Source organism: Erinaceus europaeus, chromosome 13 (assembly GCF_950295315.1).
Source record: "Erinaceus europaeus chromosome 13, mEriEur2.1, whole genome shotgun sequence".
NCBI classification, from domain to species: domain Eukaryota; kingdom Metazoa; phylum Chordata; class Mammalia; order Eulipotyphla; family Erinaceidae; genus Erinaceus; species Erinaceus europaeus.
Window position 1 is genome coordinate 53,404,198 of NC_080174.1, and position 103,599 is coordinate 53,507,796.

General features: G+C 44.3%; 3 protein-coding genes across 10 annotated transcripts; 2 read left to right on the plus strand and 1 right to left on the minus strand.

Moving 5' to 3' along the window:
• The first annotated feature begins 11,232 nt into the window (after positions 1–11,232).
• THRAP3 (thyroid hormone receptor associated protein 3) lies at positions 11,233–62,088 on the plus strand. 3 transcript variants are annotated; one of them, XM_007538761.3, is made up of 12 exons: positions 11,233–11,341; positions 29,755–29,858; positions 38,172–38,332; positions 42,429–43,334; positions 45,187–45,900; positions 47,100–47,272; positions 48,155–48,266; positions 48,962–49,046; positions 51,570–51,757; positions 57,893–58,088; positions 58,493–58,636; positions 60,562–62,088. In XM_007538761.3, exons 3-12 carry the CDS (start codon positions 38,196–38,198, stop codon positions 60,781–60,783), a joined length of 2,877 nt encoding a protein of 958 aa, XP_007538823.1. In that variant the 5' UTR covers positions 11,233–11,341; positions 29,755–29,858; positions 38,172–38,195; the 3' UTR covers positions 60,784–62,088. The 3 variants fall into 3 exon arrangements, with proteins under 3 accessions (XP_007538823.1, XP_060061856.1, XP_060061855.1); XM_060205872.1 differs by lacking the exon at positions 11,233–11,341 and adding an exon at positions 11,562–11,658; XM_060205873.1 differs by lacking the exon at positions 29,755–29,858 and having other exon boundaries at positions 11,272–11,341.
• A 975-nt stretch (positions 62,089–63,063) lies between these two features.
• SH3D21 (SH3 domain containing 21) lies at positions 63,064–78,266 on the plus strand. Of its 5 annotated transcripts, none has more exons than XM_016195090.2 (16): positions 63,064–63,171; positions 63,308–63,465; positions 63,548–63,611; positions 63,849–63,967; positions 64,183–64,273; positions 64,457–64,512; positions 64,603–64,648; positions 64,934–65,034; positions 65,159–65,245; positions 65,831–65,873; positions 76,389–76,488; positions 76,621–76,673; positions 76,781–76,875; positions 76,984–77,846; positions 77,939–78,002; positions 78,074–78,266. In XM_016195090.2, the coding sequence occupies exons 1-16, from the start codon at positions 63,168–63,170 to the stop codon at positions 78,143–78,145; spliced, it is 2,016 nt and encodes a 671-aa protein (XP_016050576.1). In that variant the 5' UTR covers positions 63,064–63,167; the 3' UTR covers positions 78,146–78,266. The 5 variants fall into 5 exon arrangements, with proteins under 5 accessions (XP_016050576.1, XP_060061867.1, XP_060061868.1 ...); XM_060205884.1 differs by having other exon boundaries at positions 63,308–63,384; XM_060205887.1 differs by lacking the exons at positions 63,064–63,171; positions 64,183–64,273 and having other exon boundaries at positions 63,336–63,384.
• A 718-nt stretch (positions 78,267–78,984) lies between these two features.
• EVA1B (eva-1 homolog B) lies at positions 78,985–80,533 on the minus strand. Of its 2 annotated transcripts, none has more exons than XM_007538760.3 (3): positions 80,395–80,533; positions 79,941–80,134; positions 78,985–79,702 (listed from the first exon to the last, which is right to left on the minus strand). In XM_007538760.3, exons 2-3 carry the CDS (start codon positions 80,005–80,007, stop codon positions 79,272–79,274), a joined length of 498 nt encoding a protein of 165 aa, XP_007538822.1. In that variant the 5' UTR covers positions 80,008–80,134; positions 80,395–80,533; the 3' UTR covers positions 78,985–79,271. The 2 variants fall into 2 exon arrangements, with proteins under 2 accessions (XP_007538822.1, XP_060061871.1); XM_060205888.1 differs by having other exon boundaries at positions 79,941–80,168; positions 80,395–80,529.
• Between the last annotated feature and the right edge of the window lie 23,066 nt (positions 80,534–103,599).

Sequence of the window (103,599 nt, forward strand, 5' to 3'; positions counted from 1 at the left end):
TTTTTTTAATTTTATTAATTTTACTTGCTATAACAGAGAGAAATTGAGAGGGAGCGGGGAGATAGAGAGGGAGAAAGACACCTGTAGCACTGCTTCACCACTTGTGAAGCTTTTCCCCTGCAGGTAGGAACCAGGGATTCAAACATGGGTCCTTGGACATTGTAACATCTGTGCTCAAACAGATGCACCACCATCCAGCCTCTCCTTCTTACTCTTCCTTTGTATCTCTCTCGTTAAAACAAAAATAAATAAAAGATTTTAAAAACAAAAAAGGATAGATGAATATTTGGAACTGAAAAAAGCAAATAGCTAAAGAAGTAATAAATACTGGCCTATGAACCCCGATCTCACCGTGAAGCTCATGCTCTTTGCACTGTGTGACACCATCCCTCCTCCCCACCTCATCTATTTCTATAGCATCTTTCCCCTGGCCTCCCCCACCCACTCACTATAACCATCACCACTTCCCATAATGGAGACAGGGAAGAGAGCAAGTTATGACTTTATTGATGAACTGTAAGGCAACAACCCTGTGTTGGTTTTTGTTGACCAAGACCATAAGAATATTCTAAAGATTTCGACTTCCGGAGGCAGAGCTACAAGCAGCAGATCGCTTTCTCTCCTCTCCTCTCCTCTCCCGGATCAACTAGGAATACCAAAGGAGACCATCCGGACCAAAACAAGACAGGACTAGAATGACCACAGGAACCCAGTAAATCACCCGTGAGTACAAACACGTGTGGCTGGTGATAGGAGAGAGGGGCCCAAGGAGAGATTAAGTGACTGCTAACAGTTCAACAGTTTATCAGTGGAGACACCACCTCCAGTCTGCTCCACAACAAGGGGACAGCTGAAGGGAGGAAAGGACTCCCCAGAGACTCACCAAGTGCAACTCTGAGTCTCCATTGCTACTACCCTCAGAATCTGGAGCAGCAACGGGGAGGGACACCAGGGGACAGAGATCTAACCGGGGAAACTCAGGAGAAGACCTATACCTGCGTGGCATAGCTGAGGGGCTGTGAAAGTCTCTTTGCATAACCACTGGGTTATCTCTGCCACACCCTGCTTTATCTCTTGGTCAGGAGTCAGTGATTAAGCTAAGAAGCCTATTGATAGTTTAAAAGCCCTCAGGCTCCCATAGCCTACAGGGAAGAAAAAAAAAGAGGCTTTTACACCACTGAGCTCCAACTCAGGGATTGAAAAAACTGTTAACTTCCACCACGGTAAACCCTTTAATTAAATTACTTAGACACAAGTCAATCCAGGCAACAGTGATCAATAATTTGAAAAGTACTGATAAAGGGAACTCATAACTTAATATATAAAATGGTTAAAACAACAAGAAAAAATATTGGAGACTCGAACCAGGACAAGAGTCCAGCTAAAAGTCCTCCAGAGGGTGAAACACAAAACAATGAGTTCAACATCCAAACTTTAGCTAAGGAAATAATAACAGGAGTGAGTAAAGAATTTGAAAAAATTGTAATCAGAAATGTAGGAACAACAAATGAGAATATGGAAGAAAAACCAAATTATCTCATGGTTATTAGAGAGCTGAAAGCTGAAATCGCTGAGCTAAGAAGGCAACTAGCTGAACAAGCTAAAACAGTATCAGAGCAGGGCAACAAAATAGATGAACTCCAGAAAGCAGTAGAGGGCAGAGAGAATAGAATCTATGAGGCTGAAGACAGAATTAGCAAGATTGAGGATGAATTAGAGACTACTAAAAAAGAAGTAAGAGATCTCAAAAAGAGATTAAGAGATGCTGAAAACAACAACAGAGTCCTATGGGATGACTTCAAAAGAAACAATATACGCATTATTGGCTTACCAGAGGAAGAAAGAGAAGGGGAGGAAGAAAGCATTCTCCAGGCCATAATAGCTGAAAATTTCTCTAGTCTAGACAACACCAAAGACATAAAGATTCAAGAAGCCCAGAGGGTCCCAAACAGAATTAACCCAGACCTAAAGACACCAAGACATGTCATACTTAGAATGGAAAGGAATAAGGATAAAGAAAGGATCCTCAAAGCTGCAAGAGAAAAACAAAGAGTCACCTACAAAGGAAAACCCATAAGATTAGCAGCAGACTTCTCCATACAAACACTACAGGCCAGAAGAGAATGGCAAGATATCTATCGAGTGCTCAATGAGAAAGGCTTTCAGCCAAGAATACTATATCCTGCTAGACTGTCATTCAGACTAGATGGAGGCATCAAAACCTTCTCAGACAAGCAACAGTTGAAGGAAGCAACCATCACCAAGCCTGTCATGAAAGAAGTTCTGAAAGGTCTCCTATAAACAACCAGACCACCACAAATAGGACATATATCAAAACACTCTAAAACTCTACAAGAATGACGTTAAACTATCTTTAATCTTTGATATCAATAAATGTGAATGGCCTGAATTCACCTATTAAAAGACACAGAGTAGGAAGATGGATCAGAAAACACAACCCAACAATATGTTGTCTACAGGAAACTCACCTAACTCAACAAGACAAACACAGACTTAAAGTGAAAGGATGGAAAACTATCATACAAGCCAATGGCCCACAAAAAAGGGCAGGAACAGCTTTTCTCATATCTGACATGATAGACTTTAAAATAGATAAGATTAAAAAAGACAGGAATGGACACTACTTAATGCTCAGAGGATCAGTCAATCAAGAGGACTTAACAATTATTAACATCTATGCACCCAATGAGAAGCCATCTAAATACATCAAACTTCTACTGAAAGAGCTACAGCAATATATTAACAGTAACACAATCATAGTAGGGGACTTCAACACCCCACTATCTCAACTTGACAGATCATCCAGGAAGAAAATCAGTAAAGACATAAGGGAACTAAATGAAGAGATAGATAAACTAGAACTATTGGACATTTTCAGAGTCATTCATCCCAAGAAACTGGAATATACATTTTAGTCAAATCCACATGGATCATTCTCAAGGATAGACCATATGTTAGGCCACAAAGACAGCATCAGCCAATTCAAGAGCACTGAAATCATCCCAAGCATCTTCTCAGACCACAGTGGAATTAAACTAACACTTAACAATCAACAAAAGATTAGTAACAGTGCCAAAATGTGGAAGCTCAACAGTACACTTCTTAACAACTTCTGGGTCAAAGAGGAAATCAAGGAAGAAATCAAAATGTTTCGAGAGTTCAATGAGAATGAAGACACAAGCTATCAAAATATTTGGGACACAGCTAAAGCAGTCCTAAGAGGGAAGTTCATAGCTATACAAGCACACATTAGGAAACAAGAAAAGGCACAAATAAACAGCCTGATTGCACATCTTAAAGACCTAGAAGAAGAACAACAAAGGAATCCTAAAGCAACTAGAAGGACAGAAATCACTAAAGTTAGGGCAGAAATAAATAACATTGAGAATAGGAAAACCATACAAAAGATCAATGAAAGTAAATGTTGGTTCTTTGAAAGAGTAAACAAAATCGACAAGCCTTTAGCCAGACTCACAAAACAAAAAAGGGAGAAGACCCAAATAAATCGGATAGTAAATGAAAGAGGAGATATCACAACAGACACTGCAGAAATTCAACATATCATGCGAGGCTTCTATGAACAACTATATGCCACCATGCTAGAGAACCTGGAAGAAATGAATGATTTCCTAGATACCTACCAACTTCCAAAACTAAGTAAAGAGGAAGTGGATAACATGAACAGGCCCATCACAGCTAATGAAATTGAAACAGTTATCAAAAATCTTCCCAAAAATAAAAGTCCTGGACCAGATGGTTTTACAAATGAATTCTACAAAACTTTCAAAGAAGAACTAATACCTCTACTTTTAAAAGTCTTCCAGAAGATTGAAGACACTGGAATACTCCCTGCCAGCTTCTATGAAGCCAACATCACCCTGATACCAAAAGCAGACAGGGACACAACCAAAAAAGAAAACTACAGACCAATATCTCTGATGAACATAGATGCGAAAATTTTGAACAAAATTCTAGCCAACCGGATACAGCAGTATATCAAAAAAATTGTTCATCATGACCAAGTGGGGTTTATCCCAGGCATGCAAGGTTGGTTTAATATACGTAAATCAATCAATGTGATCCACCACATCAACAAAAGCAAGACCAAAAACCACATGGTCATATCAATAGATGCAGAGAAAGCCTTTGACAAAATTCAACATCCTTTTATGATCAAAACACTACAAAAAATAGGAATAGATGGAAAATTCCTGAAGATAGTGGAGTCTATATATAGCAAACCTACAGCCAACATCATACTCAATGGTGAAAAACTGGAAGCATTTCCCCTCAGATCAGGTACTAGACAGGGCTGCCCACTATCACCATTACTATTCAACATAGTGTTGGAAGTTCTTGCCATAGCAATCAGGCAGGAGCAAGGAATTAAAGGCATACAGATTGGAAGAGAAGAAGTCAAACTCTCCTTATTTGCAGATGACATGATAGTATACATGGAAAAACCTAAGGAATCCAGCAAGAAGCTTTTGGAAATCATCAGGCAATACAGTAATGTGTCAGGCTATAAAATTAATATTCAAAAGTCAGTGGCATTCCTCTATGCAAACACTAAGTTAGAAGAAATTGAAATCCAGAAATCAGTTCCTTTTTCTATAGCAACAAAAACAATAAAATATCTAGGAATAAACCTAACCAAAGAAGTGAAAGACTTGTATACTGAAAATTATGAGTCACTACTCAAAGAAATTGAAAAAGACACAAAGAAGTGGAAAGATATTCCATGTTCATGGGTTGGAAGAATTAACATCATCAAAATGAATACATTACCCAGAGCCATCTACAAATTTAATGCTATCCCCATCAAGATCCCAAGCACATTTTTTAGGAGAATAGAAAAAATGCTACAAATGTTTATCTGGAACCAGAAAAGACCTAGAATTGCCAAAACAATCTTGAGAAAAAAGAACAGAACCGGAGGCATCACACTGCCAGATCTCAAACTGTATTATAGGGCCATTGTCATCAAAACTGCTTGGTACTGGAACATGAACAGACACACTGACCAGTGGAATAGAATTGAGAGCCCAGAAATGAGGCCCCACACGTATGGACATCTAATCTTTGACAAAGGGGCCCAGACTATTATATGGGGGAAGCAGAGTCTCTTCAACAAATGGCGTTGGAAACAATGGGTTGAAACATGCAGAAGAATGAAACTGAATCACTGTATTTCACCGAATACAAAAGTAAATTCCAAGTGGATCAAGGACTTGGATGTTAGACCAGAAACTATCAGATACTTAGAGGAAAATATTGGAAGAACTTTTTACTGCATAAATTTTAAAGACATTTTCAATGAAACGAATCCAATTACAAGGAAGACTAAGGCAAGTATAAACCTATGGGACTACATCAAATTAAAAAGCTTCTTCACAGCAAAAGAAACCACTACCCAAATGAAGAGACCCCTCACAGAATGGGAGAAGATCTTTACATGCCATACATCAGTTAAGAGTTTAATAACCAACATATATAAAGAGCTTGCCAGACTCAACAACAAGACAACAAATAACCCCATCCAAAAATGGGGGGAGGACTTGGACAGAATATTCACCACAGAAGAGATCCAAAAGGCCGAGAAACACATGAAAAAATGCTCCAAGTCTCTGATTGTCAGAGAAATGCAAATCAAGACAACAATGAGATATCACTTCACTCCTGTGAGAATGTCACACATCAGAAAAGGTAACAGCAGCAAATGCTGGAGAGCGTGTGGGGTCAAATAACCCTCCTGCACTGCTGGTGGGAATGTCAATTGGTCCAACCTCTGTGGAGAACAGTCTGGAGAACTCTCAGAAGGCTAGAAATGGACCTACCCTATGACCCTGCAATTCCCCTCCTGGGGATATATCCTAAGGAACCCAACACATCCATCCAAAAAGATCTGTGTACACATATGTTCTTGGCAGCACAATTTGTAATAGCCAAAACCTGGAAGCAACCCAGGTGTCCAACAACAGATGAGTGGCTGAGCAAGTTGTGGTATATATACACAATGGAATACTACTCAGCTGTAAAAAATGGTGACTTCACCGTTTTCAGCCGATCTTGGATGGACCTTGAAAAAATCATGTTGAGTGAAATAAGTCAGAAACAGAAGAATGAATACGGGATGATCTCACTCTCAGGCTGAAGTTGAAAAACAAGATTAGAAAAGAAAACACAAGTCGAACCTGAAATGGAATTGGAGTATTACACCAAAGTAAAAGACTCTGGGGTGGGTGGGTGGGTGGGGAGAATACAGGTCCATGAAAAATGATGAATGAAATAGTGGGGGTTGTATTGTTAAATGGGAATCTGGGGAATGTTATGCATGTAAAAAAAAAAAAAGAAGTAGAAACGCAAAGCAGAAATTGACTGAGTTTGGAGTATGGCACCAAAGTAAGAAAGCAGAAGTACACTAGAGTTTGCAGTGAGTACCTCCCTAATACTTCCTCTCCATTTTTCCAAGCTTTGGGTCCATGATTGCTCAACAATTTGTTTGGCTTTGTATGTTAACTCTCTTTTCAGTCACCAGGTTCCAGGTGTCATCAGGATGCCGGCCAGATTTCCCTGGATTGAAGACCCCACCAATGTGTCCTGGAGCTCAGCTTCCCCAGAGACACACCCTACTAGGGAAAGAGAGAGGCAGACTGGGAGTATGGACCGACCAGTCAACGCCCATGTTCAGCGGGGAAGCAATTACAGAAGCCAGACCTTCTACCTTCTGCAACCCACAATGACCCTGGGTCCATGCTCCCAGAGGGATAGAGAATGGGAAAGCTATCAGGGGAGGGGTGGGATATGGAGATTGGGCGGTGGGAATTGTGTGGAGTTGTACCCCTCCTACCCTATGGTTTTGTTAATTAATCCTTTCTTAAATAAAAAAATTTTAAAAAATTTAAAAAAAATAAAAAAAAATTAATAGGAGTGTACACCACCAAAAGACTGCGTGCCATCCCATCCCACCCCCACCCCCCATGAAGCTGAACATCCACCCTCACCCTCCACCTAGGGTTTTCACTTTGGTGCCCTACTACAGTACACTCATTATAAGGGGTGCTGCAAACTTGGGAGTTGTTTTAAAATGATTATTAAATATGGCAGATAAAAAAAAAAAACAAATAGATGCCTTTTTATGAAAAAAAAAATATATGTATAGGGCAGGGAGTCGGGCGGTGGCGCCCCGGGTTAAGCGCACATGGCGCAAAGCGCAAGGACCCGCAGAAGGATCCTGGTTGGAGCCCCCGGCTCCCCGGCTCCCCACCTTCAGGGGAGTTGCTTCACAGGCGGTGAAGCAGGTCTGCGTTGTCTTTCTCTCCCCCTCTCTGTCTTCCCCTCCTCTCTCCATTTCTCTCTGTCCTAGCCAACAACAATGATGACATCAATAACCACAACAATGTTAAACAACAAGGGCAACAAAAGGGAAAACAAATTAAAAAAAAAAAATATATATATATATATATATATAGGGCAGGGGTATATAGCATAAGGTTATGCAAAAAGATTCTGAAGCGTGAGGCTCTGAAGTCCCAGGTTCAATCCCCCATACCACAATAAGCCAGAGCTGATCGGTACTTTGGAAAGAAAAAGATATATATATATAGTTGTTGTTGTACCAAAGTAAAAGACTCTTGGGGGTGGGGGTTTCAGGTCCTGGTGCACTTAGGTGGGGCACTAGTGTTTTGCAGAAAACTGAGAAATTTTACACATGTACCAACAATTACATTTACTGTTGACTGTAAACTATTAATCTTCTCAATAAAAAATTTTAAGACTTTATTCATTAATTAATGAAAAAGATAGTAGGAGAGAGAGAAAGAACCAGACATGACTCTGGTACATGTGCTGCTGGGGATTGAACTTGGGACCTCCTGCTTGAGAGTCCAATGCTTGATTCACTGCGCCATCTCCTGGACCCCACAAAAAAATTTTAAAATATTTATTTATTTTATGAGAGAGAGTTACAGAGAGGCAGGTAGGAAGGCACTATCAGTTCTGGTCTATGGTGGTATGGAGAGATTGAACTTAGGACTTTGTGGCTTCAGGTATGAAAGTTTTTTGCATAGCCATTATACTCCCCCCATCACCCCCAGGATTTTGAACCTGCCTGTATATCAAAAGGAAAAAGAAGCCCCTTTTGGGGTTGGTGAAATAGCTTGCTTGGATAGTGTGGTACTTTGATATGCATGTGATCCCTTCTCCCCACCACACTGAAAGAAACTTCAATGATCTCTTTCACCCTATTTTTATCTAAAAAAACATAAACAAACAAACAAATAAATAATGAAGAAAGAAGAGGGGGGCCGAGTGGTGGTGCATCCAATTAACAGCACATAGTACTGGGAGTAGGGCAGTAGTGCAGTGGGTTAAGCTCAGGTCGTGCAAAGCGCAAAGACCAGTGGAAGGATCCCGGTTTGAGCCCCCGGCTCCCCACCTGATGGGAGTTACTTCACAAGCAGTGAAGCAGGTCTGCAGGTGTCTATCTTTCTCTTCTCTCTGTCTTGCCCTTCTCTCTCCATTTCGCTCTGTCCTATCCAACAATGATGACATCAACAACAACAACAATAATAACTACAACAATAAAACAAGGGCAACAAAAGGGAATACATAAATGAATAAATAAATATTTAAAAAAAAACACATAGTACTATGCACAAGGACCTGTGCAAGGATCCCCACCTGCAGGGGACCACTCCACAAGTGGTGAAGCAGGTCTGCAGGTGTCTTATCTTTCTCTCTCCCTTTCTATCTTCCCCTCCTCTCTCAATTTCTCTCTGTTATGTCCAATAAAAAGGAAAAAATGACTGCCAGGAGCAGTGGATTTGTAGTGCTGGCACCAAACCCCAGTGATAACTCTGGAGGCAACAAAGAAAGTAGAAGAAAGGATTTCTTTTAAAAAATAGAGAAAGATTGGGAGTAGGGCGGTAGCGCAGAGGGTTAAGCGCACGTGGTGCTAAGTGCAAGGACCGGCATAAGGATCCCAGTTCAAGCCCCTGGCTCCCCACCTGCAGGGGAGTCGCTTCACAGGTGGTAAAGCAGGTCTGCAGGTGTCTGTCTTTCTCTCCTCCTCTCTGTCTTTCCCTCCTCACTCCATTTCTCTCTGTCCTATCCAACAATGACGACATCAATAAAACAACAATAACTACAACAATAAAACAAGAACAACAAAAGGGAAAATAAATAAATAAATATTTAAAAAAGAGAAAGATTAAGAGAAGTCCATGTATGAACATTTTTTTAAAGATTAATATATTTATTATTGGATAGAGAAAGAAATTGAGAAGGGAGGGGAAGATTGAGAGGGAGTGAGACAGAGATACCTACAGCTCTACTTCACCACTCATGAAGCTTTCACCCTACAGGTGGGGACCAAGAGCTTGACCCCAGATCCTTGCACACTGTAGTGTGTGCGCTTAACTGGGTTTGCAACTGTCTGGCCCTGCCCATACATTTTAAAAAATTTTTATTTAGTTATTGTATCTGATAGAACAGAGAGGAACTAAGAGGGAGGGGGAGATAGAAATGAAGAGAAAAACTGAAGAGGGTATCTAGGTCCAAGTAGAAACTGTTTCATTAGGTACTTTAAGGTGTCTTTTTAGGTCTTTCTACTTGCTTGCTTCATTTATTAACTCACCGCAACCTAGTGTGCACTTTGGTTTTAAAGTATATATTTTCCCCTAACTTAATGGACACACGTACATGTGCCCTATCTAATGGGCCCACAGGACCATTTTTTTTTAAAAAAACTTTTTGGGGTGAAGAAGGTGGGACTTCTGGCTTCTATAATTGCTTCTCCACTGGACATGAGTATTGGCAGGTGGATCCACACCCCCAGCCTGTTTCTCTCTCTCTTTTATTTTCCTTTTTGTCGCCTTTTTCTTTATTTTTGTAGTTATTATTGTTGTTATTGATGTCATCGTTGTTAGATAGGACAGAGAGAAATGGAGAGAGGAGGGGAAGACAGAGAGAAAGAGAGAAAGACAGACACTTGAAGACCTGCTTCACCACTTTTGAAGCTATGGTCCTGCAGGTGGGGAGCCAGGGGCGAACCCGCATTAACGAAGGTCCTTGTGCTCTGCACCACATGCGCTTAACCCGCTATGCTACCACCCGACTCCCTACACGACCATTTTTAAACCCTCATTGTCATGGATGAGTGGGAGGTGGTGGGGAACATGAAAGAGCTTTATTTTTTTAATTTTTATTTATTTATTTTTTAATATAGTTGGATTCAAACTTATTATTATTATTTTAACTTTATTTTTTATTAGATAGAGACAGAGAAATTGAGGGGAAGGGGAGGTAGAGATGGAGAGAGACAGAGAGACACCTGCAGCCCCGCTTCACCACTCATGAAGCTTTCCCCCTGCAGGTGGGGAGCAGGGACTTGAACCCCGGTCCTAGAGCACTGTAGTGTGTGCAGTTAACCAGCTGCGCCACCGCCTAGTCCCTAATTTTATTAACTTATTTACTATTGGATAGAGACAGAGGGAAATTGAGGAAGAGAGGAAGAGAGAGACAGAGAGACACCTGCAGCCCTGCTTCACCACTCATGAAGCTTTCCCCCTGCAGGTAGGGAGCAGGGGCTTGAACCCAGGTCCTTGTGCACTGTAATGTGTGCACTTAACCAGGTGTGCACTGCCGGGCCCCATGAAAGAGCTTCAGAATCCTTGGTCTCTGAGAGGGTTTACATTATCACGACACACTCCATTTTGTGTTGTGCTTTCAGGGTATTAAATGGTTTCATAGCATTGCAACAATTCTGTGGGTATAATTTCCCTCATTTCATAATGGAGGCAACTGAAGTCCAGTGAGGTGCGACAATTTACTCAAAGTCACAATCCGAAAGGCAGCAAGCCAGAGACTGAATACCAGTCGGCCAGTCTCTGAGCTCACCAAAGCAGGGCGAGAGTGGGTGGGGCTCAGGCCTTCCTCCAAGCTAGTTCTAAAATGGTGGGGGCTGTGGCGTAAGCAACGCCCCCGCCCCTTCCGTCCACCTCCCTCCTTCTTCCCCAGGCCTTCCAGGCTGGAGGAGGGGATGGATTGGCGCAAACCACGTGACTACCGACAAGCTGGCGCGTGACGCAAGCGGCAGACGCAACGTTCGCCTTGCCTTATGGGAATCGTAGTTCATTAGACTGCCGAGTTGTCTAAGAGAGCAAGGAGGTAGGACTACATTTCCCCGAAGGCCACGGGGCGACGCCCAGGCTGCCTTCGTCGGAGAGCGGGGACGCGGGGCGCGTTGTCGGGCGGGGGATAGATTCGGGCCGGTTGTGCCGTTGCGAGGTTGCCTCTGCGATCGCTGCGGTGAGCCCTGGTGAGTGATGGTCCCTGACGGGAGTTTGAGGCAGCTTATCCAGCTTCAGTCATGTAGTCTTTCAGCTTTCCCTCGAGGAGGCTGGGTTGGGGTCCCCGGCGGCCCGGCGCGGTGTCGCTCCCCCGCGCCTACCCCCTTGCCTCCAGTGAGTGGGCCCGCTCGCTCCGGCTCCTCCCCCTCCCCGCCCTCAGCGCTTCCCCTGGCTCCGGCCTTCGCGACGCGCTGGGCCGCCTTTTCTCCAGAGCAACCCCGACCCTTCTTCCAGCGCCTTTGAAGCCGCCAAGGACTGGCCTCCATGGCCTCCGTCTCCCCCTGTGGTCGTATGAGCCCCATTATTTGGATTCCCGCCCCCCTTTTCCCCGGAACTCGGGTGCCCTCCCCACACCCCGCCTCGTCTCCTGCGGCCTGGTTCTGCTCGCTCCCCGGGCGCATGTGGCTGCCGCCAGTAATGCTAGAACCTCTCCCGTCCTTTCCTGAAGCCGTGTGGCCAGAGGAAGCATAGTCCAGAGCCATCTGCCACCTTCGCTTCAGTTTCTTGGGGCGGAGGTGAAGCCGACTGCCGGGCCATCGGCGCGCGTTCTGCCTTTATGAGGCCGTTTCTTTTGCCAAGCAACTTTTTTTTTTTTTTCTTCTGCAAAGCAACTTTTCTCAGGTCTTCTGTGAGCCCTTTTAAATCTCAGTTGTAGAGAGAGCATGGCGGCAGAGGCTGGCGAGTAGCGCTGGTTCCCGGGAATTGGAGACGGTCGTGGGGGCGCGGTGTCTCGGGGCGAAGGGGGGGGGTTAAGCGGGTGGGGCGGCCTCGGGGCGGGCGGCCTGCGGAGCCTGCTTGCCTGGGTTCACTCTGGGCTCTGTTCTCTTTTGGTTTAAAGTCCAGGGAGCTGAGTTCAGGGGCCTCAGTTTCCAAATCTACAAAATAGCGGTGACAAATAGTGGGCCCCATAGGGTCATGGTAGAGATTAGATGAGATTAAATTGAAAACCGCTTAGCTCGTTACCTGACACGCATTTGACCAGTCACTGCCTTTCCTACTTATACACTGTAGGCTCAGAGTGGAAAGGCATATATCACATTATCAACCTTTATTTCACCTTTTTTTTTTTTAATTGGTGAAAATATTGTCTCGTAGTCTATCCTGATAGCTGGACAGGCGGATGCATCCTTCTATAGCGGCCTGTTAGCTCCGAATGGCTGCTCTGCTCTGAGATCAACTTGTGGAACAGTCAGACTTAGTTTCTCTAGCAAAGGCTCAGAAATGTATTTTGTAAAATAGTGCGCAGGCTTTAGAAAATCAAACATTTAGTGTGTGTGTGTGTGTGTGCGTGTGTTACAGTCACTTAGGCATGGTTGTAGTTTGCAGAAGAATTGAAGTTTCTATATAAGGAGCTAATTGAAACCCTTTATGTCCAGTACAGTTCATGTTCTCTCTCTCTCTCTCTCTCTCTCTCTCGCTGGAGCTCGTTGTGGGGAGATAGGTTTTTAGTCTGTAGAGTAGGTACAATCCAGTTCTATAAGCGGTAGTGGTGATGATTGTAATATCAGCAGTTGTAATAATGTTACTTAGAAAATAGTAGTTCTTCAGCATATTTTTAAAAATACAGTCTTGGGGGTGGGGGTAGATAGCATAAAGGTTATGTAAACAGACTTTCATGCCTGAGGCTTGAAAGTCCCAGGTTCAATCCTCTACATCACCATAAACTAGAGTTGAGCAGTGCTCTGGTAAAAAAAAAAAAAAAAAAAAAATACAGTCTTGGGAGTCGGGCGGTAGTGCAGTGGGTTAAGTACATGTGGCCCAAAGCGCAAGGACCAGCGTAAGGATCTTGGAGCCCCGGCTCCCCACCTGCAGGGGAGTAACTTCACAAGCGGTGAAGCAGGTCTGCAGGTGTCTTTCTCTTCCCTTCCTCTCTCCATTTCTCTGTCCTATCCAACAACGACAACAATAATAATGACTACAACAATATAACAACAAGAGCAACAAAAGGGAATAAATAAATAAAATATAGAATATATATAGTCTGAATTTGGGTTAGCCAGTGACATTGATTACGAAACAGATGATCTGTTTTTTTTACTGAAAAAATGGTGGGGAGGATATTCGAGTATTCTAGGTTACTGACAGGGAGAGATGAAGCTGATTGAGAGCACAGGATATGATTTACTATTTCTATTTTTTGTTTACTTTAAAAAAAGATTGAGTGGTCTGGGAGGTGGCACAGTGGATAAAGCGTTGGACTCTCAAGAGTGAGGCCCTGAGTTCCATCCTTGGCAGCACACATACAGGAATGATGTCTGGTTCTTTCTCTCCTATCTTTCTCATTAATAAGTAAGTTAAATTAAAAAAAAAAAGATTATGAGACAAACAGAATGAAGGGGGTGGGTGGAGAGTGGAGACTTGAGGATTGCTTACCTCTGGTTTAAGGTGGTGCCAGGAACTGCCCCTCGAATCCCTGGGACATTAGGCATGAAAGTTGGTGCTCTGACAGACTGAGCAGTTTTCCTCGCCTAGTCATTTATTTATTATATTTTTTATTATCTTCATTTATTTATTAGATAGAGCGAGAAATTGAGAGGAGGGGAGATAAAGAGGGAGAGAAACAGCGAGACACCTACCTGCAGACCTGCTTCATCACTTGCAAAGCTTTCCCCCTGCAGGTGGGGACCAGAGACTCGAACCCTGGTCCTTGTGCACTGTAACATGTGCACTCAACCAGGTGCACCACCATCCAGCCCCCCCCAATCATTTTTTTATGGAATGTTTTTGTTGGTGGTGTTGCTGGGGCCTCCCCGCTCAGGGCTGATTTTTCAGATAGAAGAGAGAGAAAGACAACAACCAAATAAAAATGCCAAGAATATTAAGGTGCAAGCTTGCTTTGCTCATGCTTAGTGACTTTCTAAATAGAAGGGATTGTGGCTAATGCTGTCCTCTCAAAGAGGAGATTTTGATGGATTGTTACACATACTCTGGAAACATCTAAGATGGATTCAGTATTTGGCTGAGTGAGTGAGCAAATAGTACCTGAGTGTTGCTGAGGAATTATTCTGATGCAGTCTCCGCCCCCAGATTTTACTATGCCGGGGAAATCTAGCAGTGCCCCCTTCAACCAATCCTGGCCCCACATGTCACCCCTGGTTGTCGCCCAATAAAAAGCCCCCTCACCCCCCCCCCTCTCTCTGGGCTCTCAGCTCCCCCTTCTCTCAGATCTCGCCCCCTTCTCTCGCCCCGTGGTCAGGTAGTGGGGACGGCCATTGTCGGCTGACTCCACGTGGCCTGAGCCACCCCCCCATCCTATAATAAAGATTTGTGTACCCCTTTGCTCGGACATCCACTCTCTTCTCCGCGGTGCAGCCTGACACCTGACTGCTACAACACCTGAGAACCTACTGTCTCCTGGTTCTTGTCCTGGGCTTTAGGAGAGCAGAGAATTTAAAAAAATTTTTTTTAATTAGTTATAGTTGAATAGAGACAGAGGAATTAAGAGAGGAGGGAGGTAAGGAGGAGGGCACCTGCAGCCCTGTTACACCACTTATGAAGCTTTTCCCTTGCATGTGGGAACCAGGGGTTTGAAGTCCGGTCCTGTGCCACCACCTGGCCCCCTTTTGGGAATTTATAGCAGGCAAAAGTCAACATGGATACGTTGTGTGAGAAATTGAAATAAAAAGTGATGTGATAACAAGCAGGGACCTCTAAATAGACTCTGAAAAGAGAAAGACGTAAGGATGTCCAAAGAATTTCTTCTCTTTTTAAAATTACTGCTATTTTTTTTTTACTGCCACCAAGTTATTGCTGGGGCTTAGTGTCTGCATGATGAATCTACCACTCCTGGTGACCATTTTTCCTTTTCATTTTTATTTGCTAGGAGAGAAATTGAGAGGAAAAGAAGGAAAATAGGGAGGGAGGGACACCAGTCCTGTTCCACTGCTAGTGAAGTCCCCCCCCCCTTCTAGGTGGGAATGGTGGGATGTGAACCCATGTCCTGGAGTATAGTAAGAAATTCTTTATGACAAGAGTGAAGTTTTTTTTTTTTAATTTTTAAAATTATCTTTATTTATTGGATAGAGACAGCCAGAAATCAAGAGGGTGATAGAGAGGGAGGAGACAGAGACACCTGCAGCAGTATGTTACCACTTGCAAAGCTTTTTCCTGCAGGTGGTGACTGGGGGCTTGAACCTGGGTCCTTGTGCATTGTAATATATGCCCTCAACCAGATGTGCCGCCACCCGGCCCCAAGAGTGAAGTTTTGTAGGATGTCAGCAAACAGTTCTGGTGGAGGGAATAGGAAATGCCGGAACTTGACAGGTGAAGTTGAATGTGCTTTCAGAACTGAAACAGGCCCAGTATGTTAGACCAGTATGTGAGGAAAGCAAGAAGAGATGGAGAGACAGACGTCATGAGTGTCTGGATCAGAGAATGATTCATATCTCTTTATGACGCCCATAATTTTTTTCTTTTAAGAGATGGCTTGGAAGGAGATTAAGTAGGTAAACTTTTTTTTTCCCCCCACCAGAGCACTGCTCAGCTTGGCTTATTTATGGTGGTGTGTGGGATTGAACCTGGGATTTTGGTACTTCAGGCATGAGAGTCTCTTTGCATAGCAATTATACTATCTACCCCGCCCTTAGAAGCTCATTAAAAAAAAAAACAGGGAGTCAGCCAGTTAAGCGCATGTGGTGCAAAGCGCAAGGACCTGCATAAGGATCCCGGTTCGAGCCCCCAGCTCCCCATCTGCAGGGGAGTTGCTTCACAAGCGGTGATGCAGGTCTGCAGGTGTCTGTCTTTCTCTCCCCCTCTGTCTTCCCCTCCTCTCTACATTTCTCTCAGTCGTATCCAACAACGTTGATATCAGTAACAACAATAACTACAACAATAAAAAAAGGCATTAAAGGGAATAAATATTTTTAAAAACTGTAAATTATTTTCTGCTCACAGTGATGCGAGGGGGGGGATTGAATTTGGGACTTTAAAGTCTTTTGCATAACCATGTTATCTCCCCTGTCATTTCATAATGAAAGAGATGCATAGAACCCAGAAAGGGACCCCAGAGCACTCACTGCTCAGCTCTGGCATATGGTGGAGCTGGGGGCTGAACCTGGGACCTCTAAGCCTTAGCATAAAAGGCCTGAAAGTCTTTTGCATAATCATTATGTTAAGATTTTACTTAACTTATTCATGAGAAATAATGAGAGAGAAAGAACCAGACATCACTCTGGTACATGTGCTGCTGGGGATTGAACTCAGGACTTCATGCTTGAGAGTCCAGTGCCTTCTCCACTGCGCCACCTCCTGAACCACATCCTATTCTCAGTTTTAAAGATTTATTTTAACTACCATTGAGAGTTCTGTGTGGAGTTATTTAGTTGCAGAAAGGGTTGTTATTGTCCAATCAGTAGTCTCAGACTTTAAAAACCAATGCTTTAGGGGCCAGGCAATGGCACACCTGGTTAAGCGCTCACATTACAGTGTGCAAGGACCCAGGTTCAAGCCCCTGGTCCCCACCTACGGGGGTGGGGGGAAGCAGGTGGTGGAGTAGGGTTGCAGGTGTCTTTCTGTCTCTATCTCATTTGGAGGTTCTAGCTGGGGAGCACAACTACTTGTACACCCTCGACAGAAGACTTGTTGGTCTCTTGGGGAAGGCCATCCTTTTCAGCGGAGCATGCAGCTTTGGGAGAGACACATGGAGCAGTGAGGGGGGAAGGGGACACCCGCCTACCCAGCCAGATCAGCCAAATCAACCCTGGCGACATGTCACAGCCAAATCACCCTCACATCATCTCTTTCTGCCTTCTCCTTCTCTCTCAATTTCTGTCTCTATCCAATAATAAACAGACAAAAAGTGCTCCAGAGTTTGTAATGCAGGTTTATAATCCACAAAAAAGTAATATTCTGTAGGTTACTAAGACAGTAAGTCATGTATACCTTTTCTAAAAGATTGATTTTTCAAGGGAGCTCTTTTACTCATGCTTAAATGCTACGTCAGAAGTCACCTTTTAAGGGCTGGGACACAGCAAATTGGTTATGCAAAAAGACTCATACCTAAGGCTCTGAGGTCCCAGGTTCAATCTCCACCTCCACCATATGCCAGAGTTGAGCAGTGTTCTGGTTAAAAAATAGCATAATAGTTACGCAAAATGACTTTGATGCCTGAGGTTCTGAGCTCCCAGGTCCAATGCCTCATACCACTATAAGCCACAGCTGAGCAATGCACTGGTAAAAATAAAGTTTGACTTTTGGTGTTTCTTCTATTAGGTTGTTTACAATTCCTACTCTAGTGATAAAAATAGAGCACCATCCGGTGGGAAGAGTAAACTAATTGCTTTCTTTCTAGCTTTCCTTTAACAATTAGGGGTTTCAGATGTATATCATGTGTTCAGATGATAGTGTATAATTGGTAGCAGAGGGTGTGCTTTCTTGCTCAAACTTAAAGCTCTACTGTTGAAAGAACTGTGTATTTTCCCTTTAAATAGAGACTTGAAACTAGAGGCTCATGCACCAAATCCTGTCTGCAGATGTGTTTTATTTAGCTCACACAGTGTTGCAAATTTGAACTGGTTGTCAACATTTAAAAAAAAAAAAGAGAGAGAATTGCTTGTGAAGATGTGGATCCAGGCTGCTTAAGAAAAGCCAGATCTGGGAATCGGGCTGTAGTGCAGCGGGTTAAGCGCAGGTGGCGCAAAGCACAAGGACTGGCATAAGGATCCCGGTTCGAACCCCGGCTCCCCACCTGCAGGGGAGTCGCTTCACAGGCGGTGAAGCAGGTCTGCAGGTGTCTATCTTTCTCTCCTCCTCTCTGTCTTCCCCTCCTCTCTCCATTTCTCTCTGTCCTATCCAACAACGACGACAACAACAATAATAACTACAACAATAAAACAACAAGGGCAACAAAAGGGAATAAATAAATAAAATAAATATTAAAAAAAAAAAAAAGAAAAGCCAGATCTAGCAACCATGGATGGACCTGTTACTGTTTTGTAGCAGCCATTTTTTGCTGTTGGGGAATGTCCTTGCCAGTTAGTTGTTCATAGACCTCACCACAGCATTAATTTAGAGCAGAATGCCAATTGCTTGCTTCTTTATACCTTATTACTTTCAGGAATTTTTATTTGCTATTCCCATTCTAAATGTGTTATATAGGTCTCTAGTGTCCTCACTTTAATTTTTTTTTCTGTCTATTTAATATTACACTACATTTTTTTTAGGTTGTTGCCACAGCTTCACTACCTTGAGCTAACTTTCAGATAGAGAGGGAAAGACACCACCGTGCCATACTCCCATGCTGTAGGGACTGGTGTTGAACCTTGTTGTGTGCGTAAGGCAGACACCCTTACCAGGTGAGCTGTCTTGTGTTTAACAAGATTGGTCATGCTTGGGGCTTGGTGGTGGCACACCTGTTTGAGTGTACATGTTACAGTATGCAAAGACCTGTGTTCAAGCCCTCATCCCCCATTTGCTGTATCCACTGGGTCACATCACATGGTTGCATTCTTTTCTTTCTTTCTTTTTAAACTTATTTTGGGAGTCTGGTGGTAGTGCAGCAGGTTAAGCCCCAGTGGCACAAAGTGCAAGGACCAGTGTAAGGATCCCGGTTCGAGCCCCGGCTTGCTTCCCTCCTGAGGGGGAGTCACTTCACGGGCGGTGAAGCAGGTCTGCAGGTGTGTATTTTTCTCTTCCCCCTCTCTGTCTTCCTCTCCTCTCTCCATTTCTTTCTGTCCTATCCAACAACAATAATAACTACAACAATAAAACAAGGGCAACAAAAGGGAGGGAATAAATAAATATTTAAAAAAATTTAATTTTAATGAAAGAGAAAGAGATCAGAGCACTGCTCAGCTCTGCCTCAGAACCTCAAGTATGAAAGTCTTTTGCATAACCATTATGCTGACTCCCTAACCACAGACAGTGACACCATAGCATGGCTAAAAAAGATAATGATTGGATGTTAGGACATTTCTTCTAAGCTTTATTTATTTATTTATTTTAAATGTTTAATATTTATTCCCTTTTGTTGCCCTTGTTTTAATTGTTGTAGTTATTGTTGTTATTGATGTTGTTATTGTTGTTGGATAGGACAGAGAAATGGAGAGAGGAGAGGAAGATGGAGAGAAAGACACCTGCAGACCTGCTTCACTGCTTGTGAAGTGACCCCCTGCAGGTGGGGAGCCGGGACTCAAACTGGGATCCTTACGCCAGTCCTTGTGCTTTGCACCACCTGTGCTTAACCTGTTGCGCTAATGCCTGACTCCCTAAGCTTTATTTATTAACGAGGGTGGTAGAGGGAGCAAGAGAGAACCAGATCAGTACTAGGAATTGAATTCAGGGCTTTATGGGTAGTGTTCAACTTTTTTATATATATTTTATTTTCCCTTTTGTTGCCCTTATAGCTTTTCATTGTTGTAGTTGTTATTGTTGTTGTTATTGATGTCGTCGTTAGGACAGAGAGAAATGGAGAGAGGAGGGGAAGATGGGGGGATGGGGGGAGAAAGATAGACACCTGCAGACCCACTTCACCACCTGTGAAGCGACTCCCCTGTAGGTGGGGAGCCGGGGGCTCGAACCGGGACCTTTAAGCTGGTCCTTGTGCTTGGCGCCACATGCACTTAACCCGCTGCACTACCGCCCATCTCCCTGAGTGTTCAACATTTTATCTATAGTGCTACCTCCCAGACTGATGAGTGTCATTTGTTTGCAGGTATTCATTTTTCCTGATTTAATGGCGGTGTTTGTCTTAGTGTTATGTTTCTTTCCACATACATATTTTTTGTTTATTGGATAGAGAGAACCAGAAGTTAAGAGGGAAGGGGGTGACAGACAGGGAGAGAGATAGACACCTGCGGCCTTGCTTCACCACTCACAAAGCTTTCCCCCTGCAGAGTTCGAACCTGGGTCCTTGTGCATTGTAACATTTGCGCTCATCCAGGTTGCCACCATCTGGCCCCGGGTGTTTGATTTCCACTGCTAAACTAATTTAATGGCTTGATGATTTATCTGTTTGAACCAGGACATTGTTGGGGATGCTATTATTGTGCTGGATCAACAGGTGTGAACAGGTCTGTCTTGAGCAAAATGGGTGTAAGAGCAACCTAAATATTCAAGGAGTTTTAGGGCTGGGAGATAGCATAGTGACTGTGCAAAAGACTTGCCTGAGGCTCTGAGGTCCAGGGTCCAATCCCCAGCACCACCATAAGCCAGGACTGAACAGTGCTCTGGTATAAAATGATAATAATAATAATAATAGTAAATAAAAAGGAAGAAAAAACTTTGCCTAGTTAATTGTGACCTCAAGTGGCACGGTGGATAAGGTTTCAGACTCTCCAGCTTGAGGTCCCAAATTTAGTCACCAGCATCACTTGCGCCAGAGTTTTTGCTGGGTGGGAAAGATAATAGCATAACGATTATGCAAAGAGACTCTTGAGCCTGCCGGCTTCAAAGTGTCCCTTGCTGTTATTGGATAGGACAGAGAAATCAAGAGAGATGGGGAAGATGGGGGCGTTGGGGAATAGACACTTGCAGACCTGCTTCACCCATTGTGAAGGGTCCCCCACGCAGGTTGGGAGCTAGGGGCTTGAACTGGGATCCTTATCCCGGTCTTTGCTTTCATGCCAGGTGCACTTAACTGGCTGCACTACCACCTGGCCCCCTAGCCTTATCATTTCTTAATATTACTATATAATCTGAATTTACAAAAGTGGTGAAAATCTTGTCTTATGTAAGTTAAAGATGCGGTGGAACCAGGGACATCTAGTGCTGTTGTGACAGTTGAGTAAACACTACTTGTTAAGCACTTTAGAAATTATCAAATGTAAAATGCCTTAAGTTCTACCTGAGCTTAGTTGTTGCAGTGAAATCTCTGAACAGATTGTTGAACTATTGGTTCAGAAGCAGTGGACCAAGTATTTGTCTCAAGAGCTTCATCAGTGGGTACTCATTGAATGAATAATACATCTGCATGTCACTTAACTGTTGCAGATGCCTTTGTCATGCCAGTTATGATTGTTTGTTTTAAAAGCTATTTTAGAGGATTTTTAATGAAAAAAATTTAATCTGATTAGCTCAAAGAGCAAGCTTCCTAATAAAATGTGGTACCTACTCTGACTGATGTATTTTGAGGTATTTGTGTACTTGAACCATGAAAGAAAGTGAAAGATAAAATTATTTAATTTCAGAGTTGTCAAGAAAATTATTTCTCAGGAGTCAGGCGGTAGTGCAGCAGGTTAAGCGCACGTGGTGCAAAGCACAAGGACCAGAGAAAGGATCCTGGTCCGAGCCCCCGGCTCCCTACCAGCAGGGGAGTCGCTTCACAGGCGGTGAAGCGGGTCTGCAGGTGTCTATCTTTCTCTCCCCCTCTCTGTCTTCCCCTCCTCTCTCCATTTCTCTCTCTCCTATCCAACAACAACAATAGTAACTACAACAACAATAAGAAACAAGGGCAACAAAAAGGGAAAAATAAATATTAAAAAAGTTTTTAAAAATTACTTTTCTGGCTATTAGGAAACATGCTGGTCAAAAGTACAGTATAGTGGGCCAGTGCACCTGATTAAGCACACACATTACAGTGCACAAGAACCCAGGTTCAAGCCCCTGATCCCCACCTACAGGGGAAAAACTTCACCAGTGGTGAGGCAGGGCAGGCTGCAGGTGTGTCTGTCTTTCTCACTCTGTCTTTCCCTCCCCTCTCAGTTTCTGTCTCTATCCAAAGATAATTTTTTTTTAAATACAGTATGCTGCAACTTTGTGTGTATATATAATAATGCTAGAATTTTGCCCTTGCCATTCTCACTTGATCTTATTTTGGTAACTAATCTGAGAGCTGCCAAGCAAGATGTGCTTTCTGGGAACAATGTCTCAGGTTTCCTTGTTGGGTGTTAAATATCACTCAACAACTGTAGGGTTATATAGTCTTTGTCTCTTGGTTTGTTTATCCTATTTTACTACTTTCACTGTGGAGGAAACCATTGTTCAAGTCTAAATTATTAGGTCCTGTACATGGTTAAAATTTTTATTTTAATGGGAGAAGAATGAGAACAGAGTATTGATCAGCTCTGGCATATGGTGGTGCCACAGACTGAGCCAGGTCTCAGACATGGAAGTCTGCTGTGCTATCTTCCCAACCTACGTTCATTTTTTTTTTTTTTTAATGCAGCATCAGTGATAGAACTCAAGGTCTCATGTACTGGCTCTGAGTCACCTCCCAGCACCCTCTCCCCTTCAGTCTATTCTTGTGTGAGGAGCTCCACTTGTTTTGTTCTTGCTGCTCCCATGTGGTGACAGATTGCGCCTGGGGCCATGAACCTGAAAGGCTTCTGTTTAGCTGTTGAGCCACCTCTCCTGCTCCTGGATACACATTTTCGGTGCTTGTTTTTTTTCTTTTTTTCTTTTTGCCTCCAGGGTTATTGCTGGGGCTCGGGGCCTACATCACAAATCCACTGCTCCTGGAGGCTATTTTTTCCTCTTTTTGTTTCCCTTGTTTTATCGTTATTGTGGTTATTATTATTGTTATTGATGTCATTGTTGTTGGATAGTCCAGGGTGAAATGGAGAGAGGAATGGAAGACAGATGGGAGAGAAAGACACCTGCAGACCTGCTTCACCACTTGTGATGCAACCTCCCCTGCAGGTGGGGAGCTGGGGCTTGAACCGGGATCCTTATGTGATCCTCCACTTTGTGCCATTGTGCTTAACCAGCTGTGTTACCACCGGACCCCTGGTGCTTTTTTTTTTTTTTAGAGAAATGCAGAGAGAGAGGGAGAGAGATAGAAACACCAGTGCACTGCTCAGCTCTGGCTTATGGTGGTGCAAGGGGACTGAACCTAAGATTTAGGAGCCTCAGGCTTGAGTGTGTTTGCATAACCATCATGCTGTCTCCCCCGCCACCGCCTCGTGCTTGTTTTCATCATAAAGTATTGTGCTTGCAAAATTCATCTTTTCATAAGGTAATTCTGGTATGATTTAGTTTTCTGTTGAAAATATATTTGAGTGTTTGGTGTTTGTTTTTGATAGAGTAGCAAAAATAGCCACCACAGCATCAAAGCATCTTTAAATGTGATGGGGGCCAGGCTTGAACCTGGGTTGTACACATGGCAAAGAAGCACATTATCCAAGTGAACTCTTTGGCCGGCCTAAAACTTTTTTTTTTTTTTCTTTCTTTCCCCTGACTACATTTCTTGTTACAAATTGTGTGTATGTCTGTTTTACTCATTGAGTAGTCAGCATTTAAGTTGTTTGGATTTGGAATTTTGAGGGAGGTGAAGGTTCTTTCTGTTTCTATGTTGCTATTGAGTTAACATCAGTGACAAAAAGCACCTGTAAATTTATTTTCCTTTTAAAAATATATTAACCTGGACTGGGAGGTGGCACATTAGAGGAAGCATTGAATTCTGAAGTATGAGGTCCTGAGTTCAATCCCCAGCAGCACATATACCAGAATGATGTCTGGTTCTTTCTCTTCCTATCTTTTAAATAAGTAGATAAATAAATATTACATACACACTCACACACAACGAGCATAAAGGAGAGAGAACTAGAATACCAGGGTATCTCACTGGTATATTTGATGCCAGGATTCTGACTTGGAACCCTGTACTCCCAAGGCCAACACCCCAGCTACTGTGTCACCTCTCTGGCCACAATAAATTTATTTCCTAGAATTAACTAAACCAGAAAATGTGGACATTGGGTATAGAAATCACCAAGGTAACTGTGCTTTATGAATTCTTTAGAATGACATAATTTGCTTGTGACAACTTATTCTAGCATGAATTCAGTTTTTTTTTTTTTTTCACCTACAGACCTGCTTCACCGCCTGGGGAGCCAGGGGCTTGAACTGAATTCAGTTTTTATTGCTGTTTTTTTTTTTTTTTTTTAGTTTATATTTATTCATTGGATAGAGACAGCCAGAAATCTAGAGGGAAGGGGGCACTACTTCACCACTTGTGAAAGTTTCCCCCTGCAGGTGGGGACTGCGGGCTCGAACCTGGGTCCTTGTGCATTATAACGTGTGCTCACTAGGTATGCTGACACCACCACCACGGAGCCCCTTCATTGCTTATTTACAAATAAAAACAAATAGAACTTGTCTAATTTATCTAAAAGTTCTTATTCCCTGGGTGAAGCAGTGCTGCAAGTGTCTTTTTTTCTGTATCTCTCTGCCACTTCTCTCAATTTCTGTCTCTATCACATTCAAAAGAAAACTGGAAAGAATGGCCCCAGAGAATGGTGAATTCTTTCTTTCCTTCTCTCTTTCTTATTTTGCCTCCAGGGTATGGATCCACTGCTCCTGGAGGCTATTTTCTCCCTCTTGTTGCCATTGTTGTATATTATTGTTATTGCTGTGTTGTTGGATAGGACAGAGGAGGGGAAGACAGAGGAGGAGAGAACAGTAGACACCTGCAGACCTGCTTCACCGTTTATGAAGCGACCCCCATGCAGGTGGGGAGCCGGAGGCTAGAGCCAGGATCCTTATGCCCGTCCTTGGACTTTGTACCTTGTGTGCTTAACCCGCTGTTACCCAGAATTCTTTCTTCTTTTTTTTTTTTTTTAAAGCTTTTATTTATTTATTAATGAGAAAGATAGGAGGAGAGAGAAAGAACCAGACATCACTCTGGTACACGTGCTGCCTCATGTTTGAGAGTCCAATGCTTCATCCACTGCACCGCCTCCCAGACCACCAACTTAATATCTTAGTTAAGAATTACTGGCTTTGGAGGTCGGGTGGACCCAGAATTCTTTCTTTTTCAGTTTTTTGTTTGGTTGTGATTAGGTTACATGATTATGAGACTACATTGTATAGTTCCACACCACACTCACCACCAGGGTTCTATATCCCTACCGTCCCACATTCCTAATATAACCATTATAATTCTCACAAGTCTTAGAAAGTTTGCTCCTTTCCATCTTTCTCTTTCTTGTTTATGTGTACCAGTTCTCTACATTCCACATATGAATGAAATCATGTGGTAGTTGTCTTTCATCTCTTTACTTATTTCAAATAAGCATAGTCACTTCCAGTTCCATCCATTTTGTCACAATATTATCCTTTTTGATTGCAGAGTAGTATCCCATGGAGTATCTATCCTATAACTTCTTTAGCCAGTTATCCAGGAATGGTGAATTCTTTTTTTTTTTTTTTCCTTTTGTTGCCCTTGTTTAACATTGTTGTGGTTATTGATGTCGTTGTTGTTGGATAGGACAGAGAGAAATGGAGAGGGGGGGAGACAGAGGGGTAGAGAAAAAACAGACACCTGCAGACCTGCTTTACTACTTGTGAAGCTACTCCCCTGCAGATGGGGAGCTGGGAGCTCGAACTGGGATCCTTATGCTGGTCCTTGAGCCACTGCCCACTGTGCCACTGCCTGACTCCTAGGAGTGGTGAATTCTAAGTGCAGGCACCAAGCCCCAGTGATAACCTTGGTGGCTAAAGATTATCACACAGATAGGTACTGTCAAATATTAATATTGGTTTATGGGCATATGATTTGCATTAATTTTAGTTGAACATATCCATCATTTGGAAGGCATTTGTAAAATTCTTTATTTTCTTTTATTTTTGTTTTTTATCACATGGATATGATTTCCAACTTACAGTGGCACATTGCTGCTATCTTTGGAATATTGGGCAGCATGCTATACGTTTTTTCCTTTTTTTCCAAATTTTTCTTTTTTGTGATTAGTTGCATTTTTTTTTTTTTTTAATATTTATTCCTTTTTGTTGCCCTTGTTTTATTGTTGTAGTTTTTTATTTTTTAAATCGGGATCAGGCCTTTGAGTATTTTATTTATTTTATTTTGAAAGAGATGCAGAAGAAAAGGACACAGAAAACACCAGAGCACTCCTCAGCTCTGGCTTAGGGTGCGCGCAAGGGGACTGAACCTGGGACTTCGGAACCTCAGGTATCCTTCTGTTTCTGACTTATTTCACTCAACATGATTTTTTCAAGGTCCATCCAAGATCGGCTGAAAACGGTGAAGTCACCATTTTTTACAGCTGAGTAGTATTCCATTGTGTATATATACCACAACTTGCTCAGCCACTCATCTGTTGTTGGACACCTGGGTTGCTTCCAGGTTTTGGCTATTACAAATTGTGCTGCCAAGAACATATGTGTACACAGATCTTTTTGGATGGATGTGTTGGGTTCCTTAGGATATATCCCCAGGAGAGGAATTGCAGGGTCATAGGGGTAGGTCCATTTCTAGCCTTCTGAGAGTTCTCCAGACTGTTCTCCACAGAGGTTGGACCAATTGACATTCCCACCAGCAGTGCAGGAGGGTTCCTTTGGCCCCACAACCTCTCCAGCATTTGCTGCTGTTACCTTTTCTGATGTAATGACATTCTCACAGGAGTGAAGTGGTATCTCGTCTTGATTTGCGTTTCTCTGACAATCAAAGACTTGGAGCATTTTTTCATGTGTTTCTCGGCCTTTTGGATCTCTTCTGTGGTGAATATTCTGTCCATGTCCTCCCCCCATTTTTGGATAGGGTTATTTGTTTTCTTGTTGAGATTTGCAAGTTCTTTATATATTCTGGTTATTAGCCTCTTGTCTGATGTATGGCATGTAAAGATCTCCCATTCTGTGAGGGGTTTCTTGGTTTGAGTAGTTTCTTTAGCTGTGCAGAAGCTTTTTAATTTGATGTAGTCCCATAGGTTTATGCTTGTCTTAGTCTTCTTTGTAATTGGATTCGTTTCATTGAAGATGTCTTTACATTTTATGCGGAAAAGAGTTCTGCCAATATTTTCCTCTAAGTATCTGATAGTTTCTGGTCTAACATTCAAGTCCTTGATTCACTTGGAATTTACTTTTGTGTTTGGTGAAATACAGTGGTTCAGTTTCATTCTTCTGCATGTTTCAACCCATTTTTTTCCAAAACCACTTGTTGAAGAGACTCTGCTTTCCTCATTTAATAGTCTGGGCACCTTTGTCAAAGATTAGTTGTCCATAGGTGTGGGGGTCTTTATTTTCTTGATATCCACCATCTACCATGCTATTATACTGTGAATTTTCAGTCAAGATTAGATTGAGGGTGCAGGGGAGATAGCATAATGGTTATACAAACAGACTCATGCCTGAGGTTCTGAGATCCCAGGTTCAATCCCCCACACTACTGTAAGCCAGAGCTGAATTGTGTGTATGGCGGGGGGGGGGGGGGTTAGATGGATGTTGCTCAGTTGCACAGTTAGAAATATGCTAGAACTATAACTTCATTTGTTTTCCTTTTTTATATGGGACTGGGGATCACACCCAGGGCCTCACACAAGTGCAGGATGCATTATACTACTGAGTCACCTCTTCACCCCCCCTTTTTTTTTTAATGAGAAAGAGGCAAACTACCACTCTATACCAGTAAATTATCTCTACTTCTGTTTTTTTTGCTCTCTGGTGTGATCAAATTTGACCCCACACATGCAGAGCATCTACTGAGTTACTTCCTTGTTGTGTAGCTTGGTAGAGCTTGAACTCAGAATATGTTCATTTGAAGTTTGTGTGGGGATAGAGATTGCAGTGTTTATTTAGTACCATCAAAACTTAACAAGCACTTGTGATACAGTGTTCAAGTAAATATGTTGTGGTATGTTTCCCATAGAAGTATTATTTTACCGTCCAAGGACTGGTGAAAGGATCCTGGTTCGAGCCTCCAGCTCCCCACCTGCAGGGGAGTTGCTTCACAGGCCGTGAAACAGGTCTGCAGGTGTCTATCTTTCTCTACCGCTCTCTGTCCTCCCCTTCTCTCTCCATTTCTCTCTGCCCTATCCAACAATGATGACTCCAATAACAGCAATAATAATAACTACAACAATAAAACAACTAGGGCAACAAAAGGGAATAAATAAATAAATATTTTTTAAAGTATTATTTTGCCTTGTAATTTTCTGGGAAACATTACCAAGTCTCAGGGAGAGAGAAACACTTCCAACAGCAGTACTTCATTGTTTGTGAAGCTTCTCACCCAGAAAGTAGGGACTGAGGACCTGAACTTGGGTCCTTGAGCATTGTAATGAGTGCTTAACCCTGTGCAACACCACCTGGTCCCCAATCTCACATGAAAGATAATATATATATATATATATATTGACAGAGAAGTTAAAAGGGGGTAAATAGCATAATGGTTATGCAAAGACACTCTCATGCCTGAGGCTCTAAAGTCCCAGATTCAATCCCCTGCATCACCATAAGCCAAAGCTGAGCAGTGCTCTGGTTAAAAAAGAAAAAAAAGGAACAGGCAGTGATGTGCCTGGTTAAGCACACACGCTACAGTGCACGAGGACCTGGTTTCAAGCCCCTGGTCCCCACCTACAAGGGGAAGCTTCACAAGTGGTGAAGTAGAACTGCAGGTGTCTCTATCTCCTTCTCCCCCTCTCAGTTTCTCTGTCTCCATCCATTAATAAATAAATAATTTTTTAAAAAAGGTAGAGGGGGGAGAGAGAAACCTGTAGACTTGCATCACTGCTCATGAAGCTTCCTGACTGTAGATCAGGAGCAGGGGCTGGAACCTGGGTCCTTGCACATAGTTATATTTGTGCTCAGCTGGGTGCTTAGTTTTCAATCTTCAAGGACCCAGGTTCAAGCCCCTAGTCCCCACCTGCAGGAGGAAAGCTTTTCGAGCAGTGAAGCAGTACTGCAAGTGTGTGTGTCTTCCTCTCTATCACCCCTTCCCTCTTAATTTCTTTTTTTTTTTTTTTGTAATTTTTAAAAAATTTATTTATCTTCCCTTTTGTTGCTCTTGTTGTCTTTTTATTGTTGTTGTAGTTGATGTAGTCGTTGCTGGATAGGACAGAGAGAAATGGAGAGAGGAGGGGAAGACAGAGAGGAGGAGAGAAAGACAGACACCTGCAGATCTGCTTCACCGCCTGTGAAGCGACTCCCCTGCAGGTGGGGAGCCGGGGGCTCGAACCCGGATCCTCATGCTGGTCCTTGCGCTTAGCACCACCTGCGCTTAACCTGCTGCGCTACAGCCCGACTCCCCCCTCTTAATTTCTGTCTGTCTAATAACTATTAAAAGAGGGAGGCTGGGGAGATATAATAGATACATGAAAGTGCACATAGTAGAAGCAAGGAAGGTGGATATTGAATTCTATGGGAGGGAGACAGACAGAAACCCTCTCTAACTAACATGCTTTGAGAGAGAAGCCTCTAAATAGAGTTGAGGGCAAAAGTTAGATTTTTCCTTACAGATTTCAAGTGGTAATCTGCAGGGGGCTGGGCAGTAGTGAAACTGGTAAAGTGAACGAGTTGCCATTTGTGAGGTCCTTGGTTCAAGTCCCCAGGCCCCATTTGCTGGGGAAGAGTAGAATGATTCACTGGTGTTGGAGCAGGTTGCAGGCGTCTGTCCCCGCTCTTCCCTTATTCCTCTGTTTCTGTCATCATTGTAAAAAGAGGTAATCTGCAAGGACGGGGTAGCTAATGTATTACTTATTTCTTCTTATTCCAGAATTGTATCCTGTCTTTGTAAATTGGAGAAATCGGTGACACTGCCAATATTCTTTTGAGGTTGTGTCTGGAATTTGGTGCAAGTCGAATCATTGTTCAAATAAGGTAAATACATTGTGATAAAAGGAACTAACAGTAACTACTCTGACATAAAACTAGTCTAAGTTAAGTATTAATTGTTTATCTAGAATATTTCTTAATGGGAGTTCCAGATTCTGATTAAGCAATGTTGTTTTTGAGTTTACCAAACAGAAGCAACACAATAAAGTAGCTTTGCTGTCCTGTGATCCTATTCCTAGTGTTCATGAAGCTTCCCATGATTACCATGCACGGTGCTCTCATGTGATGCAAGGGGCGTGATAAAAACTGGGAGCATCATATGGGAGGAAGCTTTGCAAAAGGTAGAGCAGTGCTTTTGTCTCACCATCTCTCTCTATGTCCTTACCCCCAGCTCCCAGCAGTTGGAGAAAAGGAAACAAAGCAAAAAACGCACTGGAGTGATGGTCTAGCATGTATTCATTCAAAGCCCCAGTAAAATTCTCTGGATAATACAAAATAATAAAAAATTGTGGGAGTCAGGCAGTAGCACAGTGGGTTAAGCACAGGTGGCGCAAGGCGCAAGGACCGGTGGAAGGATCCCGGTTCAAGCCCCTGGCTCCCCACCTGCAGGGGAGTCGCTTCACAAGCGGTGAAGCAGGTCTGCAGGTGTCTGTCTTTCTCTTTCCCTCCTCTCTCCATTTCTCTCTGTCCTATCCAACAACAAAGACATCAATAACAACAATAACTACAGCAATAAAACAAGGGCAACAAAAAGGGAAAATGGATAAATAAGTATAAAAAATTAAAGAAAAATTATTAGGCTAGGAAAATGGTTTAAGACTTTCCAGCACCTCATTCACCAGATTGGTGCTCTGGCTTTCTCTCTTCTCTCTGCCTTTTGTGAAACTTACTTTTTCATATGTTACAAGCAGTAAATAAATCTTTAAAAAGTGTCACAGTTAGCTAATTAGGTTTTTTAAAAGGTTTCCCATAATGGAGACTAGAGTCACGCTTAGGTACTGCCTGTTGCCCTAGGGTCCTCGAAGAGTAACTGCTAACTGTATTCACTAAGGTCCTCACGGCATAGTCAGTCACCAAGCTGGTGACATGCATTTTTTTTATTTAGGTTGACATATACTGAAAATTAGGTCCACAAATAATAGATGGTGCACATTCTTAGTAGACTGACCACGGTTTGTGTAGAAGACCTTTTTTATGAGGTCACCTAGGTTAACACTGGGAAAGTTGGTTTTGTTACTTAAAGAGGAATCAGAGCGTGGTCCGGGGGGTGGCAAAGTGGCTAAGGCATTGGATTCTCAACCATCAGGTCCCAAGTTCAACCTCCAGCGGCACATACCTGAGTGATGTCTGCTTCTTTCGTTCTCTCCTCCTACCTTTCTCATAAATAAATCAGTTCTTAAAGAGAACTTAATTATCTTTCCAGCCAGAAAACAGCTATTAGGAAAGACTGTTGAGAATTTGTCTTACAAACAGGTCCATTTTTAGAATAAGTAAACTAAAATAGATATTCTCAGTAAAGGAAGTTGATAGAAGGACTCGAATAAAAAGTACACTAGCGCACTGGTTAAAAAAAAAAGTGGGGCCAGGTGGCAGTGCACCTAGTTGAGTGCACGTATTACAATGCGCAAGGACCCAGGTTCAAGCCCCTGGTCCCCACCAGCAGGAGGAAAGCTTTGCGAGTGGTGAAGTAGTGCTACAGGTGTCTCTCTTTCTCTCTCCCTCTCTATCGCCATATTGATTTCTGTCTGTTTCTATCCAATAAATAAATTTAATTAAAAAAAAAGTGCAAGGACCGGTGTAAGGATCTCAGTTTGAGTCTCCGGCTCCCCACCTACAGGGGAGTCGCTTCATAAGCAGTGAAGCAGGTCTGCAGGTGTCTTATCTTTCTCTCCCCCTCTGTCTTCCCCTCCTCTCTCCATTTCTCTCTGTCCTATCTAACAACGATGACATCAACAACAAGTACAACAACAATAAAAAATAAATTAAAAAATATCAGTGTCAAATATTTCCCAAAACACCACAAACAGTTGAAGTGAGCTTAAAATTTTTCAGTGACTTGTGGACTTCCAAGAGCTAGGAGCTTTCGCTTTTGGGGGGCACTAGTCAAAAGTGTATGTATTTTTTTTGTTTTGTTTCTGTTAATTTATTAGGAAACGTAGGCCCCTTATAGCTAGGCAGTTGATTTAAAAAAATATATTATTGCCATCAGGGTTATCACTGGATCTTGGTGCCAGCAGTGCTCCCAGTGGCCATCTTTCCCCATTTCTTTCTTCCTTCTTTCTTTCCTCCTTTCTATTTTTATTTGATGAGAGAAATTGGGGGAAAGAGGGAGAGAAAAAAACACCGGCAGACCTGCTTCACTACTCATGAAGCACCCCCCCATACATAGTTTTTTTTTTTTAGTTTATTTTCCCTTTTATTGCCGTTGTTGTTTTTCATTGTTGTTGTAGTTATTGTTGTTGTTATTGATGTTGTCGTTGTTAGGTAGGACAGTGAGAAATGGAGAGAGGAGGGGAAGAGAAAGATAAGACACCTGTAGACCTGCTTCACCGCTTTTGAAGCCCCCTGCAGGTGGGGAGCCAGGGGCTCAAACTGGGATCCTTATGCCAGTCCTTGAGCTTTGCACCACATGCCCTTAACCCACTGTGCTACTGCCCAACTCCCCATACATAGTTTTTGTGTTTTCTCCCCTTTCATAGTAACTTTTTTTCTTAAATATTTTATTTATTTATGAGAAAGATAAGTAGTAATTTTTTTAAAGCTGTTGAGAAGTACTCACTTTCCAAGAAAAACAAGTGGGTGAAACAGCCCACTGTGGGAATGTTTTGGACTACTCATGTCCTGTAATTAAAGGTAGATTAAGGTTGCACTGTGGAATTTACTTTTAATTTATTTGGAGTTACAGTTATTTGCTGGCAAACGATTGACCTTTTTATTTTTATTTATTTTTAAAATTTATTTCTTTATTTGGGAATTAATGTTTTACATTCAACAGTAAATACAATAGTTTGTACATGCATAACATTCCCCAGTTTTCCATTTAACAATATAACCCCCACTGTGTCATTTATCGTCCTTCATGGACCTGTATTCTCCCCACCCACCCACCCCAGAGTCTTTTACTTTGGTGCAGTACGCCAATTCCATTTCAGGTTCTACTTGTGTTTTCGTTTCTGATCTTGTTTTTCAACTTCTGCCTGAGAGTGAGATCATCCCATATTCATCCTTCTGTTTCTGACTTATTTCACTCAACATGATTTTTTCAAGGTCCATCCAAGATCGGCTGAAAACGGTGAAGTCACCATTTTTTACAGCTGAGTAGTATTCCATTGTGTATATATACCACAACTTGCTCAGCCACTCATCTGTTGTTGGACACCTGGGTTGCTTCCAGGTTTTGGCTATTACAAATTGTGCTGCTAAGAACATATGTGTACACAGATCTTTTTGGATGGATGTGTTGGGTTCCTTAGGATATATCCCCAGGAGAGGAATTGCAGGGTCATAGGGTAGGTCCATTTCTAGCCTTCTGAGAGTTCTCCAGACTGTTCTCCTCAGAGGTTGGACCAATTTACATTAGTAATGGTGATAGTGGGCAGCCCTGTCTAGTACCTGATCTGAGTGGAAATGCTTCCAGTTTTTCACCATTGAGTATGATGTTGGCTGTAGGTTTGCTATATATAGACTGCACTATCTTCAGGAATTTTCCATCTATTCCCATTTTTTGTAGTGTTTTGATCATAAAGGGATGTTGTATTTTGTCAAAGGCTTTCTCTGCATCTATTGATATGACCATGTGGTTTTTGGTCTTGCTTTTGTTGATGTGGTGGATCACATGGATTGATTTACGTATATTAAATCAACCTTGCATGCCTGGGATAAACCCCACTTGGTCATGATGAACAATCTTTTTGATATACTGCTGTATCCGGTTGGCTAGAATTTTGTTCAATATTTTCGCATCTATGTTCATCAGAGATATTGGTCTGTAGTTTTCTTTTTTGGTTGTGTCCTTGTCTGCTTTTGGTATCAGGGTGATGTTGGCTTCATAGAAGCTGGCAGGGAGTATTCCAGTGTCTTCAATCTTCTGGAAGACTTTTAAAAGTAGAGGTATTAGTTCTTTGAAAGCTTTGTAGAATTCATTTGTAAAACCATCTGGTCCAGGACTTTTATTTTTGGGAAGATTTTTGATAACTGTTTTCAATTTCATTAGCTGTGATGGGCCTGTTCATGTTATCCACTTCCTCTTGACTTAGTTTTGGAAGTTGGTAGGTATCTAGGAAATCGTCCATTTCTTCCAGGTTCTCTAGCTTGGTGGCATATAGTTGTTCATAGAAGCCTCGCATGATATGTTGAATTTCTGCAGTGTCTGTTGTGATATCTCCTCTTTCATTTACTATCCGATTTATTTGGGTGTTCTCCCTTTTTAACTACACATTTTTAAAGCAGATAATACCAGAGTCCTCTGTTCAGTATTTCAAGTTGAAGAATTTTCTTCGTACTGGTAGTCTGGGAGGTGGTGCAGTGAGTGGATAAAGTATTGGACTCTCAGCTTTAGGTTCTGAGTTTAATCCCTGGCAGCTCATGTACCAACTGATGTCTGGTTCTTTCTTTCTTCCTTCCATTCTCTCTCTCTCTCTCTCTCATTAATAAATAAAAATAAGGGTAGTTGGATACTGCAGTGGGATAAGCACACGTGGCACAAAGTGCAAGGACCGGCATAAGGATCCCAGTTTGAGCCCCCCGACTCCCCACCTGCAGGGGAGTTGCTTCACAAGTGGTGAAGCAGGTCTGCAGGTGTCTGTCTCTCCCCCTTTCCTCTCCTCCCATTTCTCTCTCTGTCCTGTCCAACAGCAACGACATCAGTAACAACAATAATAACTACAACAACAAGGGCAACAAAAGAGGGGAAAATATTTAAAATATGTATGTATATATTGGACTCATAAGATGAGGTCCCAAATTCTACCCTCAGCATTGGGTATTTCAGAATAATGAGCAGTGGATTCGGAGCCCCGAGGATAACCCTAGAGGGAAAGAAAAAAAAAAACCAAGAAATTCAGGGGCAGAGTTAGGTAGTGTAATGGTTAAGTAAAGAGACTCATGCCCGAGTCTCCAAATTCCCAGGTTCAGTCCCCCCACAACCACCATCACCATAAACCAGATCTGAGCTCTAGTAAAAAAAAAAAAGAAAAGGGAGATGGGCGGTAGTGCAGCGGGTTAAGCACACGTGGTGCGAAATGCAAGGACCTGCGTAAGGATCCCGGTTCTAGCCCCCGGCTCCCCACCTGCAGGGGAGTCGCTTTACAGGTGGTGAAGCAGGTCTGCAGGTGTCTTATTTTTCTCTCCCTCCTCTGCCTTCCCTCCTCTCTCGATTTCTCTCTGTCATATCTAATAATGATGACAACAACAACAATAAGAATAACTACAACAATAAAACAAGGGCAACAAAGGGAATAAATAAATAATTATTAAAAAAAAAACAATGAGGGAGTCGGGTGGTAGTGCAGCAGGTTACGTGCAGGTGGCGCAAAGCACAAGGACCAGTGTAAGGATCCCAGTTCAAGCCCCCGGCTCCCCATCTTCAGGGGAGTCGCTTCACAGGTGGTGAAGCAGGTCTGCAGGTGTCTTTCTCTCCCCCTCTCTGTCTTCCCCTCCTCTCTCCATTTCTCTCTGTCCTATTCAGTAACAACATCAATAACCACAACAATGTTAAACAACAAGGGCAACAAAAATGGAAAATAAATACTTAAAGTTTTTTAGGGAGTCGGGCGGTAGCGCAGCGGGTTAAGCGCAGGTGGCGCAAAGCACAAGGACCGGCATAAGGATCCCGGTTCAAACCCCGGCTCCCCACCTGCAGGGGAGTCGCTTCACAGGCGGTGAAGCAGGTCTGCAGGTGTCTGTCTTTCTCTCCTCTCTGTCTTCCCCTCCTCTCTCCATTTCTCTCTGTCCTATCCAACAACGACAACAACAATAATAACTACAACAATAAAACAAGGGCAACAAAAGGGAATAAATAAATAAAATAAATATTTAAAAAAATAATAAAAAAAAGTTTTTTAAAAAGTCATACTTAAAAAAAAATTTTTTTTTTTTCAGAGATGCAGAGAGACACAAAAACACCAGAGCACTGCTCAGCTCTGGCTTATGGTGGTGCAGGGGATTGAACCTGGGACTTAGGAGCCTCAGGCATGAGAGTCTGTTTGCATAATCATTATGCTGTCACCCCCGCCCACAAGTCGTACTTTTAAAAAAAATCAAAAAGAAAATAAAAATTTAGGAATAGCAGTGGAGAGACAGCATAATGGTTATGCTAAAGATTTTTTTTTGCCTACGGGGTTATTGCTGACGTGAATCCACTGCTCCTGGAGGCTGTTTTTCCCATTTTGTTGCCCTTGTTGTAGTTGTTATTATTGTCATGCTGTTGGATAGCACAGAGAAATCGAGAGAAGAGGGGAAGACACAGACAGGGAAAGATAGACAGATAGAAAGATAGACAGACAGAAAGAAAGAAAGCAGGCCTGCTTCATATGCACTTAATCTGCTGCGCTACCGCAAAATACTTATGTCTGAGGCTCTGAAGTCCCAGGTTCTATCCCCAGTTTCACAGTAAGTCAGAGTTGATAGTGCTCCAGTATCTCTGTACTCATTAAATAAAAAGAAATTGGGGGGGCGGCTGGGTGGTAGCTCTTTCTATCCCCCTCAGCAGCAATGACAACAATAACAACAACAAAAAAAGAAAAAGAAAAAAATGGCCTCCATGAACAGTGAATTCGTAGTACAGGCACCCAGCCTCAGCAGTAACCCTGGAGGCAAAATAAATAAGTAAAATAAGAAAAGAAGTTCAATATTAAAAGAAAGAAATTTCGGAAGTAGTAGATGTGGTATTGTGACTCGTGTGGTATTTAGCAGCTTAATTATAACATTTATAGAAGTGTTAGATTTGATTTTATTTATATTTAGATGAAATGAAAATTTTTGTCGTAATGAAAATTAGCATCTTAATTTTCCAATCTGGAAGTTTTAAGAGTTTTCCCTTTTTTATTTATTTTCTCTTTTGTCACCATTGTTGCTGGGTTTTTTTTATTGTTATAGTTATTGTTGTTGTTGATGTCATCATTGTTGGTTAGGACAGAGAAAAATGGAGAGAGGGGGAGAGAAAGATAGACAGACACCTGCAGACCTGCTTCACTGCTTGTGAAGCAACTCAACTCCCCTGCAGGTGGGAGCTGGGGGTTCAAACCAGGATCCTCATGCCGGTCCTTGCGCTTTGCGCCACATGCGCTTAACCCGCTTTTAAGTCTGATGTTGTTCACCTATTGTGTAAGTGATCTAAAAGGATTTTTATTTCTGGCTCACGCTAAACTTGAATATTGGACAGAGATGTTACTTGGCAAACAAAGATATCTTTAAATTTGAAACATAAGAAAGCCCCTTGTCAGCAAGAATGAACCCAAAGAATTTTGAAATGTGCTGAATGACAAATCAGAAAAACAGAATGTATTTTCACAAAATAAAGCTTTTGAGCTGAGATTTGAATAACAAAATGTGAGCAGTAAGGGGAGAGTGAAATATTTGATCATTGTTATTTTTCCATTACAGTCCAGGAATAATAACTAGATTTATTGGGCTTAACTGAATCACTAGCCTGTGGTTCAGTAAAATGGAATTGTGATAGAATAAATCCTAAATTTTGACCTGTTTGGCTATTCACTACAAATAGTTTTGTCATCTTTGATGATCCTGGAAGACACATGATATAATAGTTCAGATGTCTCTTTTGAAAGACACCCAGAGTTCTGGTATAGGAGAGTATAAAGGGGAAATAATTGAATTAACATGATAGTGGTGTGAAGAAGGCCTCACACATAGATGTCATGTATTTCACCATCAAGCAACCTCTGTCCCATTTTTGGTGTTTTTTATTTATTTATTTATTTTGGCTAGAGACAGAGGGGAGAGGGGGACCTAGAATTGGGAGAGAGACAGACACTTGCAGCCCTGATTCACCACTCATGACGCTTCCCCATACAGGTGGGGATCAGGGACTTGAACCTGGGTCCTTGCACACTGTAATATATACATTTAACCAACTGTGCCACTGCCTTCCCTCCCTTCCCCTTTTTATCTTTAAACTATTTTCATCTGGATTTTTTTTTTTTTTAAGGTTTTATTAACACAGAGAATTGGAGCTTCACTCTGGTACATGAGATGCTTGGGACTGGACTCAGGATCTTATGTTTCCAGCTCACTGCCCTACTCACACAACCTCCTGGAGCCATGTTTTGTTTGTTTTTAGTTTCCAGAGAAATTTAAGTTTGCAAAATAACTCATTTGATTTTTTTTTTATTGCATTAGGTGTAACTGAAAACCTTTTCAGAGATGTCAAAAACAAACAAATCCAAGTCTGGATCTCGCTCCTCTCGTTCAAGATCTGCATCAAGATCTCGTTCTCGTTCATTTTCTAAGTCTCGATCTCGAAGTCGATCTGTCTCTCGTTCAAGGAAGCGCAGGCTGAGGTAAGGAGGTGTGAGATACCATTGCATTGGTTAGTGTGGGTCTTTAAAGATTTTGCGGTTATTAAAGTCTTTCTCTGAGTGTCAAATAGAGTGGGGACTGGCTCAAGGTGGAGGGTTGGGAGAGAAGGTGACAGGTCTCTTCAAATGCTGCGAATTCAAATCAACATTAATTACCATACTGTTTGCCTAATTCCTTTTCTCTTCTACCAGCACATACTGGTTTTCATCCACTTTGAAAGAAAGCATTTAATTTTGAGCTGCTTCCTTCAAATCTCTTCACCTGATTATTTTTCATGAGACTTGGACCAAAGTTTATTTGATCATCAGCAAAGAAAGGATAGCTAAGAGGATTAATAGTATGATCAACATTGCAAGGAAAAGAAGTCTTATACCACTAAAACCTTTAAAACCTTATCAGGAATCATTTGTATATATACATCATGTGCTAATTTCTAACAAGCTGCATCTATTTGGTAAAATATATCTTAAACTATCTAGAATTATTGTTGTAGACATCACTTTGTCTTCCTAAATGTGCAAATAATTCTCAGTTTATTGCCAATGTTCTTTAATTCAGTCAGTTTTCACACCTTTAGGTGGATTTCCCTATAACAATTATGTCTTGGAATAGGATGCCAAACCTCCCGTGTCTTTCTTCTTTTGATGTGTTGTGAGTTGGGTTTTTCATTCTTTACAACTGCTTTCATTTTTCTCTTGTGAGTAGATAAGAACCTTTCAGTAAATACAAGTTTCTGTGTGTAAGTTAGGGAAATGTTGATGTTTAAATACCAAAGGGGGATCTTTGCACAATTTTCTTTTTGTCAGAATTGCATTAGGCAAGAAATTTCTCAGTTTTGCCACTTGAAAACCCTTACTTTTTATTCAGATGTATATCTAGAATCCTTTTCCTAAGTGAATTGATAACCAATTTAAAGTAAACCTCAGGGGCTATAGAGATAGTTTACGAGGTAGGGCACTTGTATCTATGACACCACATTGGGAGGTACTGTGGCAATAGAGGACATTCTGGTGCTGTGATCTCTCTGTCTCTCATATGTCTGAATGAGAAAGTGACCCAGAGTGGTAAAATAGTACATGCATGAGGCCTTGCTTCCACAATAAGAGAAAGTAAATCTCTGGAAAAGTAGTAAATTTTATTTTTGATGATTTCCACTTCCATATAGTACTAATAAAAGGTTTATTTAACAAGTGGTGGGACACCCCTCACCCCTCAATAAAGACAAGTTAATTTTTAAAAATAAGATCTGTGAGAAGCCTGTCTGCAAATTGACTTCATACACATTATAGTTATACACAAGTATTGATGACTTTTACGTAATGTAGAATAGGAAATTGTAAAATTTGTCTCCTTGTCAAATAAACACTGTGTGTATTAAGGTAACATTACACTGTGAAGGTAATCAGTTCCTTTCCCATGGACTTTGGACATGCATTTTCATACTAAACTTGGGTAAGCCCTGGACTAAAGTCTTGTCTGTAGCCCAATTATGTCAGAGTCTGTATGTAAAATTCTATCACAGCTTCTTATCGCCTCAGAAAAGAAGAAAAACCCAGAAATACATTTACCTCAAAAGTTTCTACCAAGGCCACTTGAGACTGAGCAAAGACTCTCAGTAACTTCTGCCATGTGCCCAGTGTCTTGATTTGATTCAGTTAAAAGCTTTTAGCTCATTTGATTCAGAAAGGTAACATTTTAAAAGCTTAATCTAGTCAATACAACTTAAAGTAACTGCTTTAAAAGCAAGAGGCTGGGGGCTGAGTGATAACACAGCAGGCAAAGCGCAAGGACCAGTGTAAGGATCCTGTTTCGAGCCTCTGGCTCCCCACCTGCAGCAGGGTCGCTTCACAGGTGGTGAAGCAGGTCTGCAGGTGTCTTTCTTTCTCCCTGTCTGTCTTCCCGTCCTCTCTCGATTTCTCTCTGTCCTATCCAACAACAATGACAACAGTAAACAGCAGGGGCAACAAAATGAAAAAATATATTGCCTCCAGGAGCAGTGCGTTTGTAGTGCAGGCATTGGGCCCCAGTGTTAATCCTGGAGAAAAAGAGGCTGTACAATCAAAATTCAGGCACACAGACCAAGCTAAATAATGTTAAGTATTTAAGTACTTGAATTCTGAGCAGATCTGTCTAATTAAATCTCTTATTTTACAAATCATTTGGTGAGGTCAGAAACTTGGCAGATGAAGGGAAATATCTTGGACAGGTATGTGCTGAGGTGGAGCTAGAGTTATTTAAACCTAAGAGGTTGTTATTAGATGAAATTTCTCTATTAGGAAACATTTTTATGATGCTAGTCTGATTTCTGTTTTTAGAAACAGATAAAGTTGCCATTGAATGTTCAGTTTTTATTTCTGGCTTATCTGTTTCATAATTTTGCTTTTTCTTTTCCCTCTCCTACAAGGATACTATACTATCCAGAGAGTTTGGGAAACCATGCCTTTAAAACAACTTAATTGCTGGTTCTACAGAATTGGAGAAAATTGATTGTTTGTTTGTATTTCACAGACTGTATTCTTCTAAGAGACTTCTCATAAATAACTTCATTTGCAATCTGCAGAGACTCATGTTCCTGCATCTGTGCAGTGACTGCGTGTTTTGGATGCAGTATGCCACAGGGCCTCACTAGTAATTGGTGACAGAAGCAGCAGTAGCCTCTGAGGATGGGAATATGAATTAACCTCCCCCTTAGTATGGTGGTGCATCACCTCCCTCGAGTATAGACATTAAATTGAATTACATTCAGTTTCATAGCCTGCATCTGCCTCTCTCTCCTTTTCTATATTGTTACTGTTTTCGAATGAATGAAAAGTGAGGAAGGTAAGTTTTTTTTTTTATTGTACTTTAATAAGCAGCACTACCAGTAGCCTTTGTTCTTGAAGTAGAAAAAGAAACTGAGTACTGTGGGTAGTAAATAATAGAGAGCCAATTCCACTTTATGTTTTTTTATTATTGTTAACTGTATTTTACTTAATGAAATTTTGTTTGATTTTTAAAAAGACAGTCACATTTGCTAAATGGAGTTATTTATTAACTATGTTTAGCTATTTAGAAGTACTGATTAATGTTAATGATATAAAACAAAGCTAACAGAGAAATGGTAGCCAAGAACCTTAGGAGATCGTTATCTGATGAACAGTTTGATTTTTTTTTTTTTTTTAATGAAAACAAAAGCTTCCTTACATTGAGTTACCTGACATTCATGAACAGTCATTTTTACAAACTTTAGTTCTTATTGAATTTTTGTCATTTTGGGGGAACATAGCTTTATTAAGCTAGAGTACTGTTGGGTTATTGGGAAAGTCATGACATGTTTTTCTCTGCAAAAGTACGTCACAACTTTTCTGACAACACAGTATATTGCTAAATGAACATTATGACACTAGGCTTTAGGTTGACTTGAAAGATGGTGAGACTTGTTAAAAGAGTTTCTTTGCCAACCTCCTGTGTCTTGTGGTCAGGTAGTGCCCTCTGGTGGCACCTAGGCAAGGTCCTGTAGCTCTGCCACAGAAACGACTATTTCCAAAATCCAGTAAAAGGCATTGTTTTATTCTTTGAACAGATATATTTTCCAAGTCCCTGTTGAACTATTATTGATTTATGCTTGTAATGATTTTTTAAAAATATATATATAGTTCACTCATTAGTGAATTTAAGAAGTCAACCTGCAAAGAGGTTGATAGAATGGTGTTAATGTAGTTTAGAGGCCAGAGGACATAGTTACATGTATGGAAACCACAACTTGTAGTTCTTCCGCACTTCTAGTGACCCATGTCCTTGTGAAATTCTAAGCAGTACTTTTAAAATTGCATGGCTTTTGTTTAGTTTACTCCATTAAGAACATTTTAATATTATTTTGCTTACTGTAGAAATACATTGCCTTTTAATGTAGCATTTGTGGTCTCTACCCTTTCCTGGAAAACAAAACTAAAAATAAATGATACAGGAAAAAAAAAATGATACAAGAGAACAGACATTTCACAATGTTACCTTTTTATTGACTTTTTTTTTCCTTGAAAAAAAAGCTGTGTAGGAAATTTTAAATGCCTTCTCCCACCCCCATCCCCTCTTTCTCAGTTCCAGGTCTCGTTCCAGATCATATTCTCCAGCTCATAATAGAGAGAGAAATCACCCAAGAGTGTATCAAAATCGGGATTTCCGAGGTCACAACAGAGGCTATAGAAGGCCATATTATTTTCGTGGGCGTAACAGAGGCTTTTATCCATGGGGCCAGTATAACCGAGGAGGCTATGGAAACTACCGCTCAAATTGGCAGAATTACCGGCAAGCATACAGTCCTCGTCGGGGTCGTTCCAGATCACGGTCCCCAAAGAGAAGGTCACCTTCACCGAGGTCCAGGAGCCATTCCAGAAACTCCGATAAGTCTTCCTCTGACAGGTCGAGGCGCTCTTCATCCTCTCGTTCCTCCTCCAACCACAGCCGAGTGGAATCTTCTAAGCGCAAGTCTGCAAAGGAAAAGAAGTCCTCTTCCAAAGATAGCCGGCCATCTCAGTCTGCCGGTGATAACCAGGGAGATGACACCAAGGAGCAGACATTCTCTGGAAGTTCCTCTCAAGATACAAAAGCATCTGAGAGTTCAAAGCCATGGCCAGATGCCACCACTTACAGTGCAGGTTCTGCATCACGGGCCTCGGGAGTTTCTGAGCTGAGTCCCCGGGAGAGAAGCCCTGCTCTTAAAAGCCCCCTCCAGTCTGTGGTGGTAAGGCGGCGGTCACCACGTCCTAGTCCTGTGCCAAAACCTAGCCCTCCGCTTTCCAGCACTTCCCAAATGAGCTCAACTCTGCAGAGTGGTTCTGGGTACCAGGCTGGGACACACCAAGGTCAGTTTGACCATGGCTCTGGGTCATTAAGTCCATCCAAAAAGAGCCCTGTGGGTAAGAGTCCACCAACTACTGGCTCCGCATATGGCTCATCTCAGAAGGATGACAGTGCTGCTTCTGGAGGAGCGGCCTATACTAAGAGGCAAGTATCTTGTTTCCCTTACCTCACCAGTTAGTAGTTTAACTGTAATATGATCTAAGAGCTCTGATTAATGGTAGTCCCCTTTTCCTGAACTTTTCATCAGCAAACTTTAAAAAGCATCACCCTAGGAAACCTTTAGCTTAACTCTAGTTTTCCCACCTTCCTGAATTTGTATTGCAGCATAAAGTTTGTTTAGACTACTCTGCAGTGATGTTTTCACATTTAAAATTTGCCTTGGATTCTACCAATATAAGCCAGACAACAGTAGAAATTTGTGGGTCAGCTATCACAAAAAATATGGTCTTTGCCAAAGTGAATGACTATTGGAGCAATTAAATCCTCTCTGACCCATCATCTACTGTGATTGATCTGCATCAGCCCATCATGTGAAGAACTGCACCCTCGTACACTCACAATCTCCAGCTGAGGAGACTGGGCAGAATGAGAAAGGAAAGTCCGAGGCTTAGTCCAGGAAAGCCTTGTTTTAAAATCACAAGGTGGGTGTGTGTCCCATAGAAGCCAACCAGGCTGCTTGTTAGGAGAGGACATGCCAGTGCTTTCGTCTTTCTATCCTGGGGGACATGGTGAGTTGGAACCTGAATCTTTGTTTGTGTGGTTGTTGGTTTTTAGTGGGATGACAGAGATGTAGGGAAATTATATGAGGACCAATATGTTAGGGAGGAATTTACCTGGCAAATGGTTTCCTCTTTTTTTCCCCCCATCTTTCTTGTTTTACTAGCACGTCATCTATGATGATGCTCTGCTAACTTTTAATTCTTTTCTGCCATGTTGATGCAACTATAACTTGATTAGACTTCACCACTAATGGTACAAATGAAATATTCAGAATCTGTACTTGGCAGCTTCCAGTCTTCTGTAAGCCTACATTAAAATGTAAGTTTTGCCTGGGAGATGGCATAGAGGATAAAGCACTAGATTCTCAAGCATGAGGCCCCAAGTTTGATCCCCAGCACCACGTGTGCCAGATAATAAATGCTCTGGTTCTCTCATATTAGTAAATAAGTTACTATTTAAAGTTTGGTTTTTTTTGTGGTCCAGGAAGCAGTGCAATGGATAAAGCACTGGACTCTCAAGCATGAGCTCAATTCCTGGCAGGCAGCACATATACCAGAGTGATGTCTGGTTCTTTTCTCTCCACCTATCTTCTTCATAAATTAATAAAACCTTTAAAAAAATAAAACAGTAAAGTTTTTTTTTTTAATGTAAGTTGTTCCTTAGCAGGACTGCAATTTCGTTATAAAACTTACACAAGGTTGACTTTCTCATAAGAAAGAATAATATGATTTTTGCCCACTCTCCCAATTAACATTCATTTTGTTTTTATTTGTATTTGCAGTATATTTCATATTTAGATCTTCTAGGTGACTTGAAGCAAAGTTGAAGTCTCTTTTTGAGACTTGTATTTTCCAAATGTGAGTTGTATAAAAGCAAAACAGTCCAAGGTTGAACATTCTTTGTTAACTTTGCTGAAAAGAGATTTTAAGTGACTGAAGGTTGGATAAGACTTTTTTTTTTCTTAGACCATTTACAGGTAAGTAGGTTTTTGTTCTTTAGTATCCTAAGAATTATCTCTGCTGGTTCCTTTTTGGTTGCTTTTATAAGCCAGTGTTTTGACAATGTGTTTTTCTCTTTAATTCCATCTGTGAAGGGCAGTATTTCCAAAATGAATGGAAAGTAACCAAGTAGAAAAAAAATTTTTTTTTTGGTAACACTAGAACCCACTAGACATACTTGTTCATAGAATCAAAAGCCCAAGACCATATTGTGCTGTTTTAGATCAGGTTGTTTAAGAAGCCTCTTGGTTGTGTCTCCCTTGTGTCTTTATAACCAGGTATTTAGAAGAGCAGAAGACAGAGAACGGAAAAGATAAGGAGCAAAAACAAACAAATACTGATAAAGAGAAAACAAAAGAGAAAGGGAGCTTCTCTGACATTGGCTTGGGTGATGCAAAAATGAAGTCTGATCTGTTTGCTCCCAAAAGTGATACTGAGAAGCCTTTTCGGGGTAGCCAGTCTCCTAAAAGGTATAAGCTCCGAGATGACTTTGAGAAGAAGATGACTGATTTCCACAAAGATGAGATGGATGATCAAGATAAAGACAAAGCTAAGGGAAGGAAGGAATCCGAATTTGACGATGAACCCAAATTTATGTCAAAAGTCATATCAGGTGCAAACAAAACCCAAGAGGAGGAAAAGTCAGGCAAATGGGAAGGCATGGTGTATGCACCTACTGGGAAGGAAAAGCAAAGGAAAACAGAGGAGCTGGAGGAGGAGTCTTTCTCAGAGAGATCCAAGAAGGAGGACCGAGGAGGGTCTAAGAGATCCGAAAGTGGGCATAGGGGGTTTGTGCCTGAAAAGAATTTCCGAGTGACTGCTTACAAAGCAGTGCAGGAAAAAAGCTCATCGCCTCCCCCCAGAAAAACCTCTGAAAGTCGAGAAAAGCTGTCAGCCAAAGGAGACTTTTCCACAGGGAAGTCTTCCTTTTCTATTATTCGAGAAGCCCAGGTCAATGTTCGAATGGACTCTTTTGATGAGGACCTTGCAAGGTGAGATAAAGCCCTGTTTCCTATATGGGGGTTAGTGACCTAAGTGGTGTTAATGAGCATTTAGTATCACAAGGGTTTTTGAAATACCTTTTCAGTCTTCATTGCTGAGTCAGGCCCCTCTGCTTTTCTCTTATCCTCTTTCCATGATACCACAGGCATGTCCCTTACAACAATGAGCTGTTTTTTGTTTGTTTTTAATCTGTGGGACCTTCTAAGATCTATTTCTTTCTTTTTTCTTTATTTACTGGATAGTGACAGAGAAATTGAAAGGGGAAGGGTTGATAGAGAGGAAGAGAGACATGTGCAGACCTGCTTCACCACTCATGAAGCTTTCCCTCTGCAGGTGGGGACGGGAGCTTGAACCTGGGTCCTTGTATGCACTGTATTGTGTGTGCTCAACCAGGTGCACCACCGCCTGGCCCCCTAAGATGTTCCATTTCTTAATTCTTTTTTTTAATTTATTTATTCCCTTTTGTTGCCCTTGTTTTATTGTTGTTGTTGTTGTCGTCGTTGTTGGATAGGACAGAGAGAAATGGAGAGAGGAGGGGAAGACAGAGAGGAGGAGAGAAAGATAGACACCTGCAGACCTGCTTCACCACCTGTGAAGCGACTCCCCTGCAGGTGGGGATTCTTAATTCTTAATACAGTTCTCTGTAATCAAATAATGTAGCAGTTTTAGAGATGGGGGTCAGACATTTAGGAAAGAGTTATTGGTGCTAAGATGAACCGTTTTGCTTGAGGGTTTTTTTGTTTGTGTTTTTCTTTTCCCAGAGCACTGCTCAGCTCTGGTTCGTGGTGGTGCAAGGGATTGAACCTGGGACTGGAGCCTCAGGCATGAGAGTCTCTTTGCATACTATTATGCTATCTACCCTTGCCCTTTTGCTTGGTGTTGAAACAGTACAGCCCAAACTAGTTTTTAGAAACAGTTGTCTCTTAAGACTGAAAATTATGGTGGCTATCCTAGGAGGTGGGACACAACTGGTGGCAGGGATGGTGTGGAACTATATAATACCTTTGCCCCCCACTTGCAAAAAAAGGTTTTCCCTTTGCAGGTGGGATCTGGGGACTCAAACCTGGGTTCTTGAGTGATATGATGCGCACCCAAGCAGGCATGCCACCACCTGGCCCCAGGTTTAAATTTTCTTAACTTTCTGTATTTATTACATCTCTTCTCCCCCCCCCCCCCCCTTATTTTTAAGACCCAGTGGCTTATTGGCTCAGGAACGCAAGCTATCCCGGGACCTTGTTCATAGCAACAAGAAGGAACAGGAATTTCGTTCCATTTTCCAGCATATACAATCAGCTCAGTCTCAGAGGAGCCCCTCAGAACTTTTTGCCCAGCATATTGTGACCATTGTTCACCATGTCAAAGGTAAGTCCAGACCCTGCAACCTGCTTCAGGCTCCCTTTCCATATTTCCCTCTATGATAAGCAGAATCTGAATGAATGAGTGAAATAAGGAAGCCTTTGGGGGCTCTTTATCTCATTACCTTGAAGCTAGTGAACTGGCTTAAAGGAAATTCCCTCCAGAGAGAAGTTTGCATTTATTTAACTATGAAGCTGAACACTTTGAAGTGTTTGTGGCCTGTGATCATGGGAATATCATGAGAATAAATAAAGTCTTTCACAGGTTTAAAATGCTTGTAGGGACTAGGTGGTGGCACACCAAGGAGAGTGCACATGTTATGCATGAGCACGAAGTTCAAGCTCCTCACCCATATCTCCCCCCCCCCCCCCCGCCCTCTCAATCTCTCACCCTCTAACAGAGAGAGTGGAAGGAAGGGAGGGAAGACGAAAATGGCTACTGGGAGTAGTGGAGTTCTGTAGGCACAGAGCTTCAGCAGTAACCCTGGTATAGATAAGTAAATAAATAAAATGCTTGGGAAATGGAAAAGGCATCCCTGTAATATTGTCTAGAGGTAGAAACCTCTTCCAGATCTTAGGATGTAGATTTTTAGACTCATTCTGTCATCTCCTGGACAAATGGAGGTGAGATTTCAGAACTTAGGAAAAAAAATACTTAGACTCAGCAGGAGTTGGTGCTATGATAGAAATGGAAATAAACTCCTGGTTTCTCGCTTTTCATTATTTTTTAAAAATTATTACCGTGGAAATCCAGTGCCTGGCCTTAGGTTCTATCTGAGCAAACCGTTTTTCTTTCTTCACTGTGTTTATTAGATTAATTTGACTACTTTATTGCATTTGCGGGCTTGTGCAAAAATATTGACTAGTGTTTGATTTTGCATCCCTATAGAGCATCACTTTGGGTCCTCAGGTATGACATTGCATGAACGCTTTACTAAGTACCTAAAGAGAGGAACCGAGCAGGAGGCGGCTAAAAACAAGAAAAGTCCAGAGATACACAGGTGAGGACCTCAGCTTTCCACTAGAATTTTTAATTAAAAGCTGTTTATCAGGTAATAAACTCATTTGGGTTTTCTATGTTTTATTGCCATGTAAGGTGCGTTAGCAGCAGAATTGGGGCTTCCAAACTCTAGAATAGCAGTGGGTATTTGTGGCTGTGAGTGGACAAGATAAGACAGGTTTCTGACTTTGAACCTGAGAAAAGCATCTGGAGCGAGTGAGTGTGTGTGTGTGTTGATGAACCCTTGTATTAGGAACTGGCAAATGATAATCTGTGAGCTTTCTATAGATAGAAGGAATGTTAAATGTTTTTAATCAGCAAAATTTAAGAAAAATTAAAGTCTAGTCTATTTGGCTATGGCGTGCGTGTATATCCATATCACTGGGGTTCTGTGTCAGCACTACAGATCCACTGCTCCTGGCAGCCGTCTTTTTTCTATTATTGTTGTTGGATAGGACAAAGAAAAATTGAGAGAGAAAGGGAAGACAGGGAGAGAAAGATAAAGACACCTGCAGACCTGTTTCACCACTTCACGCAGGTGGGGAGCCTGAGGCTCGAACTGGGAACCTTGTGCTGGTCCTTGCCCTTTGCACTATATGTGCTTAACAGGGTGCACTATTGCCTAACCCCTTGACCAGTACTGTATCCACACAGTTTGGAATATTAAATATTTTTTGTGTGTGTTTTCAATTTTAGGAGAATAGACATTTCCCCCAGTACATTCAGAAAACATGGTTTGACTCATGAAGAAATGAAAAGTCCCCGGGATCCTGGCTATAAGGTGAATTGTTGCTTTGATCAGTAACTCCAAGAAGATGAGTACGTTGGGCATGAACTTGACAGAAATGTGTTTGTTTAAATTACTCTCTACTTAAGTTTGTGTTTTTCTTTTAAGGATGGGCAATAATTCTAAAAATGAACTACAAAGGGTTAATTTTTATTAAATGTATCAACAACCTTTGTGAAGTGGTTAGAATATGGTAAAATGATCCCAAAGTCTATTGAGGTGAGCTTGAGAAAAAAAAAGAGAGGAGTTTTGGAACAAGTGCCCATGATGAGAGAAGAAACTTTTTGTGATATTTTTCTGCTTGTAAGTATTACCAAATTATATACATGCACTATTTCAAACCATGATTTCAAAAAGACATGCATGTCAGAGGAGAGTGAAATAGCTGTATCTTAACTTAGTAGACTGCTTTAAATCAGCTAGTCCAGTATTTTTCCCTAACTGTACCATATCTGTCATCTGTTGGTTACTGTTGTTTTAAAGCTAAGCATTATCTCGATAGCCCAGCTGCATTTGCCATGATGTATGCATAAACCATTGTTAGAAAGGTAAAGCTTGTATGTAGTCTTTTACCATGAAATAGCAGGGGTTTTTTTTTTTTATCACATTTGATTGACCTTCATCCCGCGCCTTCAACTTTTTTTAACAAATTTGTCTTGTTTCCTACATGTGACGAGAGGTACTCTTGCACAGTCTCTTTTTTTCTCCCACCCCTCTTTTTCACTAGACATATGAAACCCAAGGTTTTAAGATGTCAGAAAAGAACTCCTCTGTGCCTCACAAAGATAACTCATTAGAGATGTTGTCTGCACTGTCTAAAGGAGCAGTTGTCTGTATTTCTTTCTTTTTAACTTGTTTATTATTATTACATTTGGTGCTTACATCGAATATACCATTTCTGGCTTTTTTTTTTTTTTTTTTTTTGCTAGAGACAGAAAATGAGAAGGCGGGCCAGGTGGTAGCATACCTGGTTGAGTGCACATGTTACAATGCACAAGGACCTCAGTTTGAGCCCCTGGTCCCCGCATACAGGAGGAAAGCTTCATGAGTGGTGAAGCAGGGCTGCAGATGTGTGTCATCCTCTTCCCTCTTGATTCTGGCTGTCTCTAACCAGTAAATAAAGATAAATTTTAAAAAAGAGGAAGACATATCTACAGTGCCTCACTGCTCTTGAAGTGTCCCTCCTGCAGGTGAGAACTGGAGGCTTTGAACTTGGGTCTTTGCACATGGCATTGTATTCACACTGCCAGTATATGGTAATCCAGCCTCTTTCCTTTTCTTTTTTGTCTTTTGAGATTGCAGAAGCCCCATTTCCTCTCTCAAAAAAGTATGTGGTTAAATTAAACCTATCACTACTCTGCTGATTAAAACTAAACTCACAAAAGTGCCCCATAATGTCTTAAGTGAAAAGCTAATACAAAATTAACTTGATTTCTTCCTCTTTTGGAAGTATTACCATAATAAGGCTTATAGTGTTTAAAATCCCTAAAGATGCCTTGTACCTATGCTCACAGTGAGGTTCCCAAGAATGATCGAAAGCCCTTGTCATGGTGGCTTGGGTGGAAGACTATTGCTGCTACTTAAACTGTATCTGCAACATATCTGCCTAATAGCTAAGCTTCCTCTCTCTGTATCTCTCTCCCTCTCTCTTTCTTTATTTTATTTTAATAAAGCACTGCTCAACCCTGACTTAAGATGGTACTGGAGATTAAACCTGGGACCTCAAAGCTTCAGGCACAAAATTTTTTTTTTACATGACCATTTATTTACTTATTAAGTTTTTTTACCAAAGCACTGCACAGTTCTGGTTTATAGTGATGCTGGGGGGGTTGAACTTGGGACCTTCGGTGTCTCAGGCATAAATGGCTCTTTGCATAACCATTGTGCTGTCTCCCCAGCCCTTGCATGACCATTATGTATCTCCCCAATTTCCTCCCTCCCCCCCATCTCTGTCTCTAGTGAATTTTAATCTGGTAATGCCACTTTAGGAATTCTCTACTATGGTGTTTTATATTCCCTCTTCAGAGAAAATCTTCAGTATGATTGAGCATTTTGGAAGTGTACGTTAAGTCTCTTGTTGGACTCATTTGTTACTCAGTTCTGAGTAGAGGATAAACCCAGTGTCACTGCTGCAGCATAGGTAGGGGAAATATAACGAGCATTTTCACTCCGGTAGCTGAATCCTGAGCCACTGAGACCAATTACCTGCCCAAGCTGATTTTGGCTTTCTCAATTTCTAGGTTAGCCAAGAGTCATGACTGAGCTGCAAAGCAGATAAAGCAACGTAACATTTTAGACTGTCATCATCATTTAGAGAACTTGTTTGTACTCTGTGAGGGAATCCTCATATAGTAACTTCATTGGGACATCCTGTACCCCTCCCAGTCCTGGGTGAGATGTTTCAATTCTCAGTGCTTCCTCTGCACCACTCCACTGGAATAGAAAAACCAGTCTTGTGGAGTGGTTGCATTGGCAGCCCTGATAACCAGAAATCTCAAGTTTGATTTCTCTTGGCAGGCTGAGGGAAAATACAAAGATGATCCTGTTGACCTTCGTCTTGATATTGAACGGCGTAAAAAACATAAAGAGAGAGATCTTAAACGAGGCAAATCAAGAGAATCAGTAGATTCCCGAGACTCAAGCCATTCAAGGGAAAGATCCACTGAGAAAATGGAGAAAACTCATAAAGGATCAAAGAAACAGAAGTAAGTAAGCCTCTGTGTGACTTTATTCAGACTTCTAAGTGGATTCTCTTGTCTGCCTGCTTTAGGCTATATACCAGATCTTCCAAGTTAGAAAAAAATGGAGTTAAAATGATAGTGACTTACACATTTTATTTATGCCATGCAATTGTCAAGTAAGATTCTTAGTTAGAATGTAGAAATTTTGCATCAAAGTGTGGTTTCACATTGACAGAAGGATTCCTAGACATCTGTAGTTAGTTGCTGTATAGGGAATGAGTGAAGAATCATTTAGACTTTTAAAAATTTTATTTATTATTATGAGAAAGACAGGAGAGAGAGAAAGAACCATACATCACCCTGGTACATGTGCTGCAAGGGATCGAACTCAGGACCTCATGATTGAGAGTCCAGTGCTTTATCCATTGCACCACCTCCCAGAACACTAGAATTTTTTAGCATGTTTTTTTTCCCTCTCATTACTTCATAGAGAAGTTATATTTTAGAAATGACTACAAGTCATCAAATAATAATGTTTTGTCAGTCGGGGTGGAACTAGATAGGACAAGTTTGTTGATCTTAAGTGCCTTTTAAACTAGTTTCGAAGGTACTTCCATGAGAGGTGTTCCAAACATGCTCTAAACAAAGGTGGCATTGTTCAGCTTCATAGAACAGGTTCCTGTTGTTTTCTATTTGTCCCTTTGAAAGTTCCAAGGTATTTCAGCTATGTCTCATTGAATGTAGCATGGTTAAAGCCCCATACCTTCCTATAAGACTTCTTCTGTTGTGTCTGTCTGAACTTAAGCTGGGGAGTATTTGCATATGTATTTTTTTAATATTAATTTTATTTATTCCCTTTTATTGCTCTTGTTGTTTTATTGTTGTAGTTTTCATTGTTGTCATTGTTGTTGGATAGGACAGAGAGAAATGGAGAGAGGAGGGGAAGACAGAGAGGGGGAGAGAAAGACAGACACCTGTAGACCTGCTTCACCGCCTGTGAAGGGACCCGCCTGCAGGTGGGGAGCCGGGGGCTTGAACCTGGATCCTGATGCCGGTCCTTGAGCTTAGCGCCACCTGCGCTTAACCCGCTGTGCTACAGCCCGACTCCCTGCATATGTATTTTCTAATAAGAGTCCTTTAATATAAATTGGCATGTTGGTATGGTAACCATTTTGCCCGTGTGAAAGACAAATTGAAATAATTTGTTTAAAATCACATAAGGATTGGGGGCCAGGTGGTGGTGCACCTGGTTGAGCGCACACATTACAGTGCGCAAGGACCCAGGTTCAAGCCCCCCGTCCCTACCTGCAGGGGGAAAGCTTCACGAGTGGTGAAGCAGGGCTGCAGGTGTCTCTCTATCTCCCTCTCCCCTCTCAATTTCTCTCTTACTATCCAGTAAATAAATAAAACTAAAAAAGAAAAAATTTTTTTTTAAAAATCACATAAGGATTTGCTGACATGAAAACTCAGATCTTGTGTTGTACTTTCTCTTTTCACTATTATTTAAACATTAGGAACCCCAGTAATTTTCAGGCCTGCCCACAGATAAAGGCTCTGATAATCTCCAACTGAGTACAGAAATGTTCGTATAGTAGTCCTCAACACTGCTGTGGTGGAAAGGAAGCAGCTCTTTGATTTAATGACTGATTCTTTCACCTGGGACACATACTGTGACTTACTATGTACCTTGAGCAGGTTTCTTGCAACCCTTGTATTTCATTTAGATGGGGGGGGTACTTGGGCCATCGAAATAGGGGTTTTATTAGATAAAATATTTTTTAGATAGTGACAGATATTGAGGGGAAAGGGTAGACAGACACCTACAACACTGCTTCACTCATAAAGCTTTCCCCTGTAGATGGAGACTGGGGGCTTGAACATGGGTCCTATTCTAAGTACCTTGTTTATTGATATTTACTCTTTAGTAAATATATACTTGGGTCATCAAAATATAACTTGGATAATCTGTTTTTTGCCATGTGTACCACCCATGTTCACATCTAGGCCCCTGCTACATTGAAATAAGCTTCAGTGCTGTGCTCTTTCATTCTCTGCTCTCTGCTTGCTTCTATCTTTAAAAAGTCACTTTTTTGTTTGTTATATATTTATTTATTTATTTATTTTCCCTTTTGTTGCCCTTGTTTTTTGTTGTTGCAGTTATTACTAGTGTTATTGATGTCACTGATAGGACAGAAAGAAATGGAGAGAGATGAGGAAGACAGAGAGGAGGAGAGATAGACACACCTGCAGACCTGCTCCACTGCCAGTGAAGCGACTCCCCTAAAGGTGGGGAGCCAAGGGCTTGAGCCAGGATCCTGATGCTAGTCCTTGCACTCACGCCATGTGTGCTTAACCCACTGTACTACCACCTGACTCCAAAGGTCACTGTTTTATATGTAGCGTACTACAGTTTACAGGAACACCTTTGTATAACAGCAGAATGAGTCTCCCAAGTTCACACATTTAATAAGAGGCAGTGTCAGCTCAAGTCTGAGATCTTCGGGGGTCTTTTAATTTTAAAGTAAGAAAAAAGTTATAGAAAAGCCAGAGTGGTGGTCCAGGAGGTGGCGCAGTGGATAAAGCATTGGACTCTTAAGCATGAGGTTCTGAGTTCAATTCCTGATAGCACGTGTACCAGAGTGATGTCTGGTTGTTTCTCTCTCCTCCTATCTTTCTTATTAACAAACAAATAAATAAAATATTTAAAAAAGGAAAGCCAAAGTGCTGCTAAGCTTTGGCATATGGTGGTACTGCATACTGAACCTAGAACTTCAAGCTTGCAAACCCTGTGCTTTTTAATCATACACTAAGCTATCTTCTTAGCCCTGTAGTGGTGATCTTTAGGAGTTTCATGCACCTGTGACAATGATTTAAATTCCTTGTCTTTTGGTGAGTAGGTGCTAGAAAGGACCTACTCACCAGTAAGGGAGGTCTGGGAGGTGGCTTAATGGGAAAAGTGTTGGGGTAAAGGGTGGGGGGCCCCACGTTTGATCCCTGCCATTGCATGTGCCAGATTGACACTCTGGTTCTTTTTCTCTCTTCCTCTCTCGTTAATAAAAAGTAAAGTAGGGAGTTGGGCTGTAGCGCAGCGGGTTAAGCACACATGGCGCAAAGCGCAGGGACTGCATAAAGATCCCAGTTCGAGCCCCGGCTCCCCACCTGCAAGGGGAGTCGCTTCACAGGTGGTGAAGCAGGTCTGCAGGTGACTATCTTTCTCTCCCCCTCTCTGTCTTCCCCTCCTCTCTCCATTTTTCTTTGTTTTATCCAACAACGACAACAACAATAATAACTACAACAATAAAAAAAACAAGGGCAACAAAAGGGAATAAATAAATAATATTTTTTAAAAAAAGAAATTTAAAAAAAAGTAAAGTAAATCTCAACCAAGAGGAGTGGACTTAGAATTTTCAGGTAGTTGAGTTTAACAAAAGTTGGAGAGCTGGGTGGTGGTGCACCTGGTTGAGTGCACATGTTACAATATGCAAAGACCCCAGGTTCAAGTCCCCAGTCCCCACCTGCAGGGGGAAAGCTTTTTTGAGTGGTGAAGCAGTTTTACAGGTGTCTCTCTGTCTCTCTCCCTTTATCTATCCCCCCCTCAATTTCTGGCTGTCTCTAATAAATTAAAGATAATAAAAATTTTAAAAGTAACTATAAAAAACACAAATGTTGGCAGAGCACTTTAATCTGGGAGATGACTGAGGAAAGAAAGGATATCAATAGGTTTTGGACATTTGGCATACTTCTTCCTGTTAGTCCTCCTATCCCCCAGATCCTGGCTTTTCTGCCACTGTAGAGGCAGCTAGCGACCTCCTTTGCCACACACCAGGGCAGACACCGACCTCAAGTCATAAACAGTGACTCATCTTATTAAGCCAATTTGCCCTGGTGTGTAATTTCCCCAGATGAAGGGAAGAGAGGGAAATAGCTGGGAAGAGGTCTTCCAGAGCTTGTGCTTAATAACACAATTTGTTTGAGCTCAGTGGGAGGTGGTTTTAGAGTAGTGGTATAATTAGAGCTTAGGTTTAAATCCAAGTTCTCACTTGTGTCATCTAAATCTCTTTCTTTTAATTTTATTGTACTTATTAGATAGTGACAGAGAAATTGAGAGGGAAAGAGTAAACAGACCTACCTGAAACACTGCTTTGCCACTTGTAAAGTTTTTCCTTGCAGGTGAGGACTGGGGGGCTTGAACACGGGTCCTATCACAAGTACCTTCTTTATTGATATTCACTCCTTAAATTATCCCCATAGTAGTTTTTTTTGTTTGTTTGGCTCTAGGGTTATCACTGGGGCTTGGTGCCTGCACTACGAATCCACTGCTCCTAGAGGCTATTACCCCCGCCCCCATTTTAGTTGCTCTTATTGCCGTTATTATTGGGTAGGACATAGAGAAATTGAGAGAGGAGAGAAAGACACTTGCAGACCTGCTTCACTACTTGTGAAGTTGACCCCACACACACACACAGGTGGGGAGCCGAGGGCTTGAACAGGGATCCTTATGCCGGTCCTTGGGCTTTGCGCCATGTGCGCTTAACCCTCTGTGCTACTGCCCGACTCCCATTTGAACAGGGATCCTAACACCAGTCCTTGAACTTCGTGCTTTGTGTGCTTAACCCACTGCGCTACCACTCGGCCCCCAGTAGTCTTCTTTCCATGAGAAATAAAGGTAAAATCACAGATGGTTTGTGCGAAACCTCTATCCCGGTACCAAATGTATTATTCTCATTACACTGTATTCTGCCTTTCTATTAATAATTAATGCCTTTGTATTAGATTGAATACCAGAAGGCATGGGCTAGGAGAGTGAGTGAATGTGTGTGTCCGTCCATCCATCTGTGTCCCTCCTGTGTATATCTCATTTTATCACAGGCCTAAACATAAATGTATAACTGAATGTGACTGACAGAATTGGGGGAAGGGCTATGTGTTTTTTTTTTGTTTTGTTTTTTCCTCCAGGGTTATTGCTGGGCTCCGTGCCTGCACCATGAATCCACCGCTCCTGGAGGCCATTTTTCCCCCTTTTTTGTTGCCCTAGTTGTTGCAGCCTCGTTGGGGTTATTATTGCCATTGTTGACGTTGCTTTGTTGTTGGATAGGACAGAGAAATGGAGAGAGGAGGGGAAGACAGAGGGGGGGGGGGAGAGAAAGATAGACACCTGCAGACCTGCTTCACCGCTTGTGAAGCGACTCCCCTGCAGGTGGGGAGCCGGGGGCTCGAACCGGGATCCTTACACCGGTCTGTCGTATGCTTTACATTGGCTTGTTCTAGCCCTCCCCCTCCAAGAGAATTGGATGAGTCCTGTTAATTTCGCGGGCCTGCTTGGCCCCGCCCCAAGGGACCCTGGGAGAGGGTTCCGGAGTCCGAGAGTTCCTGAGTTCCCCAGTGACAGAGTTCCTGAGTTCCGGAGTTCGAGAGTGCGAGGGTGCGAGAGTTTCTGAGTTCGAGAGGAAGGGAGAGGGTTCCTGAGTTCGAGAGTGCCAGAGTTAGCCAGAGTTCGAGAGTGACAGAGTTCCTGAGTTCGAGAGTTTCAGGGTTACAGAGTAAGAGAGAGTGCCAGAGAGACAGAGTTCCTGAGTTCGAGAGAAAAGAGAGTTCCTGAGTTCCCCAGTGACAGAGTTCCTGAGTTCCGGAGTTCGAGAATGTGAGAGTTTCAGAGTTTGAGAGTAAGAGAGGGTTCCTGAGTCCGAGAGTTCTTGAGTTCCTGAGTTCGAGAGTTTCAGGGTTACAGAGTAAGAGAGAGTGCCAGAGAGACAGAGTTCCTGGGTTCCTGAGTTCCAGAGTAAGAGAAAGAGTGCTTGCGCCGCCGCAAAGAGAGCAGAGTTCTGTTTGGTGATTAGTTTGTCTTAGTTTATGAATCGTTGTTCCTGAATAAAGAAATACAGCTTCCCTGCCCAGCTGTTGTCTCCGCGTCTCTGTTCACCACCGTGAAGCTAGCCGGCCGGCAAGAGCCTCAGAAATTTTAACAACACCGGTCCCTGCGCTTTGCGCCACGTGCCACCACCCGACCCCCGGGCTATGTGTTTTTAGGTTACTATTTTTCAATGTGTCCATCACAAGTGCACCTCCTGATCGCCTAATTGTGCTTTATAATACACTAGGTCCCAAGCAAGAGCCATGTTCTAGGCCATGTTACTGATTGCCCCGGTTCTTTTTTCATAGGAAGCACCGGAGAACACGAGACCGGTCCAGGTCATCATCATCTTCCTCCCACTCATCCCACTCCTATAAAGCAGAAGAGTACCCTGAAGAGACAGAGGAGAGAGAGGAAAGCACTACGGGCTTTGACAAATCAAGACTGGGGACCAAAGACTTCGTGGGTCCAAGTGAAAGAGGAGGCAGAGCTCGAGGAACCTTTGTAAGACCCTGCCCTTTCCTCTCCAAGCCTGGGCTTCTGTTCTAATTATATGTATATCAGAAGACCAATTTAGTTGCCATTGACACACATGATCCTGTATAAACCCCAAACTCTAGCTTCCATTTCCCAGGCTTTCCATTTTTAGTTACTTTTCATAACCACTTAACTAAAAAACTTTTGAATTTCAGAACTTCCTTCACTTGATTCCTACAGTATGTGGGAAGTTCTTGTGCCATGTGAGTTGACATGAGCAGAAAAGGAATGGCTAGTAACCAGTTCACTAGCATATGACTATAGAATAATTAATCCTGTATCAGAAAAGTATTTAAACAAAATATAAGGAGTTATTCTTAACTATTCCTGACCTGGTCCTTTGTTCTTTTTCCTTGTCTTTCTTGCTATAGCAATTTCGAGCTAGGGGGAGAGGCTGGGGCAGAGGTAACTACTCGGGCAATAACAACAACAGCAGCAACAATGATTTTCAGAAGAGAAACCGAGAAGAGGAATGGGACCCTGAGTACACACCCAAAAGCAAGAAGTATTACTTGGTATGTGTCTGGGGCCAGAATCAAGGGCCAAAGGGACCTTTGGCACACACAGTACCTGACACTGAACCCTTAACTGGTCTGTCCAAAACCACTAGGAAACGTGTGTGCAGGCAGATTACACCACATCAGAGCTAGATTCGGTCTGTATTGGCAGTTGTAGGAACAGGTTGTTAAGACTGCACAGCCACCACTGCTTAGCTTTTCTTTCTTTTCTTTCTTCCTTTTTTTAATTATCTTTATTTACTTATTGAATAGAAACGACCACAAATCAAGAGGGAGAGAGAAAGAGACATCTGCAGCCCTGTTTCACCAGCAAAGCTCTCTCCCCCCCCTCCCCTCCCCCGCATGTGGGGACCAGGGGCTTCAACCCGGGTCCTTGTGCATTGTAGCGCATGCGCTCAACCGGGTACACCACCACCCGGCCGCTGGCCGCCTACCGTTGCTTTTCTATGGCTCCTGAGGGTCGCTCTCACTTCTGGAGGACTCTTTGAACTATTTCTAGAGAAATGTTTACTGGGCTCAGGGTAGGTGCTGGGAGTGAGTCTGCAATAGGGAGGAGTGAAGCACTCTCTTGTCCCACCTCTCTGCCATCTGAAAAAGTATCACCAGCCTGATCCATTATGGTGGGGGGATAAGTAGCTTGCAAAGAAGTAGCCTTAGCTCACCTGATCATCAGGAGCCTAAGGCTATTTGATGCCTTGGGACTGATGAAGTGTAATGGTGACTTCTGGTTTTCAAAAATTAAAAAAAAATATTTATTCCCTTTTGTTGCCCCCTTTTTTTATTGTTGTTGTAGTTGTTGTTGTTATTAATGTCATTGTTGTTGAATAGGACAGAGAGAAATGGAGAGAGGAGAGGAAGAAAGAGGGGAGAGAAAGCTACAGACCTGCTTCACCACTTGTGAATCGACTCCCCTGCAGGTGGGGAGCTGGGATCTTGAAGCGGGATCCTTACTCTAGTCCTTGTGCTTGCGCCACCTGCACTTAACCTGCTGCGCTACCGCCCGACTCCCTGGTTTTCAAAAATTTTTTGTTCCATCAATATGAATTGATTGAGGTGTAGATTAAGTGGGGGGTTTTATTACTATTTTCTTTCTGTTTTGCTCTCCTCCCTTCTAACATAAATGTGAATAAAGGGATGGAAGATAGAAGATTCCACCTTTGGTTCTACCTTTGTCATGACAGTTTGAGGCCATGAGCAGATTATGTGTTCATAGTTATTATGCTACTGCTCCTTTGCTGGAGGTGAGCTTACTCTGTTAGCTGCCTGAGCTACCCAGCTCAGGCAGTGTCTTATTTGGTGTGATGGTTTTCTCAAAACTCATCCTTTGAGAAGTGGTATGTAATACGGAATTACTTGAAGTTCCTGTGGTCTTGGTCTGGAGATTTTGGCATAGTGGGGGGTGATAAAAATCACATGAGTTTATGCAAAGATGGTTAGAGGTAGTTATGCAAAGATGGTTAGAGGTAGTTGGTTTTTTGTTTGTTTTTCTTGGTGTTAATCAGGGATTTATTTACTTGCCTCCAGGGTTTTGCCTGTACTACCAAGCCACTGCTCCTGGAGGCTATTTTTTCCCTTTTGTTGTCCTTGTTTATTATTGTTGGATAGGAAAGAGAAATGGAGAGAGGAGGGGGGGAGAGAAAGACACCTACAGACTGCTTCACTGCTTGTGAAGCGACCCCTCTGCCTTAAACCTGTCCTTGCACTTCGCCACCCTACCCCTTAGAGGTTAAATTTTATCATTATGTTAAAAAGAAAAAGCATAATAGGAATTATTTATTTTTTTTTAATTTCTTTATTGGGGAATTACTGTTTCACATAGGAATTCCTAAGACACCCACCATAATACCCTGGGGTCTAAATAGGTGGGCACAGAGCTCTATTTTTGGTTCACACTGACTTTGGTGACATTTTTCTTTCCTCAGCATGACGATCGCGAAGGTGAAGGCAATGAGAAATGGGTGGGCCGTGGCCGTGGCCGTGGCACATTTCCCCGGGGTCGAGGCCGGTTCATGTTCCGGAAGTCCAGCACCAGCCCCAAGTGGGCCCATGACAAGTTCAGTGGGGAAGAAGGAGAGATTGAAGACGACGAGAGTGGGACAGAGAACCGAGAAGACAAAGACAATTCACAACCCACAACAGAGTAGATAGAGCTCATTCTGATGGGAGCCCCTGCCCAGTGGGGGGATAAATGCTGGGAAAAGGCTGGTGAGGACCTAAACAGGAGCCTCAAGAAGATTGTAAAAGCCCTATCCCTGCCCCCTGCCAGCCATGTGGAATCCTACTATAGCCAAAAGCACCCTGGCACTTTGTCCCACTGGACAGAGGCAGCCGGCCATGGGGCCTAGGGCCTGGCCCAGCTCTTGCAGAACACAACATAATGGGCTTTAGCTGTGTTTCTCATTTGTTGTTGGTGTGTGGGGTGGGGGATGGGGTAGGGAGGGGAGAGTGATACTTGGATTTTTGTTTTTCCCCATTAGAAACCATTATTTTTGTTCTTAATTTCATTTGAAGAGGACTAATTTGATTTTTTAACCCCTTATTTTCCTGATTTAACCCCCCTCTTTTTTCTTAAGCATATGTAGTAACGTTAGCAGAAAGTTAATTTGGAAAACTGATTCTTAAAAAGAAAACAAAAGCATGTGAATAAACGAAGTGTGTTCACCTCAGTTTGGGACCAAACTGCTTGGATCTTTGTAAAAATCGGTTTTTTGTATGTCGAGTTCAAGGCCTTTCTGACTACCTTGTGTTCCCCTGTTTTGTGCACCTATGTATCTTATCACACATGGTGTTTCTCCTCACCACTCCCCATGTGCAGCGCACTCCTCCCTCCCCCCAGTATTTTCTGATTTCTTCTGGGCTAGGCTTCTTTCCATTCTCCACCACCAGCTCCAGTATCCCAAACTTTCTAGTCCCGCTGATCCTCAGCACAACAGGGGTGAAAACTGAATGACAGTTTCTGGTCTGTTTTCTAAGAAACTTCTGAATTCTATTATCTTTACAAATATAAGATGAGAAAATAATTTTTCAATATTTTTTATTAATCTTTTTATAAAGTGAAAAACTCCTATGATCAATTAAGGAAGATGGTTATGGCTGGGTGGTTTGTGGGTCCCCCCCCCCTCATTTTTTATTTTTTACCCATAAGCTTTAGTTTAAAACATTCTGTTATGGGGGGGCGGGCAATCTCTTAAAATGGGTCCTTGTGCTTAGCTTCTGAGGCAGCAGTCCTGAGCAGGTGAATCATAGGACATTCCTGCATGTGTTATCTGTGGGCTGCATCCGCCTCTTCATCCCAACCTTTGCCTCTTGGGTTGTGCTGTTTTCCCCTTACTTTGCTACATTGCTATAGTTAAGTTGGTTTTACTTAAATGATTCATGTTTAGGGAGAAGAAAAAAACCTTAAAATCTGTTTCAACTCCTCCTGCAAATAAAAAATAAATGAAGTGTCAGACATATATAAGCTCTGGTCATTGTCATCCTGAGTGAGTGAGTGTGTGTGTGTGTGTGTGTGTGTGTGTGTGTGTCTGTCTGTCTGTCTGCATGCTAGTAGCTCCAGAGAACCATGAAGGTGAATATTAAATTACTTTGGAGGCTGGGTCCAGATTTGACCAGCCTCACACTCAGGTGTAACCTGAAAGAAGCTTTAGTCTCTGCCAACTCTTCATTCACACTCCCATCCCACACACGTGCCCTTTTTTGTCCTTCAGCCTGTACCTTGGACTAATGAAGAGAACCAGATTTTTTTCACTGATGTCACAGGCAAGGACTTTGGCTTCGAGGTGGTAGGGCAAGGATCAAGGGGTGTAGGTAACAGGCACAACCTTCTGTGTTCACCCAGCAGGGAAATTGCCTAGAGGTTAATCGGAGGCTACTTGGCTCTGGGGTCTTAACCATAAACCCTTACCAGCTCTGTGAGCGGGAAGAGTCTTGAAAGCTACTACAGTGCTTTGTTCCTGCCTACGCCTAAAAATAATCCTGGAGGGATCTTCTGAAGCAAACTAGGCCCCCCGGGGGTTGGTGCTTCTGTTAGTAGTTTGTAACACGGCCAGAGATTTAGAGTAATACCAGCCAATGATTTTGTGCTCACTAACCACACCTTTCAGCCAGGGCTTCACCTTAGAGCAGCTGCTGCCTGCTGAGGGACTGCCGCCTCTCCCTCCCTACCTTTTCCCCTGCAGCTAAAAGCTTGCTGGGAAAAGGTAAATGAGGGAAGGCTCTGCATATGGTGGGTGGGAGCCTCAGGGCCATAGGAAGGCGGCTAGACTGGATTGTAAGTGACTAGGCCGGAAAGAGCTTGTGGGAACTGTGACCCCAGCACTAGCCAGAGACTGGGTAGGGGGCCAAACCTGTTGAGCAGGACCGCCCCCTCTCACGCTCACTCTCAGCACCTGGAGCCTGACCTATCGGCTCGTGTCTCCGCCTCCATTGCCTCACCAACTCGTCTCACCCTATTCCGGTCCAGTACTGGACTGCCAGCGGGACAGCACTATCCTTTCCCCCCGGTTCTGGAGGCCGCACCCCACAAGCTATGGGTAGGTGCAAAGGGTTTGGGGTGGCCCCTCTGGGCAGCAGTAAGAGCCACCAGCCGGCTTTGCCACCGTCCTCTACACGGACCTGGCGGGCTCCCAGCCCTTCTGAGCCGCGCCCCGTCCGGTCCTCTGCTTGCAGAGGTGCTCGTCCTAACTGGATACCACGCGCAGAAGGACGACGAGCTGAGTGTGGCGCCCGGGGACGTGGTCCGGCAGGTGTGCAACGGGCCGGCCCGAGGCTGGCTACGCGGAGAGCTGGGGGGCCAGTGTGGGCTCTTCCCCGAGCACCTGGTGCAGGTGAGGCCAAGCCCAAGATCCGAGGGTCTTAGCTCGCATAGCCCCGATGCTGAAAGCCCCACTCCCGTGCCTTGGTTCCCAGAAAATCCCGAAGAGTCTGCGTTGTGCGGGGGAGGTGCCCAGACCGCGCTTTGCGCGCCGCACAGGTGAGTGCCAGCCGAAAGGCGCTCGGAGACAGCGCAGTCCCGGCCTCGGCTCGTTGGGAGGGCGGGGCTCTGGGCGGGGCGCGGGCTACTCTGCGGTCTGTGATTGGCTCCTGCGCACAATGCTCCGCCCCAAGGCGGGGTCTGGAGGTGTGGAGAAGAGCGCTAGCGGCCCGCTCCTCACCCAGGCTTCCAGACTGGGACACCTGACTCTAGTCACCTCAATCTCGTCCCACCTAGGTGACCTCAGTAAATCTAGGGGTCCTAAGAGATGGTGCAAAGTGAACTTCAACTACAGCCCGGAGCAGCCAGACGAGCTGAGGCTGCAAGCTGGGGAGATTGTGGAAATGATAAAGGAGGTGAGAGGATGAGGTGACAGAACTGTGGGAAGCGATAGAGAGCAGGGGGATAAAGTGAGAGTTTGGGTAGGGGGGAATGGCGATGGGAGCAGAGCAGGGAAAGTGAGGGAGGAGGAGTCGTCACTAGGTAGAAATGGGACAGAACCAAGGGTGTGAGATTCCTAGTGTCCCTTGGAGCAGAACCAGATGCCCCTGCGTCCTCCCCTCCTCCCCAGATTGAGGACGGCTGGTGGCTGGGGAAGAAGAATGGGCAGCTGGGAGCCATCCCATCCAACTTTGTGGAGTTGCTGCACAGTGGGCCCCCAAGTGAGACCTGGATCCATCCCTGTGAAGCCCCCTGTGATCAGATTCTGCAGTCTTCTGTGATTCCCCCCAGTGACCTGAGTCTGTCTGTTGCCTACACATCCTCACCCCTTTCATCTCTCCCATGGAAATTGTGAATGAGTGCCACCCCAACCCACCTCTCCTAACCTCACTATCCTCTACCAGGCCTTGGCAACTCAGACATGCCTTCAGTTGTGCCAGGTCTGGAGCGGCCCTCCAAGGTAAACTGGCTGGGGTGGGCACAGAGGTGGTGAGTTCTTCTCAGGGGGCTGGAGGCTCAGCTTGTGCCTCCCTCCCCCTCCCCCCATTAGCTGAGCAGCATGACCTATGACAGCCCTCCAGACTACCTGCAGACAGGTAAGCTCCCAGGCAAAAGGGTCACTTGGGATTCTTTCCCTGTGAAGAGTCACTGCCATATATCAGTGAATAGTTCTTTATGTGTTTGCGGGGATGTGTGTCTACTTATTTTTGAACATAAAAATTCACACACGCCTAACATGCTACATATATGCATTAAAACTTAATAATAAACACCCACAGTCTATCACCCCAACCCAAGAGTGACTTGGGGACCCACCTAGGCTGATGGAGGAGGAAATTTGAGGAGAGTGGCTTAGCCTCAGTACTCTGATCTCCCCTTAGTCTCCCACCCTGAGATCTACAGGGTCCTGTTTGACTACCAGCCTGAGGCCCCAGATGAGTTGGCGCTGAGAAGGGGGGATGTGGTCAAAGTACTGAGAAAGGTATGAGGGCAGTGGCTGGGAGTTAGGAGAAGGGCTGGAATGTAGGAGGGAAGGAATGTGGGGGGTATGCATCACACACACACACACACACACACACACACACGTCTACCTGTTTTTCTCTCAGATCACAGAGGATAAGGGCTGGTGGGAAGGGGAGTCTCAAGGCAGAAGAGGAGTTTTCCCAGACAACTTTGTGCTCCCACCACCCCCTGTAAGTACAGAGCTGCACAAGTAAGGGGCTACTCTGTGGGTCGTAGCTGGAAGGTCACATTGAAATGAGAGTGGGGAGTCCAGCGGTAGTGCAGCAGCAGGTTAAGTGCACATGGCCCAAAGTGCAAGGACCTGAAGGATCCCGGTTCGAGCCCCTAGCTCCCCACCTGTAGGGGGGTCACCTCACAAGTGGTGAAGCAGGTCTGCAGGTGTCTATCTTTCTCTCCCCCTCTTTGTCTTCCTCTCCTCTCTCCATTTCTCTCTATCCTATCTAACAATGATGGCATCAATAACAACAATTTTTAAAAAGTGCACCAAAAGGGGAAATAGATAGAAAAATAAATAAAAAGAAATGAGAGTAGACCTAGACATGAAATGTGGGTGCTCTGAATCAGAATTCATCTGTGTGTATCTATAATTTTCAAGGAGAGCAATACAGAGAGAGAAAGACCAGAGCACTGCTCAGCTCTGTCATGTAGTGGTACTGGGGATTGAATCTAGGACTTCAGCCTCAAGCATGAAAGTCATTTCCATAACCACTATGCTGTCTCCCCAGCCCAAAATTCAATAATTCTTTTCCACTTAGGTCAAAAAGCTGACCCCACGGACAGTAGCGCCTCGAGACTCAGGTGGGTTCCTGGGAAGTCTGGGAGTGGGAGCTTCTCTCTTCACCCAAATCCCTCAAAGCCAGTACACTCCCTTGGGCACCGCACCATTAACTCCCCGAGGAGTTAAGGACCTAGTGGAAATGCTTGTGATATTTGGGATTGTGTTAAGTTTACATGCTAAAATGTCCATGTTTCTGCTTGTGTCTTTAGGCTGTGGTTATCAATGTACTTAGATTTCATTTTATGACATGTAGGGACTGATTTCTCTGTTTGTGAAACCATATGTATATTCATTCTTCTATATCAGTGAATGACTTAAAAAATATTTTGGCTGGGAAGACAGCAAAATGGTTATGCCAAAGATTTTCCTGCCTGAGGCTCCTAGGTTCTAGGTTCAGCCCCCAACATTGCATAAGTTAGAACCTAGCAGTGCTCTGGTCTTTCTCTATGAATGAATAGCTTTCTCATTAAAATTTTAAAAACCCATTGTAAGGAGTCCGGCGGTAGAGCAGCAGGTTAAGTACACGTGGTGGCAAAGTGCAAGGACCAGTATAAGGATCCCAGTTCGAGCCCCTGGCTCCCCACCTACAGAGGAGTTGCTTCACAGGCGGTGAAGCAGGTCTGCAGGTATCTTTCTCTTCCTCTCCTCTTCCCTCCTCTCTCCATTTCTCTCTGTCCTATCCAACCATGACTACAACAATAAAATAGTAATAAGGACAACAAAAGGGAATAAATAAATATATATTTAAAAAAAAACATTGTAAAGATCCAGGTTCAACTGCCCAGCTCCCCACCTGCAGGGAGTGGGGGGTCAATTCACAAGCGGTGCAGCAGGTCTGCAGGTGTCTATCTTTCTCTCCCCCTCTCTGTCTTCCCCTCCTCTCAGTTTCTCTATCCTATCCAACAACAACAACAGCAATGGCAACAGTAGCAATAACAACAGCAAGGGCAACAAAATGGGAAAAATAGCTTCCAGGAGCAGTGAATTCATAGTGTAGGCACGAGCCCCAGCCATAACACTGGAGGCAAAAAAAAAGATTTATTTATTAACATGAGGGAGAGAGAAGAGAACCAGAGTATCACTCTGGTGCATACAATACTCAGGATCAAACTCAGGACCTAATGATCCTAAGTCCAACACTCGTCATTATGCCACCTCCTGGGCCATAGAAAGTTTAAATTGTTATAAAGTCCTATTTATCTTTTTCCTCTTTGGTTGCTTATGGTGTTTTCTTTTTTGTCATTTATATGAAACCAATGCCAAATCCAAGGTTAAACCTTAAATAGAGTGGTGGACACCTATCCTGGGGAAATAGGAAACTATACATGTGGGGCCACATGGTGGCGCACCTGGTTGAGCACACGTTACAATAAAGATAATAAAAAATAAAAATAAAAAAAGGGACTGGGTGGTGGCGCACCTGGTTGAGCACACGTTACAATAAAGATAATAAAAAATAAAAATAAGAAAAGGACTGGGTAGTGGCGCACCTGGTTGAGCACACGTTACAATAAAAATAATAAAAAATAAAAATAATAAAAGGACTGGGTGGTGGCGCACCTGGTTGTAGTGTGCAAGAACCCAGGTTTGAGCCCCCAATCCCCACCTGCAGGGAGAGAGCTTTGTGAGTGGTGAAGCAGAACTGCAGGTATTTCTTGTCTCTCCCTCTCTGCCTCCCCCTTCCCACTTGATTTCTGGCTGTCTCTATCCAATAAATAAATAAAAATAGTAAAAAATTTTAAAAGAAAAAGAAACTATACATGTGACTGCAAATGTCTTGCAAATTACTTCCCCCCCCCAGTAAACTGATAAAAAATAAATTAAAATAAAATTTCAGAGGGGCTACATGTGGCACACCTGGTTGAGCTCACACATTACCATTCGCAAGTCCCCAGGTTCAAGGCCCCACTCCCCACCTGCAGGAGAGAAGTTTCATGACTGCTGAAGCAGGTCTGCAGGTGGCTTTCAGTCTCCCTTTCCCCCCTTCTCAAATTCTCCCTGTCCTATCAAAATACATAAGAAAAAAGGAAAGAAGAAATAAATAAAATAAAACCTTAGGGAGTCAGGCAGTAGCCCAGCAAGTTAAGCGCAGGTGGCACAAAGTGCAAGGACCCGCGGAAGGATCACGGTTCGAGCCCCCAGCTCCCCACCTGCAGGGGTGTCGCTTCACAGGTGGTGAAGCAGGTCTGCAGGTGTCTTATCTTTCTCTCCCCCTCTCTGTCTCCCCCTCCTCTCTCTATTTCTCTCTGTCCTATCCAACAACGACAACATCAATAACAAGGGCAACAAAAGGGAATAAATAAATAAATAAAAATAAAATAAAACCTTAAATTTGAGAGACAGAGAGAACCACTCCACTACTGCTGCCGCTGCACATTCTCCCATGTGGTGGCCTGGGGCTTGAATCTGGATGCTCTAGTGGGCAGTTTGCCAGCTGGGCCCTCATCTTGATTTTTTGTTTGTTTGTTTTTGTTTTGTTTTTTGTTTTTGCCTCCAGGATTATTGCTGGGGTTCAGTGCCTGCACTACTCTACTGCTCCTGGAGGCCATATTTTTTCCATTGTTGTTGTTGTTGCTGTTATTGTTGCATAGAACAGAGAGAAATTGAGAGAGGGGGAGAAGACAGAATCCTTCCACTGATCCTTGTACTTCACACTAGTGATTTTTTTTAATTAATCTATTTTCCCTTTTGTTGCTCTTGTTGTTTTATTGTTGTAGTTATATTATTGTTGTTGTAGTTATTGATGTCGTCATTGTTAGATAGGAAAGAGAGAAATGGAGAGAGGAGGGGAAGATCGAGAGGGGGAGAGAAAACTAGACACCTGCAGACCTGCTTCACCGCCTGTGAAACGACTCCCCTGCAGGTGGGGAGCCGGGGGCTCGAACCTGGGATCCTTAAGCCAGTCCTTGTGCTTTGTGCCACCTGCGCTTAACCGCTTGTGCTACTGAACGACCCCACATCTTAATTTTTTAACCTGCCCTGCCTACCCTACAGAATGTCTACAAGGACCAAGCTGGTGGGGTTGTGAGTGGGCAGAGGTGGAAGCTGCCCTAGAGAAGAGAAAATCACAGAGTATAAACACTTCTTAAATTATTTGCTGTCAGGTGGAGAGTAGATAGCATAATGGTTATGCAAAGAGACTCTTATGCCTGAGGCTCCAAAGTCCCAGGTTCAATCCCCCACACCATCATAAACCAGAGGTGGTTAAAAAAAATTATTTGATATCTGTAGTAAATTTTCAGAGCACTGTAATAATTTTGTCATTTTGATTCAGCTTTACAGCTGCTTGATGGGGCAAGGATTTGACATTCCCCCCCCCCAAGGCCTCATCACCAAGGCATGTGCTCTATCAGATGAGCTATCTCTGCTCTAAGCATGTCTTAAAGCATATTTATATATGACGGGGTAACCAGAGCATCACTACAGCATGTATGATGCCAGGGATTGAGTTCAGATCTCAGGCTTGAGAGTCCAGCATTTATATATTGCACCGCTACCTAGACCACACACCCTTCCTTTTCTTTATTTTTAATTTTTTGAAAGAAAAGAAAGAAATTGATAAACTGAGTCCAGCTGCCTAATTCTAAATATAACTTTCCACTATATATACATAAACAAATGCGCACGCGTGCGTGCGTGCGTGTGTGTGTGTGTGTGTGTGTGTGTGTGTGACACTGAGAAAGGAGATACAAAGGGAGAGAGAGAGATTCTTGCAGCACAGCATTACCACTTGTGAAGCTTCCTCCTTGCAGGTAGAGGACCGGGGACTTGAACTGGGGGTCTTTGTGCATGGTAATATGTACACTCAACCCACTCCTCCCATTCCTGCCTTTTCTTTGCCCTGGTCACTTGGACACTAACTGAAGGATGAGATCATCCTTTGGTCTTTAAAAATATATATTTTTAGGGGCTGGGCGGTCATGCAGCGGGTTAAGCGCACATGGTGCAAAGCTCAAGGACTAGCGTAAGGATCCGGGTTCGAGCACCCGGCTCCCCACCTGCAATGTGTGGGGGGTCTCTTCACAAGTGCTGAAGTAGGTCTGCAGGTGTCTGTCTTTCTCTCCCCCTCTCTGTCTTCCCCTCCTCTCTCCATTTCTCTCTGTCCTATCCAACAACATCATCAATCATAACTACAACAATAAAACAACAAGGGCAACAAAAGGGGAAAATATATTTTTTAATATTTTTGTTTATTATTGGATAGAGACAGAAATTGAGAGGGGAGGAGGAGATAGGTAGAGAGACAGAGAGACACACCTGTGCCACCATAAGTCAGAGCTGAGCAGTGCTCTGGTGAAAAAAAAAAAATTAATTGCCACCAGGGTTATTGCTGTGGTGAGGTGTGGGCCCTACAACTCCACTGTTACTGGCAGCAACCCCCCTTTTTTTTCCTGCTTTATTTGATAGAACAGAAATAAATTGAGAGGGGGAGACATAAAGAAAGAGACACACCTGCACATCTGCTTCACTACTTATGAATCATCTCCCCTACAGGTGGGAGATGATTTTGAGTTTGAACCCTCATCCTTCCACTTGGTATTGTATGTGATCAACTGGGTGCACCACTTCCTGGCCCCCAGTTTAATTTTTGCATAACAATTATGCTATCTACCTTCCGCCACAACCCAATTTAATTTTTATTGAGGTTTGACTGCAGGCACACCTCAGCATCATGAGTTTGGTTCCAGACTACCACAATAATCTGAACATTGCAATAAAGTGAGACAACTTCCTGTTGTTTTCTCGTTCACACATAAGCTCCATTTATGCTCTCATGTCATCTGTTAAGTGTTCAGCAGCATTATGTCTTGAAGAGCAATGCACACACCTTAATTAAATGTGACATAGAGACAAGGAGTCAGCACAGGAAGCTGGAAATAGACTCATTCAACACAGGGTTGCCACACCTTCAACTTATAACAAGTGTAATATCCATGAAATACACTAAGTGGACTGGATGGTGGTACATACAGTTGAGCACATTAGCACACATTACTGGGTACAAGGACCCCAGGTTCAACACCCAGTTCCCACCTGCAGGGGGCAAGATTCACGAGCGGTGAAACAGTGCTCCAAGTGCATCTCTCTTTCTCTCCCTCCCACTTTCTCTCTCCCTCCCTCCCCTCTCTCTCTCCCTCCCTCTCTCTCTCCCTATCTACTTTCTCTTACTGCTCTCTGCCCCATCAAGTTAAATCAATAAATATCTTTTAAAAAGAGGAGCTGGGTGGTGGTGCACCTGGTTGAGTGCACATGTTACAGGTTTGAGCCCCCAGTCCCCACCTGCAGAGGGAAAGCTTCATGAGTGGTGAAGCAGGGCTGCAGGTGTCTCTCTCTCTCCCTATCTCCCCATTCCTCTCGATTTCTGGCCATCTCTATCCAATAAAAATAAAGATAAAAAAATTAAAATTAAAAAAATATATAGAAAGTCCAGTAAAACCAGGTGTCCCTGGTTGTCTGTGCATCCATTTTTCTAAACAACTCATGTGACTTAATCACTCAAATTTTATTGGAGCGCTACAGGCTATATACTATTTAAAATTTTTTTTTCCCTCCAGGGTTATTGTTGGGGCTTGGTGCCTGCACCATGAATCCCCTGCTCCTGGAGGCTTTTGCAATTTTGTTGCCTTTGTTGCACTTGTTGTAGTTGTTATTGTTGTCATAGCTGTTGTTATTGGATAGGACAGAGAGAAATCAAGAGAGGAGGGGAAAACAGACAGGAGGAGAGATAAGACACCTGCAGACCTGCCTGCAGGTGGGGAGCTGGGGGCTTGAACTGAGATCCTTACACCAGCCCTTGCACTTTGCACCATCTGCACTTAACCCACTGTGCTACCACCCAGCCCCCAGTTATATACTATTTTAAACCAGGTTTAAAGAATGGGGTGGGCTGCAGAGTATAGCTCCTGGGCTGGGATGCATGCCCCTGCACCACATGGAAAGTGCTGTGACACCAAAGCTTCTCTCCCTCACTCTCTGAGGGTCTCAGTGAAGGCAGCCTGCCAAAAAACAAAATAAAGGATACGGCAGTGGAGGGGTACAGAGATGTTAGTTTCCTCTCTATGTTCTCATACAACTGGCAAGTAATAGAGTGGGAGTTCAAAACCTAATGTCTGGCTATAAGGAGCCATGCTTTTGCCCTGTGTGCATACTTCTGTTGTGACAGTGTGCCTGACTAAATGCCAACATGTAGGGATATATCAGAGTGGCTAGTCATGTGTCCTGTCCACAGACATGACATAGATGTTCCTGCCTGAGTGTTCATGTTGATGCTACCTTCTCAGTAAATCAGTGGAACTTTCTCTGACCGCCCTACTAACAATTGTACAGCATCCTGCTTATTTTTCCTCTCTAACACATAACTAACTCTGACATGCTCCATATCCTGCTCATTTCGTTTATGTCTGCTTCCCTGGATAGAACATGAGCTCACTCTGGCTACTATAGCAAGAGCACACTACAGACAGGGTGAGTGCAGCCAAAGCCCTGAGTGAGGTGAGGACAGTCCAGGAGATGACTAGGATGTTTATCAGGTGATAGAGGTGGTATTGAGCCTTTGAATTCAGGACTTTTATTATTATTGTTATTCCCTTTTGTTGCCCTTGTTTTATTGTTGTAGTTATTATTATTGTTGTTATTATTGATGTTGTTGTTGGAGAGAAATGGAGAGAGGAGGGGAAGACAAAGAGGGAGAGAGAAAGATAGACACCTGCAGACTTGCTTCACCACATGTGAAGCAACTCCCCTGCGGGTGGGGAGCTGGGACTCGAACTGGATCCTTACACTGGTCCTTGCTTTGGTCCTTCACTTTGCGCCACATGTGCTTAACCCGCTGCACTACCGCCCTACTCCCCCCCCTTTTTTTTTTAAACTAGAGCATTGCTCTGCTCTGTAGTGGTGGAACCTGGGACTTTGGAACCTCAGGCATGAGAGTCTATTTTCATAACCATTACCCCACTTTTTTTTTTCCCCCTTCCAGGGTTATCGATGGGGCTTGGTGCCTACACTATAAAACCACGGCTCCTGGAGGCCATTTTTGCCATTTTGTTGTCCTTATTGTTGTTATTGTTGGATAGGACAGAGAGAAATCAAAAAAAGAGGGGGAGAGAAAGCAGACCTGCTTCACTGCAAGACTCCGGACACCACCCTCCCCACCCACGGAGGGGGTGGGGCTGGAACTGGGATTCTTGTGCTGATCCTGGCGCCTCACACCATGTGCACTTAACCCAGTGCACTACTGCCGAGCCCCCAGTATTTTTTTATGGTATTTTAAAAATGTATTTATTATTTATTCCCTTTTGTTGCCCTTGTTGTTTTATTGTTATAGTTATGATTGATGTTGTTGGATAGGACAGAGAGAAATGAAGAGAGGAAGGGAAGATAGAGAGGGGGAGAGAAAGATAGACACCTGCAGACCTGCTTCACCGCCTGTGAAGCGACTCCCTTACAGGTGGGGAACTGGGGGCTTGAACCTGGATCCTTAGGTCGGTCCTTGTGCTTTGCGCCACCTGCGCTTAACCTGCTGCGCTACTGCCCTACTCTCCTTTTAAATGGTATTTATTTATTTATTATTGGATAGGGACAGACAGAAATTGAGAAAGGAGGGGGAGATAAAAAGGGAGAGAGACGGGAGCCATTTGTGAAGCTTTGCCCCTGCAGGTGGGGACCAGGGGTGTTTTGATTTTTGTTTTTTTTTAATATTTATTTTCCCTCTTGTTGCCCTTTTTTTATTTTATTGTTGTTGTAGTTATTACTGTTGTTGTCATTGATGTCATCGTTGTTGGATAGGAGAGAGAGAAATGGAGAGAGGAGGGGAAGACAGAGGGGGAGAGAAAGATAAGACACCTGCAGACCTGCTTCACCACCTGTGAAGCGACACCCCTGCAGGTGGGGGGGGAGCCAGGGGCTCGAACCTGGGATCCTTAAGCCGGCCCTTGTGCTTTGCACCACCTGCGCTTAACCCGCTGTGCTACCGCCCGATTCCCTGTGTTTTGGTTTTTAATTGCCAGCAAGGTTATCACTGGTGTTGGGTGATAACCTTGCATGACAAATCCACCACTCCTAGTGGTTTGTTATTTTTTTTAATAGGACAGAGAAAAATTGAGAGGCATGGGGAGATTGAGAGAGAGATTTGTAGCAACTAGTTCACCATTTAAAAAAAAATTTTATTTACTTATTCCCTTTTGTTGCCCTTGTTGTAATTATTGATGTCATCCTTGTTGGATAGGACAGAGAGAAATGGAGAGAGAAGGGGAAGACAGAGAGGGGGAGAGAAAGATAGACACCTGCAGACCTGCTTCACCGCCTGTGAAGCAACTCCCTTGCAGGTAGGAAGCCGGGGGCTTGAACCAGGATCCTTACGCTGGTCCTTGCACTTTGCATCATATGCGCTTAACTCGCTGCGCTACTGCCCGACTCCCGTAGTTCACCATTTATGAAGCTTCTTCCCCAAGTGTTGGGACTGGGGATTTGAACCTGGGTCTTTGTGCATGATAACGTGTCTTCAACTGGGCTTGCCACTGTCTGGCCCCTCAGGACATGTTTTGAAAGTAAGGCAAACAGGGTTCAGTGATAGTATGGATAGGCAGCACAAGGGAATAAAAGGGACCAGAGACAGCTCATCTGAGCCAAATGGGTAAGACAGAGTAGTGAGAAAGGGATGATTTGAGTATTTGGGGACAAGGAGAAAAAGCTTTGCCTGTGTTAGTGTGTGATGTCAGTTGGCTCTCTTCAAGTAGAAATACTAAGAGGCAGTAAAGGAAGAGGAAGGGATGAAAGATGAAAATGAACTAGGGAGTCGGGCTTAGCACAGTGGGTTAAGCGCAGGTGGCGCAAAGCACAAGGACTGGCATAAGGATCCCGGTTCGAACCCCGGCTCCCCACCTGCAGGGGAGTCGCTTCACAAGCGGTGAAGCAGGTCTGCAGGTGTCTATCTTTCTCTCCTTCTCTCTGTCTTCCCCTCCCTCTCTCCATTTCTCTGTCCTATCCAACAACGACAACAACAATAATAACTACAACAATAAAAAACAACAAGGGCAACAAAAGAATAAATAAATAAAATAAATATTTAAAAAAATACTTTAAAAAAGAAAAAGAAAATGTAGGAGCTGTAGGTTTATTGGTGACCTCACCAAATGACTTAGGAAGTAAGTGAAATAAAGTAGACTAACAAGTCCAAGGAGGATAGATTAAAAGGGGAAAGATTATTGCCATGGTCCAGGAAGCAGAGGGTCACTTAGAAATGCATGAATTGCAGCTCTTGAGGTAATAAGAGTATTAAGTCCTGAATTTGATCCCTGGCATCACATGTGCCAGAGTGATGCTCTGGTTATCTCTCATACATAAATCTAGAAAGGAAGTAGTAAAGGACGGAGAGAAGGAGGAAAGAAAGAAAGAAATGAAGGAAGAGGGAGCTGGGCGGTAGCACATCGGGTTAAGTGCACGTGGCGCGAAGCACAAGGACCAGTGTAAGGATCCCGGTTTGAGCTCCCGCTCCCCACCTGCAGGGGAGTCGCTTCACAGACAGTGAAGCAGATCTGTAGATGTCTATCTCCTCCCCCACCCCCCCACCCCCCGTCTTCCCCTCTTCTCTCCATTTCTCTGTGTCCTATCTAATAACGACGACATCAATAGCAACAACGATAATAACTACAACAACAATAAAACAAGGGAAACAAAAGGGAAAATAAATAATAATAATAAAATGTTTTTTAAATAAAATGAGTTGGGGCTGGGTGGTGTTGCACCTGGTTTACCGCACATGTTACAATGTGCAAGGACCCAGGTTCGAGGCAGGAGGAAAGCTTCACAAGTTGTGAAGCAGGGCTGCAGGTGTCTCTCTCTCTCTCTCACCCTCTCTATCCCTCCCTTCCCTCTTGATTTCTGACTGTCTCTATCCAATAAATAAAGATAAAAAAAACTTTTAATGAAATGAAGGAAGGAGGGAAGAAAGAAAAAAGAAAGGAAGGAAGAGAGAAAGAAAAAAGTGCAGGAATAAAAACTGCCCAGAGGGGGTCAGGTGGTAGCGCAGCAGGTTAAGCACAGGTTGTGCAAAGCACAAGGACTGGTGTAAGGATCCCGATTCGAGCCCCCAGCTCCCCACTTGCAGGTGGGTCACTTCACAAGCAGTGAAATAGGTGTCTTTCTCTCCCCCTCTTTGTCTCCTCTCCTTTCTCAATTGTTGTCCTACCCAACAACAACAACATCAGTGACAACAATAATAATAAGGGCAACAAAATAGGAAATATGGCCTCCAGGAGCAGTGGATTCGTGCAAACACTGAGCCCCAGCAATAACCCTGGAGGAAAAAAAAATCTGGCCAGATAAGGGGCCATCTCCACCACAAAGTCTTCCCTGACAACTACCAGAGTGCTCCCACAGTTCTCTATGCCCATGTGGTAAAGAGTGATCAGTTTACCCAAAGACTCTAGGTTATAAAGTCAAGTGTCCTGTCCCTGTTCCCCTATGCACAGGACTGGGACAAGGTCAGTGGCTGTTGGGTGGGTGAATAAGTGCCACACTCTGGTTTTTCCTCTCAGCTCTTATTAAGGAAACCAAACTGAAAAAGATAATGCCCAAAACTACCCTCCCTGCTGTCAAGAAGCTGGTGACAGCACCCAGTGGGCCTAGCAAAGTCAAGTAAGGAGCAGGGTGGGGTGGGCCAGAGAAGGCACAAAGGAAATGCCATGCCTGCCCCCCACCCCCAATACACACACGTGCACACACACACACTCACTCACTCACCCTGGGTCTGATTGGGGTGTGTTCCAGGCCATTTCGGACACCCACTGGAGACTATTTGAAGCGCCCCTCCCGAGACCCTGGTAAGTCTCACTGCCTCCTTCCTGTGGGGCAAAGACTGGGGCAGGGAGGAATGGGGAGATACTCAGTGTCTCTATAGACCCGGACCCCTCAAGTTCTGGTCTCACAGGCTCCAGTAGCAACTTTCTCAGCGGGAATCCAGGCCACCCTGGCAGGAAGAGATCCAAAGTCCAGGCTTCCCGGCAGTACTCTTCAGCCAGTCCGGTGAGGGAAGGGAAGCTGGGCAGTGTGGGTCCCGGGACACACACACACACACACACACACATCAAGGGAAACCAGTCCCCAGCTGAGATCTTGCCTGCATCACCACAGGAAAAAAAGCACAGCAACCTAATAAAGACCCTGCCTCTGAATAAGACCGTGGACAAGACCCCTATCCCAGAGAAGACTCCTGTCCTCAAGACCCTCACTCCACTGAAAACCCTGACTCCAGATAAGGTCCCCAGCCCAGAGGAGGCACTGGCTCTGCAGGACAAAACCCCTGCCCCAGAAGCAGTTCCTGTCCTAGAGGAGACCCTGACTCTGGAGGATGAGGTCCCCATCCCAGATAGGGATTTTTCTGTGGATGAGACCCCGACCCCAGAAGTCCTACCTGAAGATGAAGCCCTGTACTCAACTCTGGGCCCTACCCAAAAAAACTTGGCTGTGGAACAAGAGCTCCCTGAGGAGCTCTCCATTCAAGACAACTCCAAGCTGCATCATTTCTCTCCAGAGGAGGCCCTGGCAAAGGGCAAGAAGCTACTTGTGACCAGTGAGGCGCAATCCCACAAGGAGGTCCCCAGGTTAGAGGAGCCCCCCCTCTTAATGGCGAAACATTCGAGTGAGAGGGACGTCTCCCCACCCCAGCCAGAGCCCATGCCTGCCAGTGGGGACGCCCACCCCCAAGGAGAGGTTCCAGCCTTTCTGCAGGAAGCACCTGCCACGGGTGAAACTACCTTGGAAGTGGGCTCCCTCCTCCAGGAAGAGGTGCCCCCGAATGAGGAGGCAGCCCTCCACAAGACAACTCCGGCTCAGGAACATCCTGTCAAGACCACGGGGACTCCAAACCCGCAGGAGGGACCCACCCTTCAAAATCCCACGGACAGTGCAAACAATGAAAGTGATAGACACTTAACACTTCAAGACGAGGTCGAGTCTTTAAAGAGGTCGTTGGAGCAGATGGGGGTGCAGCTGGAGTAAGTGGTGGTAGAGCAGGGAGGGATGTGAGAAGCAGAGGGTGGGGGAGAGGCTAAACTTGCGGGCCGTAACCCTCTCTCGGTCTCCTCAGGAAGAAACTCAACCAAATCTGGGAGGAACTGAAGAACGAGAGGAAGCAGCGGCAGAGACTGGAGGTGGGTGGGCGCGGCCCGGCAGGCGGGGCAGGGGCAGAGCCAGGCCTCCCCTGACACCTTGTTCCCTTCAGGTTCACTTGCGGCGGGAGAACCGGGAGCCCAGCGCACGCAGCTCTGTGCAGACGCAAACGCATCCGTCCTGAGGGCGGGCCCGGGAGGGACGGAGGAGGGACCGGCTGGGGGAGGGGGTGCCTGGCCCCGGCCACCTACATCTTTTGCAAACAGCTTGGGGGAAACACCGGAAAGTAAAGTGCGGTGAACGCAGGGTGCCTGCCTGGTTCGTGCGGGGCCGGGCCTGCACCGCAGGGCAGGGGCGAGGGCAGGCGCGCTCCGCATTCCTGGCGGTCTCTCTGGGCCACATCTGGCCAACATGTGGCTCCTATTACCGTTCCCAAGGCCTGTGCGCGGCTATTTTTAGCCACCGGATGGGGGTGGGGGAGGGCTCCTGCAGACGCCGGCCCAGCACTGGAGGAATGGCGGGCAGCGGTGGGGCAGGTCGAGTTCTGCCGGCTGGGCGGGATTCCCGAGTCCTGCTGCGGGCCCGGGGGTGGGGGGCTGCTCCGGAGCTCCGACCCTTCCCAGGTGACACCTCACTGCCCGCCCAGAAGGTCTCGGGGAAGGCACCTCTAAGCAGGCACGCACTCCACAGTCCCGCCCTGGGACACAGGGTTACACCGGGACTGGAAGCTCCTTGGCGTCAAGGTCAGGGTCGGGAGACCTCGTGCATGTGTGCATGGCTGCTATGACGCGCGCACCCAGGGCATCCGCAGGGGCTGTGCCTAGCGGAGAGCCAGCTTGTGGGGAAGGTGTAGGAGTGAGACTGGTGAGTACGATATGACTGCATGTCCTCAGGTGAGCAGCTGGAAGCGGGTGGCCCAGGGACAAGACTTGAATTGGGTCTCAGCCCCGGGGCCCCTCGACTTGGCAAGAACCTTGGGGGAAGGGGCTCTTGGGAAAGGATGGTAAAAGAGGGAGACTGAGCCACTGGCAATGTAGCTTTCATTGGTCACGTCACCTCTTAACGGTTCCTCCAGAAAGGGTAGGGGGCTCTGAATCATTTTCCCCCTCCCCCAAGGTCTCCAGGTTGGACTGGAGAAGGGTCCTTTCCAGAGAGTAAGGATCCATGCCCATTAGCACCCGGGGCCACTGGGGGCTGGACTTCTATAGCACCGTGGGCAGGGGCAGTCCGAAGGTCCTGGGGCAGCGCCGAGCTCAAGTGCACGTCCAGCAAGCAGAGCAGCGCGCCTTGCAGGCGGTGCGAGGGGCCGGTCAGTAGTAATGCACGCGGCCCAAGGTGCCTGTGGTGGCGGGGCTGGGCCCCAGGGTGCCAGTGCCCAGCAGGTCCGGCTGCCCGGTGCGCCAGATCTCCCGCAGGATGCGCTCCCGCTCCTCCAGCCGCTGCGCCCGCTCCAGCTCCTCGGCCGATGTGAAGACATTGACGCTCAGGGGCCCGTCGGGCTCCGTGGGCAGCTCGGGGCCCGCCAGCGTGTCGTCGGGGCCTAGGCGGGTCACCGTGTCCTCCTCGTCCTCGTCGTCATCCTCGGGCTCCAGGGTGCTGCTGCGGGGGTCGCGGAGCGGGGCAGGGCCCCGGGGGCGCAGGCGCGGGGCGCAGGAGATGCTGATGACCAGCAGGCACAGAGTGAGCAGGAGGCCAAAGCAAACACCCAGCACGAAGTAGAGCCCAAAGCTTTCGGGGTTCGCTGGGGGAAAGAGGGGGCACGTCATGGAGGAACCCCAGAAGGTGGGCGTCCCTCCATCTCGATATGACTACATGCTCTGGGGGAGGGGCAGTGCCTCCTCCTCAGAGGGCATTAGGAACCCTCTCAAAGTGGGTTAGTGGAGGGTGGGAGTGGGGTGCAGGGGCAAGAAGGGGGAGGGAGTGCTGGGACAAGGACGGGGAGTGGGCGGGAGAGGGGTTCACCCTAGGCCGGCCCTCACCGCGGATGTGTGCGAAGGCCGCCAGGCTGTTGCTGAGCAGCTCCATGTCTCTGTGGGGGGCATCCATGCTGCTCTAGGGGGTGGGGGCTGCGCCCCCGCTCAGTCTGCGAGGTCACCGAGGTCAGATCCCAGTGAGACCCAGCTTCCTGCTCCGGGCAGCTTCTGTCCCTGGAAGAGCAACCCCCGGCTCCAGCCTGGAGAGAGCAGATCCCTAACTTCGCTGCAGACCTGGAGGAGGAGGACCCTTCCCTTGGCCTCGGACGTCCCGCCAACCCGGAGTCGGTTGGAGTCCGCAGAAGTCTCCGTTTCCACCTTCACCCCTTGGGGTGCCCGAAGGAGGCCAGGCTGCCAGGCTGCGCCGGCCGGGGAGCAGAATGGAGAGACGCGAGCTCCCACCCCCTCTCCCCTCCCTCGCCCCGCGGGGACCCCCAGCGCGGAGGCCCCGGTCACTCACAGTCGGTTCCCAGCTGCTCCACCGCCGGGCCCTGGCGCGTCCAGTGTCCGTCCGGGCAGCCGCAGGCACCCGGGGCCCCGCCGCTCCCGCTCCGTCCGGTCCCGGCCAGCCCCGCCCGCCCAGCTCGGCTCCCAGGCCACGGCAGCGCTGGCCGGACACGGGCCGATGGACCAGCCGGCGGAAAGTTTCCTCCGAGGAAAGAGGAGGGGTGGGGCGGGGCGGAGGCGGGGAGAGGAAGAGGAGAGGAGCTGCGAGCCACTTGGAGGAGGGGGAGCCTAGCTGGTGGGGCGTCAGCTCCACAGGAAACTGCGGGGGAGGCCTGACGCAGGGACCCGCCCCCAGACTACTACTAACAACAATAATAATAACGGGCTTCTGCCTAAGTGCCAGGCCACAGGCCAAAGCCTTTGCAATATTCTTTCATTTAATCCTAACGACACTATAAAGTAGGTACCGTTATCCTCACTAGGCTGGTAAGTAAATTGAGTCATGGAGAAATTGAACACCTTTACCGAAAGGTGAAGATATGAACCCGCTGTGCTTTGATACTGAAACTTCTCTACACCTTTTCGCCTGCCCTCCATCCACAGTCGCCTCCTGGGGTCCAGAGCTCTGGTCACGCAGAGTTAATGAGTGTTGGACTCAGGCTTTGAGCCAGACCTAACCCAGCCTTGCAGAACCCAGCCTGGGGCCTCCGCTGGCCCTTATGCTCTTCTGCAACAGTGCTCAGGACACAGAGAGAGTTTTCTCCAGATAAACCATTGTATGAGCGTACATTTCCACCTGGGCTGGCGCTGGTGCAAGCAGTGCCTAGTATGATCAGTGTGTGCTGCCCAGGTCCTCATTCTGCCCAGACTTCAAGCCCCCGCTTCTGGGCCCCCCTTCCTGGGCTGGGGCTGGGGTGAGGGGGAGGCCTTCTTGGCAGGAGCCTTAGAGAGGAGGAGGGAAGGAAGGGGGAGAGGAAATTGCAGACATAGCTGAAGGCGCTGCCTGAGGCCTCTGGGCCAATGCAACCCCCCCACTTCTGTCGGGGCTGGAGACCCCCTACTCCCAGTCCTGACACTGGGTTCAAGAAGAGGGCAGATCTAGACAGGGAAAGAACTGGGACTGACTCCCATAGGTACTGGAAAAGGACTCCCGAGTATCTTTGTGACTGTTTAGTCTACTTTGAGAGTACATGTCGAGGTATTTCTGTCTAGATTGTACACTTGCTGGTTTATTTTCATGCAGTATCCGCTTGAGCATTTTTGTGGGGGTGAGTATGTGTGTAAATCTGTACAGCCACTGGTCAGTAGCTTCTGAGCAGGAATGCTTAGTCTTTTCTAGTAATGTGGCTTCAACCTTCCTTTTTTTCTTTTCTTTTAGGTATATAATAACAAGTGAAAGAGCTCAGCACAGACAGTGCTGTGGAGGTTGGGCTTCAACCTGGGTCACATGCATGACAAAGTAGCGCACTATCCAAGGAGCTATTTTGGCCACTAAGAGAACAGTCACAAATCTTTGTTCTGGAACTGACTGCAGAGCTGAAGAGACAGTATGTGAAGAACATGATCTCCAGTGGCAAGTGTTGGAATAGGGTAAAGAGATAGAGACCATTGCTGTGTGTGGGTGACCGTCAGATGGTGACGTCCAAGATGAGACCTGGATACAGAAGAGGGGAGTATGTGTGATAGGGATGAGAAAAAGGGTAACAGACCTGAGGCAAAGGTGAGCTTGGGCCATGACTCCCCCCGGAACAAAATACAATAGGGACTGCAGAGGAGCTTGAGGTTTTTTGTTTTTTTTTTCATTTTTTATCTTTATTTATTTATTTATTGGATAGAGACAGCTAGAAATTGAGAGGGAAGGGGGTGATAGAGAGGGAGAGACAGAGACACCTGCAGCCCTGCTTCACCTCTTGCAAAGCTTTCCTACTACAGGTGGGGACTGGGGGCTTGAACCTGGGTCCTTGTACACTGTAACATGTGCACCCAACCAGGCGTGCCACCACCCATCCTAATCTTTTAAAAAAATATTTATTTATTCCCTTTTGCTGCCCTTGTTTTATTGTTGTAGTTATTGTTGTTGATATTGATGTCAATGTTGTTGGATAAGACAGAAAGAAATGGAGAGAGGAGGAGAAGTCAGAGAGGGGAAGAGAAAGACACCTGCAGACTTGCTTCACCTCCTGTGAAGCGACTCCCCTGCAGGTGGGGAGCCAGGGGCTTGAACTGGGATCCTTACGCCAGTTCTTGCGCTTTGTGCTGCGTGCGCTTAACTGCTGTGCTACCGCCCGACTCCCCATCCTAAACTTTTAAAAAATAATTTTATTTTTTATTTTTACCAGAGCAGTTGAACCTTAGTGGACCTCAGTGCTTCAGGCATGAAAATCATAAGCCAAAGCTGATAAATGCTCTGGTTAAAAAAAAATATGTATATCTTTTTTCATGACCCTTATGCTGTCTCCTCCACCTTGAGGCTTGAGTTTTTTTTTGTTTGTTTGAAATAGAAGTCAAAAAGTCCTAGCCTAACTGGGGGGTGGGGAGAGATTAGAGATGGAGGAGAGGTACTGAGGAAGTAGGGGATTGACTGAAAATAAACACAGTGGAACTCTGGGTGATGGAAATGGTCTATATCTTGTTTTAGTGATATATGGAGGTATGCTTGAGATGATCAAAACCAGTCATCCAGTTAAGCTTGCAATTCATTGGTTTTTATTACATTCAAAAATATGCCAGCCATCACCTCAACTTTAGAATATGTTCATTACTTCAAAAAAGAAATCAGGGGAGTTGGGCGGTAGCACAGCAGGTTAAGCACAGGTGTCTCGAAGCACAAGAACCGGCATGAGAATCCCGGTTCAAGCCCCCGGCTCCCCACCTGCAGGGGAGTCGCTTCACAGGCGGTGAAGCAGGTCTGCAGGTGTCTTTCTCTCCCCCTCTCTGTCTTCCCCTCCTCTCCATTTCTCTCTGTCCTATCCAACAACAATGACGACATCAACAACAATAATAACTACAACAACAATAAAAAACAAGGGCAACAAAAGGGAATAAATAAATAAATAAAATACTAAAAAAAAAAAAAGAAAGAAATCCCATAGTAGCCTGGGTGGTATTGCAGGGACCAGTGCGTTGGACTTGGAAGCATGAGATCCTAGAATTAGAGTCCTGGCTTTTCGTGTGCCAGAGTGTTGCTCCAGTTCTCTTTTTTTCTTTCTCTTCTGAATAAAAAATATACCTTAGGGGCCGGGTGGTGGCATACCGGGTTGAGCACACATGTTACAATGCTGAAGGACCTGAGTTCAAGCCCCCAGTCCCCACCTGTGGGAAGGAAGCTTCACATGGTGAAGCAGGGGTGCAGTTGTCTCTTATCCTGTTTCTCCCCCCCATCAATTTCTGGCTGTCTCTATCAAATAAATAAATAGAGATAATAAAATAAAAAGAAATATGGACTAGAGTTCTTAAAAGAAGAAGGAGAAGGAGAAGAAGAAGAATGGAGCCAGGCGGTGGTGCAGCGGGTTAAGCGCACGTGGCGCAAAGCGCAAGGACCTGCATAAGGATCCCTGTTTGAGCCCCCGGCTCCCCACCTGCAGGGGCTCCCTTCACAGGCGGTGAAGCAGGTCTGCAGGTGTCTCTCTTTCTCTCCCCCTTTGTCTTCCCTGCCTCTCTCCATTTCTCTCTGTCCTATCCAACAACAACGGTAGCAATAACAACAACGACGATAAACAAGGGCAACAAAAGGGGGGGAATACATAATAAATAAAAATTTTTTTAAAAAGATATCTTTAGTAGTACAGGAGGTGGCGCAATGCATAGAGCATTGGACTCTTAAGCATGAGGTCCCAAGTTCAATCCCTGGCAGCACATGTACCAGAGTGATGTCTGGCTCTTTCTCTCCTCCTATCTTTCTCATTAATAAAATAAATCCTTTAAAAAATATTTTAAAATTTTTGTATTATCTTTATTGGATAGAGATAGCCAGAAATCAAGAGGGAAGGGTGTGGTAGAGAGGGAGAGAGCCAGAGAGACACTTGCAGCCCCGTTTCACCATTCGCAAAGCTTTCCCCCTGCAGGTGGAACTGGGGCTCAAACCTGGGTCCTTGAGCACTGTAATATGTGCATTCAGTGGTCCAGGAAGTGGCGCACTGGGTAGGGCATTGGACTCTCAAGTGTGAGGTCCTGAGTTCAGTCCCCGGCAGCACATGTACCAGAGTGATGTCTGGTTCTTTCTCTCCTATCATTTCTCATGAATAAATAAATAAAATGTTAAATATATATATACATATGTATAGATATGCACTCAATCACTTACCCCTAAATAAATAAAATCTTAGAGAAGAATAAGGAGAATATTAAGAAGTAATATATCTTTTAAAAAATTCTTCATTCTTTAGTTATCACTCTCCTGTCTGCCTGAGTCCTAGTCAACTATTTTGTTGTCCTCAGGTCTTCATGGCTCTGAGCCAATGTTGTCAGTTAGAGTGAGAGAGGAAAGACAGGATAGCTTTAGGCAGTGGAGATAGAATAGTGGTTATACAAATGACTTTTATGCCTGAGGCTCCAAGGTCCCAGAGTCAAACCCTTGCACCATTCCAAACCAGAGCTGAACAGTGCTGAGATGAGAGAGAGAACCATATATCAATCTGGCAGATGTTCTGCTGGGAATTGAACTCCGGACATCGTGCTTGAGAGTTAAATGCTTTATCTACTATTCCACCTCCTTGAGATCACTTGAGTTTTTTTGTTTTTTTTTTCATTTTATTGGGTAGGACACAGAGAAATTGAGAGGGGAGGGAAGATAGAGGGATAGACACCTGCAGACCTGCTTAACTGCTTGTGAAGCGACCCCACTGCAGGTGGGGAGCTGGGGGCTCAAACATGGGTCCTTGCATTTTGTACTATGTGTTCTTTAAAATTTTATTTATTTATTGGATAGAGACAGGCAGAAATTGAGATGGAAGGAGGAGATAGAGAGGAGAGAGAGACCTGCAGCCCTGCGTCACCACTTGTGAAGCCTGCCCCCTGCAGGTGGGGACCAGGGGCTTGAACCTGGGTCTTTTTGTGCACTGTAACATGTGTACTTAACCAGGTGCGCCACTACCTGGCCCCTGTACTGTGTGTTCTGACCAGGTGTTCCATGCCTGACCCCTGAGATTTTTTTTTTTGTAAACCTGGTGGGAAGTTTCTGAAGACTTCATCATCAGGAGAGTTCCATGATGATGCCTTTTGGAGGCATCCCTGTGGGATCCCAATATGGGAAATAGTGGGATAAGAATGGAAGCAGAGGGAGTTGGGCAGTAGCAAAGCGGGTTAAGTGCATGTGGCACAAAGCGCAAGGACTGGCTTAAGGATCCTGGTTCAAGCCCCAGCTCCCCACCTGCAGGGGAGTCACTTCACAGGTGGTGAAGCAGGTCTGCAAGTGTCTATCTTTCTCTCCCCCTTTTAGTTTTCTCCTCCTGTCTCCATTTCTCTCTGTCCTATACAACAACGACGGCATCAAAAACAATAAAACAGCAAGGGCAACAAAAAGAAATAAATATTTTTAAAAATTAAAAAAAAAAAGAATGGAAGCAGGGAAAGCAACATGCAAGCTGGTGGTCATTCATGACTAGGGCCAGGGCTTGGACAGAAGGGAAGGCCAGTGAAAGGGGTGTGGGACAGGACTCATCAGGCAGTGTTCTAAAGGGAGTGCTGACAGGACTTCCTGCCTTGGATGTGGATGTGAAAGGAAGAGGAATGTAAGTTACTTGCTTGATCTGGCCTGAATACCCAAGGAAAGCTTGTAGAGGGAATCCAGTTTCACTTTTGATTAATTGGATACATCCATTAAATATCTGGGCATGGTCCAGGAGAGAGCATAGTGGTTATGAAAAACTGCTTTCATATCAGGATCCAAGGTTCCAGGCTTAATCCCCTGCACCACCATACACCAGAGCTGAGAAGTGTTCTGGAAATAAATAAATAAGGCAGGAGTAGATAGCATAAATGTTAGGCAAAGAGACTTTCATGCCTGAGGCCCCAAAGTCCCAGGTTCAATCCCCTGCACCACCATAAGCCAGAGCTGAGCAGTGCTCTGGTGTACTTAATTAATTAAATAAATAAACATAATCCTATCACTGTTGTGATGCTGGAGCTTTCCATTGTTACACCAGCACGGCAGATGCTTATAGCCCATGTAATGTTGTTTTGTGCCGCAGCTGGCCTTGTGTGACGCACCCTGTGCATTGAGAGGGGGTGTGGTCAGTTTGTGTAGCACATTCTTTGTCCCTGATCTACATGCCTGCCTGCCTGCCTGCCTGCCTGCCTGCGTATGTGTGGCCCATAAGCTCTTGAGCATACATGTTACTTCCCTGCTTTTCCAGGCTGTGCAGTTTTCTGCACAGAGATTTTTCTGCAAGCCAGTATCTGGGCTGGTGTGTAAAGTGTGTTTGGAGGGTGGGGAGACAGCATAATGGTTATGCAAAATGGTTTTCAATGGTCTAAGAGGTTGCACAGTGGATAAAGCACTGAATTCTCAAGCATGAGGTCCCAACTTCAATCCCCAGCAGCATGTGTACCAGAGTGATGTCTGGTTCTTTCTCTGTCTCTCTCCTCTTGTCTTTCTCATTAATAAGTAAATAAAATCTTAAAAGGCAAAAAATATTATAAAAAATGGCTTTTCTGTCTGAGACTCTGAAGCTGCAAGTTCAACCCCTAGTGCCACTATAAGCCAGAGCTGAATAGTGCTCAGATGTGATTATTATTGTTGTTGTTGTTGTTATTATTTTTTGCCTCCAGGGTTATTGCTGGGGCTCAGTGCCTGCACCATGAATCCACTGCTCCTGGAGGCCATTTTTTCCCCCTTTGTTGCCCTTGTTGTTGTAGCCTTATTGTGGTTATTATTGTTGTTGTTGATGTTGTTCATTGTTGGATAGGACAGAGAGAAATGGAGAGAGGAGGGGAAGACAGAGGGGGAGAGAAAGATAGACACCTACAGACCTGCTTCACCGCCTGTGAAGCGACTCCCCTGCAGGTGGGGAGCCGGGGGCTCGAACCCGGATCCTTACGCTAGTCCTTGCACTTTGTGCCACATGAGCTTAACCTGCTGTGCTACCACCGGACCCCCATTATTATAATTTTTAAAGGTGAACTCTATTTATTAATCAGATATATATGGAGAGAACTGAGAGGGGAGGGGGACATAGAGAGGGAGAGAGACAGACACCTGAAGCCCTGCTTCACCACTTGTGAAGCTTTCCCACTACAGGTGGGGACCAGGGGCTTGAACCCGGGTCCTTGTGCACTGTAGTGTGTATGCTTAACTAGGTACTATACCAATTGATCCATTATTATTATTATGTTTTAATATTATATATGCAGATTGCTTTTTTCAATAATTTTTTTATTATCTTTTACTTATTGGCTAGAGATAGCCAGAAATCAAGAGGGAAGGGGGTAATAGGGAGAGACACAGAGAGACACCTGCAGCTCTACTTCACCACTTGCAAAGCTTTCTCCTTGCAGGTAGGGACTGGGGGCTTGAACTCAGGTCCTTACGCATTGTAATACATGTGCTCAACCAGGTGCACCACCACCCAGCCCCTATTATTATTTTTTTAACATCAAAAAAATTTTTTTTAAGATCTTTTTTTAAAATATTTATTTTATTTATTCCCTTTTGTTGCCCTTGTTGTTTTATTGTTGTAGTTATTATTGTTGTTGTCGTTGTTGGATAGGACAGAGAGAAATGGAGAAAGGAGGGGAAGACAGAGAGGAGGAGAGAAAGATAGACACCTGCAGACCTGTTTCACCGCTTGTGAAGCGACTCCCCTGCAGGTGGGGAGCCGGGGTTCGAACCGGGATCCTTATGCCGGTCCTTGTGCTTTGTGCCACCTGCGCTTAACCCGCTGCACTACAGCCCGACTCCCATCAAAAAATTTTATGCCTTGTAGATGACATGATAGTATACACAGAAAAACCTAAGGAATCCAGCAAGAAGCTTTTGGAAATCATCAGGAAATACAGTAAGGTGTCAGGCTACAAAATTAACATTCAAAAGTCAGTGGCATTCCTCTATGTAAACACTAAGCTAGAAGAAATTGAAATCCAGAAATCAATTCCTTTTACTATAGCAACAAAAACAATAAAATATCTAGGAGTAAACCTAACCAAAGAAGTGAAAGACTTGTATACTGAAAATTATGAGTCACTACTCAAGGAAATTGAAAAAGACCCAAAGAAGTGGAAAGATATTCCATGTCCATGGGTTGGTAGCATTAGCATCATCAAAATGAATATACTACCCAGAGCCATCTACAAATTTAATGCTATCCCTATCAAGATCCCAAGCACATTTTTAGGAGAATAGAACAAATGCTACAAACGTTTATCTGGAACCAGAAAAGACCTAGAATTGCCAAAACAATCTTGAGAAAAAAAGAACAGATCCGGAGGCATCACACTCCCAGATCTCAAATTGTATTATAGGGCCACTGTTATCAAAACTGCTTGGTACTAGAACATGAATAGACACACTGACCAGTGGAATAGAATTGAGAGCCCAGAAGTGAGCCCTCACACCTATGGACATCTAATCTTTGACAAAGGGGCTCAGACTATTAAATGGGGAAAGCAGAGTCTCTTCAACAAATGGTGTTGGAAACAATGGGTTGAAACATGCAGAAGAATGAAACTGAATCACTGTATTTCACCAAATATAAAAGTAAATTCCAAGTGGATCAAGGACTTGGATGTTAGACCACAAACTATCAGATACTTAGAAGAAAATATTGGCAGAACTCCTTTCCGCATAAAATTTAAAGACATCTTCAATGAAACAAATACAATTACAAAGAAGACTAAGGCAAGTATAAACCTATGGGACTACATCAAATTAAAAAGCTTCTTCACAGCAAAAGAAACCATTACCCAAACCAAGAGACCCCTCACAGAATGGGAGAAGATCTTTACATGCCATACATCAGACAAGAGTTTAATAACCAACATATATAAAGAGCTTGCCAAACTCAACAAGACAACAAATAACCCCATCCAAAAATGGGGGGAGGACATGGACAGGATATTCACCACAGAAGAGATCCAAAAGGCTGAGAAACACATGAAAAAATGCTCCAAGTCTCTGATTGTCAGAGAAATGCAAATAAAGACAACAATGAGATACCACTTCACTCCTGTGAGAATGTCATACATCAGAAAAGGTAACAGCAGCAAATGCTGGAGAGGGTGTGGGGTCAAAGGAACCCTCCTACACTGCTGGTGGGAATGTAAATTGGTCCAACCTCTGTGGAGAACAGTCTGGAGAATTCTCAGAAGGCTAGAAATGAACCTACCCTATGACCCTGCAATTCCTCTCCTGGGGATATATCCTAAGGAACCCAACACACCCATCCAAAAAGATCTGTGTACACATATGTTCTTAGCAGCACAATTTGTAATAGCCAAAACCTGGAAGCAACCCAGGTGTCCAACAACAGATGAGTGGCTGAGCAAGTTGTGGTATATATACACAATGGAATACTACTCAAAAAATGGTGACATCACTGTTTTCAGCCAATCTTGGATGGACCTTGAAAAAATCATGTTGAGTGAAATAAGTCAGAAACAGAAGGATGAATATGGGATGATCTCACTCTCAGGCAGAAGTTGAAAAACAAGATCAGAAAAGAAAACACAAGTAGAACCTGAAATGGAATTGGCATATTGCACCAAAGTAAAAGACTCTGGGGTGGGTGGGTGGGGAGAATACAGGTCCATGAAGGATGATAAACAACATAGTGGGGGTTGTATTGTTAAATGGGAAACTGGGGAATGTTATGCATGTACAAACTATTGTATTTACTGTTGAATGTAAAACATTCATCCCCCAATAAAGAAATAAAAAAAAAAAAAGACACAAAGAAGTGGAAAGATATTCCATGTTCATGGGTTGCAAGAATTAAGATCATCAAAATGAATATACTACCCAGAGCCATATACAAATTTAATACTATCCCCATCAAGATCCCAACCATATTTTTAGGAGAATAGAACAAATGCTACAAATGTTTATATGGAACCAGAAAAGACCTAGAATTGCCAAAACAATCTTGAGAAGAACCTGAACTGGAGCTGATGTATTGCACCAAAGTAAAAGACTCTGGGATGGGGGCGGGGAAGAGTACAGGTCCAAAAAGGATGACAGAGGACCTAGTGGGGGCTGTATTATGTGGAAAACTGAGAAATGTTATGTACAAACTACTGTATTTACTGTTGAATGTAAAACATTAATCCCCCAATAAAGAAATTAAAATAAATAAATAAATAAATTTATTTTCCCTTTTGTTGCCCTTGTTTTTTTACTGTTGTTGTAGTTATTATTGTTGTTGTTATTGATGTCGTCGTTGTTGGATAGGACAGAGAGAAATGGAGAGAGGAAGGGGCCAGGTGGTGGCGCACCTGGTTGAACACACATGTTATAGTGCGCAAGGACCCGGGTTCGAGCCCTCGGTCCCCACCTGCAGGGGGAAAGCTTTGCAAGTGAAGCAGGGCTGCAGGTGTCTCTGTCTCTCTATCACTCTCCTTCTCTATTTCTGCTTGTCTCTATCCAATAAATAAAGCTAATAAAGAATTAAACAAACAAACAAAAGAATAAAAAAAAAGAAACAGAGAGAGGAAGGGAAGACAGAGGGGGAGAGAAAGACACCTGCAGACCTGCTTCACAGCCTGTGAAGGGACCTCCCCTGCAGGTGGGGAGTGGGGGCTCGAACCAGGATACTTATGCCAGTCCTTGTGCTTTTTAAAAAATATCTTTATTTATTTATTTATTTTTAAATCTCTTTATTTATTTATTGGATAGAGACAGCACTCAACCAGGTGTGCACCACCACTCGGCCCCGGTCCGTGTGCTTTGTGTCACCTGCGTTTAACCTGCTGTGCTAACCCCTGACTATGTATGTGTATGTGTGTGTGTGTGTGTGTGTGTGTGTGTGTGTGTGTATGTGTATGTGTGTGTGTATGTGTATGTGTATGTATTTTAAAGAAAGGTGCAGGTGTATCCAGAAATCACTCCCATTCACTGCTGCAGCAAATCAATAAAATACCTAGGAATAAACCTGACCAAAGAAGTGAAAGACTTGTACACTGAAAACTATGAATCACTATTCAAGGAAATAGGAAAGGATACAAGAAATGGAAAGACAACCCATGCTCATGGATTGTAAGAACTAATATCATCAAAATGAATATTCTCCCCAGAGCCATATACAAATTTAACGCGATACCCATCAAAATCCCACCAAGCTTCTTTAAGAGAATAGAACAAAAACTACAATCATTTATCTGAAACCAGAAAACACCTAGAATTGCCAAAACAATCTTGAGGAAAAGAAACAGAAATGGAGGCATCACACTCCCAGATCTCAAACTATATTATAAGGCCATCATCATCAAAACAGCCTGATACTGGAACAAAAATAGTCACACAGACCAGTAGAACAGAACTGAAAGCACAGAACTAAACCCCCACACCTATGGACATCTAATCTTTGATAAGGGGGCCCAAAGTATTAAATGGTGAAAGGAAGCTCTCTTCAATAAATGTTGCTGGGAAAACTAGGTTGAAACATGCAGAAGGATGAAACTGAACCACTTTATCTCACCAGAAACAAAAATCAACTCCAAATGGATCAAGGGCCTGGATGTTAGACCAGAAACTATCAAATGCTTAGAGAAAAACATTGGTGGAACACTTTCCCACCTAAACATCAAGGACATCTTTGATGATACAAACCCAACTGCAAGGAAGACTAAAGCAGAAACAAACCAAAGGGACTACATCAAATTGAAAAGCTTCTGCACAGCCAAAGAAACTATTAAACAAACAGAGAGACCCCTCACAGAATGGGAGAAGATCTTCACATGCCAGACATCAGACAAGAGGCTAGTAACCAAAATATACAAAGAGCTCAGCAAACTTAGCACCACAAAAGTAAACGACCCCATCCAAAAAAGGCAGAGGATATGAACAGAACATTCACTACAGAAGAGATCTAAAAGGCTAACAAACACATGAAAAATTGCTCCAGGTCACTGATTGTCAGAGAAATGCAAATAAAGACAATATTGAGATACCACCTCACCCCTGTGAGAATGACATACATCAAAAGGGACAGTAGCAACAAATGCTGGAGAGGCTGTGGGGATAAAGGAAGATTTCTGAACTGCTGGTGGGAATGTAAATTGGTCCAACCTCTGTGGAGAGCAGTCTGGAGAACTCTCACAAGGCTAGACATAGACCTTCCATATGACCCAGTAATTCCTCTCCTAGGGATATACTCCAAGGACTCCATAATACCCAACTGAAAAGATATGTGTACACCTGTGTTCATAGCAGCACAATTTGTAATTGCTAACACCTGGAAGCCACCAAGGTGCCCAACAACAGATGAGTGGCTGAGAAAGCTGTGGTATATATACACAATGGAATACTATGCAGCTATCAAGAACAATGGACCCACCTTCTCTGACCCATTTTGGATGGAGCTAGGAGGAATTATGTTAAGTGAGCTAAGTCAGAAAGATAAAGATGAGTATGGGATGATCCCACTCATAAACAGATGTTGAGAAAGAAGAACAGAAAAGGAAACTCAAAGCAGGATTTGACTGATTTTGGAGTAGGGCACCAAAGTAAAAACCCTGGGTTGAGGTTGAGGGTGAGTGTAGATGTTCTATTTCTCTTTTTAAAAGATTTTTATTAATATTTATTTATTCTCTTTTGTTAACCTTGTTGTTTTATTGCTGTAGTTATTACTGATGTAGTCGTTTTTGGACAAAACAGAGAGAAATGGAAAGAGGAGGGGAAGACAAGGGGGGGAGAAAGACACCTGCAGACCTACTTCACCGATTGTGAAGCGACTCCCCTGCAGGTGGGGGGAGCCGGGTGCTCGAACCAGGATCTTTATGCCGGTCCTTGCGCTTTGCGCCACATGTGCTTAACTCGCTGCGCTACCGCCCGACTTTCTAAAAGATTTTATATAAGCGCACATGGCGCAAAGCACAAGGACCGGCATCAGGATCCCGGTTCGAGCCACTGGCTCCCCATCTGCAGGGGGTTTGCTTCACAGGTGGTGAAGCAGGTCTGCAGGTGTCTATCTCTCCCCCTCTCTATTTTCCCCTCTCTTGATTTCTCTCTGTCCTATCCAAGAACAATAACATCAATGACAACAACAATAACAACGACAATAAACAACAAGGGCAACAAAAGGAAAAACTGGGATTTAAAAATTAATTAACTAAAAATTTTACATATTAATGAGAAATATAGGAGGAGAAAGAGAAAGAACCAGATATCACTCTGGTACATGTGCTGCCAGGGATTGAACTCAGGACTTCATGCTTGAGAGTCCACTGCTTTATCCATTGTGCCATCTCTGGGACCACACTCTGCATCTTTCTCTCAGTAGCTTTCTCATTTACTATGTCTACCTCTGCATCTAATTAGAAACACTCCATGTCTAATTAGAAATATTTATACAGTAAATATTTATTTTTATTTCTATTCCTTTCCATTCTAAATATGATGTGTCTTGGTGTCTTTAAGTCTGGGTTAATTCTGTTTGGGACTCTCTGGGCTTGAATCTTTATGTCTTTGATATTGTCTAGACTAGAGGAATTTTCAGCTACTATGGCCTGAAGAATGCTTTCTTCCTCTCCCTCTCTTTCTTCCTCTGGTAAGCCAATAATGCGTATATTGTTTCTTTTGAAGTCATCCCATAGGTCTCTGTTGTTGTTTTCAGTATCTCTTAATCTCTTTTTGAGATCTCTTACTTCTTTTTTAGTTGTCTCTAATTCGTCCTCGATCTTGCTAATTCTGTCTTCAGCCTCATTGATTCTATTTTCTCTGCCCTCTACTGTTTTCTGGAATTCTCTATTTTGTTACCCTGTTCTGATACTGTTTTAGCTTGTCCAGCTAGTTGTGTTCTTAGCTATTTCAGCTTTCAGCTCTCTAATAACCTTGAGATAATTAGTGTTTTCTTCCAGAGTCTCATTTGTTGTTTCTGTATTTCTGATGACAATTCTTTCAGACTCTGTACTCACTCTTGTTATTATTTCCTTAGCTAGTGTTTGGATGTTGACCTCATTACTTTGTGCTTCACCCTTTGGGGGGCTTTTAGCTGGACTCTTGTCCTGGTTCATTTCTCCAATACTTCTTCTGTTGGTTTAACCATTTTATATATTATGTTATGAGTTACCTCTCTCAGTACTTTTCAAATTACTGATCACTATTGCCTGGACTGACTTGTGTCTAAGTAAGATAATTAAAGGGTTCACAGTAGTGGAAGTTAACAGTTGTTTCAATAGTATTTTAATCCCTGATTTGGAGCTCAGTGGCTTAAAAACCTCTTTTGTGCTTTTTCTTCTCTGTAGGCTGTAGGAGCCTGAGGGCTTTTAAACTATAAGTAGGCTTCTTAGCTTAATCTTCGCCCACCCTGTTCAACGCTTGACGTCTCGTCACCCAATCTGGTCCCCTATGCCTACACTGAACTTCTCTGTTCTAGTCTCTTGGAAACAGAGTTGGCAGTCAGCTGAGGTAAAGAACAAACACCTCATCACAGACCCCTGCAAGCGTCAACCCGGCTTTGACCTAGCACGTTATGATTGGGCCCTCCTCAATCGCTATCGAACAGGCCATGGCTGGTGCGCCGCTATGTTCCATCGCTGGGGAGCCAGAGACGACCCGAACTGCCCCTGCGGCTACAGACAGACTATGACCCACATAGTCAACGACTGCCACCTCTCCAGATTCAAAGGAGGTCTCGAAACTTTACATCAGGCTCAACCTGACGCTGTTGTCTGGCTACGGAAGAAGGGCAAACGCTAGAAGAAGACTGACTCCTGACCAAGAGATAAAGCAGGGTGTGGCAGAGATAATCCAGTGGTTATGCAAAGAGACTTTCACAGCCCCATCACTATGCCATTGGGGTATAGCTCTCCTGAGTTTCCTGGTTAGTTCTTTGTCCCCTGGTGTCATCCCAGGGCCTCCCTGCTGCTGCTCCAGATTCTGAGGGCAGTAGAAATGGAGACTCAGTTGCACTTGGTGAGTCTCTGGGGAATCCTCTCCTCCCTTCAGCTGTCCCCTTGTTGGTGGAACAGACTGGAGGTGGTGTCTCAACTGATAAACTGCCAGACTGTTACCAGCCACTTAATCTCTCCCTAGCCTCCTCTCTGTCCGCCAGCCACACGTGTTTGTGTTTGCACTCACCACACTCACCGGTGATTTGGTGGGTTCCTGAAGTGGTTCTAGTCCTGTCTTGTTTCTATCCCAGGTGGTCTCCTTTGGTATTCCTAGTTGATCTGGGAGAGGAGAGGAGAGGAGAGGAGGGGAGGGGAGGGGAGGGGAGGGGAGGGGAGGGGAGAGGGGAGAGAGAGGGTAGGGGAGAGGGGAGAGGGGAAGAGAGGGGAGAGGGGAGGAGAGGGGAGAAGGGAGAAGGAGGGGAGAGGGGAGGGGAGAGGGGGGAAGAGGGGAGGAGAGGGGAGAGGAGAGGGGAGGGGAGAAGGAGGGAGAGAAGAAGGGAGGAGAGAGGGGAGGGGAGGAGAAGGGAGAGAGGAAGGGAGGAGAGAGGGGAGGGGAGAAGGGAGAGAGGAAGGGAGGAGAGAGGGGAGGGGAGAAGAAGGGAGAGAGGAAGGGAGGAGAGAGGGGAGGGGAGGGAGAGGAGGGGAGAGGAGAGGGGAGAGGAGAGGAGAGGAGGGGAGAGGAGAGAGGGGAGGGGAGGAGAAGGGAGAGAGGAAGGGAGGAGAGAGGAGAGGGGAGGGGAGAGGGGAGGGGGGGAGGAGAGGGGAAGGGAGGGGAGAAGGGAGGGGAGATGAGAGGGGAGAGGGGAGGGGAGGGGAGGAGAGGGGAAAGGAAACAGATCTGCTCCTGCTAGTAGCCCCACCTCCGGAAGTCCCACGAGTAAATATTTATTTTTATTATCTTTATTTGTTTATTTGATAGAGGCAGCCAGAAATTTAGAGGAAGTGGGAGATAGACAAACAGAGAGACAGAGAAACACCTGCAGCACTGCTTCACCACTTGCGCTTTCCCTTTACAGGTGGGGAATAGGGGCTTGCTTGAACCCTGGTCCTTGTGCATTGTAACATGTACACTCAACCAGGTGTGCCACCATCTGACCCCTAGTAAATATTTATATGGTGAAACAGTTCACAGCACACTTGGATAGTGCACTGCTTTGTCATGTGCATGACCCAGATTTGAATCCGGCCTCCACTGTGTTGAAGGAAGCTTTAGTACTGTGGTCTCATTCTCTCTCTCTCTGCTTCTCTGCTTCTATATATACACGTCTTTATCTTTATATATGTATGTGTATGTTCATGCCAGAGAGAGAGCACACTGGGTAGGCTGTGTGCCTTGCCATGCATGCCACATCGGGTGTTACAACAGTGGGATGAGCTTCAGTACTGTGGCGTCTTTACTTTTCCCTCTGTCTCTGCTCCTTTCAGTGGAAAAGCCTGGGAGTGGTGAAATCATGCATGCATAAGGCTTCTGGAAAAAATATGTATAATTTTAATTAATAAACTAATTTTTAAATTACCACCAAGGTTTTATCACTGGGGCTCTATGAATCCACCTCTCCAACCAGCTTTTTCTTTTCTTTTATATTTTATTTGATAAACTAGAAGTTGAGGGAGCCAGGCAGTAGCACAGCGGGTTAAGTGCAGGTGGCGCAAAGTGCAAGGACCGGTTTAAGGATCCTGGTTCGAGCCCCCGGCTACCCACCTGCAGGGGAGTCGCTTCACAGGTGAAGCAGGTCTCTTTCTCTCCCCCTCTCTGTCTTCCCCTCCTCTCTTCATTTCTCTCTGTCCTATCCAACAACGATGACATCAATAACAACAACAATAACAACTACAACAATAAAACAAGGGCAACAGAAGGGAATAAATAAATATTAAAAAATAATGAGAAATTGAGAGGGGAGAGGGAGATAGAGAGGAAGAAAGACCTGCAGCCCTGCCTAAACACTTGTGAAGCATCCCCCCTGCAGTTGCGGGGCGGTGGGGCAGAGCAGTGGCTTGAGCCCCAAGTGAATCCAGGTCCCTGCACAGGTCATGTATGTGCTCAATTGTTGGGATAGTGTACAGATGTGGTTGAGTCAGGCAGGACCCACAAGCCACCATATTTCCATGCGAGTATTATTATTTACATATCAATCTTCTGCCTACTTTTAAAAATGACTCCTCCGCCACCACATTACCCCCTCAGGGTATCGCTCATTCCTGCGAGCTAAAAAACTGTAGCAGCCATTGCTACAGAAGCATTCTACCTTCCCAGAGCGCCTTGTTTTCTCCACCCCCTTTCCTAGCCAATCCCATCCCGACTTGCCACTTGCGGAGTTCTCCTATAAAAGTCACTCCTGTTTCCACTCTTTCTCTTCCATGCGTCCCGACCTGGAGAAGGGCTGGCGTGAATAGTGGGAGACGGCCATTTTGCTAGCTCCACATGACCTAAACCTGCTGTGCTCACACTCGACTCTGGGGCATTGAAATTCCGTCTGCCACGAGTTCCTGGTCTCTTCTCTCTCCCTCGATGCAACCCGACAGTCTATCAGGTGTATCACTGCCCAGCCCCTTTAATTATTATTACTATTACTATTTTTATATACTATTTAAAAATATTGATTTACTTATACCCTTTTGTTGCCCTTGTTTTTTTTATTGTTGTAGTTATTATTGATGTTGTTGGATAGGACAGAGAGAAATGGAGAGAGGAGGGAAAGACAGAGAGGGGGAGAGAAAGACAGACACCTGCAGACCTGCTTCACCACCTGTGAAGTGACTCCCCGGCAGGTGGGGACCCGGGGCTCGAACCAGGATCCTTACGCCAGGCCCTGCACTTTGCGCCACGTACGCTTAACCTGCTGCGCTACCGCCCGACTCCCAATTTTTATATACTTTAAAAACATTTATTTATTCCCTCTTGTTGCCCTTGTTTTAATTGTTGTTGTAGTTATTATTGTTGTTATTGATGTTATCGTTGTTGCATAGGACAGAGAGAAATGGAGAAAGGAGTGGAAGAAAGAGAGGGGGAGAGTAAGAGAGACACCTGCAGATCTGCTTCACTGCCTGTGAAGCGACCACCCTGCAGGTGGGGACCGGGGGATTGAACCGGGATCCTATGCTGCTCCTTGTGCTTTGCGCCACATGCGCTTAACCTGCTGTGCGACTCCCACTATTTTGTTTTTTACAGAGCACTGCTCAGCTGTGGTTTATGGTAGTGCAGGGGATTAAACCTGGACTGTGGAGCCTCAGGCATGAGAGTCTCTTTGCATAACTGTTGTGCTGTATCCCCTGCCCCTTAGTTCATTTTGTAATCAGAAAGAGAAAGGAGGAGAGAGAAAACCAGGATTGAACTCAGAACCTCATGCTTGAGAGTTCAACACCTTATCCACTGTACCACCACCCAAACTGCTTGTATACTTATTTATCATTTACTTGTTTATTTTGATAGACAGAGAAGCAGAACAACAACAGAGACCACAACACTGAAGCTTCCTTCAATGAGGTTCACTCCTGGGTGAGCTGTCCTTCTGGCCCTGTGTGTGTAATCACAGTAAATAAAACATTTACAATATTTATGGAGTGGTCAATTGCTGGGAAGCGGAGAAACTGCTGGTGCAGACTGACATTGGGACTTTGTGGTGTAAGTATCTGAAATGGTGACAAATGTTTGGTACAGTTGTTTGTTTTTTCCAGAGTACTGCTCAGCTCTGGTTTATGAGGGTGTGGGAGATTGAACCTAGGATCTCTCAGGGCCTCAAGCTTGAGAGTTTGTTTGCATAACTATTATGCTATCTCCCCCACCTTTGGTAGAATTCTGAACAAAACAGTTCAAGTTTGAGCTACACAGCAGATCCATTCACACTAACCACACATGCTCAGTGTATATCACACATTACACAAGTCCTTGGTGTTTATGTAGCTGATAGAATGCGACTCTTGGATCTGGTAACTATAAACAAGTCTTCCACTTCTGTCCTGCAGGAAGTAGAATCTGCATTCCTGTGGGGTTGTCTGGGAACCTCAGGTCCCCAGACTCCAAATGCCAGTTGTACTTCCCAGTCATGTCATGACCCCTGCTCCTACCCCCATCTCCACATAGACACACAGAAAACTTTCTGCCTCCACAGAGCACTGCGTGCAACGCCTGAGGGTATATAGATGAATTTAGTCAATTATTAAAGGTACAACATCCGGCTGTGTTATGCATACAGGAGAAAATAAAATAGGGGTTGGGTGGCAGTGCACTTAAAAAAATTTTTTTATATATATTTTCCCTTTTGTTGCCCTTGTTTTTTTTTCAATTGTGTGATTTTTTTTTTTTTAACCAGAGCACTGCTCAGCTCTGGCTTATGGTGGTACAGGGGATTAAACATAGGACTTTAGAGCCTCAGGCATAAGAGTCTGTTTGCATAACCATTATGCTATCTCCTCCTGCCCAACCCGTGTTTTTTAATTTTTTTTAATTGTTGTAGTTATTATTGTTGTTGTTATTGATGTCATCATTGTTAGATAGGACAGAGAGAAATGGAGAGAGGAGGGGAAGACAGAGGGAGAGAGAAAGATAGACACCTGCAGACCTGCTTCACCACTTGTGAAGCGACTCCCCTGCAGGTGGGGAACCAGGGGCTTGAACCGGGATCCTTACGCCAGTCCTTGCGCTTTGTGCCATGTGCACTTAACCCGCTGCGCTACCACCCGACTCCCAGTAGTGCACTCTTTTTTTTTGGGAATTGTGTGGAGTTGTACCCCTCTTATCCTATGGTTTTGTTAATGTTTCCTTTTTAAAATAAACTAAATATATATATATTTATTATTTTTTTTAAATTAATTTTTACCAGAGCAGCAGTCTGTTCTGGCTTATGGTGGTACAGGGGATTAAACCTGGGATTTCAGGGCCTCAGGCATGAGAGTCTTTTTGCATAACCATTATGCTATCTCCCCCACCCATCATATTTTCTTTTAACATTTTTAAAAATTTTATTTATTGATTCATGAGAAATCAAAGGAGAATGAACCAGACATCACTCTGGCACATGTGCTGCTAGGGATTGAACTCAGGACCTCATGCTTGAGAGTCCAACGCCTTATCCACTGTGCCACCTCCGGGACCACATATTTTCTTTTTTCTTTGTCTTTTTTATTTTTGCATCCAGGGTTATCGCTGGGGATCAGTGCCTGCTCTATAAATTCATTATTCCTGGCAGCCATTTTCTCCCCCATTTTGTTGCCATTGTTATTGTCGTTGTGGTCACTGCCGTTGTTGGACAGGACAGAGAAATCAAGAGAAGAGGGGAAGGTGGAGGGGCGGAGTGAAAGATAGACGCCTGCAGACCTGCTTCACCGCTTGTGAATCGACCCCCCCCCCCCCCCGCAGGTGGGAGCAGGGGCTTGAACTGGGATACTTAATGGGGGTCCTTGAGCTTCGTGCCATGTGTGCGTAACCCACTGCATTACTGCCCTGCCCCAGTTCTCTTTTATTTGATAGGATATAGAGAAATTGAAAGGGGAGGGGAAGATAGGGAGAGAGGATACATACCTTCAGCACGGCTTCACCACCAGTGAAACTTATCCCTGGAGGTAGGGATGGGGGCTTGAAAGCACCTCCTTGAGCATGGTATGCACTCTACTGGGTATGCCACTACCTACTTATCCCTTCTACCATGAATATTAAAAAAATTATTAAAGCCTGGGAGGCAGTGTAAAAGATAGTGTTTAACTTTCAAGCATGAGGTCCTGAGTTTGATCACTACTGGCATTGCATGTGCCAGAGTGATGTTCTGGTTCTCTCCCTCATTAATAAATACATTATTAGAAGTCCAATGTGCTATCCATTGCACGACAGAGCCCCACTAATAAATACATTATTATTATTATTTACCTCCAGGGTTATTGCTGGGGTTTGGTGCTGGCACTATGAAATCACTGTTCCTGCCGGCCAGTTTTTCCATTTTATTGACTAGGACAGAGAGAAATTGAGAGAGGAGCGGGAGACAAAGAGGGAGAGACATATAGATGAATATACTAACCAGGACTGGGCGGTAGCGCAGTGGGTTAAGCACAAGTGGCGCAAAGCGCAAAGACCAGCTTAAGGATCCCGGCTCGAGCCCCCAACTCTCCACCTGCAGGGGGGGTTGCTTCATGGATGGTGAAGCAGGTCTGCAGGAGTCTTTCTCTCCTCCTCTCTGTCTCCCCTCCTCTCTCAATTTCTCTCTGTTCTATCCAACAACGACAATAATAACAATGATAAACAATAAGGACAACAAAAAGGGAAAAATAGCCTCCAGGAGCAGTGGATTTGTAGTGCAGGCACTGAGCCCCAGTGATAGCCCTGGGGGGGGGGGGAATATATATATCTTTTAGAAAATTAGTGTGGCTGGGGAAATAGCACAACTGACAGCACTGGGCTTTCATGTTGGTTCAATCTCTTGGTTCAATCCTGGGTACTGCATGTACCAGAGTGGTGCTTTGGTTTCTATCTCTTCTCAGCCTCATGTTAAACTCTCATATATGTAATACATAAAAGCTACATCTGTAGGTTTGAGCTTCAGCACCACATGGAAAAACAGGATTGGAATATGCTCCACGGATGTGGAGTAGTATTTTGATCTCTTTTCTCTCTCTACCTCTCCCTCAAAAAATAAAGAATAAAAGGTTGGGCTGGGGAGGTCATTCAGTGGAGCCTAAGGCTCCAAAGTCGAGGTTCAATCCCCTGCACCATCACAAACCAGAGTTTAGCAGTTACTCAGGTAGAAAACAACACTTCCTCTGGTTGTGGGACAGGATGACCTGTGTCCTCACAGGGAAATAGCTGTGAGACCAGGAAGTAAGAGAAGGAGGCTTGGGTGGAGTGGTTGCAGGTATCTGGGAGCCTGGACAATCAGCCAGGGAGACTCCATTTCTTCACTTCCTTTCCCACTCTGGGCTGCTCTGAATTTAGCTGGGCTTCTCTTGAGACTACACTCCCTGAGGGTGTCGGAGAGCAAGCAAGAGCTGATGCAGCTGTCTCTTGTTTGACTTCTCAGGGGCATGGGAGCTGTTGTCACACTCACCATTCTGGTCCTTTTCTTTTTTTAAAGAATTTATTTATCTATTTATTAAATATTTTATTTATTTATGAAAAAGATAGGAGAAAGAACCAGACATCACTCTGGCACATGTGCTGCCGGGGATCGGACTCAGGACCTCATGCTTGAAGAGTCCAAAGCTTTAACACTGCGCCACCTCCCGGACCACAAGAATTTATTTATTAATGAGAAAGATAGGAGGAGAGAGAAAGAACCAGACATCACTTTGGTACATGTGCTGCCGGGGACTGAACTGGGGACCTCATGCTTGAGAACCCAATGCTTGATCCACTGTGCCACCTCCTGGACCCCCCAATTCTGGTCCTTTCCCCTCCCCTTATTTGTATTCAGGATTCACAATATTTATAAGAAATGGTCTAAGTGCCAGCTATGTGCAGAGGACAGTCCTAGATGCCGAGGATCAAAGCCAGTAAAGCAAAAGTCCCTGCCCTTGTATAGCTCCTGTCCCGGGGTACACCTGACACATCCAGGTGTGGGTGCTCAGAGATACGTGAGCATACAACAGAGGCTGACTGGGCGGGTACAGGAGTGAGGGCATCTTGCGGTGAATGATAGCTCAATAATGCTATGAAGGCGCTGAGGAGACAGCACAGTGGTTATGCAAATGATTTTCATGCCTGAGGCTCTGAGTTCCCAGGTTCAATGCTTAGCACCACCATAAGCCAGAGCTGAGCAGTGCTCTGGTCTCCCCCTATAGCTTTCTGATTCTTTGTCATTAAAATACATAAATATTTTTTTTAAATAAATGTACGGACACCATGGAATAGGCAACATCTGCATAGTGTGACCTGGGCCTATGTGCATGGGTTTCTGAACACAAAAGTGGGTCCCCTGTATGCTGAGAGGGTCCTGGCAGTCAGCCTAGTGCTAACTTCATTGCTCTAGTGCTCAATCTGCAAAGTTTAAATTTAGGCAGAGGAAGAAGGAAGGACCCCCCCACTTCCTATGAAGGAGAGGGAAGGGAGGTGTTTCAGGAAAAGGCTGGCCTGGCTCTTCTCCTGACCCCAGCTGTCCTGGATGGTCATGTGAACACACTGGTAGTCTGTCTGACCAGGTTCTCCCCACCCTAGATGAGGCTTGGCAGAGAGAGAAGATCCGTCCTCTGCCAG

Coding starts and splice junctions, on each gene's coding strand:
- EVA1B (XM_007538760.3), bottom strand. CDS start 80,007: ATGGATGCCCCCCACAGAGACATGGAGCTGCTCAGCAACAGCCTGGCG. Junction 79,703..79,940: donor GGCCTTCGCACACATCCGCG/GTGAGGGCCGGC, acceptor TCTTTCCCCCAG/CGAACCCCGAAAGCTTTGGG.
- SH3D21 (XM_016195090.2), top strand. Junction 65,035..65,158: donor TGGTCAAAGTACTGAGAAAG/GTATGAGGGCAG, acceptor TTTTTCTCTCAG/ATCACAGAGGATAAGGGCTG. Junction 76,674..76,780: donor GCGCCCCTCCCGAGACCCTG/GTAAGTCTCACT, acceptor CTGGTCTCACAG/GCTCCAGTAGCAACTTTCTC.
- THRAP3 (XM_007538761.3), top strand. CDS start 38,196: ATGTCAAAAACAAACAAATCCAAGTCTGGATCTCGCTCCTCTCGTTCA. Junction 43,335..45,186: donor GGAGCGGCCTATACTAAGAG/GCAAGTATCTTG, acceptor CTTTATAACCAG/GTATTTAGAAGAGCAGAAGA. Junction 49,047..51,569: donor CCCGGGATCCTGGCTATAAG/GTGAATTGTTGC, acceptor TTCTCTTGGCAG/GCTGAGGGAAAATACAAAGA.